The 140,290-nt window shown below is 42.1% G+C and overlaps 8 protein-coding genes and 1 pseudogene across 8 annotated transcripts; 6 read left to right on the plus strand and 3 right to left on the minus strand.

Moving 5' to 3' along the window:
• The first annotated feature begins 26,499 nt into the window (after positions 1–26,499).
• Positions 26,500–28,246, plus strand: LOC120978137 (interferon lambda-3-like). The gene is made up of 5 exons (XM_040406364.1): positions 26,500–26,559; positions 27,092–27,169; positions 27,271–27,405; positions 27,504–27,584; positions 28,160–28,246. The coding sequence occupies exons 1-5, from the start codon at positions 26,500–26,502 to the stop codon at positions 28,244–28,246; spliced, it is 441 nt and encodes a 146-aa protein (XP_040262298.1).
• A 4,715-nt stretch (positions 28,247–32,961) lies between these two features.
• IFNL3 (interferon lambda 3) lies at positions 32,962–35,010 on the plus strand. Its single transcript, XM_040406365.1, has 6 exons — positions 32,962–33,021; positions 33,161–33,313; positions 33,559–33,636; positions 33,738–33,872; positions 33,971–34,051; positions 34,924–35,010. The coding sequence occupies exons 1-6, from the start codon at positions 32,962–32,964 to the stop codon at positions 35,008–35,010; spliced, it is 594 nt and encodes a 197-aa protein (XP_040262299.1).
• A 5,871-nt stretch (positions 35,011–40,881) lies between these two features.
• Positions 40,882–42,609, plus strand: LOC120978139 (interferon lambda-3-like). Its single transcript, XM_040406367.1, has 5 exons — positions 40,882–40,941; positions 41,479–41,556; positions 41,658–41,792; positions 41,891–41,971; positions 42,435–42,609. The coding sequence occupies exons 1-5, from the start codon at positions 40,882–40,884 to the stop codon at positions 42,519–42,521; spliced, it is 441 nt and encodes a 146-aa protein (XP_040262301.1). The 3' UTR covers positions 42,522–42,609.
• Positions 42,610–48,719: 6,110 nt separating this feature from the next.
• On the plus strand, positions 48,720–50,446 carry LOC120978140 (interferon lambda-3-like). The gene is made up of 5 exons (XM_040406368.1): positions 48,720–48,779; positions 49,317–49,394; positions 49,496–49,630; positions 49,729–49,809; positions 50,272–50,446. Exons 1-5 carry the CDS (start codon positions 48,720–48,722, stop codon positions 50,356–50,358), a joined length of 441 nt encoding a protein of 146 aa, XP_040262302.1. The 3' UTR covers positions 50,359–50,446.
• Positions 50,447–61,069: 10,623 nt separating this feature from the next.
• Positions 61,070–62,708, plus strand: LOC120978141 (interferon lambda-3-like). Its single transcript, XM_040406369.1, has 5 exons — positions 61,070–61,129; positions 61,667–61,744; positions 61,846–61,980; positions 62,079–62,159; positions 62,622–62,708. The coding sequence occupies exons 1-5, from the start codon at positions 61,070–61,072 to the stop codon at positions 62,706–62,708; spliced, it is 441 nt and encodes a 146-aa protein (XP_040262303.1).
• Positions 62,709–70,585: 7,877 nt separating this feature from the next.
• On the plus strand, positions 70,586–75,814 carry LOC120978142 (interferon lambda-3-like). Its single transcript, XM_040406370.1, has 5 exons — positions 70,586–70,690; positions 71,228–71,305; positions 71,407–71,541; positions 71,640–71,720; positions 75,640–75,814. The coding sequence occupies exons 1-5, from the start codon at positions 70,586–70,588 to the stop codon at positions 75,724–75,726; spliced, it is 486 nt and encodes a 161-aa protein (XP_040262304.1). The 3' UTR covers positions 75,727–75,814.
• Positions 75,815–78,609: 2,795 nt separating this feature from the next.
• LOC120978143 lies at positions 78,610–80,319 on the minus strand (annotated as a pseudogene).
• A 40,118-nt stretch (positions 80,320–120,437) lies between these two features.
• Positions 120,438–123,115, minus strand: LOC120978144 (interferon lambda-3-like). Its single transcript, XM_040406371.1, has 6 exons — positions 123,024–123,115; positions 121,697–121,886; positions 121,291–121,368; positions 121,004–121,147; positions 120,806–120,886; positions 120,438–120,527 (listed from the first exon to the last, which is right to left on the minus strand). The coding sequence occupies exons 1-6, from the start codon at positions 123,113–123,115 to the stop codon at positions 120,438–120,440; spliced, it is 675 nt and encodes a 224-aa protein (XP_040262305.1).
• A 5,193-nt stretch (positions 123,116–128,308) lies between these two features.
• On the minus strand, positions 128,309–130,861 carry LOC120978145 (interferon lambda-3-like). Its single transcript, XM_040406372.1, has 7 exons — positions 130,843–130,861; positions 130,370–130,490; positions 129,539–129,728; positions 129,138–129,215; positions 128,860–129,003; positions 128,665–128,745; positions 128,309–128,398 (listed from the first exon to the last, which is right to left on the minus strand). The coding sequence occupies exons 1-7, from the start codon at positions 130,859–130,861 to the stop codon at positions 128,309–128,311; spliced, it is 723 nt and encodes a 240-aa protein (XP_040262306.1).
• Positions 130,862–140,290: the final 9,429 nt, after the last annotated feature.

The following is a 140,290-nucleotide window of genomic DNA, read 5'->3' on the forward strand; positions in this document are numbered from 1 at the left end:
GTACCGATTAAAAACATAATGGAGGGGGCCAAAAACTAACCAGCATAGATCCAATATAGCGCCCCGTTTCTTTAACAACGCATGTCGGCGCATTGCTTCCGCACTACATAAAGAAACATGTGATCGCATCGAAGGAGGAACACACACAGGCCGCGAGTGTCCATAGATAGTTCACATGATAACAGATCACATGTTCGCACCTGAAATTGAAGGCAAGCTGAGTCACAAATGCATCCTGTCTATGCGGTCACATGATAGCAACCATGGAAATGAGAAGAATAACTCCCAAAACGGTGACATGGCTTCAAGAATATTATATATACCACAGTTTATATAGCAAAGTAAAAAGCTGTGATTATTTAAAAATCGCATGTGCAAATTATCATTACATAGTTGTCGAGAAGTCATATAAAATATAAATGTGTATATATAGATTATATGTGGCAATAACGCTCCATTCCCAAAACCGGATTACCACACGGATGAGTATAACGCCAGTCACACCCAACCATGTGAAGAGGTCAACATGGTAGTCAGGCATCCTGTTCAGGACGACAGACAACACCATGTTCGAACCTAAATCTTGTTTAAAACAATGAAGAAAATTGAATTAGGTTCCTCAATCAGTCCTGTACAATGTTAATGACACAAGACCTTTTGAGAAGGGAAGCCCACATGCGGTCCCCACCTAGTTTTAGTAAGAACCACCCCAGGGCCGCCCAAAACCCAAGTAAAGCAAAATTATAACATATAAAATGAAATAAATAAAAAAATTACGTTTTTTTGGTGAATGAAGCGTAACACCGCATGATTGAATTTTATTCAAATGAATCTTTATATATATATATACACTAGCTGAAGGACCCGGCTTCGCTCGGGTATATTTAAAGGAACACTGACAGGCCAAATCAGCATATATAGTTATATATATGACATTACAGGTCTTATATAGTCTATTAAAAGCATCTAAGTATCCCCCCTGTCCACCTTATAAATACCGAAATATAAAGTTTTATAACCTGCTTGTCACGATCCTGCGCATGGGCAATTGAATCCTCCTGGCATCGTTCATGTCAAATCTGCCCATGCGCAGGATCGTGACTGGGGAGAGTTGTAGCTGCCGCCCAGCGAAGTGAATATTGATGAGCTGGGCGGGGCTTCAGAATGGCAGTTGGGAGCGGCTGGCTGGGCGGATTTTGAGATGAAACGCCGCCCCTTGGGCAGATTGGTGACGAGACAGGCAGGTTATAAAACTTTATATTTCGGTATTTAGAAGGTGGACAGGGGGGATACTTAGATGCTTTAAATAGACTGTATAAGACCTGTAATGTCATATACACTCACCTAAAGAATTATTAGGAACACCTGTTCTATTTCTCATTAATGCAATTATCTAGTCAACCAATCACATGGCAGTTGCTTCAATGCATTTAGGGGGGTGGTCCTGGTCAAGACAATCTCCTGAACTCCAAACTGAATGTCAGAATGGGAAAGAAAGGTGATTTAAGCAATTTTGAGCGTGGCATGGTTGTTGGTGCCAGACGGGCCGGTCTGAGTATTTCACAATCTGCTCAGTTACTGGGATTTTCACGCACAACCATTTCTAGGGTTTACAAAGAATGGTGTGAAAAGGGAAAAACATCCAGTATGCGGCAGTCCTGTGGGCAAAAATGCCTTGTGGATGCTAGAGGTCAGAGGAGAATGGGCCGACTGATTCAAGCTGATAGAAGAGCAACGTTGACTGAAATAACCACTCGTTACAACCGAGGTATGCAGCAAAGCATTTGTGAAGCCACAACACGCACAACCTTGAGGCGGATGGGCTACAACAGCAGAAGACCCCACCGGGTACCACTCATCTCCACTACAAATAGGAAAAAGAGGCTACAATTTGCACGAGCTCACCAAAATTGGACTGTTGAAGACTGGAAAAATGTTGCCTGGTCTGATGAGTCTCAATTTCTGTTGAGACATTCAAATGGTAGAGTCCGAATTTGGCGTAAACAGAATGAGAACATGTATCCATCATGCCTTGTTACCACTGTGCAGGCTGGTGGTGGTGGTGTAATGGTGTGGGGGATGTTTTCTGGGCACACTTTAGGCCCCTTAGTGCCAATTGGGCATCGTTTAAATGCCACCGGCTACCTGAGCATTGTTTCTGACCATGTCCATTCCTTCATGACCACCATGTACCCATCCTCTGATGTCTACTTCCAGCAGAATAATGCACCATGTCACAAAGCTCGAATAATTTCAAATTGGTTTGACAATGAGTTCACTGTACTAAAATGGCCCCCACAGTCACCAGATCTCAACCCAATAGAGCATCTTTGGGATGTGGGGGAACGGGAGCTTCGTGCCCTGGATGTGCATCCCTCAAATCTCCATCAACTGCAAGATGCTATCCTATCAATATGGGCCAACATTTCTCAAGAATGCTATCAGCACCTTGTTGAATCAATGCCATGTAGAATTAAGGCAGTTCTGAAGGCAAAAGGGGGTCCAACACCGTATTAGTATGGTGTTCATAATAATTCTTTAGGTGAGTGTATATAACTATATATGCTGATTTGGCCTGTCAGTGTCCCTTTAAAAGATATCAACACTATCCACTATAACAGTGACATCTACAGCACCCCGCCCCCAAAACAGTGACCTCCACAGCCCCCCACCCTTTAACACTGACCCCCCCACAGTGCCCCGTCCCTTAAAATTGGACATCCACAGCAGCCCACCCCCTTAACTTTGACCTTTACAGCAGCCTTCCCCTTTAACAGTGACTTTCACAGCATACCACCCCCTTGACAGTGACCTCCACAGGGGCCCGCCCACTTAACAGTGGCCTTTACTGGATTGGGGGCGTGTCCTTTTGAACAGCTCACTCTAAGACAGCAGCACTATACTGTCTGAGTGTGAGCTGCAGGGAGAAAGTCACCGTCCCTCCCACCTCTGCAGCTGACAGAAGTTGATTTTTACCTTCATTTTTTAAAGGGGCGTGGCTTAGCTGGACCTGGGGGCAGAGTTTTAAGTCTTTTGAGGGTGGACACATTGTGGCAGGGGGCGTGTCTGGGCTCCTTCCTTCAAGAGTGACGCCCCTCTGGGCACCTTATTGGCTCATTTGTATATCAAATAAACTGGATTTCAGAGGATAAAAACATCTATTGCTGGAACAAAGGCACATCTTGAAATAAGGTATTAAGTGCTATTAGGCCATGGCTTTACTTCAATAGCGATTATCCTGGTGATGGATTTCCTTTATAACTCATCTACAGCAGTGAAAATAAATGGCTGGGTTGTTATGGAAACCTGAAGTAAAACTGTATGTGGAGGCTGAAGGACCTGAGAGCTTCTATTGGCTGATAAGGGTCATGTGACCAAGCTTCTATTGGCTAATACATTTTTTGGGAATATCTCAGGAACGGTACGTCCTAGAGAGCTGTGACCTGGTCTAAAACCTTCCCGGACACCTGATGTACCTCTGTGCCAAATTTTGTGATTGTAAATGCGATGGTGCAGATTCCTTTAGCGGACACACACACACACACACACATACACTCAGCTTTATATATTAGATATATATATTTATAAATATTGACAATATATGATGAACAGAGCACATGCGCAACAATGAAGCATGCACACCAGTTTAAGAGAATTCTAATACTCGATAGTTGATAAAGTCCAAGGGCAAATAAGTGGTCCATGCTGGTTGTCGTCAGCAGGATCAGGACAGACAGCAGCAGCAGGTAATTGTTAAGGGTATAGTATAAGGCATACACATAGCTGGGCCTAACTCAGTAATATCAGGAGAGAAAGCAGCAGGTGGAAATTGGTAACGCTGTAGTGTAAGGCATACACATAGCTGGGCCTAACTCAGCAGGAACAGAACAGACAGCACCAGGGAAATGGTAACGCTGTAGTAAAAGGCAGACACATAACTCATCAAGATCAGGACAGACAGCAGCAACAGGTAAAGGTGGAGTGTAAGGCCTGCACATAACTCAGCATGATTAGTTCAGACAGCAGCAGCAGGTACATGGTAATGGTCGAGTCTAAGGCCTACACATTGTATTGCTACTTCTGGTGTCCTTGAGGACTGATTTTAACACCGCTATTTCCTACACCTTTATACATTAAAACTTAACTTTTATTTTTACTTATAGTAGTCAGTCACTTTTATTTAGCGATTTAAATTTTTTTGCTGGTCACTCAGTTTACACTATCCGAATTTGGATGTTACTATTATTCCCTCATACCTAGGATGGATACATGATTTCACTGCTGGCTGCGCGCTGCCAATGTATCAGTGAATGGTGTCTCAGTATCTCGGATCTGTCTCGTACCATCCATTCTAGTTATATATCACTGAACTAACGTATCTGTCACTGAGTGCTTGCTATATTAAAAATATTGAGCTTCGCTGCCCCCCGCATGTTTCGCCGTGTAACGGCGTCTTCAGGGGTTAGGGCAGTGTATGAGCTCGGCCTAACTCAGCAGGAACAGATGGCAGCAGGTTCTTTGTTGGAAGCAGGAATGTGTTCCCAGGAATAGTCCCCCACTAGACCGCGGCAACACCAAAAATAAACTTAGACACCTCTGACAGCAGCAGGTTCTTCGTCTAGAGCAGGAATGTGCTCCTATTCATACAAAATGAAATATTTTCCTTTGACAAAATTTTTTTTCGAATGTATTTTTGTACAGCCCACAATAAATTAGTACAACATTAGCTCCACACGCTGCCCGCATTGGTCTGCTCTCAGTTTCCATATTGGGCACATCGAGTCTGGAGAAGAACACTGCGGTAACGCAGCCTGCCGTGCCATGTGCTGATTCCGCTAAGCCAGAGGGCAGCAGTACTTTCAGGGCTTAGCAGCGGCTCTCTCATCCTCCTTTTGTCTGTGAAGAGGCATGGTTACTGGCCATCGCACGACCCATACATGATCAGCGCCGCACACATGCTGGGCTCCGGCCATCGGCAGCATCCAGCCGTCTTCTGCCCGTCTGAGCACAGAAGCCAGTGAGGAGTCAGCTTGCCTCGGCCCGGGTCTGGAAGTATCCCCGGCTCTGCCGCCGGGATCAGTTCCCCTCCCCTCGGTGATGACTCAGTCACGGCCCCCTGCTGCTGGTGGGGTCCTCGGCGGCTGTCTCCAGTGCGCAGCTTGGATCATCGATCGCAGGTCAGGCTGCTGAATAAGCCTTTAGCTGCGAGGCTTGATTACACATGGGGGGTAGTGTCACACAGCACGGGACAGACTTCTCCAGGAAGGGGCTGACAGGCACCGGGGAGCACCTACACTGTCATCCAGCATATCAGAGTTTATAGTCTGTTTTGAAGGCACCATGTGTTCTCGAGTTACATAGAACTGCCAGTAAACTTACCCCACAAAATGAATACAGCTGTCCTTCATCTTTGTTGACTTGACTTGACTAACGGTGCCCTCAGCACTGGCTCTCCCTCCTGACCAGGCCCAGACTCCTCGACGTCAGCAAACTTCTCAACAAACTCTTCCTTCTCCTCCTCATCCTCGTCCTGGTCTTGGTGGAGCAGTGATGCCTCTTCTTGCTCCACCAAGGCACTCTTACCAGCATCGAGCAGGCGTTCTAGTGTCCTAACCAGCAGGAAAACTCTGGGGAGCATGTCATTGAGGCCGACATGCTCTCCGCTGCCCATCTTTGTTGCCTGCTCAAATGGGGCCAACACGTGGCAGACCTGGTGTATCTGCCCCCACACCCACACCAGCATTGGTGATGGAGGGGTGTGGGTGTGATGGCCCGGAAGTGCCTTGGTCCAGCAGATACTCTTTCACCGCCCGTCGCTGCTCCCACAACCTCTCCAGCATATGGAGGGTGGAGTTCTACCGCGTCACACTATCCACATTCAGCCTGTGAGGTGGCAGGCTGTTGTCCTTCTGCAGTTTGGACAGGCGGTTGGGGAGCATCGGAAGTGGCTGGCAATAATCCGTACCCTTTGCACGATGTCGCTCAACCTTGTGTATGAGTGTAGGAACTTCTGTACCACAAGGTTGAGGACATGTGCCATGCAGGGCATGTGTGTTAGACTGCCAGCATGGAGGGCGTCAAGGAGGTTGCTGCCGTTGTCACAGACATCCATACCTGCCTGGAGCCTTCGGGGTGTCAGCCACTTGTGGACCAGAACATCAGGTCCAGTCTGTCACCGTTCCCCTAAGCTTACAAGCTGGAGCATGGCCTGGAAGCGGACGTGCCCCACACTTGTGTAGCTACGGGGACACTTGCTGGGGGGCTCAGCAGCGGGGGAGACATTGGCCTGAGGGAGAGCAGCAGTTCTCCCCTGGACACCCCGGGGCGGCACCACAAACTGAGATGCCGCTACATCTGATGATCCCTCCCCGGTGCCTCGGAGGGACACCCAATGGGCAGTAAAACTGATGTATCGTCCCTGCCCATGTCTGCTGGTCCAGGCATCCATTGTCAGATGCACCCTGTCGCTGACAGCGTGATCCAGCAACAGGGATAGATTCTGCACAATGTGCTGGTGTAGGGCAGGGACGCCGGTCCTGGCAAAAAAAATGGCGGCTGGGGACACGCCATCTGGGTTAGGCCTGCTTCAACATCTGCCGGTATGGATTGCAGTCCACAATATTGAAGGGCAGCAGATGTTGGGCGTAAACACTTGCCAGGAGCCCATTGAGTGAACGCACCCTTCGGTCCCCGGGGGCGTAGGCCGCGGTGCGGTCAAATGCATCGGCAACCAACGGCTAGCGCCGGATGGCAGTGAAGGCGATAGAGGAGGGTGCAGAGGAGGCAGAGGTCTGGCTGCCGGTACCAGTACCTCTAGGAGAGGGAGTGGGCGAGTGGGAATGCATTGTTGGAAGGGGGTGGGGTTGCTGAGGGACAGTGGCAGAAGCTGCTGTCCCCTGTGCATTGCTGCTGGCACTGCTGTGACCAACCTGCATCTGGTCCCACTCCCGCCAGTGGTTGACTCTCAGGTGCTGGGTAAGGGCAGTGGTACCCAGCCGAGCAACAGACCTCCCTCTCCTCACCCTGGCATGGCACAGCTGACAGATGGCAATTGTCTGATCGTCTGCTGCCAGGGTGAAGTAAGCCCAAACAGGCGACTTACACACCGACCTCCTGTCAGATGGGGTGGTGCTGGCTTGCGCCTGTTCAGGCTCGGTGCGCACAGATGGAGTCGGCACCTGCTGCTGCCATTACCAGTGGAGACCCTGCCACTGGGCTCCCTGGTGACCGTGTGCACCGTTTGCCATGGGTGCCTACCTTCCTCATCAGTGCTGGGAGGAAGTCACGCTCCTCTTCATCCCCTGTAATGTCAGACCCAAGGTTGACCAGTGGTTGACTGAGGGGAACAGCAGACGTAGAGCCCCTGACCTGGCTCCGCTGACGCCTGGGTCTGACTAGGTGCGGGGTTCTGTGGCTGAAACCACCCGCACCAGTTGGAAGGGATGTCACTGGGGTACTGACAGGCGGTGCCCCCTCCTCCATCCCTTCCAAAAGGTCCTGACCATCCAGACCAAGCCCTAGCTCACTCTCCTGCATTACCACCCCCAAGATGTCCCTCTCACTGTCGCTGTCAAACAGTATCAGGGACGTGTCTTGGGGGCTGGGGGCTGGTCCTGCAGGAGGTGGAGAGCTGCTACTGCTCATAGCAGGGGCAGAGGACTTTGTGCCACTGGCTTGTGTCACGAATGAGTCCTGAGATGAAATGGGGCGGCTGCCACGCCCAAAAACATCAAGGATGAGGCGGACGCCCCTGCCACCTGAGCCTGCCCCTCCGTAGGTAGAGGAGTCGCCCCGTGCTGACAGCGGTCCAGCACTGGACCCAACTCCCCTACAACAACCACGGCTGCCGGCACGACCACGTCAACTCATGATTTGACCAAATGACCACAATGTTTTTAAACAACAGAACAGAAACACTACACTAGCTACACTAACTAACCTACACTATCTACCACTATCTGGATTATATATATATATATATATATATATATATATATATGAGGTATTAGATGTAATATGACGCAGGAATTCAGCACAGTACAGAAATCACACTTCTCTCTCCCTCACAACTGCATGAAACTGCACAAAATGGCTGCTGGGGAGGTTCTTATATAGTAAGGGGTAGGCAACTTTCCTATTGGTTGCTAGGATGTTGCTAAGCTCTGACAAAGATATTGCAGCCTTCTCATTGGCCCAAAAATTAGAAGCAGGGGGGGATCATGTGGACTGTTTGAAAAAAAACACAAATATTTAAAATTACGAATATATAGCGCTATATTCTAAATATTCGCGAATTCTCTAAGTGCCGATATTCGCTATTAATATTTGCAGTACTAATATTCACGCTTAACACTAGTCTTCATAGGGGATCAGTTACGCCATTTTCAGTTCGGAGCCCTCCCATTCGGACTCTCCTCGGCTCCAGGAGTATTTTCAAAGATCATGGTCACAAAATACCTTCACCTAAAGGGGATTCTAATTGTGCCATATTTGGATGACTAATCCTGATTGCTTCACCCTCAGAGGAAGCTCTACGATCCCACCTTTCCCAAGTGCAAGAATGCTTTACCACCTTGGGGTGGATTATAAATAAATAAAAATCTGACTTGTCTCAAGATCAGAGGAAGCTCTTCCCGGGGGTACTCCTAGACTTTCACCTGCTAATGTCTTTTTTACCTCTAGAAAAACGGAAGTCTAGTTCGGAAAAACTCTCAGTACTGCAGCCAAAGGGCTTCCTCTATAAGGAATATCATGACCATCCTAGGTCTTCTGACGGCAACAATCCCGTCGGTCAGAAGGGCTCAGAGTCACACAGGGATCCTTCAAGTCTTCCTCCTGTCCTCCTGGGACGGAACCAATTCCACTCTAGAAAAATGTGTTCTCATTCCCAATTCCGTAAAATAAGCTTTGATCTGGTTGAGAAAAGAAAATAACTTGCAGACAGGGATCTGTTGGCACCAGGAAAAACAGATGATCGTGACCACAGATGCCAGAAGTTCAGGATGGGGCAGTCACACAGAAGAAAAAGTAGTTTAGGGCAGATGGGGCAAAGATATGTTAGATGCTTCCTCCAATCTGAGAGAACTCTCAGCCATCTACAAAGTCATTGTATCCCTTCACACACCCTCATATACAAAACATATAAAAGTGTTGTTGGACAATACCACGGCAGTAGCCTACCTGAACAGACAGGGAGGGACCAGAAGCCATTCCCTAGGGGCAGTGTCTCGAGACATTTTTCTTTGGGCGGAAAATAATCTTATATCCTTGACAGCAGTTAATGTGAAGGGAGTGAACAATGTAGTAGCCGACTTCCTCAGCCGCCAGACTTTGAAGGAAGGAGAATGGTCCCTGAATTATGAAATATTTCAGCAGCTCTGCGAAAAGTGGGGAGTTACAGATCTAGATCTATTTGCCACAAAGGACAACAGGCAGACCCAAAAATGTTGCTCCCTCTCCCGACGAGATCAGTCATTATTGATAGATGCACTATCCCAACCATGGCCGAAGACTCTTCTTTATGCTTTTCCTCCCTTCAGTTTGATTCCAAGAGCTCTAATAAAGGTGAAGGAAGAAGGGGCTCAGGTAATATTCATTGCTCCATTTTGGCCAAGAAGGTCTTGGTTCCCTCTTCTTCTCAGGCTGTCTACAGGGATATTCTGGAATTTTCCATCAACCCCAGACCTTCTCCACCAGGGTCCGGTATTTCATCCCCAAATAAACCAACTCAACCTGATGGCCTGGAGGCTAAACGCCTCGCCTTAAGACGAAAAGGTTTGTCTGATGCAGTAATTTCCACGATGATGTTGAGTTGAAAGCCTATAACATCTAGAATTTATTTAAGAATCTGGAACACTTTCCTGTCGTATTCAAATAATCACTTTTCTCCAGACATGCCCCAAATTTTACATCTTTTGCAGGCAGGGTTGGATAAAGGTCTCCGACCTGCAATACTCAAAGTGCAGGTTTCAGCTTTTCTGGATGTAAAACTGGTAGACTCCCCACTAATCAAGCGTTTTTTGAAGGGGGCTACGAGAAGTTTGCCCACCTTCCGTTCCATCATTCCACCCTGGGATTTAAACTTGGTCCTCTCAGTCCTGATGGAACCTCCATTTGAACCAGTTGAACAGATTTCTCTAAAACGTCTCACCTACAAATCGTCTTTTCTTGTAGCCATAACGACTGCTAGGAGGATTGGAGAAATCCATGCTTTCTCTTACAAACCCCCATATCTTACGATTCTGGACGACCGCATAATCCTCAGGCATTGTCCTTCCTTCCCAAGGTTGTTTCTAGGTTTCATTGTGAACCGGAAGTTTTGTTACCTTCCTTCTGCCCGTCTCCGACTATTGATAAAGATAAAAAAATTCCACAACCTGGATGTTAGGAGTGTGTTATCTTACCTGAACAGCACCGGTTACTTCAGACGGTCAGATCATCTCTTCTTTCAATATCATGGTCCTAACAAGGGACAGGCAGCCAGCAAATCATCTATAGCAAGATGGATCAGAGATATGATTGCCTTTGCCTATGTCCAGAAGAATCTTCATCCTCCTACCGGAATAAGAGCTCACTCTACTAGGGCTGTGTCATCCTCCTGGGCGGAGTCTACTTCGGTCTCATTAGACCAAATTTGCAGGGCAGCCACGTGGGCAAGCCCTATGACTTTTTTCAATCATTACAAATTGGATATTCTGAAGAACCAAAACTTGTCTTTTGGTCGCAAGGTTCTTTCTGCTGTGGTCCCTCCCTAGAGCTGATTACTCTGCTAATCCTCCTGTTATTGCCGATTACCCTTACCGGTAATTGGTTTTTCCAATAGCCTCCACAACGGCATTGGGATTTTCCCTCCCATTTATTTTCTTTTTTTAAATGATGTAATTTGTTTATGTTTAATACATATTTATTCTTGCATCACTTCTGTGTCCTCTCTTATTGACTGAATAGGTAAGGGGAGGAGGGCTTTTAAAATCATGTGCTTCTGCGTTGTTTCCTGTCCTGGGGGCGGGGACACCCCCCTGTGAGTGCCGTTGTGGAGGCTATTGGAAAAAACAATTACTGGTAAGAATAATTAACCCTTTTCTTCAACTCTACCCACAAGTATTTGATTGGGTTGAGGTGTGGGGGGTAATCCAGCACCTCTACTTCATTGTCATTGAACCATTTCTTTACCAATCTTGAAGTATGCTTCGGGTCATTGTCCTGTTGGAACACTATTTCCTCCTTTTCATACCCAGAGTACTCAAGTGTACGAAATAACTCGTCTTGTAGGATACTCACATATAGCTCAGCATTGAGACCACAATCGATCAGGCTTCCTCCACCGAACAGTTCCACCACCATAAAACCTGACAGTTCCTTCAATTTCTCCATCCGTTAGTCCCCTTTTCCCTTGTTTCTTCCAGACCCATTTGCACCCATCAGAGCCCACTCTATTAACTTTCATCTCATCGCTCCAAATCACCCGTTTCCAATCTTCTTCTGTCCACTGTTTGTACTTTTTTGAAAACTCGAGCCAGTGCTTCTTATGACAATACTGAAGTTGAGGCTTCGTCACCTTTTTTGGGGCCACCATTCCAGGCTTATGTAATGCATTTCGCACAGGGCTTGTATGGACATCTGTGATCTCACTATTACAAAGCATACGAGTCTGCTCCACCACCATGTTTGTCGCGCCAGAACTGATAGATCTTGTGATGAGATGACTTGTTGACTCTGATATTTTGCCTGGATGTTCACCTCTTGGCTTTGGAATGGATGGACGGACTTTATTTCGTATTCTTCCAACTGATATCGAAGACATGATGCAGTTTGTCAATTTTCAAAACATTGTTACCCTTTTGCTCGTCAGTGTATGCTCAGGGGTCTCTATTTAATTATTGATTAATTTGTTTAAATTAAATCTGTATTACTATTACAAAGGGACATAAATACCTACCCCCCCCTCCAAATATGTATGATTTTGTTAGCACTAAGGGAAAACAGATTATCATTAGAAATTAAGAATTTTCAAAGTGGTGAATATAACCGTAAGACTTTCCCTGTCAGAAAATGGGTGATAATAGGACAATAGATGTCATTCAACAGAGAAGCACATTTAGATAAGTTAGACTTTAGGTTTATTGCCATTTAAATAAAACCTTGTGTCGCAAAGCAGCAACCATAATAAAAAACATATGTACATTCAGGCCATTTTGGATAATGTTTTCAACATCTAACAGAAACTATACAATATGAAGTAAAGATTTCCAAGTATGAAGAGTCAAAAGGGTAAACTTCTTCATACAACACTGATGGAAGGATAGTCTTAGATCTGACATCCTGGTTATGTACAGATATGCTGTGCAGTAACAGGAGGATTACCGTAGAGATTTCTCACCTGCAGGAGTCTCCTCCCAGTTACCTGACGTCTCCGTCTCATCTGTATAGTAAGGAAACTGAAAGTTGCAAGGAGTTCCCACGGTTGCCTTGTCTCCCGTCACTTGAATTCTGAACGTTAGAGAGAAGATTTATCCACATCATGAAAATAAAGGAATTTTTCTCCTGTAGACTGGACTATAAAAGGATAAAGATGGAAGGGCTTGAGATAGAGCTGAGATCAACAGCAGAGAGACACAAGAGAACCAAGCAGGTGAGTGTCTTCTCCTGGGTGTATACAGATTAATGGGAGCCAGTACACAGTTTGTGATTTTGGACATCAGATATGGTTTAGTAACTCATCTCAAATTCACAGATTTCCAGAGAGAAGAAAAGGTTTAAGCATTCAGCAGTAAGCACTGACCATGGACATCAGATTGTTGGCTTTGCTGGTTTCTCTGGTTGCAGTGGGTGGACGTCCCCACAGGAGACTGTGCCCTTTGTTCCAGCACTCATCCATGTCTACCTCCGAAGTGAAGTCCCTCAGACATCTGCGAAATGATCAGGTAAGTGTGAAGCACAGTTTTTATTTCCATTATGGTCATTGAATCACATTTCTAGAGTGATATGAGGACATTGCTTTGAGGGTTCATCGCTCCATAGCATCCAGAGGAGCTTCATGAATGGGATGTATGAGCTCCAGATAAGGTTATAATACCTTAAAACCAACTGACCAAGCCCCTAGATGGAGGGGCAGGACCAGGGAGACAATTCTGGTTGTCCACATGTAAACTCATTTTTTTCTTCAACAGCAAAAGAAAATATCCGGTGATGGAGTGAAATGTTATACAACCATGACTGGACACAAGACGTCTATATGTGACCTCAAGGTATGGAAATAAGATTCCAACAAAGCCCCTGTCATATCACCTAACCCTATAGAGGAGAAATGGCATAACCCCTCATATCACATTTATATTCTCTTCTACAGCCAAGTGACCGCCTGATCCTGACCCTGGAACGAGTGTCACTGACGCTGGACGTCCTGACTAATATGTCTACCTCTGACACTGTAACAAATTCAATGAAGGCTTTCCTTAAATTGAGGGACCAGCTAATAATCTGTGTAAGTTCCTTCTTCCTATCCTGTATATCCATCACACTTTGGCCCGTGAAATGGACCAAACATGGTATATATATCCTGTTCTCCTTTACAGAGAGAGTTTCCAGAATACAGTGACCCTGCCTCTGAGCAGCTGGAGCCGTGGCTGAGTCATCTCCAAGATTTCAAAAACAAGGTACGTGTCTTACTGACGCTGCACACTGATAGTTTATGGGATATTGTCTGTGTAAGGAGTAAAATGATGTGGAATTTAATGGAAATATTAAAAGCAATAGGAATATTTTAGGTAGGAAGATAGAGATTAGACTGAAATAGTTAAACTGCTGGGAAGAGGGGGATGCAGCTGCAGGATGTTACTATCAGTGTCTGTCTGAGACTGCCTGCTGTGACAGGGGAGAGGAAGCATCTGGGGAGAGGACAGGTTTTGGAGTTTCCAATCCTATAGGCTGCTTTATTCTGCTGTTGGTTCTGCTGTGTGTTTCTCTTGTTGCTATGACCATCTGGCACAGGATGATGGCACAACTGGACCCTAGAGCTGAGCTGTTAATCACACTACAGTCCTACCCACATTCAGTTACTCAGCATCAGGGGTGGACTGGCCATAGACCCTACAGGGAAATTTCCCGGTGGGCCGATGCCCAGAGGGCCACCTAAACCATCCTCTTAGCCAAAAGCCAGGTACAAAAAGATCTGATGCTCTCAGCCATAAAAAAATAGGCAGTATTTTGTGCTGCACTGTAGTATCTGGGGCCACTTTTAGTTTGTTTTTTTCCAGGGCCACTTTAAGTTCCCAGTCTGCCCCTGCTCAGCATTGTCACCACTTGGTGAAAGACTGTTGTGATCAGTACATAATGAAATATCTCGCTGTCCTCCATTATAGGCCTCCCCTCAATGTGTCCAGGACGCTGTTGTGCTTAACCTTATCTCATTAAGGATACAAAATGTGATGTGTCCAAGTGATCCCTAGACTGTCTCCAAGACGGACTCTTTCTTAACCGTAACCACAAGAATCATCAAGACATCAGTTTCCAGAATTCTGTCACCAAATATTGTTTTGGAAATATGATAAGCTACCTGGAGGTTCACCTGTAACCGTCTACATGACCTTTCATCATTATTTTATTTATTATTGTATTTATAATTATTTTATACATTGTAATATTTCTCTATTTATTCTATATCTAATATATTGTTTTATACAGAGAGGTTTCATCCCTGGAGGATACATTGAGTTTGTTAAATTATATGCTGTTATTTACGAATGCTCCATTAAACAACATTTTAAAATATTCAGTTCTGTTGGGTTTTTTATTTACTTGTCTGATATTTTTTACATTTATCACCAGGAAATTCACTGGCAAACCAGGCCCAGATGTAGGGCTCGCTCAGCTGAATGTAATGATACCTTTCACTTAGCAATCCATTACTTCATTCTGGAGGGGGAAAAAAAGAATTTTCTTACTTTACCAAAATTTTCATGTCCTCTAGTCCATAGGTGGCACAGGTACTCTAGGTGCAACCAGACGGAGAAAGAGGTAAATACACAGTAATGATAAATCTCTTAATCCAGGACCATGGACCCAACAAGGGTACTTTCTCACTAGCGGCAGCCTTCTCCGGCAGGCTGTTCTGACGGGTGAACAGCCTGCTGGATCCGTGCTGCCGCTAGTGCACGCGTGCCGCCGGAGGTTTACTATATATTGACTATAATGGGGGTGGGCCGGAGTTCCGGAGTTCCGGTGGGAGCACGGCAAACATGCGGCCGAAATAAAACTACGACATGTTTTTCTTTTATTTCTTTACATTTTTTGCTTGTATTTTTTTTTACTCTTTTTTTTTTTTGAACAATAGTTTTTATTGAAAATCTAAAATAGTAGGCTACAGTACAAATGTATGTCATACACAATAGGCATAACTTAATCAAAGTTAAAGGAGACAAGCGTATAGATTCTATAGGTAATAGATATAAATACACAGTGTGTGAAAAGGTAGGGTATCAATATGAATGAACTGATCGGGTACATACATAGCGGGATAGAGTGTTATATGCACAAATACATAACTTTGTGGGATACACGTCTTTATAGTCGAATGAAAGCATTAGAAGGTAATTTACAATTGTTATGATTAAGCCACACTTCCCAATTTTTCAAAAACGAGGCTTTAGAGTTCCAAGAAGATGCCCATAAACCTTCATATAAACAGTTGTTGTCCAGTGTTCTAAAAATTCTGTTAATATTAGGGAGGTTACCAGATTTCCAGCAAGCAGCGATTTTTAGTCGAGTAGCGAATATTATGTGACTGGCTATCGACCGTATATGATAGGGGAGATCCATAAGCCCAATAGACAAGAGAGCCATCTTAGATGAAGGTTTAATAGGGCTACCGGCTATAGATGAAATGAACTTAAATACCGAGTTCCATAATTTTCTAACCGTGGGGCAATCCCACCACAAATGCATATATGAGCCTGGTGCGTTTCCGCATCTCCAACACTCTGGGGGTATATCTGGAAATATCCTGTTTAGATAGAGGAGGGGTTCTATACCATCTATAAAGGATTTTTCTTGCCCCTTCTAGATGGTCAGAGCATTTGGATAATTTGGAGACACAAGTAAACGCTTCGTTCCATTCTGAATCTAAGACAAAAGAGCCTAATTCAGAATTCCAAAGATCAAGGATATGTTGTAAGGGGTTCAGACGCGATTCTTTCAGAAGTTGGTAACCCTTTGTGATACCTTCTTCCGAAATCTTGTACATATGTATCCAATCTAGAAGGGAAGAGTTATGTGGGTCAAAGCTAAAAACTTTTGGAGATTACAGTAAGTGTCTTATCCTTAGGTACTTATAGAAATCCGAATTGGGAATGTCGAAGTCTCTGTGAATTTGAGCAAATTCAACAAAAATACCTTCCTTCCACAATTGCCTAATTTCAGAAATGCCCGAGGACACCCAGTTGTCCACACGCAAATCTGGGAGGGCTAATTCGCAAATTTTCAGAGGAGCTGAGGACAAAGAAGTGGGGACTAACTTTTCTATTCTAGCAAGAGAATACCAAGTCTTATAGATTGCTGTCAGGGTTGATAATGGAGAATTAATTTTTAATACCAAAGGCCGCTATGGCAGATAGGTGTATCAGTATATCGTGAGACCCCATTAAGTTTTTTTCCAACAGAACCCATTTTTTGGTGACGTCTTCTTTTATCAAATATCTCAATTGATCAAGTATAGAGGAGGTGTAGTAATGTTTGATGGAGGGGACATTTAGACCGCCTGATTTGAGCGGCTTAAAAAGAATAAGTGCTTTCACTCTAGATTTATATTTACCCTAAATGTGACGATTAACTAAGGATTGTAGTTTAGTTAGATAAAAATTGGGGATAGCAATTGGGATATTACAAAACATATAAAGAATGACCATTTTAAATGCAGCTATTCTCTCTAACCAAGAGAGAGAGTCCATCTTTAGGTTATTTAATGAATCACTAATTTTAATTTTATAGAGGCCAAAAGTTAACCTTAAATTGTTTATTGGTGGGATACGTTAATTGAATGCCCAGGTATGTCAAGGATTCATTAGCCCAAGGGAATTTATATAGATTGGAAATTAAACGTTTGTTAGCCGGAGATAGACCCAAATCAAGCATTTGGGACTTGTTAATATTTATTTGATAAAAGGAAGCTTTGCCGAATTTGGTAATAATGTCACTAGCAGCAGATAGTGCAGATGTTGGGTTTGATGTGATAATTAAAACATCATCCGCGAATAGGCCTATACGATGATCTGTGCTTCTTACCTTTATCCATTTAATGAGTGGGGAAGATCTAATATGGTCCGCAAAAGGTTCCATTGCGAGAGCAAATATCAAGGGATACATGGGGCATCCCTGTCTGGTCCCATTTTTGATGTTGAAAGGAGCTGACAAAAAACTAGACGAGTATATAGAGGCGCTGGGGTTAGAGTACAAAGACATAACTGCGGAGAGGTAGAAATTCCCAAATCCAATTTTTTTTTTATGTTGCATAAATGTAATCGCAATGTATTCTATCGAACGCCTTCTCCGCATCCAGGGAAAGAAGCAGAGAAGGTGTCTGAGTGGCATATGCCACATCCAACAAATCTATGAACCTTCTAGTTCCATCCGACGATTGTCTGTTGGGTACAAAACCAATCAGATCGTTTGAAATTAGAGAAGGTAGAATGCTAGATAATCTTTTTGCCAAGATTTTCGCAAAAATCTTTATATCCGAATTTAATAAAGATATGGGTCTAAAGTTAGCTGGTTTATCTGCAGGTTTGCCGGGTTTTGGAAGGGTTATAATTAATGCGTTTAACATATCTTTTGGAATTGAATTCTGCATTGCTATTAAATTAAAGGCTCTGTTCAGGAAGGGATTTATAATGTGCGAGAAGGTTTTGTAGTATTCATTTGTAAGCCCGTCTGGACCAGGGGATTTATTATTTTTGAGGGAGCGAATTGCCTCAGATATTTCCAATTGTGAGATCCTTGAATTGGGGAATTCACTTTGTGTTGGAGTTAAGGTCGGGAGGGAAATGCCATTAAGAAATTCGTTAATAGATTCAGGAGTAGGTTGAAAAGTTTCGGGGGACTTTTCCAAATTATATAGGTTTGCGTAATAATTGCCAAATTCCTCCGCTATGTGTTTGGGATTAAACAGTTTTTTGCCTTGCGTGTCAAATAAGAAGGGAATTTTTGTCTTGGCTTCTCTTTTTTTAACTCTATTTGCTAAAATCTTTGAGGCTTTATTACCTTGTGAGTAGAGATCTGATTTGATTTTACGTAAGTGAAACTCATGTTTTTCATGGAGGTAAAGATGATGCCTGGCTGTTTTCAATTTGCTGGAGACTTGGATCTAGGGATATTTTAGAAGCTTCTTCTAGGGTCTTAATATCAGATAGTAATGAATCCAGGGTTGTCGTTATGATTTTTTTCTGGAGGGTCGCATGTTTTAATAGTACACCTCTAATAAACGCTTTATGAGCGCTCCATAGTGTAGTGTCTAGTACCAAATTGTTATCATTAGTCTTAAAGTAATCCCTTAGGGAATTTTCTACATCCGTACGAATAGAGGAATTTTGGAGCAAGGAATTATTAAGTCTCCACGGGGAATATACTCTGTTATTGTACATATCATCCAGGGTGAGAATGGTGAACGCATGGTCAGACCAGGTGATATTGGAGATGGAAATCTCCAGCACTTTTTGAAGAAGCCATTTATCCATTACAAATAAATAAATTCTAGAATAGGTATTGTGTGGGTGTGAAAAAAAAGTAAAATCTTTTTCATTGGCATGAAAGACCCTCCAAGTATCATGAAGCCCTTCCTGAAATAAAAAATCCTGAAGGAGAGAATTTTTATGAGACGGAGGGGGTAGTCTATTAATTGAGGAATCGGGGCGCATATTAAAGTCGCCACAAATTAACAATGAACCCTGTTTAGAGTCTTGAGCCAATCTAATAGTACTAGTACGCTTGATAATTTTAATTTGATCAGAGTTAGGGGCATAAAGATTCACTATTGTATATCTAGCGTTATTTATGTCGCATACAATAATAATATATCTACCCTCTTTATCTGACAATACATTGTGACATTGAAAGGCAATGGTATTCTTAAAGCCTATGATAACACCTCTCCTTTTTTTAGTAGCCAGAGAGAAGAAAGTGTGCGGCAAAGAGGGGTGGCAAAATCTGCGGGAGTCCTCCTCGTTAAGGTGAGATTCTTGTATGCAAATAATGTCAGCTCACTGACTCCTCACCTCAGTCCAACATGCGGAGCGCTTAAAGGGGCTGTTGAGACCCTTAACATTTGCTAAAAAGATCTTTATTCCTTTGCTGGCCATTTTAAAGAATCAGAACAAAATGCTAACAGTTCTAACATATAAAGAATAGATATTAGTGCATATGGTAACGAATATAGTACCCAGATGTAATCTGTGTAGAAATGGTGGGGAACGTGGATTTGTTCCTTTGTTTTCAAGCATTTGGGGGTTTAGGAGTAGTCCCCTTGTGCGTAACCTGAAAAAACAATATAACCAAACACAAAAATAAAAAAAAGTAATAGATAACACTAACATAACAAGGGTTTGTCAAAGACCACTAAATTGTGATGTCTGTCACTTAGATTGGAAGGCGGAAAAGTAACAGTGGATTAGGGAATAAGGAACACTTAGGTGAAATATGTGTTCTGAGAGGTAGAGAGATAGGGTGTGGAACCCCGTAAAATTGTGTATAAAATAACACTAAACTTTATGAAGACATAGTTACTGTCCAGAATGAAGGTCACGGAGGTGTTCTTCCTACTTTGGTCCATTCCGGTGTTAGATTAAGTTGATTTCTTCCAGATGGAGATCTGTTGGAGGGAGAGTTCTTTGCTTTGTCTTTGGCGCCCTCTGGTGGTGCAAAGATGTTCCATTTTGTGAGAGTCTCTGCTGCTTCCTGAGGAGAAACTAGAACAAATTATGAGTTTTGGTGTCTCACAATCAGCTTAACAGGGTAACCCTACTTGTAGGGGATATTGTTATCCCGCAGCACTTTAGTATAGGTTTGGAATTCACGCCTCCTGCTTAATGTCGCCGGCGAGAGATCAGTAAATAGAAGGACATTACAAAATCTTTCAGGAATGTCTTTCCTCTTTTTTTGAGCTTCTCTCATCAGGGAATCTTTCAGATGATAGAAATGTATCCTGGCTAGGACGTCCCTGGGAATGGAGTCAGGTAGAGCTTTAGGCTTGGGAACCCGATGTACTCGGTCAATAATTAACTCTGTTCCAGGGGTATCTGGCAGGTATGACTCGATAAGGTCTGAGATATATTCTTGCAGCTGTGAGTCCAAAACGCTTTCAGGAATGTTTCTGAATCTGATATTATTTCTCCTGGAGCGATCTTCCAGATCTTCCAGCGATTTTAAGTTTAATGGCTGCTAGGTCATCTTCAACCAAGTTGTGATTATCTACCAGAGAGTTATGTGCTGTAACAAATCCCTCCATCTTTTCTTCTAGATGTGCAGTTCTTTCTCCTATGGCCACTATGTCTGCATGTATAGTAGTAATTGTCTCTTTAAAATCGCTATGTATGGATCTTTTCAGGTCTGAAAGCATGTCCTGCATTGTGGCCACTGCGATACAAGTGCCCTTGCATGGCGATTTATTAGAGGTATCAAGGGGAGGGTTGTAAGCTTGTTGGTCACTCACCCTTTTTTGTTTCTTAGGTTCTTGTGCTGAAGAAGGGCTGGAGCCTGCTGAGGAGGGAGACCGCTGGTCGCAGGTGTCTGCGGAGGATCGGAACTCTCCCTCCGTGTGGCGGGAATCGGCGCCATTTTGAGAGGTCCCGGTAGCTGGATAAAAGAAAGACGTCATTTTCTGAGGCTGTGCTCCCTTCTTTTTCCCCCTTGTCATCATCGTGCAGGGGCTGCAGGATCGTGCGCTGGCCTGGGGCAGGTGAGTGTGGAAAATAACGCTTGTATAGCGATCGCTATGTGCCGCAGGACGGGGCTCCACACACGGAGCTCAGGCACGATGCGTCCTCTCCTCCCGGCATCGTGGCTCTTGGACAACCCCGTTACATATATATTTGTATTTAATATGTCAAAAGTTTCATGTAATTGAGATAATGCCCCATGAAGTAAGGGACACGTAGGCCCCATTTACCTAACACCAATCTAGCCTTGTTGCCCATAGCAACCAATCACAGAGCAGGTTAAATTTCTTTAGAGCAGTTTAACGAATGAAAGCTGAGCTGTGATTGGTTTCTGTGGGTAACATAGCCAGTATTCCTGTTAGAGATTTTTTATTAATATCAGCAGCAGCTTATAAAGCCAGGAATGGACCCTAAACAGAGGAAACTCTTCCTTTAACAACCCAGTCCTGGCTTTGCAAAAAAAAAAAAAACATCCAATGGTAGGGTGCGCCTATGAAAGGATACTACTGTAAAGCTGGCCACACATTTTGCTGAAAACTAATCCTCTCGACACCTTTCACACACAGCCGAGTATGCATGTGTTCAGAGAGAGGAATAAGCTGACCCTAGACACATCTAGTGCAGAACAAAAGTGTCAGGCAGATTGAAAACCAACAGCCCAATCCTTTACCCCAACATCTGTAATGAGGAGAACGTCAGGACTCCCATACAAATTTGAGTATGTAAAGATAAAAACTGGATTCTGTAGTGGCGCCACCCCAAGGACCACTGCGATGTGGGATTTACCAATCGGACGTTGTTATTGTTACATAAACTAATCGTTTTGGGACTGAAACTGATCTTGTGAATTACTTTACCATAAAAAAAAACAACTGATGAATTTTGTTTCCCTTTAATTCTTCCCTAACGGCATAAAAAAACGACAGCAGGTTGGTCACATGATCACCCAGGCACCATTTTCTTTGGCTTATGCCTGTCCCAGGGGTTTTGATGGCCGTTCCCATTGATTTCTATGGGGTCCATCAGACCATCAAAATGGTCAAAAATAGAATGTGTTCTATTTGTTGACGGCCAGTATTCATAGTCCATTAAAACAACCCACGTGTAAATAAACCCACAGACTTCAATTGTTCTGAAAAAGGTGGTCTATTTTGAGTCCACCACATGAGAGGACCCTCCCTACTTTTTGCTTGCTAACTCCCCATTATTATACTACTGGTTAGGACATAAGAGAAGTGTTGATTTTTAACCTTAATCTGTTTTCCCTTAGTCTAGCACAATTTTACCGCTCAAAGTAGTTTACTTCTTTATAATAAACACAAGGTGGGAGTGTCTTTATATACACTGACGAGTAAAAGGATAACAATATTTTGAACTTTTGACTTTCAGGCTCCATATCTCACCATCCACTACAGCTTCGATCGTGAAACTACCATCAGTTTATAGACACTATCTCATACATAAATTGGACTTGCAACTATTGAGCACATGATCAGTTACACTGATTCTTGTCATGTAACTGCATTGTTACTGTTATGCCCCTTAAATTCTAAATTTTTATAATTTAGTAAATTCCCCTTTGACTTTCAACACTGCCTGAATCCTCCTGGGCATGCTCTCAATCAGATTCAAACTTGTCTCGACCAAAATCTGTTTCCAGATCTCTTCTACACGTTCCCAATGTTGGCACACACTGGTCGACTCACTTGGGTATGAATACAGGTTTTTCTTCAACTCTACCCACAAGTGTTCGATTGGGTTGTGGTCTGGAGACTGTGTGGGCCAATCCAGCACCTCTACTTCTACTTCATTGTCATTGAACCATTTGTTCGCCAATCTTGACGTTTGCTTCTGGTCATTGTCCTGCTGGAACATTATTTTGTCCTTTTCATACCCATAGAACTCGAGTGTACGAAGTAACTCGTCTTGTAGGACACTCACATATAGCTCAGCATTGACACAACCATTGATCCTGGTCAAATATCTAACACCTTTGGCTATAAAACAACCCCTTATGATCAGCCTTCCTCCACCGAACTTGATAGTTCCTTCAATTTCTCGATCCGTTAGCCCCCTCTTTTCCTTGTTTCTTCCAGGCCCATTTGCACCTATCAGAGCCCAGTCTATTGACTTTTCATCTCATTGCTTAAATCACCCATTTCCAATATTCTACTGTCCACTGTTTGTACTTTTTTGCAAACTCGAGCCCACGCTTCTTATGACGATATTGAAGTCAAGACTTTTTCATGTCACCATTCCAGACTTGTGTAATGCACCTTGTACAGTGCTTGCATGCAGGCTCGGACTGGCCCACAGGGGTACAGGTGATTAAGGTGGGCCCCTAGTCTCCAATTCATTGCACAAGTGACACATAACACAGTAGACTTACTGAACTACATATGTATATTCAATGTACAGCACCTCAACCAGCCTACTGTACATCATAGATTATTAAATAAACTCCCCAGTTTATTATTATAGACACGATCAGAGGTGAGATGACTTCTAGGTATAGAGGAAAGATACCAGTGTCCTCTTCTCCCCAGGACTTACCTTCTCAATGTTGCTGCAGGGACCCCCATATTCAATCATCTGCTAGCATCTTGCTACTGTGTGAGCAGGTAATATGTGAATGTATTCATATTCGAACAGTGGGCCCCCAAAATTAATTTTACTGGTGGACCCTAGGCACCCCAGTCTGACACTGCTTGCATGGACTTCTGTGATCTCACTAATACGAAGCATATGAGCCACCTCCACTGCCGTGTTTGTCCTGCCAGAACTGATAGACCTTGCAAAAGGCCGACTTGTTGAATCTGATATTTTGCCTGGATGTCCATCTCTTGGCTTTGAAATGGATGCATGGACTTCATTTTATATTGTTCCTATTGCCATGGTGCACACATGATGCAGTTTGGCAATTTTCTTGGCAGAGAATGTGCTGATGACACTGTTTCTCTTTTCTTGGGAAATCTTCTTCATGGCTGCTCCTGGATTTGAACCAATGACCTTTTGCTTTGGAATCAATCTAATAGCACACTGAGTTATTAGGGAATATGAGAACAGGTTGTGATTTGTAGTATATAAGAAGAAAAAGATTGTTCCACCACTAGGAGCAAAACAGACACAATGCAGTTACATGACAAGAATCTGCAGAACTCATCATATGCTAAATAGCTGCAAGTCCAATTTATGTATCAGATAGCCAAGATGTGTGTCTATCAAATGATGGGAGTCTCACGTTCAAAGCTGTAGTGGATGGTGAGATATGGAGCCTGAAAGTCAAAACGTCAAAACATTGTTACCCTTTTGCTCGTCAGTGTATGCTCAGGGGTCTCTATTTAATTAGTGATTAATTAGATTAATTAAGAAATTCCATCGGTACTACTATTACAAAGGGGCAGAAATACCTAACACCCCCCCCCCCCCCCCCGATTATGTGTGCTGCTGTTAGAACTAAAGGAAAACAGATTAACATTAGAAATCAATATTTTCAAAGTGGTGAATATAACCTTAAGACTTTCCCTGTCAGAAAATGGGTGATAATAGGACAATAGATGTCATTCAACTGAGAAGCAAATTTAGATAAGTTAGACTTTAGGTTTATTGCCATTTAAATAATACCATAATAAAAAAACATATGTACAGTCGTGGCCAAAAGTTTTGAGAATTACCTAAATATTGGAAATTGGAAAAGTTGCTGCTTAAGTTTTTATAATAGCAATTTGCATATACTCCAGAATGTTATGAAGAGTGATCAGATGAATTGCATAGTCCTTCTTTGCCATGAAAATTAACTTAATCCCAAAAAAACCTTTCCACTGCATTTCATTGCTGTCATTAAAGGACCTGCTGAGATCATTTCAGTAATCGTCTTGTTAACTCAGGTGAGAATGTTGACGAGCACAAGGCTGGAGAGAATTATGTCAGGCTGATTGGGTTAAAATGGCAGACTTGACATGTTAAAAGGAGGGTGATGCTTGAAATCATTGTTCTTCCATTGTTAACCATGGTGACCTGCAAAGAAACGCGTGCAGCCATCATTGCGTTGCATAAAAATGGCTTCACAGGCAAGGATATTGTGGCTACTAAGATTGCACCTCAATCAACAATTTATAGGATCAACAAAAACTTCAAGGAAAGAGGTTCAATTCTTGTTAAGAAGGCTTCAGGGCGTCCAGCAAGCGCTAGGATCGTCTCCTAAAGAGGATTCAGCTGCGGGATAGGAGTGCCACCAGTGCAGAGCTTGCTCAGGAATGGCAGCAGGCAGGTGTGAGCGCATCTGCACGCACAGTGAGGCGAAGACTTTTGGAAGATGGCCTGGGCAGCAAAAAAGCCACTTCTCTCCAAAAAAAACATCAGGGACAGATTGATCTTCTGCAGAAAGTATGGTGAATGGACTGCTGAGGACTGGGGCAAAGTCATATTCTCCGATGAAGCCTCTTTCCGATTGTTTGGGGCATCTGGAAAAACACTTGTCCGGAGAAGAAAAGGTGAGCGCTACCATCAGTCCTGTGTCATGCCAACAGTAAAGCATCCTGAGACCATTCATGTGTGGGGTTGCTTCTCATCCAAGGGAGTGGGCTCACTCACAATTTTGCCCAAAAACACAGCCATGAATAAAGAATGGTACCAAAACACCCTCCAACAGCAACTTCTTCCAACAATCCAACAACAGTTTGGTGAAGAACAATGCATTTTCCAGCAAGATGGAGCACCGTGCCATAAGGCAAAAGTGATAACTAAGTGGCTCGGGGACCAAAACGTTGACATTTTGGGTCCATGGCCTGGAAACTCCCCAGATCTTAATCCCATTGAGAACTTGTGGTCAATCCTCAAGAGGAGGGTGGACAAGCAAAAACCCACTAATTCTGACAAACTCCAAGAAGTGATTATGAAAGAATGGGTTACTATCAGTCAGGAATTGGCCCAGAAGTTGATTGAGAGCATGCCCAGTCGAATTGCAGAGGTCCTGAAAAAGAAGGGCCAACACTGCAAATACTGACTCTTTGCATAAATGTCATGTAATTGTCGATAAAAGCCTTTGAAACGTATGAAGTGCGTGTAATTATATTTCACTACATCGCAGAAACAACTGAAACAAAGATCTAAAAGCAGTTTAGCAGCAAACTTTGTGAAAACTAATATTTGTGTCATTCTCAAAACTTTTGGCCACGACTGTACATACAGGCCATTTTGGCTAATGTTTTGCCACCATCGACATCTAACAGAAACTATACAATATGAAGTAAAGATTTCCAAGTATGAAGAGTCAAAAGGGTAAACTTCTTCATACAATACTGATGGAAGGATAGTCTTAGATCTGACATCCTGGTTATGTACAGATATGCTGTGCAGTAACAGAAGGATTACCGTAGAGATTTCTCACCTGCAGGAGTCTCCTCCCAGTTACCTGACGTCTCCTTCTCACCTGTATAGTAAGGAAACTGAAAGTTGTAAGGGTTTCCCACGGCTGCCTTGTCTCCCGTCACTTGAATTCTGAACTTTAGAGAGATTTCTCCACATCATGAAAATAAAGGAATTTTTCTCCTGTAGACTGGACTATAAAAGGAGAAAGATGGAAGGGCTTGAGATAGAGCTGAGATCAACAGCAGAGAGACACAAGAGAGCAAAGCAGGTGAGTGTCTTCTGTATACAGATTAATGGGAACCAGTACACAGTTTGTGATTTTGGACATCAGATATGGTTTAGTAACTCATCTCATATTCACAGATTTCCAGAGAGAAGAAAAGGTTGAAGCATTCAGCAGTAAGCACTGACCATGGACATCAGATTGTTGGCTTTGCTGGTTTCTCTGGTTGTAGTGGGTGGACGTCCACACAGGAGACTTTGCCCTTTGTTCCAGCACTCATCCATGTCTACCTCCGAAGTGAAGTCCCTCAGACATCTGCGAAATGATCAGGTCAGTGTGAAGCACAGTTTTTATTTCCATTATGGTCATTAAATCCCATTTCTAGAGTGATATGAGGACATTGCTTTGAGGGTTCATCGCTCCATAGTATCCAGAGGAGCTTCGTGAATGGGATGCATTAGCTCCAGATAAGGTTATAATACCTGAAAACTAACTGACCAAGCCCCTAGATGGAGGGGCAGGACCAGGGAGACAATTCTGGTTGTCCACATGTAAACTCATTTTTTTTCTTCAACAGCAAAAGAACATATCCGGTGATGGAGTGAAATGTTACACCACCATGACTGGACACAAGACGTCTATATGTGACCTCAAGGTATGGAAATAAGATTCCAACAAAGCTCCTGTCATATCACCTAACTCTATAGAGGAGAAATGGCAGAACCCCTCATATCACATTTATATTCTCTTCTACAGCCAAGTGACCGCCTGATCCTGACCCTGGAACGAGTGTCACTGACGCTGGACGTCCTGACTAATATGTCTACCTCTGACACTGTAACAAATTCAATGAAGGCTTTCCTTAAATTGAGGGACCAACTAATAATCTGTGTAAGTTCCTTCTTCTTATCCTGTATATCCATCACACTTCGGCCTGTGAAATGGACCAAACATGGTGTAAATTCCATATATCCTGTTCTCCTTTACAGAGAGAGTTTCCTGAATACAGTGACCCTGCCTCTGAGCAGCTGGAGCCGTGGCTGAGTCATCTCCAAGATTTCAAAAACAAGGTACGTGTCTTACTGACGCTGCAAACAGACAGTTTATGGGATATTGTCTGTGTAAGGAGTAAAATGATGTGGAATTTAATGGAAATATTGAAAACAATAGGAATATTTTAGGTAGGAAGATAGAGATTAGACTGAAATAGTTAAACTGCTGGGAAGAGGGGGATGCAGCTGCAGGATGTTACTATCAGTGTCTGTCTGAGACTGCCTGCTGTGACAGGGGAGAGGGAGCATCTGGGGAGAGGACGGGTTTTGGAGTTTTTAATCCTATAGGCTGCTTTATTCTGCTGTTGGTTCTGCTGTGTGTTTCTCTTGTTGCTATGACCATCTGGCCGATGCCCAGAGGGCCACCTAAACCATCCTCTTAGCCTAAAGCCAGGTACAAAAAGATCTGATGCTCTCAGCCATAATAAATTAGGCAGTATTTTGTGCTGCACTTTAGTATCTGGGGCCACTTTTCGTTTTTTTTCCAGGGCCACTTAAAGTTCCCAGTCCGCCCCTGCTCAGCATTGTCACCACTTGGTGAAAGACGGTTGTGATCAGTACATAATGAGATATCTCTCTGTCCTCCATTATAGGCCTCCCCTCAATGTGTCCAGGACGCTGTTGTGCTTAACCTTATCTCATTAAGGATACAAAATGTGATGTGTCCAAGTGATCCCTAGACTGTCTCCAAGATGGACTCTTTCTTAACAGATGCACAAGTATCTTGAAGACATCAGTTTCCTGCCTTCTGTCACCAAATATTGTTCCAGAAATATAAGCTACCTGGAGGTTAACCTGTAACCGTCAACGTGACCTTTTATCATTATTATTTTATTTATTATTTTATCGATAATTATATTTTATACATTGTAATATTTGTCTATTTATTCTATATCTAATAATATATTGTTTTATACAGAGAGGTTTTATCCCTGGAGGATATATAATGTTATTTATGCATGCTCCATTAAACAACATTTTAAAATAATTCTGTCTCATATTTTTTTTTTGTCTTGACTTATTTTTCATTTTCAATATTTTAAACTTTTTAAAATATTTAGTTCTGTTTTTTTCTTTTACTTGTCTGGAAAATAAATTTTTTAAATCTATCACCAGGAAATTCACTGGTAAACCAGACCTAGTGCCATGTAAGGCTAGCTCAGCTGAATGTAATGATACCTTTCACTAATCGATCCATTGCTTCATTCTAGAGAAAAAAAAACGTATTTACTTACCAAAATTTTCATTTCCTCTAGTCCATAGGCGGCACAGGTACTCTAGGTACAACCAGACAGAGAAAGAGGTTAATACACAGTAATGATAAATCAATTAATCCAGGACCATGGACCCGATAAAGCTGGGCAGAAGGGTGGAGCCAGTGTATTTTTTGGCTAACCTACATCCTGCTAATTTTCGGCCCAGTACAAATTAAATTTGCAGGAACTGTCTCTGAAAATTAGGGACATTCCCTACAAATTCAGAACTGTTGGCAACTAAGCTGATTGTGGGGGAGCCGGGTGTTGGACGCCAACCGATCTGTGCTTGTAGCTATGGGTAAGCAGTAAATGGAGATACAGCAGCTTATAAAGCCAGGACTAGAGACAAAATAGAGGGAACTCTTCCTTTTAGGACCCACTCCTGGTTTTGCAAAAGAGAAAAACACCTACCGGTACTGTGCACCTGTCAAAGAAAGCTGGACACTCACTTTACCGACAACTATTCCTCTTGACTCCTTTCACACACACAGTCTAGTGTCTATGTGTTCAGAGAATAGAAAAAGCTGATGCTAGACACATCTAGTGCAGGACAAAAGTATCAGGCATGTTGAAATCTAACAGCCCAATCCTTCTTTCCCTCAGCATCTGTCAACCATGACCCCTATACACATTAGATAGTTATTTGGTCCCACTGAAATTAGCAGGTTTGGCCACCATACATCTACTGGGCATAGTCGGCTTAAAGACTATGTACCTTTGGGGCAATCTTTTTGTTATTATTGCATTGTGCTCATTTTAAGCTAAAAAATCATTTTTTCACTTGGTCTTTATTAAAAAATATAGAGCCCTTTTTTCTGTAAAGAGTTAAGATGCTCCACCATTATTGCCAATGTATGCCTAGTGCCAGTACATAGTGTTTCTGTTGCTCAGCCAGTGCCAGCTCCTCCATCAATGTGCCTCGTGCTTATATAGCTCCCTCACCAATGAGTCCAGTGCTCATCCAGCACCGGCCCACATGTCAAAATAAAGAAATTTTTGTAAAGTGCCATCTCGATAGGTCTATGCATGACCTGAGCTAGTTCACACACCAGAGCAAATGTCACCTATTATTGTGCCCAAAACTTGGCCAGTGCAAAGCTCACCCATGGATGAACCTGATGGTTGGAGGTGACTTATCAATGTGCCCAATGACTGCCCAGCCTAAAGTTCACCTGTCATTGTCCCTGATATTTGTTCTGGGCCAGCTCACCTACCAAGGTGCCCACAGCATGCCCCGAGTCAGTTCATTCTAAAGCTCCTGTTGTATGTCCAGCGCCAACTCACCTGCCAATCATGCACCCATCAATTCATCCATTGCATGCCCTTCACCAGCTCACCAGTCCTTGCATGCCCAGCTTCCCAAAATACCTCATGTATTTATGTTATAGTGATAAACATGGAGGATACATGTATACAGCAGCCTACAGTGACAGGGTCTCCAACATCCCACTTAAACTTCCTCTCCAGTGACTGGAAACTGCCAAATACAGGCTGCATCCTGGGGCTATGCCTATATGTGGCCTACACTCCCTCCACACTGAGTGCCACATACAGTTTCTAACGTCAAAGATTAACACGGCCAGTCCCTGTATGTCATCTCCTTTTAACATGGCTGGCATCTTTTCTAGTAGCTGAGATGACCACACCAGGGCGAGGTCTACTGCTATTACACTGTGGTGGAGGAAGGCAGGAGCTATGACACCGGCTTGTTCAGTCTGTGACACTGGTCGCTTCACTCCAGGACACAGAAGCCCTGCAGCTGGCACTGGTGCAAATGAACTCCATCATGTTTGGTGGAAGAAACATAAAGGTAGCTAGATCCAGTAACTTTAGTGCTCATACAGTGAGGAAAAAGCAAGGGAAGAGCAGGAAATCCGGCAATCAGGCAGGTCTAGCACTGCTGGACCACCCTGACTGGAATATAAGATGAAAGAGCTTTTTAGAAAAACATTTTCTTGCTAAAAATTGTGTGTTACAGTCCAAAAAATATATTAAATGGGGACCCTTGAGTCTACATAAGGATATCTAGCCCCTACAACCTTGTGCTTCTGGTTCTCAGAGGAGACGGCTCTTGCCAGTCAATTTTCAGTCCGCTACATGGGACGGCCTTCCTTTGGGTTTACTTTTTGCTAAATCCCTTTTATTGCTTTGCTGTTTAGGACATAACAAAAGCCTGATTTCTAATATTTATCTGTTTCCCCTTAGTCCTAACAGCAGCACAAGCCTCCCAACCTAAGTGTCACGATCCCTCCTGTGACAGAGGTTAGAATATCTGAGAGACTGGCTGCATGTTAGGTCATCTGACAGCCTATCTGTTTTCACTTGTTGCAGTGTTGTTGGTAATGACCACACCTCTTGTCTCAGGTGTAGCTTGTGGTTATTACTGCTCCTCTATTTAGTCTGGACTCACACTTCTTACCATGCGGTTTATATTATCTGCCTGGAGTTGGAAGAGGTGGTGTGTGGTCCTCATCTGAGTACCTGCTCATCCATTTTCTACTGAATATAAGTGTACTTCTTTTTGTATTTTGTTGTTCCCATTTGCTCGTTGTTAACTAGGCCTCGGGGAGACGCTGGTTCGTTCATCTGGGAAGGAACCAGTAGTTTCAGATCCTGTCACTACTCCTAGGGATATTCAGGGTTATAAGGGCCTGGTTTCCGGTGTATGAATGTTCCCACCTTCAGGGTCTATTCACACTGACAGGAGTCAGGGCTAGGTTTAGGGTTTCCTAGGTGGTTACCATTTCCCTTTCCCTAGCCTTGAGGCCTAGTTCCTGGTCATCTTCCTTCTGTTGCCTTTCTGGTGTTCCTCCCCTCCCCCGACATTGTGACACTAAGTAGGTCAATTCTTCAAAATAAACACGAGGTAGGGGATCAGTAGGGGTCCCAGCAGGCGGACCACCAGCTATCAGCTAGTTATCCCCTATCCTGTGGATAGCAGATGACTTATAAACCTGGCACAACCCCTTTAAGCCCTTCCCTTTCAGAAATTGGCTAATATTGGGAAGATTGATCTCATGTGCAGTAACAGGAGGATTCCTGTAGAGATTTCTCACCTGTAGGAGTCTCCTCCCAATTACCTGACGTCTACTTCTCACCTGTATAGTAGGTCACTTCTTCAAAATAAACACAAGGTAGGGGAGGATAGACATCTTTATAGAGGCTCAGGGTTCACTAATTAGTAATTAATTTGATTAATTAAAAAATTCCATGTCCTACTATTACACAAGGGCAGAAATACCCCCCATTTAGGAGGTGCTGTTAGGACTATGGGAGAAAAGATTAATGTTAGATATTAATGTTAGAAATCAATGCTTTTCGCTATTATGTGAATATAACCTTAAAAGCTGTTTTGCCAAGTTTATAAGTTACTGAATACAGTGCTCATCTATCTTCAGCGCTCCCATAGAGAGTAAATGGAGCGGCAGTGTGCATGCAAGACCTGCCCCTCCATCAGAACAAGGAAACGGGATCCCCATTATTGGGATCAGTAGGGGTCCCAGCAGGCGGACCACCAGCTATCAGCTAGTTATCCCCTATCCTGTGGATAGCAGATGACTTATAAACCTGGCACAACCCCTTTAAGCCCTTCCCTTTCAGAAATTGGCTGATATTGGGAAGATTGATCTCATTCAACTAATAAACAAATTTAGATGAGTTAGACGTTAGGTTTATTGCTATTTGAAGGAAACCTTGTGTTGCAAAGCAATAACCACTATAAAAACCACATGTACATACAGACCTTTTTGGCTAATATTTTGCCACCATCAAAATCTAACAGAAACAATACAATACTAAGTAAAGATTTCCAAACATGAAGAACCACAGCATGATTCTACACAGAGTAAAAAACTGATGGCAGGACAGAGTTACTGAGTGACGGGGGATACTGGTTATGTACAGATATGCTGTGCAGTAACAGGAGGATTCCTGTAGAGATTTCTCACCTGTAGGAGTCTCCTCCCAGTTACCTGACGTCTCCTTCTCACCTGTATAGTAAGGAAACTGAAAGTTATAAGGAGTTCCCACGGCTGCCCTGTTTCCCGTCACTTGAATTCTGAACGTTAGAGAGAAGATTTCTCCACATTGTGAAAATTAAGGAATTTCTGTACTGGAGACTAAACTATAAAATTAGAAAGATGGAAGGGCTTGAGATAGAGCTGAGATCAACAGCAGAGAGACTCAAGACAACCAAGCAGGTAAGTGTCTTCTCCTGGGTGTATACAGATTAATGGGAGCCTGTACACAGTCTGTGATTATGGACATCAGTTATGGTTTAGTAACTCATCTCATATTCACAGATTTCCAGAGAGAAAAAAAGGTTGAAGCATTCAGCAGGAAGCATTGACCATGGACATCAGATTGTTGGCTTTGCTGGTTTCTCTGGTTGTAGTGGGTGGACGTCCCCACAGGAGACTGTGCCCCTTGTTCCAGCACTCATCCATGTCTACCTCCGAAGTGAAGTCTCTCAGGCATCTGCGAAATGATCAGGTCAGTGTGAAGCAGAGCTTTTATTTCCATTATTGAATCCCATTTCTAGAGTGATATGAGGACATTGAGTTGAGGGTTCATCGCTCTATAGCATCCAGAGGAGCTTACTAAATGGGATGTATGAGCTTCAGATTAGGTTATAATACCTGAAAACTAACTGACCAAGCCCCTAGATGGAAGGGCAGAACCAGGGAGGTGATTCTGGTTGTCCACATTGTGTAAACCTTATTTTTGTTCTTCAACAGCAAAAGAAAATATCCGGTGATGGAGTGAAATGTTACACCACCATGACTAGACACAAGACGTCTATATGTGACCTCACGGTATGGAAATTAGATTCCAACAAAGCCTCTGTCATATCACCTAACTCTATCGAGGAGCAATGGCAGAACCCCCCATATCATATTTTTATTCTCTTCTACAGCCAAGTGACCGCCTGATCCTGACCCTGGAACGAGTGTCACTGACGCTGGACGTCCTGACTAATATGTCTACCTCTGACACTGTAACAAATTCCATGAAGGCTTTCCTTAAATTGAGGGACCAGCTGACAATCTGTGTAAGTTCCTCCTTCTTATCCTGTATATCCATCACACTTTGGCCTGTGAAATGGACCAAACATGGTGTAAATTCCTTATATCCTGTTCTCCTTTACAGAGAGAGTTGCCTAAATACAGTGACCCTGCCTCTGAGCAGCTGGAGCCGTGGCTGAGTCATCTCCAAGATTTTAAAGAAAAGGTACGTGTCTTACAGATGCTGCACACTGACAGTTTACAGGATATTGTCCGTGTTAGGAGTAAGATGATGAGGAATTTATTGAAGATATTGAAAGCATGAAGCTTTATGGGAATTATATGTTAAGGTTTGGAAGAACGAGAATGGACTGAAATAGTTAAGCCGCTGGCAAGAAAAGGAGGAGGGGGATGCAGCTGCAGGATGCTACTGTCAGTGTCTGTCTGAGACTGCCCTCTGTGAGAGGGAAGAGGGAGCATCGAGTGGAGAGGACAGGCTTTGGAGCTTTTAATCCTATAGGGCTTCTTTATTCTGCTGTTGGTCCTGCGGTGTGCATTTCTCTTTTGCTATGACCATCTAGCACAGGACGATGGCACAACAAGACTCTAGAACTGACAATCACACTACAGTCCTATCCACATTCAGTTACTCAGCATCGTCACCATTTGGGGAGAGACTGTTGTGATCAGTATAGAAACATAGAAACATAGAATGTGTCGGCAGATAAGAACCATTTGGCCCATCCAGTCTGCCCAATATACTAAATACTATGGATAGCCCCTGGCCCTATCTTATATGAAGGATGGCCTTATGCCTATCCCATGCATGCTTAAACTCCTCCACTGTATTTGCAGCTACCACTTCTGCAGGAAGGCTATTCCATGCATCCACTACTCTCTCAGTAAAGTAATACTTCCTGATATTACTTTTAAACCTTTGCCCCTCTAATTTAAAACTATGTCCTCTTGTAGCAGTTTTTCTTCTTTTAAATATTCTCTCCTCTTTTACATCCTTAATGAGATGAGGTTGAGCACAACAGCGTCCTGGACACATTGAGGGGAGTACATAATGAGATATCTCGCTGTCCTCCATTATAGGCCTCCCCTCAATGTGTCCAGGACGCTGTTGTGCTCAACCTCATCTCATTAAGGATGCAAAATGTGATGTGTCCAAGTAATCCCTAGACTGTCTCCAAGATGGACTCTTTCTTAATCGTATGCACAAGAATCATCAAGACATCAGTTTTATATCTTCTGTCATCAAATACTGTTCAGGAAATATGAGAAACTACCTGGAGGTTCACCTATAACCGTCCACATGACCATTTATTATTATTTAATTTATAATTGTATTTATAATTATATTTTATACATTGTAATATTTCTCTATTTATACTATATCTAATAATATATTGTTTTATACAGAGAAGTTTCATCCCTGGTGGATACATTGAATTTGTGAAATTATATTTATTTATTTATGCATTCTCCATTAAATTAACATTTTAAAATAATTCTGTCTCATAATATTTTTTTTATTTTTGTCTTGTCTGAAAAGCCCATTATTAAAATCTGTCACCGGAAATCTACAGATTAACCAGACACTGTGACTTGTAGGGCTAGCTCAGCTGAATGTAATGAATGATACCTTTTACTTAGCGATCCATTGCTTCATTCTGCAGAAAAGAAAACAAAAATGTACTTTCCCAAATTTTTATTTCCTTTAGTCTGTAGGCAGCACAGGCACAAATGGGTTAAAGCTCCCTAGATACAATTAGACAGCAACAGTATAATAAGCAGTAATATAACTTCAGTGACATAAAATGCGCTGCTCACCAGTGATAAAATACTTGCTTTATTTATTAATCGATTTTCCATAAAATGGCAGGAAAATGCGGAATGCAGAAAGGCAACGGCCGATTCGCAATAAATATGCTTCTACTGCTTTTATGTGTGGAGGTGCAGGCGTGTCAAGATATGCTAAGATATGCACGCACACTATTGACTTCACTCCACTACTTTTGATGAAATTCGCAGACCCATTAGGTCCTCTTGAGCCCTTGAACCTTTGTGTTCTCCTCTGTCACTGAGAGAATATGGTAGAGTTGAGTATTCACTACCCTTGCAGCCTGTTTTTTACCTCCTTACCTTTGGTAAGTTGTTTGACTGAACAAGCTTTTGCTGGTTTCGCAGGTAAGGTTGGAAATAAGCTAATGTCAGTCTGACAGCCCTGAGATCTTTCTGGCTGGATGACAACCCTTTTGTCGTGTTTTATTTTCTGGATCCACAATCTGTCTACATGCACACCCCAGGCAGAGGAATCTGTGGTGAGAACTTTACATTTTCAATGTAGAAGAAGCTTCAGCTCTTGGCGAGTGGATGCATACACTTAAAAAAACCTTTTCTAGGCTCTAGAGTAGGGTTTCTCAACTCCGGTCCTCGGGACCCACCTACCGGTCAGGATTTGAAAATATCCCACAGAATGAATACCTGTGGTAAGTCCTGATGCATGGACACTAATTATATCACATGCTCAATACTAAGGAAATCCTGACAACATGACTGGTTGGTGAATCCCAAGAACCAGAGTTGAGAAACCCTGATGAAGAGACATCAGTTGAAAGAAATGTGTATATTGTCTTGGAAGGAGCCGCATGAGCTATGGCCCATAGTATTACATCTCTTGATGAAGTTAGGAGATCCAACATTTTCATGACATAGCAAAAGGACTCTTTGGAGTGAGAAAAGAGGTGACTTGCCCCCTTCAGGATTGTGTCTCCTCTCTGACGACAATTTTACTCTTAGCTTATGAGTGTTTATGACAAAACCAGATATTTCAGCTCCTGAGTTGGGTCTAGCTTTGACCCCTTGTAAATGATCCAGAAGACATGATCTTGTAACAGCTGCATGGTTGCGAGCAGATCCATCAAAAGCTGTTGTCTGGAGGACGCCTTAACCCGGGCACACCTTTAATCTCTAGGGCTGCTGTCAGAACTAGTGTGGTCTTCATAAATATTCTGGGAGCAAATGACATGTTGAAGTGCAGACATACGATTTGGAGATAAAGAATGTGCAAGTTTGTGTATTCTGAGAAATTTCCTGTGGATGGATAATATGGAGATGTGCAGTACAGATACCTGTAAGACAAATTGTGGTTAGAAAATCCTCTTTCTCCAAAACACCAGGAGTGATCGGATAGACTTCATTTTGAATTTTGTCTTCACCAGAAACCTAGGAAGGTAAGTGAGAATTTCCCTGCCTCTCCTCGGTATCTCCTAGCAACTAACCAATTTTAACGGCCATCAGACAGATGCTATTCTGTAGAAAGGCTGTCAAGAAATGGGATCAATGACTTCTATGGGGTCCTTCGTCCATCGTAAAGGTGAAAAATAGGATGCGTCCTATTTTTTGATGGCCAGTATTCACAGTCTGGTAAAACATGATATGTGAATACACTCATAGAATTAAATTGTTCTGATAATAGCTGCTTCCCTTATGTCCTAAACAGAATGACAATGATGGGGGTATTTCTCCTTAATGTGTACCAGTAGGACAGATGGAATTTTTAATTTATCAATAATTACTATACTTTTTGGACTATAAGATACAACCTAAGTTTATAGAGCAAAAGTTAGAAAAAATATTTTCTACTTTCTTGGTAGTTTAATGAAGTGGAGGGGTGAAGGTGATTCAGCCCTTTGCAGACATTGCTCTGAACCATTCCCTTTGCACACCCAGCACCAGTTCCCTACCATTATAGCCAATGTATGCCCAGTGCCAGTACACAATGTTTCTGTTGCTCAGCCAGTGCCAGTTCATCCATCAATGTGCCCGATGCTTGTATAGCTAACTCACCAATGAGTCCAGTGCTTATCTAGCACCAGCCCACGTTTCAAAATGACAGATTCTGGTGAAGTGCCACCTTGATAGGTCTATGCATGACCAGAGCTAGTTCACATGCCAGACCACCCATTATTGTGCCCAAAACTTTCCCAGTGCAAAGCTCACCCATGGATGCACCTGATAATTACAGGTGACTTATCAATGTGCCTAATGACTGCCCAGCCTAAAGTTGTCCCTGATGCTTGCTCAGCGCCAGCTCATCTAACAAGGTGCCCACAGCATGCCCCAAGCCAGTTCATTCAAAAGCTCCTTTTGTAGGTCCAGTGCCAACTAACCTGCCAATCATTCACCCATCAATTCATCCACTTCAGGCTCTCCACCACCTTGTTCTATGCCAGGCTGATGTTCTCCTACTTTCCCAATATATCTTAAGTATTTCTTGTATAGTGACAGGCCTGGAGGAAACATGTATACAGCATCCTACAGGGACAGAATCTCCCATACCCCATTTAAACTTCTCTTCCAGTGACTGAAACCTGCCAAAATCAGGCCGCAGCCTGGGGCTATGCCCAATTGTGTCCCACATCCCCTCCACACCAAGTGCCACTTACAGTTCCAAAAGACCAAGATAAACATGGCCCCTGTGTGCCATCACTTTTTGACATGGCCAACATCTTTCCTAGTAGCTGAGCTGACCACACCTGGGCGACGTCTACTGCTATTACACTGTGGAGGAGGAAGGCAGGAGCTGTGACATCAGCTTGTTCAGTTTGTGAAACCGGGCACTTTACTTTGGGACAAAGAAGCTGCGCAGCTGGCACAAGTGCAGGTGAACTCCATCGTGTTAGGTGGAAGAAACATAAAGGTGGCTAGATCCAGAAACTTTGGTGCTCAAACAGCGAGCAAATATCTTTCCGGTTCTCAGGGAAGACCGCTCTTGGGTGTTAAATTTTGAGTCTGCAACATGAGAGGGCCCTCCCTATGAGGTTACTTCTTGTTAAATCCCGATTATTGTGCTGCTGGTTAGGACATAAGTGAAGCATTGATTTGTACTAATAATCTGTTTTCCCTTAGTCCTAACAGCAGCACAAGTTTCCTGCCCTAAATAAGTTACATCTTCATAATAATCACAAGGTGGGAGAGGATGGATGTCTTTATACAGTATAGGCTAAATGGTCTCTACTTAAGGGTACTTTCACACTTGCGGCAGAGGATTCCGGCAGGCAGTTCCGTTGCCGGAAATACCTACCGGCTGTCAAAATGCATGCAAACTGATGGCATTTGTCAGAAGGATTAGGATCTGGAAAAACAAATCCGCCATTTAAAAAAAAAAAAAATTTTGCAGTCTAAGCATGCGCAGACCACAATGCCGTATCCGATTTGCCGGAACACTCAGGGCCGGCATTAATGCATTTCAAGTGTTCCGGAATTTTGGACTAAGTTATAAGCGCAGCATGCTGCTGTATTATCTCCGCCCTGAAAGGCAAAAAGACTGAACTGAAGACATAGTAGTTATTAATTTCATGAATTAAAAAAATTCCATCTGCCTTAATAGTACACAGGGGCAGAAATGCCCCTATTATTCAGCTGCTGTTAGGACTATGGGAAAAAATATTTAATATTAGAAATCAAAGCTTGTCGCTATTGTGTGAACATAACATTAAAGGGGTTGCACCAAATGTATAAGTTACAGAACACAGTGCTCAGCTATCTCTGGCGCTCCGATATAGAATTAATGGAGCAGTAGTGTGCATGCAAGACCTGCCCCTCCATCAGAACGGGGAACCGGGACCCCTGTTCTCAGGATTGATGTGGGTCCCAGCAGTCAAATGCCTAGAACTAAGGGCTCTTTCACACTTGCGTTCTTTTCTTCCGGCATAGAGTTCCGTCGTCGGGGCTCTATGCCGGAAGAATCCTGATCAGGATTATCCTAATGCATTCTGAATGGAGAAAAATCCGTTCAGGATGCATCAGGATGTCTTCAGTTCCGGAACGGAACGTTTTTTGGCCGGAGAAAATACCGCAGCATGCTGCGCTTTTTGCTCCGGCCAAAAATCCGGAACACTTGCCGCAAGGCCGGATCCGGAATTAATGCCCATTGAAAGGCATGGATCCGGCCTTAAGCTAAACGTCATTTCGGCGCATTGCCGGAGCCGACATTTAGCTTTTTCAGAGTGGTTACCATGGCTGCCGGGACGCTAAAGTCCTGGCAGCCATGGTAAAGTGTAGCGGGGAGCGGGGGAGCAGCATACTTACCGTCCGTGCGGCTCCCCGGGCGCTCCAGAGTGACGTCAGGGCGCCCCAAGCGCATGGATCATGTGATCACATGGATCACGTCATCCATGCGCATGGGGCGCTCTGACGTCACTCTGGAGCGCCCCGGGAGCCGCACGGACTGTAAGTATACTACTCCCCCGCTCCCCGCTCCTACTATGGCAACCAGGACTTTAATAGCGTCCTGGCTGTCCTAGTAACACTGAACGCATTTGGAAGACGGTTCCGTCTTCAAATGCTTTCAGTACACTTGCGTTTTTCCGGATCCGGCGTGTAATTCCGGCAACTGGAGTACACGCCGGATCCGGACAACGCAAGTGTGAAAGAGGCCTAAGCTAGTTGTCCCATATCCTGTAGATAGGGGACGACTTATCAACCTGGTACAACCGTTTTAAGATCTTCACTGTCATACAATGGCTGATAATGACAATAGGTTTCATTCAATGAGAAGCAAAATTTTAGATAAGTTAGACTTTAGGTTTATTTCCATTTAAATGAAATCTTGTGTCACAAAGCAATAACTACAATACAAACCGTATGTACATACAGACCATTATGGCTAATGTTTTGTCACCATTAACATCTAAGTTAAACTGCTGTATATAATACCAAGTAAAGACTTCCAAGTATGAAGAATTACAGCATAATTCTACACAAAGTCAGAGGGAGTTACTGAGGGACGGGGGATCCTGGTTATGTACAGATATGCTGTGCAGTAACAGGAGGATTCCTGTAGAGATTTCTCACCTGTAGGAGTCTCCTCCCAGTTACCTGACGTCTCCTTCTCACCTGTATAGTAAGGAAACTGAAAGTGGTAAGGGTTTCCCAAGGCTGCCTTGTCTCCCGTCACTTGAATTCTGAACGTTAGATGAAAGATTTCTCCACATCATGAAAATAAAGGGATTTTTCTCCTGTAGACTGAACTATAAAAGGAGAAAGATGGAAGGGCTTGAGATAGAACTGAGATCAACAGCAGAGAGACACAAGACAACCAAGCAGGTAAGTGTCTTCTCCTGGGTGTATACAGATTAATGGGAGCCAGTACACAGTCTGTGATTATGGACATCAGACATGGTTTAGTAACTCATCTCATATTCACAGATTTCCAGAGAGAAGAAAAGTTTGAAGTATTCAGCAGAAAGGATTGACCATGGACATCAGATTGTTAGCTTTGCTGGTTTCTCTGGTTGTAGTGGGTGGACGTCCACACAGGAGACTGTGCCCTTTGTTCCAGCACTCATCCATGTCTACCTCCGAAGTGAAGTCCCTCAGACATCTGCGAAATGATCAGGTCAGTGTAAAGCGCAGCTTTTATTTCCATTATTGAATCCCATTTCTAGAGTAATATGAGGACATTGAGTTGAGGGTTTATCGCTCTATAGCATCCAGAGGAGCTTCCTGAATGGCATGTATGACCTCCAGATAAGGGCATAATAACTGAAAACTAACTGACCAAGCCCCTAGATGGAGGGGCAGGACCAGGGAAACAATTCTGTTTGTCCACATTGTAGAAACCTCATTTTTCTTCTTCAACAGCAAAAGAAAATATCCGTTGATGGGGTGAAATGTTACACCACCATGACTGGACACAAGATATCTATATGTGACCTCAAGGTATGGAAATAAGATTCCACCAAAGCCTTTGTCAAATCACCTAACTCTATAGATGAGCGATGGCAGAACCCCTCATATCACATTTGCATTTTATTCTACAGCCAAGTGACCGCCTGATCCTGACCCTGGAACGAGTGTCACTGACGCTGGACGTCCTGACTAATATGTCTACCTCTGACACTGTAACAAATTCCATGAAGGCTTTCCTTAAATTGAGAGACCAGCTGATAATCTGTGTAAGTTCCTCCTTCTTATCCTGTATATCCATCACACTTCGGCCTGTGAAATGGACCCAACATGGTGTAAATTCCTTATATCCTGTTCTCCTTTACAGAGATCGTTGCCTGAATACAGTGACCCTGCCTCTGAGCAGCTGGAGCCGTGGCTGAGTCATCTCCAAGATTTCAAAGACAAGGTACGTGTCTTACAGAAGCTGCACACTGACAGTTTACAGGATATTGTCTGTGTAAGGAGTAAAATGATGAGGAATTTAATAGAGATATTGAAAGCAGAAAGCTTTATGGGAATGGTATGTTTCAGTTAGGAAGAAAAGAAACGGAGGGGGGTGCAGCTGCAGGATAATACTGTCAGTGTCTGTCTGAGACTGCCTGCTGTGAGAGGGGAGAGGGAGCATCGAGGGGAGAGGACAGGCTTTGGAGCATTTAATCCAATAGGCTGCTTTATGCTGCTGTTGGTCTTGCGATGTGTATTTCTCTTGTTCTGTGATCATCTAGTACAGGACGATGGCACAACTAGACCTTAGAACTGAGAATCACACTATAGTGCTACCCATATTCAGTTACTCAGCATCGTCACCATTTGGGGAGAGACTGTTGTGATCAGTACATAATGAGATATCTCGCTGTCCTCCATTATAGGCCTCCCCTCAATGTGTCCAGGACGCTGTTGTGCTCAACCTCATCTCATTAAGGATGCAAAATGTGATGTGTCCAAGTGATCCCTAGACTGTCTCCAAGATGGACTCTTTCTTAATCGTATGCACAAGAATCATCAAGACATCAGTTTTCTATCTTCTGTCATCAAATACTGTTCAGGAAATATGAGAAACTACCTGGATGTTCACCTATAACCGTCCACATGACCTTTTATTATTATTTTATTTATAATTGTATTTATAATTATATTTTATACATTGTAATATTTCTCTATTTATGTTATATCTAATAATATATTGTTTTATACAGAGAGGTTTTATCCCTGGAGGATAAATTGAGTTTGTTAAATTATGTTTATTTATACATGCTCTATTAAATTAACATTTTAAAATAATTCTGTCTCATAATATTTTTTTTATTTTTGTCTTGACTGAAAAACTCATTTTTAAAATCTGTCACCAGAAATCTACTGATTACCCAGACACTGTGCCTTGTAGGGCTAGCTCAGGTTAATGTAATGATACCTTTTACTTAGCGATCCATTGCTTCATTCTGGATAAAAAAAAAAATAAAAAAAAATTTACTTTCCGAAATTTTTATTTCCTGTAGTCTGTCGGCAGCACAAGCACAAATGGGTTGAAGCCTGTAACCTCTAGACACAATTAGACAGCAACAGGTTAATAAGCAGTAATATAACTCCAGTGACCTGAAATGCGCCGTTCACCAGTGATAAAATACTTGCTTTATTTATTAATCGATTTTTCATAAAATGGCGCGAGAAGGTGGAAAGCAGAAAGGCGACAGCTGTTTCGCAAAAAAATGCGCTTCTATGGGCTTTTAGTTGTGGAGGCACAGGGGTGTGAAGATATGCACGCACACTATTGACTTCACTACACCACTTCTGATGAAATTTGCATCCCCATTAGGTCCTCCTGAGCCCTTCTAAAGTTGCCGCAGTGTTTAACATAAAGGTAGGGGTGATTTTTTTTTACTTTTGGTTGTTGACTTAATAAGCAGTAATGATTAATTAATCAATTACCATGGGCCTAAAGTTGGGCAGAAAGTAGCGACAACCAGGCTCTGCGAGGTCAGAGTGGGAGAACGGCTTCTACTTGTTCCTCCAAAATCTTCCGAAACACTCTGGGCACTAATGGCAGAGGTAGGAATATATACACCATTGCTGATTGAGAGACGGCCTGTTGCTAGAGCATAATGAGAGCAATATAGAGAGCAAAGTTGGAAACCTTAGTATTCTCCTCTGTCACCTTGGCATCTAGAGGTGGTTCTTCCACTCTTTTACTGAGAGAAGATTGTACAGTTGAGTTTTCACTACCCTGGATAAACCTCTTTGCAGCCTGTTTTTGACCTCCTTACCTTTGGTAAGTTGTTTGACTGAACAAGCTTTTGCTGGTTTCGCAGGTAAGGTTGGAAATAAGCTAAGGTCAGTCTGTGAGCCCTGAGATCTTTCTGGTTGGATGACAACCCTTTTGTCGTGTTTTATTTTCTGGATCCACAATCTGTCTACATGCACACCCCAGGCAGAAGTTCTCTGTGGTGAGAACTTCAGATTTTCAATGTAGAAGAAGCTTCAGCTCTTGGCGAGTGGATGGATACACTTAAAAACCCCTTTTCTAGGCTCTAGAGCAGGGTTTCTCAACTCCGGTCCTCGGGACCCACCTACCATTCAGGATTTGAAAATATCCCACAGAATGAATACCTGTGGTAAGTCCTGATGCATGGACACTAATTATATCACATGCGCAATACTAAGGAAATCCTGACAACATGACTGGTAGGTGGGTCCCAAGTCCCAGAGTTGAGAAACCCTGATCTAGAGACATCTGTGGAAAGAAATGTGTATATTGTCTTGGAAGGAGCCCGCATGAGCTATGGCCCATAGTATTACATCTCTTGATGAAGTTAGGAGATCCAACATTTTCATGACGTAACAAAACGATTCTTTGGAGTGATAAAAGAGAGGACTTGCCCCCTTCAGGATTGTGTCTCCTCTCTGACGACAATTTTACTCTTAGCTTATGAGTGTTTATGACAAAACCAGATGTTTTAGCTCCTGAGTTGGATCTATCTTTGATCCCTTGTAAATGATCCAGAAGACATGATTTTGTAACAGCTGCATGGTTGCAAGTAGATCCATCAGAAGCTGTTGTCTGGAGGACGCCTTAATCCGGGCACACCTTTAATTTCTAGCGCTGCTGTCAGAACTACTGTGGTCTTCATAAAAACTTTAGGAGAAAATGACATGTTGCAGTGCAGACAAGTGATTTGGACATAAAATTTTTTGCAAGTTTGTGTATTCTGAGAAATTTCCTGTGGATGGATAATATGGGGATGTGCAGTAGATACTTGTAAGAGGTATTGTGGTTAGAAAATCCTCTTTCTCCAAAACACCAGGAGTGATCGTATAGACTTCATTTTGAATTTCGTGTTCACCAGAAACCTAGGAAGGTAAGTGAGAATTTCCCTGCCTCTCCTCGGTATCTCCTAGCAACCAACCAATTTTAACAGCCATCAGACAGATGCTATTCTGTAGAAAGGCTGTCAAGAAATGGGATCAATGACTTCTATGGGGTCCTTCGGCTATCGCAAAAAGGTGAAAAATAGGATGTGTCCTATTTTTTGATGGCCAGTATTAACAGTCTGTTGAAACAATGGATGTGTGAATACACCCATAGAATTAAATTGTTCTGATAATGGCTGTTTCCCTTATGTCCTAAACAGAATGATAATGATGGGAGCATTTCTCCCTAATGTGTACTAGTAGGATAGATGGAATTTTTAATTTATCAATAATTACAATATTTTTGGGACTATAAGATACAACCTAAGTTTAGAGAACAAAAGTTGGAAAAAAATATTTTCTACTTCCTTGGTAGTTTAATGAAGTGAAGGCATTGCTCTGAACCATTCCCTTTGCACACCCAGCACCAGTTCCCTACCATTATAGCCAATGTATGCCCAGTGCCAGTACACAATGTTTCTGTTGCTCAGCCAGTGCCAGTTCATCCATCAATGTGCCCGATGCTTGTATAGCTAACTCACCAATGAGTCCAGTGCTTATCTAGCACCAGCCCACGTGTCAAAATGACAGATTCTGGTGAAGTGCCACCTTGATAGGTCTATGCATGACCAGAGCTAGTTCACATGCCAGACCACCCATCATTGTGCCCAAAACTTTCCCAGTGCAAAGCTCACCCATGGATGCACCTGATAATTACAGGTGACTTATCAATGTGCCTAATGACTGCCCAGCCTAAACTTGTCCCTGATGCTTGCTCAGCGCCAGCTCATCTAACAAGGTGCCCACAGCATGCCCCAAGCCAGTTCATTTTAAAAGCTCCTTTTGTATGTCCAGTGCCAACTAACCTGCCAATCATTCACTCATCAATTCATCCACTTCAGGCCCTCCACCACCTTGTTCTATGCCAGGCTGATGTTCTCCTACTTTCTCAATATATCTTAAGTATTTCTTGTATAGTGACAGGCCTGGAGGAAACATGTATACAGCATCCTACAGGGACAGAATCTTCCATACACCATTTAAACTTTTCCTCCAGTGACTGAAACCTGCCAAAATCAGGCCGCAGCCTGGGGCTATGCCCAATTGTGTCCCACATCCCCTCCACACCAAGTGCCACTTACAGTTCCAAAAGACCAAGATAAACATGGCCCCTGTGTGCCATCACTTTTTGACATGGCCAACATCTTCCTAAGTAGCTGAGCTGACCACACCTGGGCGACGTCTACTGCTATTACACTGTGGAGGAGGAAGGCAGGAGCTGTGACATCAGCTTGTTCAGTTTGTGAAACCGGGCACTTTACTTTGGGACAAAGAAGCTGCGCAGCTGGCACAAGTGCAGGTGAACTCCATCGTGTTAGGTGGAAGAAACATAAAGGTGGCTAGATCCAGAAACTTTGGTGCTCAAACAGCGAGCAAATATCTTTCCGGTTCTCAGGGAAGACCGCTCTTGGGTGTTAAATTTTGAGTCCGCAACATGAGAGGGCCCTCCCTATGAGGTTACTTCTTGTTAAATCCCGATTATTGTGCTGCTGGTTAGGACATAAGTGAAGCATTGATTTGTACTAATAATCTGTTTTCCCTTAGTCCTAACAGCAGCACAAGTTTCCTGCCCTAAATAAGTTACATCTTCATAATAATCACAAGGTGGGAGAGGATGGATGTCTTTATACAGTATAGGCTAAATGGTCTCTACTTAAGGGTACTTTCACACTTGCGGCAGAGGATTCCGGCAGGCAGTTCCGTTGCCGGAAATACCTACCGGCTGTCAAAATGCATGCAAACTGATGGCATTTGTCAGAAGGATTAGGATCTGGAAAAACAAATCCGCCATTTAAAAAAAAAAAAATTTTGCAGTCTAAGCATGCGCAGACCACAATGCCGTATCCGATTTGCCGGAACACTCAGGGCCGGCATTAATGCATTTCAAGTGTTCCGGAATTTTGGACTAAGTTATAAGCGCAGCATGCTGCTGTATTATCTCCGCCCTGAAAGGCAAAAAGACTGAACTGAAGACATAGTAGTTATTAATTTCATGAATTAAAAAAATTCCATCTGCCTTAATAGTACACAGGGGCAGAAATGCCCCTATTATTCAGCTGCTGTTAGGACTATGGGAAAAAATATTTAATATTAGAAATCAAAGCTTGTCGCTATTGTGTGAACATAACATTAAAGGGGTTGCACCAAATGTATAAGTTACAGAACACAGTGCTCAGCTATCTCTGGCGCTCCGATATAGAATTAATGGAGCAGTAGTGTGCATGCAAGACCTGCCCCTCCATCAGAACGGGGAACCGGGACCCCTGTTCTCAGGATTGATGTGGGTCCCAGTAGTCAAATGCCTAGAACTAAGGGCTCTTTCACACTTGCGTTCTTTTCTTCCGGCATAGAGTTCCGTCGTCGGGGCTCTATGCTGGAAGAATCCTGATCAGGATTATCCTAATGCATTCTGAATGGAGAGAAATCCGTTCAGGATGCATCAGGATGTCTTCAGTTCCGGAACGGAACGTTTTTTGGCCGGAGAAAATACCGCAGCATGCTGCGCTTTTTGCTCCGGCCAAAAATCCGGAACACTTGCCGCAAGGCCGGATCCGGAATTAATGCCCATTGAAAGGCATTGATCCGGATCCGGCCTTAAGCTAAACGTCATTTCGGCGCATTGCCGGAGCCGACATTTAGCTTTTTCAGAGTGGTTACCATGGCTGCCGGGACGCTAAAGTCCTGGCAGCCATGGTAAAGTGTAGCGGGGAGCGGGGGAGCAGCATACTTACCGTCCGTGCGGCTCCCCGGGCGCTCCAGAGTGACGTCAGGGCGCCCCAAGCGCATGGATCATGTGATCACATGGATCACGTCATCCATGCGCATGGGGCGCTCTGACGTCACTCTGGAGCGCCCCGGGAGCCGCACGGACTGTAAGTATACTGCTCCCCCGCTCCCCGCTCCTACTATGGCAACCAGGACTTTAATAGCGTCCTGGCTGTCCTAGTAACACTGAACGCATTTGGAAGACGGTTCCGTCTTCAAATGCTTTCAGTACACTTGCGTTTTTCCGGATCCGGCGTGTAATTCCGGCAAGTGGAGTACACGCCGGATCTGGACAACGCAAGTGTGAAAGAGGCCTAAGCTAGTTGTCCCATATCCTGTAGATAGGGGACGACTTATCAACCTGGTACAACCGTTTTAAGATCTTCACTGTCATACAATGGCTGATAATGACAATAGGTTTCATTCAATGAGAAGCAAAATTTTAGATAAGTTAGACTTTAGGTTTATTTCCATTTAAATGAAATCTTGTGTCACAAAGCAATAACTACAATACAAACCGTATGTACATACAGACCATTATGGCTAATGTTTTGTCACCATCAACATCTAAGTTAAACTGCTGTATATAATACCAAGTAAAGACTTCCAAGTATGAAGAATTACAGCATAATTCCACACAAAGTCAGAGGGAGTTACTGAGGGACGGGGGATCCTGGTTATGTACAGATATGCTGTGCAGTAACAGGAGGATTCCTGTAGAGATTTCTCACCTGCAGGAGTCTCCTCCCAGTTACCTGACGTCTCCTTCTCACCTGTATAGTAAGGAAACTGAAAGTGGTAAGGGTTTCCCAAGGCTGCCTTGTCTCCCGTCACTTGAATTCTGAACGTTAGATGAAAGATTTCTCCACATCATGAAAATAAAGGGATTTTTCTCCTGTAGACTGAACTATAAAAGGAGAAAGATGGAAGGGCTTGAGATAGAACTGAGATCAACAGCAGAGAGACACAAGACAACCAAGCAGGTAAGTGTCTTCTCCTGGGTGTATACAGATTAATGGGAGCCAGTACACAGTCTGTGATTATGGACATCAGACATGGTTTAGTAACTCATCTCATATTCACAGATTTCCAGAGAGAAGAAAAGTTTGAAGTATTCAGCAGAAAGGATTGACCATGGACATCAGATTGTTGGCTTTGCTGGTTTCTCTGGTTGTAGTGGGTGGACGTCCACACAGGAGACTCTGCCCTTTGTTCCAGCACTCATCCATGTCTACCTCCGAAGTGAAGTCTCTCAGACATCTGCGAAATGATCAGGTCAGTGTAAAGCGCAGCTTTTATTTCCATTATTGAATCCCATTTCTAGAGTAATATGAGGACATTGAGTTGAGGGTTTATCGCTCTATAGCATCCAGAGGAGCTTCCTGAATGGCATGTATGACCTCCAGATAAGGGCATAATAACTGAAAACTAACTGACCAAGCCCCTAGATGGAGGGGCAGGACCAGGGAAACAATTCTGTTTGTCCACATTGTAGAAACCTCATTTTTCTTCTTCAACAGCAAAAGAAAATATCCGGTGATGGAGTGAAATGTTACACCACCATGACTAGACACAAGACATCTATATGTGACCTCAAGGTATGGAAATAAGATTCCACCAAAGCCTTTGTCAAATCACCTAACTCTATAGATGAGCATTGGAAGAACCCCTCATATCACATTTGTATTTTGTTCTACAGCCAAGTGACCGCCTGATCCTGACCCTGGAACGAGTGTCGCTGACGCTGGACGTCCTGACTAATATGTCTACCTCTGACACTGTAACAAATTCCATGAAGGCTTTCCTTAAATTGAGAGACCAGCTAATAATCTGTGTAAGTTCCTCCTTCTTATCCTGTATATCCATCACACTTCGGCCTGTGAAATGGACCCAACATGGTGTAAATTCCTTATATCCTGTTCTCCTTTACAGAGATCGTTGCCTGAATACAGTGACCCTGCCTCTGAGCAGCTGGAGCCGTGGCTGAGTCATCTCCAAGATTTCAAAGACAAGGTACATGTCTTACTGACGCTGCACACTGACAGTTTACAGGATATTGTCTGTGTAAGGAGTAAAATGATGAGGAATTTAATAGAGATATTGAAAGCAGAAAGCTTTATTGGAATGGTATGTTTCAGTTAGGAAGAAAAGAAACGGAGGGGTGTGCAGCTGCAGGATGTTACTGTCAGTGTCTGTCTCAGACTGCCTGCTGGAGAGGGGAGAGGGAGCATCGAGCGGAGAGGACAGGCTTTGGAGCATTTAATCCAATAGGCTGCTTTATGCTGCTGTTGGTCTTGCGATGTGTATTTCTCTTGTTCTGTGATCATCTAGTACAGGACGATGGCACAACTGGACCTTAGAACTGACAATCACACTATAGTGCTACCCACATTCAGTTACTCAGCATTGTCACCATTTGGGGAGAGACTGTTGTGATCAGTACATAATGAGATATCTCACTGTCCTCCTTTATAGGCCTCCCCTCAATGTGTCCAGGACGCTGTTGTGCTCAACCTCATCTCATTAAGGATGCAAAATGTGATGTGTCCAAGTGATCCCTAGACTGTCTCCAAGATGGACTCTTTCTTAATCGTATGCACAAGAATCATCAAGACATCAGTTTTCTATCTTCTGTCATCAAATACTGTTCAGGAAATATGAGAAACTACCTGGAGGTTCACCTATAACCGTCCACGTGACCTTTTATTATTATTTTATTTATAATTGTATTTATAATTATATTTTATACATTGTAATATTTCTCTATTTATGTTATATCTAATAATATATTGTTTTATACAGAGAGGTTTTATCCCTGGAGGATAAATTGAGTTTGTTAAATTATGTTTATTTATACATGCTCTATTAAATTAACATTTTAAAATAATTCTGTCTCATAATATTTTTTTTATTTTTGTCTTGACTGAAAAACTCATTTTTAAAATCTGTCACCAGAAATCTACTGATTACCCAGACACTGTGGTTAATGTAATGATACCTTTTACTTAGCGATCCATTGCTTCATTCTGGATAAAAAAATAAAAAAATTTACTTTCCGAAATTTTTATTTCCTGTAGTCTGTCGGCAGCACAAGCACAAATGGGTTGAAGCCTGTAACCTCTAGACACAATTAGACAGCAACAGGTTAATAAGCAGTAATATAACTCCAGTGACCTGAAATGCGCCGTTCACCAGTGATAAAATACTTGCTTTATTTATTAATCGATTTTTCATAAAATGGCGCGAGAATGTGGAAAGCAGAAAGGCGACAGCTGTTTCGCAATAAATGCGCTTCTATGGGCTTTTAGTTGTGGAGGCACAGGGGTGTGAAGATATTCACGCACACTATTGACTTCACTACACCACTTCTGATGAAATTTGCATCCCTATTAGGTCCTCCTGAGCCCTTCTAAAGTTGCCGCAGTGTTTAACATAAAGGTAGGGGTGATTTTTTTTAACTTTTGGTTGTTGACTTAATAAGCAGTAATGATTAATTAATCAATTACCATGGGCCTAAAGTTGGGCAGAAAGTAGCGACAACCAGGCTCTGCGAGGTCAGAGTGGGAGAACGGCTTCTACTTGTTCCTCCAAAATCTTCCGAAACACTCTGGGCACTAATGGCAGAGGTAGGAATATATACACCATTGCTGATTGACAGACGGCCTGTTGCTAGAGCATAATGAGAGCAATATAGAGAGCAAAGTTGGAAACCTTAGTATTCTCCTCTGTCACCTTGGCATCTAGAGGTGGTCCTTCCACTCTTTTACTGAGAGAAGATTGTACAGTTGAGTTTTCACTACCCTGGATGAACCTCTTTGCAGCCTGTTTTTTACCTCCTTACCTTTGGTAAGTTGTTTGACTGAACAAGCTTTTGCTGGTTTCGCAGGTAAGGTTGGAAATAAGCTAAGGTCAGTCTGTGAGCCCTGAGATCTTTCTGGTTGGATGACAACCCTTTTGTCGTGTTTTATTTTCTGGATCCACAATCTGTCTACATGCACACCCCAGGCAGAGGAATCTGTGGTGAGAACTTCAGATTTTCAATGTAGAAGAAGCTTCAGCTCTTGGCGAGTGGATGGATACACTTAAAAACCCCTTTTCTAGGCTCTAGAGCAGGGTTTCCCAACTCTGGTCCTCGGGACCCACCTACCATTCAGGATTTGAAAATATCCCACAGAATGAATACCTGTGGTAAGTCCTGATGCATGGACACTAATTATATCACATGCGCAATACTAAGTAAATCCTGACAACATGACTGGTAGGTGGGTCCCAAGTCCCAGAGTTGAGAAACCCTGATCTAGAGACATCTGTGGAAAGAAATGTGTATATTGTCTTGGAAGGAGCCCGCATGAGCTATGGCCCATAGTATTACATCTCTTGATGAAGTTAGGAGATCCAACATTTTCATTACGTAACAAAACGATTCTTTGGAGTGATAAAAGAGATGACTTGCCCCCTTCAGGATTGTGTCTCCTCTCTGACGACAATTTTACTCTTAGCTTATGAGTGTTTATGACAAAACCAGATGTTTTAGCTCCTGAGTTGGATCTATCTTTGATCCCTTGTAAATGATCCAGAAGACATGATTTTGTAACAGCTGCATGGTTGCAAGTAGATCCATCAGAAGCTGTTGTCTGGAGGACGCCTTAATCCGGGCACACCTTTAATTTCTAGCGCTGCTGTCAGAACTACTGTGGTCTTCATAAAAACTTTAGGAGAAAATGACATGTTGCAGTGCAGACAAGTGATTTGGACATAAAAATTTTTGCAAGTTTGTGTATTCTGAGAAATTTCCTGTGGATGGATAATATGGGGATGTGCAGTAGATACCTGTAAGAGGTATTGTGGTTAGAAAATCCTTTTTCTCCAAAACACCAGGAGTGATCGGATAGACTTCATTTTGAATTTCGTGTTCAACAGAAACCTAGGAAGGTAAGTGAGAATTTCCCTGACTCTCCTCGGTATCTCCTAGCAACAAACCAATTTTAACGGCCATCAGACAGATGCTATTCTGTAGAAAGGCTGTCAAGAAATGGGATCAATGACTTCTATGGGGTCCTTCGGCCATCGTAAAGGTGAAAAATAGGATGTGTCCTATTTTTTGATGGCCAGTATTAACAGTCTGTTGAAACAATGGATGTGTGAATACACCCATAGAATTTAATTGTTCTGATAATGGCTGTTTCCCTTATGGTCTAAACAGAATGACAATGATGGGGGTATTTCTCCTTAATGTGTACCAGTAGGATAGATGGAATTTTAAATTTATCAATAATTACAATATTTTTGGGACTATAAGATACAACCTAAGTTTAGAGAACAAAAGTTGGAAAAAAATATTTTCTACTTCCTTGGTAGTTTAATGAAGTGAAGGCATTGCTCTGAATCATTCCCTTTGCACACCCAGCACCAGTTCCCTACCGTTATAGCCAATGTATGCCCAGTGCCAGTACACAATGTTTCTGTTGCTCAGCCAGTGTCAGTTCATCCATCAATGTGCCCGATGCTTGTATAGCTCACTCACCAATGAGTCCAGTGCTCATCTGGTACCAGCCCACGTGTCAAAATGACAGATTCTGGTGAAGTGCCACCTTGATAGGTCTATGCATGACCAGAGCTAGTTCACATGCCAGACCACCCATCATTGTGCCCAAAACTTTCCCAGTGCAAAGCTCACCCATGGATTCACCTGATAATTACAGGTGACTTATCAATGTGCCTAATGACTGCCCAGCCTAAAGTTGTCCCTGATGCTTGCTCAGCGCCAGCTCATCTAACAAGGTGCCCACAGCATGCCCCAAGCCAGTTCATTCAAAAGCTCCTTTTGTAGGTCCAGTGCCAACTAACCTGCCAATCATTCACCCATCAATTCATCCACTTCAGGTCCTCCACCACCTTGTTCTATTCCAGGCTGATGTTCTCCTACTTTCCCAATATATCTTAAGTATTTCTTGTATAGTGACAGGCCTGGAGGAAACATGTATACAGCATCCTACAGGGACAGAATCTCCCATACCCCATTTAAACTTCTCCTCCAGTGACTGAAACCTGCCAAAATCAGGACGCAGCCTGGGGCTATACCCAATTGTGTCCCGCATCCCCTCCACACCAAGTGCCACTTACAGTTCCAAAAGACCAAGATAAACATGGCCCCTGTGTGCCATCACTTTTTGACAAGGCCAACATCTTTCCTAGTAGCTGAGCTGACCACACCTGGGCGATGTCTACTGCTATTACACTCTGGAGGAGGAAGGCAGGAGCTGTGACATCGGCTTGTTCAGTTTGTGAAACCGGGCACTTTACTTTGGGACAAGGAAGCTGCGCAGCTGGCACAAGTGCAGATGAACTCCATCGTGTTAGGTGCAAGAAACATAAAGGTGGCTAGATCCAGTAACTTTGGTGCTCAAACAGCGAGGGAATATCTTTACCGTTCTCATGGGAGACAGCTCTTCGGTGTTCAATTTTGAGTCCGCAACATGAGAGGGCCCTCCCTATGAGGTTACTTCTTGTTAAATCCCCATTATTGTGTTGCTGGTTAGGACATAAGTGAAGTATTGATTTGTACTAATAATCTGTTTTCCCTTAGTCCTAACAGCAGCAAAGTTTCCTGCCCTAAATAAGTTACTTCTTTATAATAAACACAAGGTGGGAGAGGATGGATGTCTTTATACAGTATAGGCTAAATAGTCTCTAATTAAGTAGTGATTAATTTGATTAATTAAAAAAATTCCATCTGTCTTACTAGTACACAGGGGTAGAAATACCTCTATTATTCTTGTCACAAAATTGTTATTAGATTCAATAAAGTGATTACAATTTCTTAACATTGTGTGTAGTAATACATCAGTGAAGTTACCATTCACCAACATTACAGAGTCAAGTGATGATGCATACATCTAATTGAAAATATGAATGAACTATATCCATAGTATGGGTACTTTTAAGTTCGTATATGAAACAAAACAAAGGTACAACTAAACATAAACACAGAATGAACGGGTGTCCAATTGGGTGACATATATCCTGTAGAGCTAGACATATGTGAGCACTGGCATGCAAGCTGTCGGCATGGGGGCCATTAGGTTAGAGACTTAGCTACGGGTGAGTTATATCTTATACCATCTACTAGAGGTTCACACTGACCATAATGTATGGAATTTTGTCATGGAAGGATTTTTTTTATGGAACATCTTTTTGTGTATGCAAGTAGAGTTAACCAGGGCAATCGCTTCTTGTATAGTGGGGATGCAGGGGCTTTTCCAATGTCTAGTAATAACCAGTTTGGTTGCCATTGGTATATGAGTGACTATCGTTCTATATTGGTGCCCTAAAGTGCCCAGTCCTTTAAATAGAAGTGCTAACTCCGGCGTTCATGCAAGGCTGAAGGGGATAAGATCCGCTATGAGATTCTGAGCGATCCATAACTGGTAGATCTTAGGGCATGACCAAAGTGTGTGAAGAAGAGATCCTCTTTCCACACACCTTCTCCAGCATTCAGGATGTGAGAAAGGGAACATTCTATGTAATCTTGTAGCGGTATAATACCATCTGAGGCAAGTTTTGAAGATGGTCTCCTGGTGCGCCACACATCGGAAAGCAGTGTTTGCGATACGGAAGGCCGTCTGCCACTGTTCCTCTGTGAAGGATTGGTGGAGATCCATTTCCCATCTTATCAAGGGGGGCGGTTTAGTCCATTCCTTTCCTTGAGTTAGGATATTATAGAAGAGGGAGATATCTCCGCTTTTGGAGAACCTGTCATGTAGATATCTTTTAGCTATCTTAGGAATTTGTAGTGAGGTTTTCTCTCTGCTCCCCAAGAAGGATCTGATCTGCAGGAATTTTTAAAAGTCTTTGTGGGGGATTTGATACGTGTCATGGATGTGGGAGAAGGATAATATATTCCCCAGGCCTATCATATCCTGTACTGACTTTATGCCCCGGATGGTCCACATCCGGAGGTCCAGTCCTGGGATGTTGTCCATAAGGCAGGTTGTGGATATTGTGGGGGAGGGAATGTCTCCCCCTTCGCTTAGTCTCTCTAAGTAGACTCACAAGCCTTAATGGATGATTTTACTGTGAGTAGTGTGGATGTGTATGGCCCAAGTTTCCAGGCTGTACCTATCAACGGGGAGCAAAGAGTGGTTAGCTTAAGCGAGGACCTCTCCCATTGTTTGTCTGCTGAGTCGTTCCACCAGTGGACTAATTTGTCCAACAGGCATGCTGTGTGATAGTTTTTCAGGTTGGGTACTCCCAGTCCTCCTTCGTTTTTATGTCTGGTTATGGTCGAGTACGCTACTCTGGGGTGTTTATAGTTCCAGATGAAGTCCATCATCTGTTTCCGGGCTTTTTTAAAGATTGGGATAGGGAGGGTTCTGAAAAGGTAAAGAAGCTTGGGCAAGAGTAGCATCTTGTAAGCTGCCACCCATGCTATCATGGGGGGAAAGTTGGTATGGAAAGTCTTAGACACTGGGTAGGTTAAAAATAAGTTTTTAAGTTGTAGCAGTTGGTCAGTTGGAATATTTATTGGGAGGCTCTGAGATTTATCTATATTCAGTTTGTAGTACGAGGCCAAAGGCCTTTAGTAAAGTCAAAAACTCTGAGGAGGGAGCGTGTAGAGTCAGTACAGACCACAATAATATCATCAGCGAATAACGCCAATTTGTGTTCCGTGGATCCCTTCTCTAGACTTGGGTCTTGACGAATTTGCTCTGCTAACGGTTCCATAGACAGAATGAGGAACAGGGGGGATAGTGGGAAACCTTGTCTAGTGCTATTGGCCAGGTTGAATGCGGAGGATAGGGCTCTGTTGGCGAATACTTTAGCACAGGGGTTGGAGTACAGTGCGTAGATGGCTGTGTTAATTGGGCCCATAAATCCAAACTTCCGAAGCACCGAGAAGGCATAAGGCAAGTTAATTTGGTCAAAAGCCTTCTCGGCGTCAGCGTCAGTAATGTGGTCGGAAGATTCTGCTGTCTGCAGAAGTGTCAGGATTCTTCTGGTGTTGTCCGGAGCTTGTCTCCCTGGCACAAACCAAGTTTGATCTTTGAAAATTAAGGAGGGGATAATCGACAAGAGTCTATTTGCTAATATCTTAGGATAGATCTTTACATCACAATTTAGCAATTAAATTAGTCGGTAACTGGTGGTTTGCAGGGGTGATTACCAGGTTTTGGGATAGTCACTATGAGTGCCTTTAGCATCTCTGACTGGAGGGAGCCAGTTTCCATTGCCGTGGAATATACTGATAGGACGTATTTGTTTAATTGAGGGCCATATTTCTTGTAGTATAATGCAGAGAAACCATCAGGCCCCGGGGCTTTGTTTAGAGGGAGGGAGTGAATTACTGCCTGTATCTCTGCAGAGGAAATTGGTCTATTTAGGGCTTCTAGGTCTTCTGGGCGTACTTTTGGAAGGTTGACCTGATCTAAAAAGGAGTTAATATTCTCCTGGGTAGGTTGGGCAGTATTGGCATCTTTACTTAGGTTATATAGGCGAGAGTAGGCGTTGGCTATGTCTCTAGGGGCGTAGGTTGGGTTCCCTGTGTTGGGGTGGTGAATACGCTGTATTTTTTATTTTAGCGTTTGAGATTTAAGTATTTTCGCCAGGAGCGCCCTGGCTTTGTTGTCTTGGGCATAATATTGGAACTTAAGGCGGCTTAGAAATTTCTCATGGGCATACATGAGGCGACTTCTCAGACGCAGCCTGGCTTTGGAGAGCTCAGTTAAATGAGAATCCGAAGGAGATTGTTTATTCATTGTCTCAAGCTTTTGAATAGTTTGCATCGTGTTCTGGATGTCTTTATCTCTTTGTTTGCGCCATATTCTGCTCTGTTTGATGAGCACCCCTCTCATGTATGCCTTGCGGCAGATCCACAGGGTATAGGGTTGGATCTCTGAGGTACAGTTTATAGCAAAGAACTCTCTAAGGGAGGACTCCACTTCTCTATCCACTGCTGGCACCGACAGAAGGTATGTATTTAACCTCCAGACATAATCTTAGATTCTAGAGGGGGATTCTGATAGTGACAGCGTTACAGGGGCATGATCCGACCACTGAATAGAACCTATTTCCACCTTGGTAGTTTTATCTAAGAGGGACTTACCCACCCAGAACATGTCTATACGGGAGTAAGTCCTATGGACTCCAGAGTAATACGTGTAATCTTTTTCATTAACATGCAGGAGACGCCATATATCATACAGATCATGCGCCCATGTCATTTTTGCCATTGAAATTCTGCGGGTCAAGGGGTTTGCGGTAGAGTCCAGAGAGGGGTTGCAAATAAAATTGAAATCTCCTCAAACCACAACGTTACCCTTCTGTACTTTTTGCAGTTTACTCAGTGTGCGTCTAAGGAAGCGTTCTGTTCATTATAGTGTATGCTACATTATTGACCAAGCAATGCACAATTATATAACGGCTGTGTGGGTCAATCCAGGTTTGGTGAATTTGGACTGCTACTGATGCTTTGAAAGCTATAAGTACTCCTCTTTTTTGGGGGGGGAAGAATGAGGATTTAATGATGATGGGGTAGTTTTTGTGTTGTAATTTAGGCGGATTAGTAGATGAGATATGCATCTACGGCAAACATACAATATCACATTTCTGGGAGACTAATTCCCTCCACATCACTGACCTCTTGAAGGGGCTGTTCAACCCCCTCACATTGAAAGAAAGAAGCTTAAGTACCATTTTGAGTTACCCACAAATGATAGGTGTGTTTGGTGACACTAGTTCTCGGGCAACTAGGGGGTTGCCCAGCACCCCCAATCGGTCTATCACAAAGAAAGCCTTCACCCGGACAACCGACATATGAAATTACTACAAAAGTAAAAAGATAAAAGTGGTACCATGGTATAACATTAACAGTTCCCAGTTCCTGAGTTTACACCCGGTCCTGGAGGTACTGTGTGAACGGGGGGTGAAAACAGTTGACATCTTAGTTTAGTTCAAAAGGGATCCCACCTTCTCCCTCGCCCTAGTTAGGGGGCTCTTGGAAGGAAAAGGATGATAGAATAGAAGGCCTGGTATAGGGCGAAGGTTCAGGATGTAGGGATTGCATGCCACTCCTTGGCTAACTTTGCAGGGGGAATGTTTTTGGTCTGCAGGGGTTCTTCTTCCATAGGAATGTGCCATTTGGAAAGGAGAGCTTTCCCTTCTTCTATCGATGCAGCTGCATGGAACATCCCTTTCCTGTTAATGAGGACTTTATTGGGAAAACCCCACCGATTCGGGATAGCTTGCTGTCTCAGGATGGAGGTAAGTGGTGCGAGACGTCTGCGGGCTTGCAGGGTGGCAGCCAATAAGTCAGTGAATAATTTCAGGGACGAGTATGGGTCAGGTAGTGGCTGTTGTTTTTGCGTTATTTCCATGAGCATCTCCTTTATATGGTAGAAGGTGTATCGGGCCAGTACGTCCCTGGGCACTGAGTCTGGTAGGTTAGGTGGCTTGGGAACTCTATGCGCTCTGTCTATGCTGAGCTCGTAGTCCGCATAGTCGGGGAGTAGAAGTTTGGTCAACTGTTGTAAGAACTTTATGTTGTTCCTGTGGCTGCGATCTTCATATTCCACCAGCTTCGCTTGTAGAGAGGCCACTTTATCATCTAGGTTATTGTAGGAGGCTACCAGCTCATTGTGAGCTTCAGCGAAGGAAGCCATTTTAGATTCCACATGGGATACTCTATCTCCAATGTCATGGATCACCGTGTGGAGCGGAGACAGGAAGCGAAGACAGGAGCTTAGTAAAGTCCTTGTGCAAGCAGGATCGCAGGGCTAATAGAACCCCTTTTAGTGTATGTTCAGATGCAGCTTTGTCTGACGTTTGGAATTGTGAGAAAATGTCAGGTTTCTCTGTTGAAGCAGTGGATGGGGGTAAGGCAGCACTTTGTTCTCCATTCTGTCTGCCCTGCCTCTGCTGTTGCGGGCTTACCAGCGCTGCGTCTCGGCCATCTCTGGGGGTGGAGGAATGGCTTCCCTCCTCTCCAGGCGCCGGGGCCTGCCGTGGCTCCTGCAGGGCTTGTGCCGTAGTTTTATCCTCCTTCCCTGCAAAGGGGACAGGCGAGTCCCAGTCGCCATCTAGGCGGAACTGCCGAGCGGCTGAGGGAGTCGGGGTTGAGGCGGCGGTGGGGAGCTCTACAAGGGCCATAGTGCTGCGTGCACGCGCTCCCTCACACACGCTATCTTTGCCTACTGTCCCGTTGTAGAAGAAGTGATCCAGAGGCGTCGAGCTTTTAGTTTTGGCCCCTTTCTTTTCCCCAGCTGTTTCGCAGCCTTTCTTGGGCTTCAGGAAAAGCATTAGGTCGCTATGGCAGTCGCTAGAAGAGGGAGATGGACGGCGGGATCCGGAGCTTTCTTACCAGATGGCCATCTCAGTTGCCGGCCAGGCAACGCCCCCCATTACCCCTATTATTCAACTGCTGTTAGGACTATGGGAAAAACTATTTAATATTAGAAATCAAAGCTTGTCGCTATTGTGTGAGCATAACGTTCAAGGGGTTGCACCAAATGTATAAGTTACAGAACACAGTGCTCAGCTATCTCTGGCGCTCCGAAAGAGAATTAATGGAGCAGTAGTGTGCATGCAAGACCTGCCCCTCCATCAGAACGGGGAAACGGGACCCCTGTTCTCAGGATCGATGTGGGTCTCAGCAGTCAGATGCCCAGAAATAAGCTAGTTGTCCCATATCCTGTAGATAGGGGATGACTTATCAACCTGGTACAACAACTTTAAGATCTTCAGTGTCATAAAATGGCTGAAAATGACAATAGGTTTCATTCAATGAGAAGCAAAATTTTAGATAAGTTAGGCTTTAGGTTTATTGCCATTTAAATGAAATCTTGTGTCACAAAGCAATAACTACAATACAAACCGTATGTACATACAGACCATTATGGCTAATGTTTTGTCACCATCAACATCTAAGTTAAACTGCTGTATATAATACCAAGTAAATACTTCCAAGTATGAAGAATCACAGCATGATTCTACACAAAGTCAGAGGGAGTTACTGAGGGACGGGGGATCCTGGTTATGTAATGATATGCTGTGCAGTAACAGGAGGATTCCTGTAGAGATTTCTCACCTGCAGGAGTCTCCTCCCAGTTACCTGACGTCTCCTTCTCACCTGTATAGTAAGGAAACTGAAAGTGGTAAGGGTTTCCCAAGGCTGCCTTGTCTCCCGTCACTTGAATTCTGAACGTTAGATGAAAGATTTCTCCACATCATGAAAATAAAGGGATTTTTCTCCTGTAGACTGAACTATAAAAGGAGAAAGATGGAAGGGCTTGAGATAGAACTCAGATCAACAGCAGAGAGACACAAGAGAACCAAGCAGGTAAGTGTCTTCTCCTGGGTGTATACAGATTAATGGGAGCCAGTACACAGTCTGTGATTATGGACATCAGTTATGGTTTAGTAACTCATCTCATATTCACAGATTTCCAGAGAGAAGAAAAGTTTGAAGTATTCAGCAGAAAGGATTGACCATGGACATCAGATTGTTGGCTTTGCTGGTTTCTCTGGTTGTAGTGGGTGGACGTCCACACAGGAGACTCTGTCCTTTGTTCCAGCACTCATCCATGTCTACCTCCGAAGTGAAGTCTCTCAGACATCTGCGAAATGATCAGGTCAGTGTAAAGCGCAGCTTTTATTTCCATTATTGAATCCCATTTCTAGAGTGATATGAGGACATTGAGTTGAGGGTTCATCGCTCTATAGCATCCAGAGGAGCTTCCTGAATGGCATGTATGACCTCCAGCTAAGGTTACAATACCTGAAAACTAACTGACCAAGCCCCTAGATGGAGGGGCAGGACCAGGGAAACAATTCTGTTTGTCCACATTGTAGAAAACGCATTTTTATTCTTCAACAGCAAAAGAAAATATCCGGTGATGGAGTGAAATGTTACACCACCATGACTAGACACAAGACATCTATATGTGACCTCAAGGTATGGAAATAAGATTCCACCAAAGCCTTTGTCAAATCACCTAACTCTATAGATGAGCATTGGCAGAACCCCTCATATCACATTTGTATTTTGTTCTACAGCCAAGTGACCGCCTGATCCTGACCCTGGAACGAGTTTCGCTGACGCTGGACGTCCTGACTAATATGTCTACCTCTGACACAGTAACAAATTCAATGAAGGCTTTCCTTAAATTGAGGGACCAGCTGATAATCTGTGTAAGTTCCTTCTTCTTATTCTGTATGTTCATCACACTTTGGCCCATGAAATGGACCCAACATGGTGTAAATTCCTTATATCCTGTTCTCCTTTACAGAGATCTTTGCCTGAATACAGTGACCCTGCCTCTGAGCAGCTGGAGCCGTGGCTGAGTCATCTCCAAGATTTCAAAGACAAGGTACGTGTCTTACTGACGCTGCACACTGACAGTTTACAGGATATTGTCTGTGTAAGGAGTAAAATGATGAGGAATTTAATAGAGATATTGAAAGCAGAAAGCTTTATGGGAATGGTATGTTTCAGTTAGGAAGAAAAGAAACGGAGGGGGATGCAGCTGCAGGATGTTACTGTCAGTGTCTGTCTGAGACTGCCTGCTGTGAGAGGGGAGAGGGAGCATCTGGGGAGAGGACAGGCTTTGGAGCATTTAATCCAATAGGCTGCTTTATGCTGCTGTTGGTCTTGCGATGTGTATTTCTCTTGTTCTGTGATCATCTAGTACAGGACGATGGCACAACTAGACCTTAGAACTGACAATCACACTATAGTGCTACCCACATTCAGTTACTCAGCATTGTTACCATTTGGGGAGAGACTGTTGTGATCAGTACATAATGAGATATCTCACTGTCCTCCTTTATAGGCCTCCCCTCAATGTGTCCAGGACGCTGTTGTGCTCAACCTCATCTCATTAAGGATGCAAAATGTGATGTGTCCAAGTGATCCCTAGACTGTCTCCAAGACGGACTCTTTCTTAATCGTATGCATAAGAATCATCAAGACATCAGTTTTCTATCTTTTGTCATCAAATACTGTTCAGGAAATATGAGAAACTACCTGGAGGTTCACCTATAACCGTCCACATGAACTTTTATTATTATTTTATTTATAATTGTATTTATAATTATATTTTATACATTGTAATATTTCTCTATTTATGTTATATCTAATAATATATTGTTTTATACACAGAAGTTTCATCCCTGGAGGATACATTGAGTTTGTTAAATCATATTTTTTTATACATGCTCTATTAAATTAAGATTTTAAAATAATTCTGTCTCATAATATTTTAAATTTTTTTGTCTTGTCTGAAAAAAACATTTTTAAAATCTGTCACCGGAAACCTACTGATTACCCAGACACTGTGCATTGTAGGGCTAGCTCAGGTTAATGTAATGATGCCTTTTACTGGAGAAAAAAACCCAGCAAAAATGGACTTTCTGAAATTTTTATTCCCGGTAGTCCGTAGACAGCACAGGCACAAATAGGTTAAAGCCTGTAACCTGTAGACACAATTAGACAGCAACAGGTTAATAAGCAGTAATATAACTCCAGTGACCTGAAATGCGCCGCTCACCAGTGATAAAATACTTGCTTTATTTATTAATTAATTTTCCGTAAAATGGCGCGAGAATGCGGAAAGCAGAAAGGCGACAGCTGTTTCGCAATAAATGCGCTTCTATGGGCTTTTAGTTGTGGAGGCACAGGGGTGTAAAGATATGCACGCACACTATTGACTTCACTACACCACTTCTGATGAAATTTGCATCCCCATTAGGTCCTCCTGAGCCCTTCTAAAGTTGCCGCAGTGTTTAACATAAAGGTAGGGGTGATTTTTTTTACTTTTGGTTGTTGACTTAATAAGCAGTAATGATTAATTAATCAATTACCATGTGCCTAAAGTTGGGCAGAAAGGAGCGAGAACCAGGCTCTGCGAGGTCAGAGTGGGAGAGCGGCTTCTACTTGTTCCTCCAAAATCTTCCGAAACACTCTGGGCACTAATGGCAGAGGTAGGAATGCAACGAGCAGGACACTGGGTCAGTGGGAATGCTATGCAGTGGGTCAGTTGTATCTGTATATGAGTTTGTGACGCCAGTTGCAGCTTGCGCAGGTACTGTAGCAGGGCCCTTTAAGGTGTTATAGCTCACGTACCAGGTGAGGAATGCCAGAGGGGGATAATGTCTCTGTATAGCAGAGTTGGTAGTGTCAACGGTGTCTCCTACCTTGGTACGGCTGGACTCCTGTATCCTGGCTCGCATGCAACAAAATGAGTGCTGTTAATAGGAGTAATGGAGGAATGATGGAAATCCACACAGATAATAGGGTCCAACTTGTCTTTACTTGGTGTTATTATATGCAGCTTTTGATCCATACAAGTTACAGCTTTAGTCTAGAGTCCCAGCAGGTATTGGCAATATGTGGCAGGAATTTATAAGTATTCTGCATCTGATCATACGCCTATTAGAATCTGGCAGGTATCTATCTTCTGCTCTGTCTGTGGTCTGCTTGATATGGGTCTGACTAGCTGTTGAGGTACTTATCTTCTCTTTATCTTGGGATCTTTTTCTTACAGGACTGCTCGCAGGGTATGGTGGTGGCTTCCTGGAGATCTGCTAGTTCTGTAGATGGCTGCTTCCTTGTCCACCAGCTGAGGTAAGGGACTCAGGCTGGGAAGTTTGATCTGGGGCCTCAGTTGAGGCTTGGATACTTGGTTGGGGTCCCTGTTTCTGGGAGCTCCTGTTAACACAGCCTACCCCAGCAGGGGGGCTGGTTACACTGCCTAGAACTTTCCTTCCTCCCCCTGAAGTAGGATGTGGGAACATTCCACTCCTCCTCAGAAAGGGGGGAGCTAGCCTGGAATGGACTATTCCAGCCTAGGTCTATTAACTAGCTATGGTCTGCTTACATATTGCTGCCACCTGCTGGTGTACATTGAGAATTACAGCAAATATATAAAATACAGGCATAGAAATACATACATTGGTAATGCACGGTTATATTACATCAGATGGAAATACACATGTACACCTAACATCATGAAGCAGGGTGAAAGAGTTTTAGTGACATACTCTGGGATGTTACAGGAATATATACATCATTGCTGATTGAAAGACGGCCTGTTGCTAGAGCATAATGTGGGCAATATAGAGAGCAAAGTTGGAAACATTACACTGCGTGCAGAATTATTAGGCAAATGAGTATTTTGACCACATCATCCTCTTTATGCATGTTGTCTTACTCCAAGCTGTATAGGCTCGAAAGCCTACTACCAATTAAGCATATTAGGTGATGTGCATCTCTGTAATGAGAAGGGGTGTGGTCTAATGACATCAACACCCTATATTAGGTGTGCATAATTATTAGGCAACTTCCTTTCCTTTGGCAAAATGGGTCAAAAGAAGGACTTGACAGGCTCAGAAAAGTCAAAAATAGTGAGATATCTTGCAGAGGGATGCAGCACTCTTGAAATTGCAAAGCTTCTGAAGCGTGATCATCGAACAATCAAGCGTTTCATTCAAAATAGTCAACAGGGTCGCAAGAAGCGTGTGGAAAAACCAGGGCGCAAAATAACTGCCCATGAACTGAGAAAAGTCAAGCGTGCAGCTGCCAAGATGCCACTTGCCACCAGTTTGGCCATATTTCAGAGCTGCAACATCACTGGAGTGCCCAAAAGCACAAGGTGTGCAATACTCATAGACATGGCCAAGGTAAGAAAGGCTGAAAGACGACCACCACTGAACAAGACACACAAGCTGAAACGTCAAGACTGGGCCAAGAAATATCTCAAGACTGATTTTTCTAAGGTTTTATGGACTGATGAAATGAGAGTGAGTCTTGATGGGCCAGATGGATGGGCCCGTGGCTGGATTGGTAAAGGGCAGAGAGCTCCAGTCCGACTCAGACGCCAGCAAGGTGGAGGTGGAGTACTGGTTTGGGCTGGTATCATCAAAGATGAGCTTGTGGGGCCTTTTCGGGTTGAGGATGGAGTCAAGCTCAACTCCCAGTCCTACTGCCAGTTTCTGGAAGACACCTTCTTCAAGCACTGGTACAGGAAGAAGTCTGCATCCTTCAAGAAAAACATGATTTTCATGCAGGACAATGCTCCATCACACGCGTCCAAGTACTCCACAGCGTGGCTGGCAAGAAAGGGTATAAAAGAAGAAAATCTAATGACATGGCCTCCTTGTTCACCTGATCTGAACCCCATTGAGAACCTGTGGTCCATCATCAAATGTGAGATTTCCAAGGAGGGAAAACAGTACACCTCTCTGAACAGTGTCTGGGAGGCTGTGGTTGCTGCTGCACGCAATGTTGATGGTGAACAGATCAAAACACTGACAGAATCCATGGATGGCAGGCTTTTGAGTGTCCTTGCAAAGAAAGGTGGCTATATTGGTCACTGATTTGTTTTTGTTTTGTTTTTGAATGTCAGAAATGTATATTTGTGAATGTTGAGATGTTATATTGGTTTCACTGGTAAAAATAAATAATTGAAATGGGTATATATTTGTTTTTTGTTAAGTTGCCTAATAATTATGCACAGTAATAGTCACCTGCACACACAGATATCCCCCTAAAATAGCTAAAACTAAAAACAAACTAAAAACTACTTCCAAAAATATTCAGCTTTGATATTAATGAGTTTTTTGGGTTCATTGAGAACATGGTTGTTGTTCAATAATAAAATTAATCCTCAAAAATACAACTTGCCTAATAATTCTGCACTCCCTGTAGTATTCTCCTCTGTAACCCTGGCATCTAGAGGTGGTCCTTCCACTTTTTTACTGAAAGAAGATTGTACAGTTGAGTTTTCACTACCCTGGATGAACCTCTTTGCAGCCTGTTTTTTACCTCCTTACCTTTGGTAAGTTGTTTGACTGAACAAGCTTTTGCTGGTTTTGCAGGTAAGGTTGGAAATAAGCTAATGTCAGTCTGACAGCCCTGAGATCTTTTTGGTTGGGTGACAACCCTTTTGTTGTGTTTTATTTTCTGGATCCACAATCTGTCTACATGCACACCCCAGGCAGAGGAATCTGTGGTGAGAACTTCAGATTTTCAATGTAGAAGACGCTTCAGCTCTTGGCTAGTGGATGGATACACTTAAAAACCCCTTTTCTAGTCTTTAGAGCAGGGTTTCCCAACTCTGGTCCTCGGGACCCACCTACCGGTCAGGATTTGAAAATATCCCACAGAATGAATACCTGTGGTAAGTCCTGATGCATGGACACTAATTATATCACATGCTCAATACTAAGGAAATCCTGACAACATGACTGGTAGGTGAGTCCCGAGGACCAGAGTTGAGAAACCCTGATCTAGAGACATCTGTGGAAAGAAATTTGTATATTGTCTTGGAAGGAGCCCGCATGAGCTATGGCCCATAGTATTACATCTCTTGATGAAGTTTTTGAGATCCAACATTTTCATGACGTAACAAAAGGACTCTTTGGAGTGAGAAAAGAGGTGACTTGCCCCCTTCAGGATTGTGACTCCTCTCTGACGACAATTTTACTTTTAGCTTATGAGTGTTTATGACAAAACCAGATGTTTTAGCTCCTGAGTTTGATCTATCTTTGACCCTTTGTAAATGATCCAGAAGACATGATCTTGTAATAGCTGCATGGTTGCGAGCAGATCCATCAGAAGCTGTTGTCTGGAGGACGCCTTAACCCGGGCGCACCTTGAATCTCTAGGGCTGCTGTCAGAACTAGTGTGGTCTTCATAAATTTTCTGGGGACAAATGACATGTTGAATTGCAGACAAGTGATTTGGAGATAAAGAATGTGCAAGTTTGTGTATTCTGAGAAATTTCCTGTGGATGGATAATATAGGGATGTGCAGTAGATACCTGTAAGCGGTATTGTGGTTAGAAAATCCTCTTTCTCCAAAACACCAGGAGTGATCGGATAGACTTTTAGAATTTCGTCTTCGCCAGAAACCTAGGAAGGCAGGTGAGAATTTCCCTGACTCTCCTCGGTATCTCCTCGAAACCAACCAATTTTAAAGAAATGGGATCAATAACTTCTATGGGGTCCTAGGGCCATTATAAAAGTCAAAAATAGGACATGTCCTATTTATTTTATGACCAGTATTCATAGTCCATTGAAACAATGAATATGCGAATACACCCATAGAGTCAATTGTTCTAAATATGATTGTTTCCCTTATGTCCTAACAGTACAATAAAGGGGGGTATTTCTCCCTAATGTATAGGACAGATGGACTAAATTTACCACAAATTACTATATTTTTAAGACTATGAGAAATAACTTAGGTTTAAACAACAAATTATTTTTTTTTAAAAGTCTACTTCCTTGGTAGTTTAATGAAATGGAGGGGTCAAGGTCATTCAGCCCTTTGCAGACATTGCTCTGAACCATTCACTTCGCGCACCCAGCACCTGCTCCCTACCATTATTTTCAATGTATGCCCAATGCCAGTAGACAATGTTTCCGTTGCTCAGCCAGTGCCAGTTCATCCATCAATGTGCCCGATGCTTTTATAGCTCACTCACCAATAAGTCCAGTGCTCATCTAGTTCCAGCCCTAGTATCAAAATGACAGATTCTGGTGAAGTGCCAGCTTGATAGATCTATGCATGACTAGAGCTAGTTCACATGCCAGAGCAAAGACCACCCATCATTGTGCCCAAAACTTGCCCAGTGCAAATCTTATCCATGGTGCACCTGATGGTTGCAGGTGACTGCCCAGCCAAAAGTTTACCTGTCATTGTCCCTGATGATTGCTCAGTTCCAGCTCACCTCTCAAGGTGCCCACAGCATGCCCAGAGTCAATTCATTTAAACGCTCCTGTTGCATGTCCAGTGCCAACTAACCTGTAATTTATTTACCTATCAATTCATCCACTTCATGTCCTCCACCACTTCACCAGTCGTTCTATGCCAGGCTGATGTTCTCCTACAGCATCCTACAGTGACAGGAATGGCCAGTGACAGGATCTCCCACACCCCATTCCAACTTCGCCTCCAGTGACTGCAACCTGCCAAATACAGGCTGCAGCCTGGGGCTATGCCGATTTGTGTCCCACATCCCTTTCACACCAAGTGCCACTTACAATTCCTAAAGTCCAAGATAAACATGGCCCCTGTGTGCCATCAGTTTTTGACATGGCCAACATCTTCCCAAGTAGCTGAGCTGACCACATCTGGACGATGTCTACTGCTATTACACTGTGGAGGAGAAAGGCAGGAGCTGTGACATCGGCTTGTTCTGTCTGTGAAACCGGGCACTTTACTTTGGGACAAGGAAGCTGCGCAGCTGGCACAAGGGCAGGTGAACTCTCTCGTGTTAGGCGCAAGAAACATAAAGGTGGCTAGATCCAGAAACTTTGGTGCTCAAACAGTGAGGGAATATCTTTCCGGTTCTCAGGGGAGACAGCGCTTGGGTGTTCTATTTTGAGTCCGCCACATGAGAGGGCCCTCCCTATGAGGTTACTTCTTGTTAAATCCCCATTATTGTGCTGCTGGTTAGGACATAAGTGAAGCATTGATTTCTACTATTAATCTGTTTTCCCTTAGTCCTAACAGCAGCACAAGTTTCCTGCCCTAAGTAAGTTACTTCTTTATAATAAACACAAGGTGGGAGAGGATGGATGTCTTTATACAGTATAGGCTAAGTGGTCTCTACTTAAGTAGTGATTAATTTGATTAATTAAAAAATTCCATCTGCCTTAATAGTACACAGGGGCAGAAATGCCCCTATTATTCAGCTGCTGTTAGGACTATGGGAAAAAATATTTAATATTAGAATTCAAAGCTTGTTGCTATTGTGTGAACATAACATTAAAGGGGTTGCACCAAATGTATAAGTTACAGAACACAGTGCTCAGCCATCTCTGGCGCTCCGATATAGAATTAATGGAGCAGTAGTGTGCATGCAAGACCTGCCCCTCCATCAGAACGGGGAAACGGGACCCCTGTTCTCAGGATTGGTGAGGGTCCTAGCAGTCAGATCCCCAGAAATAAGCTAGTTGTCCCCTATCCTGTAGATAGGGGATGACCTATCAACCTGGTACAACCACTTTAAGAGCTTCACTGTCATAAAATGGCCGATAATGACAGTAGGTTTTATTCAATGAGAAGCAAAATTTTAGATAAGTTAGACTTTAGGTTTATTGCCATTTTTGTGTCACAAAGCAATACCTACAATAAAAGCCGTACGTACATACAGACCATTATGGCTAATGTTTTTCCACCATCAACATCTAAGTTATACTGCTGTATATAATACCAAGTAAAGACTTCCAAGTATGAAGAATCACAGCATGATTCTACAAAAAGTCAGAGGGTAAGATTCTTCATAAAACACTGATAGCAGAATAGAATCTTATATCTGACAATATGGATCGAGTTACTGAGGGACTTTGGATCCTGGTTATTTATTTATTTATTTTATGCACTTATATAGCGCTACTATATTCCACAGCACTTTACAGACATTAGCATCCAACTGTCCCCAATGGGGCTCACAATCTAAGGTCCCTATCACTGTGTCTTTGGAGTGTGGGAGGAAACCGGAGAACCCGGAGGAAACCCAAGCAAACACGGGGAGAACATACAAACTCCATGCAGATGTCGACCTTGGTGCTGCCCATATGTACTGATATGTACTGATATGCTATGCAGTAACAGGAGGATTCCTGTAGAGATTTCTCACCTGCAAAAGAGTCTCCTCCCAGTTACCTGATGTCTCCTTCTTACCTGTATAGTAAGGAAACTGAAAGATGCAAGAAGTTTCCACGGCTGACCTGTCTCCCGTCACTTGAATTCTGAACGTTAGAGAGAAGATTTCTCCACATTGTGAAAATGAAGGAATATCTCTCCTGGAGACTGAACTATAAAAGTAGAAAGATGGAAGGGCTTGAGATAGAGCTGAGATTAACAGCAGAGAGACACAAGACAACCAAGCAGGTGAGTGTCTTCTCCTGGGTGTATACAGATTAATGGGAACCAGTACACAGTCTGTGATTTTGGACATCAGACATGGTTTAGTAACTCATCTCATATTCACAGATTTCCAGAGAAAAGAAAAGGTTGAAGCATTCAGCAGGAAGCATTGACCATGGACATCAGATTGTTGGCTTTGCTGGTTTCTCTGGTTGTAGTGGGTGGACGTCCACACAGGAGACTCTGCCCTTTGTTCCAGCACTCATCCATGTCTACCTCCGAAGTGAAGTCCCTCAGACATCTGCGAAATGATCAGGTCCGTGTAAAGCGCAGCTTTTATTTCCATTATTGAATCCCATTTCTAGAGTGATATGAGGACATTGTGTTGAGGGTTATTCGCTCTATAGCATCCAGAGGAGCTTCCTGAATGGCATGTATGAGCTCCAGATAAGGTTATAATACCTGAAAACTAACTGACCAAGCCCGTAGATGGAGGGACAGAACCAGGGAAACAATTCTGGTTGTCCACATTGTAGTAACCTAATTTTTCTTCTTCAACAGCAAAAGAAAATATCCGTTGATGGAGTGAAATGTTACACCACCATGACTGGACACAAGACATCTATATGTAACCTAAAGGTATGGAAATAAGATTCCACCAAAGCCTTTGTCATATCACCTAACTCTATAGATGAGCAATGGCAGAACCCCTCATATCACATTTGTATTTTGTTCTACAGCCAAGTGACCGGCTGATCCTGACCCTGGAACGAGTGTCGCTGACGCTGGACGTCCTGACTAATATGTCTACCTCTGACGCTGTAACAAATTCTATAAAGGCTTTCCTTAAATTGAGAGACCAGCTGATAATCTGTGTAAGTTCCTCCTTCTTATCCTGTATATCCATCACACTTTGGCCTGTGAAATGGACCAAACATGGTGTAAATTCCTTATATCCTGTTCTCCTTTACAGAGATCGTTGCCTGAATACAGTGACCCTGCCTCTGAGCAGCTGGAGCCGTGGCTGAGTCATCTCCAAGATTTCAAAGACAAGGTACGTGTCTTACTGACGCTGCACACTGATAGTTTACAGAATATTGTCTGTGTAACATAGTAACATAGTAACATAGTACATAAGGCCGAAAAAAGACATTTGTCCATCCAGTTCGGCCTGTTATCCTGCAAGTTGATCCAGAGGAAGGCAAAAAAAAACTGTGAGGTAGAAGCCAATTTTCCTCACTTTAGGGGAATAAAAATTCCTTCCCGACTCCAATCAGGCAATCAGAATATCTCCCTGGATCAACGACCCCTCTCTAGTAGCTATAGCCTGTAATATTATTACGCTCCAGAAACACATCTAGGCGCCTCTTGAATTCCTTTATTGTACTCACCATCACCACCTCCTCAGGCAGAGAGCTCCATAGTCTCACTGCTCTTACCGTAAAGAATCCTCTTCTATGTTTGTGTACAAACCTTCTTTCCTCCAGACGCAGAGGATGTCCCCTCGTCACAGTCACAGTCCTGGGGATAAATAGATGATGGGATAGATCTCTGTACTGACCCCTGATATATTTATACATAGTAATTAGATCTCCCCTCAGTCGTCTTTTTTCTAACGTGAATAACCCTAATTTTGATAATCTTTCAGGGTACTGTAGTTGCCCCATTCCAGTTATTACTTTAGTTGCCCTCCTCTGGACCCTCTCCAGCTCTGCTATGTCTGCCTTGTTCACAGGAGCCCAGAACTGTACACAGTACTCCATGTGTGGTCTGACTAATGATTTGTAAAGTGGTAGGACTATGTTCTCATCACGGGCATCTATGCCCCTTCTGATGCAACCCATTATCTTATTGGCCTTGGCAGCAGCTGCCTGACACTGTTTTTTGCAGCTTAGTTTGCTGTTTATTAAAATTCCTAGATCCTTTTCCATGTCAGTGTTACCGAGTGTTTTACCATTTAGTATGTACGGGTGACTTGCATTATTCCTTCCCATGTGCATAACCTTACATTTGTCAGTGTTAAACCTCATCTGCCACTTATCTGCCCAAGCCTCCAATCTATCCAGATCCCTCTGTAGCAGTATACTGTCCTCTTCAGTGTTAATTACTTTACACAGTTTAGTGTCATCTGCAAAAATTGATTACTTACCCACTTACAGTTACTTACCCACATACAGACGTTTTCTCCCAGTCCGAGCATTCTCATTTTATATACTAACCTTTTATGTGGTACAATGTCAGATGCTTTGGAGAAGTCCAGATACACGACATCCATTGATTCGCCGCTGTCAAGTCTAGAACTTACCTCCTCATAGAAACTGATTAAATTAGTTTGACATGACCGATCCCTCACGAAGCCATGCTGATATGGCGTTATTTGCTTATTTCCGTTAAGATGCTCTAACATAGCATCTCTCAGAAAACCTTCAAACAGTTTACCCACAACAGATGTTAAACTTACCGGCCTATAGTTTCCAGGCTCTGTTTTTGGACCCTTTTTGAATATTGACACCACATTTGCCATGCGCCAATCCTGTGGGACCTTCCCTGTCAGTATAGAGTCTGCAAATATCAGAAATAAGGGTCTGGCTATGACATTACTTAATTCCCTTAGGATACGGGGGTGTATGCCATCCGGTCCTGGCGATTTGTCTATTTTGATCTTTTTAAGTCGCTGTTGTACTTCTTCCTGGGTCAGACAGGACACTTTTAATGGGGAATTTATTTCAACATTCAGCATTTCATCTGACAGTTTATTTTCCTCAGTGAATACATTGGAGAAAAAAATATTTAACAGCTTTGCTTTCTCCTCGTCGCTCTCTGCGACTCCCCCCTCATTACTCTTTAAAGGGCCGACACCTTCAGATTTATTCTTTTTAACATTTATATAATTGAAGAACATTTTAGGGTTAGTTTTACTCTCTTTGGCAATTAATCTCTCGGTCTCTAGTTTGGCCGCTTTTATTAGTTTTTTATATGTTCTATTTTTTTCCTTATAGTTTTTGAGTGCTTCCGTGCCACCCTCCTGTTTTAGTGTTTTATATGCTTTCTTTTTGTCATTTATTGCTTTCTTTACAGTTCTATTTATCCACATTGGTTTCTTTTTGTTCCTTAACCTTTTATTCCCATACGGTATGTACCTCTCACAATGAGCTTTTAGGATGCTTTTAAAGATATCCCATTTTGTGGCTGTATTTTTATTTGTGAGGACTTTATCCCATTTAGTTAGGCCTATGGCCTCTCTTAGTTGGCTAAATTTAGCTTTTTTGAAGTTTGGTATTTTTGTTCCTCCCTGTAGAAATGCTCTTTTGAATGATAATTGGAAGGTTATTACTTTATGGTCACTATTTCCCAGGTGTCCCCCAACCTGCACGTCTGTTGTTCTGTCAGGTCTATTGGTTAATACTAAGTCCAGTATGGCCGTCCCTCTAGTCGGGTCCTGAACCAGTTGGGAGAGATAATTGTCTTTGGTTATTGCCAAGAACCTGTTTCCTTTATGAGATATACAAGTTTCAGTTTCCCAGTCTAAATCGGGGTAGTTGAAGTCCCCCATAATAACCACCTCATTATGATTTGCCGCCTTGTCTATCTCGTTTAGTAGTAGATTTTCTGTGGACTCTGGTATATTAGGTGGTTTATAGTAAACTCTTATTAGTAATTTATTGTTGTTTTTAGCTCCATGTATCTCTACCCACAGTGACTCCACATGTTCATGTCCCTCACTTTTATCTTCACGGAATGTGGGCTTTAGACAGGACTTTACATAAAGACAAACCCCTCCCCCTCTCCGGTTTTGACGATCCTTTCTAAACAGACTGTAACCTTGTACATTAACCGCCCAGTCATAGCTATCATCCAGCCATGTCTCAGTTATTCCCACTATGTCATAGTCCTCCTCACACATCACTAATTCCAGTTCACCAGTTTTATTAGTCAGGCTTCTGGCATTAGTATACATACATTTGAGAGGTTTATGTATATTTTTTACCCTACACCTTTCCTTCTGAACTGTTCTAGTCCCTCTTTCCATTCCTCCCCCAGTCCCACTACCTCGCCCCCGGTCTCTATTTGCACTATCTTCCCATCCTGTAACGTAATTACCCTCCCCCCCAGTCCCTAGTTTAAACACTCCTCCAACCTTCTAGCCATCTTCTTCCCCAACACAGCTGCCCCTGTGTAAGGAGTAAAATGATGAGGAATTTATTACAGATATTGAAAGCAGAAAAAGTTATGGGAATTGTATGTTTTAGTTAGGAAGAAAAGGAGGGTGATGTAGCTGTCAGTGTCTGTCTGAGACTGCCTGCTGTGAGAGGGGAGAGGGAGCATCCAGGGAGAGGACAGGCTTTGGAGCTTTTAATCTTATAGGCTGCTTTATTCTGCTGTGTATTTCTCTTGCTCTGTGATCATCTAGTACAGGACGATGGCACAACTGGACCTTAGAACTGACAATCACACTATAGTGCTACCCACATTCAGTTACTCAGCATTGTCACCATTTAGGGAGAGACTATTGTGATCAAAACATAATGAGATATCTTGCTGTCCTCCATTATAGGCCTCCCATGTGTCCAGGACGCTGTTGTGCTCAACCTTATCTCATTAAGGATGCAAAACGGGATGTGTCCAAGTGATCGCTAGTCTTGAGCTGTTAATCCCACTGCAGTCCTACCCACATTCAGTTACTAAGCATCAGGGGTGGACTGGCCATAGACCCTACAGGGAAATTTCCCGGTGGGCCGATGCCCAGAAACCACCCTCTTAGCCAAAAGCCAGGTACAAAAAGACCTGATGCTCCCAGCCATAATTAAATTAGGCAGTATTTTGTGCTGCACTGTAGTATCTGGGGCCACCTTTAGGTTTTTTTCCAGGGCCACTTTAAGTTCCCAGTCCGCCCCTGCTCAGCATTGTCACCACTTAGTGAAAGACTTTTGTGATCAGTACATAATGAAATATCTCTCTGTCCTCCATTATAGGCCTCCCCTCAATGTGTCCAGGACGCTGTTGTGCTCAACCTCATCTCATTAAGGATACAAAATGTGATGTGTCCAAGTGATCCCTAGACTGTCTCCAAGATGGACTCTTTTCTAACCATATGCACAAGGATCATCAAGACATCAGTTTTCTATCTTCTGTCATCAAATATTGTTCAGGAAATATGAGAAACTACCTGGAGGTTCACCTATAACCGTCCACATGACCTTTTATTATTATTTTATTTATTATTGTATTTATAATTATATTTTATACATTGTAATATTTCTCTAATTTTTCTATATCTAATAATATATTGTTTTATACAGAGAATTTTCATCCCTGGAGGATACATTGAATTTGTGAAATTATATGCTGTTATATATGCTCAATTAAACTAACATTTTCAAATATCTATTTCTGTTTAATATTTTTATTTTTTTATCTTCTCTGGAAAAGCAAACTTTTTAAAAATATTTTACATGAAATTTACTGACAAACCAGCCACAATGCCTTGTAGGGCTAGCTCAGATGAATGTAATGATACCTTTCATTGATCCATTGCTTTATTCAAGAAAAAAAATATTTGTAATTCATATGCAAATTACCAGTTAAATGCACTGAGGGCGGGCCTAAGTTACTCTGTGCACTTTTGTTCCCCATTTCCTCTGTCAGCCCCTCCCTTTCCTTAATTGACAGGGCCTGCACAGTCATCTCACCTGACCCTGACATGTTCTATAATTTGCAGCATGAGCACACAGATGTGGACGGCAAACAGATTACGTCCGTGTGCTGTCCACTTTTTTGTGGCCCTACAGAAATGAAAGGGTCCGTGGACCGAAAATATGGTCGTGTGAATGAGGCCTTATACTTTCACACATTAAAAGGTTTCACTCATTCCGAACCCTTGTTCACAAGATATCCCCCACTAATTATGAAAACGTGGGCCCCGCGTTCGCCCATTGGAATGGAGCAGTGGTCACACATGAAATTGCCAGAGATAGCTGAGGGGATAAGTGTATGTAATAGGCCAACCCTCTTTTTGGATGTTATAATGCGTGTTAAATCCCCAAATGAGACCCCCAAATAAATACAGAAACCAAACTTAGACCCCTGGATTCTTTTCAGACCTTCAAAATGAATCCAGACCACGGGCTCATACTCCAAAAAGTGGGCTCTTAAAGTGCATCTGTCACAACACACCACTAGGTGAAATGGTTGGCAGCTCTTCATCTGCAATTGTAAGCAGAGTCCTATGTCCTCACTGGCATCTTTGTGGGTTCAATCAATCCTAAGAAATTTTTTTTTTTATAATATGTAAATTACCCTCTAGGTGCAACAGGAGCAGTGCCATTGCACCTCATTCTATCCAGAGGCATTCCCCCATCTTCTATGTTGCTCCCCCACCTCTGTGATGTACTGGCCAGGCAGTCCGCTGGGCTTATAATAAGTCATGGGTCTAATATGTCCAGTCTAGGAACCAATTCCTCAAAGCATGAACCATGTAAGCAATGGACATGAGGACCAATGGACTTACACAGATCAGAAGATCATCTCTAGTTTTGAGGAGCATCATGAGTGACTGTGATACAGGGTCAGGTACGGAAAAGTGGACAGATTTGGCAGAACCTCTGTGGTTATTATAACTTGCTCCAATATCAGATTTAGATGGTTGCTCGGTTGTAGAAGAGAAGATGTTGAAAACTTTATAGGTTCCTGAAGATGTATATACGGAGAAGAAAGTGGACAGCAAGAGAAGAGAGAGCTAGATACGTATGTATTTACATCAGATGTTCACTGGGCTGCAAAAGAAATAATGGTAAAATCACTATAATTTCCTAAAACTAGTTTCTTGAGTATATCTGGAGGGAAAATGGGCTTTTTTAGAGATAAATATTATACAAGAAAGTGGTGAGCAACAGAAGAGACATCTAGATGTGTACTTACCTTTGGGTCACATACAGATCATGATATCATCCGAAACAAAACCTGGGACAGACAAGTCTGCATCTACAAAATATCGTCCCAGTCATCCTGTTCATAAGAGAATTTTTGGGGCAGGGAATGAGAGTAATGGTGATCAGGGTTTTGGAAAAGCCATCAGTAGTGTCTGTGGTAGATTATTCAGAGGGAGACTCTAGAAATAGCGGAACAGATCACTGGTTTGAGGCTCTCCAAAGGAGAAAAATGAGGAGGTGATACTGTGCTCAACAGGTGAAAACAAGGATAGGGAAGGTTGGATGGGGAAATGAGGGTGGAAGTGCAAGCAGATCAGAGGATCCCCTGGGGGTCCCATGGTCTCACACAATAATGGCCCAAAAGACCTAACAGAAGACAACCCCACTTGGAGCAGACTTTGTAGCCAGTCACCAAGGTCTATTAGACTTTACTGATGATATGGTACTGTCTGGGTTCCACATGTAAAAGGGTGATGCCTGGAAGAAAGATCTCCCTTCAAGAAACCTTGGCACCAATGATAATCATTAGAAGATCAGTATTAATGTTAAACAATTTTTATTTTACAATTTCTTTGAAATTCATATACAAAACCAATGAAAAAATCCAATAAATAACATAAAATAATAAATACATGAATTATAGATATGAATATATTCAAATAAATTATAGAAATATTGTATACAAAATATAAATTAATCTTTTTGAAAATAACAAAGAATATTCATCTTTCTTTAGGGAAATTCATCAAAAGTACAAAAATGTTTACAAAAATATAAAACGAAAAATAGCCTAGAAAACATTGATGATAATGAAATACCAGCAAAGATTCTTCTTCTGTGTTGTCTGAGGTTTACAATCCGTGGACAGTGATTTTCTTCGTTTTCTTTCAAATATTTCATAGTCACCATTAGTCATAGGATGAAGAAGATTGACTTCATGGGGGATGCTACCCAATTTAAACTTGGAGATTAAATCCTCTAGACTTGTGGATCATCTTTAAAGCTTCTTTGTAGTTATTTTCCATGAGCCCAACACCCAACATCTTCCACCATTAGTGAGATGAGGCTGAGTAACACGGCGTCCTGGAGACATTGTGGAGATGCCTAGAATAAAATAGGCAAAGGGTTATTAGGCACGTTGTGGATTCACCATTAACTATAAATTCCTCATCTTCATGTCATCTTCTCTATCTTCTATCTATGTTCTTTCTTCCTTATATCTTTTCAATGAAATTAGATCATTGTATAATGTAAAGCTCTCTGATCATCAGTAAAACCTCATCTACTCTACATGTCCAGATTTCTCTGCTCCACAATGAAGGACAGGATAACATTGGGGCATGTCAAATCTGTTGGCCAGTATCGGATTTATTACCTCATCCACAAAGTGCTAGAGATGGTGCAGCCATGGCTTCAGCTCCTCAGAAGGTGTTTTACTGTGTCCTGGTGATTCCCTCTGAATGTGAGAAATATGATAAGTTATGGGTCAATATGTCCCATACCAGAATAAAAACATCAAATTATGAACCAGGCAAACAATGAACATGAGGACCATATGGACTTACACAGATCAGAAGATCATCCCTGATTTTGAGGAACACCATGAGTGACTGTGATACAGGGTTGGGCACAGCAGACGTGGACAGATTTACCAGAACCTCTGTGGTTATTGTAACTCGCTCCAATGTCAGAATCAGACGATCACTGGACTGCAGAAGAGAAGAAGTTGAAACAGTTATAGGTTCCTAAACTGGTTCCTTGTGTATCTTCACAGTTAAAGTGGATTTCATGTAGTGGAGTATTATGTAAGAAATTGGCGAGCAAGAGAAGAGACAGACAGATGTGTACTTACCTTTAGGTTACATAGAGACGGATTGTGTCTCATCATTCTTTTGTAGCATTTCATTGCACTGGTGGACATGTTCTTCTCCTGTGGAGGGTTAAAGCAGGATTTGTTGGAGCATCATGTAATGTGTATTAAATATATATATCTTACATCATGTAATAAGTATTATATATATTATATTATATAATGTAATAACTTTATGGAAAATATGTTCTAGTGGAGTGTGACTACTGATGTCTAATATAGAGGATCAAGAGTCAAAAAGTCAGGAACCACACAAAGATGCATTAATGCATTAGATAAATATGTGCAGCTATGAAGTTGGTTACTCTACCATTCTGTTAGAATATAATATATAATGGAAAAGATTGGATCAATTATCTTGCAGATTTGGTTTCGGTCCGGACTTTTGACACAACCTCCATTATTGAGAATCAGACTCCTTTCAGTAGAAGACAATCTTCCTCCTTACATGTTCATTCTGCAGTTGTCTGATAATCTTGATGTCAGTGGAAGATACTGATTTATATCTGGACTGCGATCAGCATCTCTTGTGTGGATGACCAGTCACGGCCACAAGTAGAATACAGAAGACCACCAGTCTGACGTACATGGCCTGCAGTATTGGTGCTGATCTGAAGACTTTTCTTCTCTTCCTATGAACCTGTGTATAAGATATTAATACATATGATTATTGTACATAAACCCATCATGTAAATGTCCACAGCTCTGATCTTCTGTATATACATCCAGGAGAATACACTCACCTGCCCGGTTGTCTTGTGTCTCTCTGCTCCTGATCTCAGCTCTGGCTCAGGTCTTCTCATCTTGCTCCTTTTATACTTAAATCTCAAAAAGACAAATTTCTTCATTTTCATGATGTAGAGAAATCTTCTTTCTAACGTTCAGAATTCAAGGGAAATCCTTAGAGCTTTCAGTTTCCTTACTATACAGGTGAGAAGGAGACGTCAGGTAACTGGGAGGAGACTCCTAACAATCAGAAAACTCCTACGGGAGATGCTATGTACATAATGAGGATCCTCCCATCAGTCAGTAACTACCTCTGTATTATTACATGTAACATCTGTAGATAGCAGGGATTCCTGTATTACTGGAGGATCATTAGTGAAGAATCTGCATTCACACTCTATTTGGGCATATACTAAATTAAGTAATTTATACTGAATGTGTAACGTACATGAAGGAGTGTAAAGCTGCATAACTTCTGCCCTGTCCCTCCACAGGAGAAGAACATTTCCAGCAGTGCAATAAAATAATAAAGAAGAATGAGACATAGCCGTTTGTATGTGACCTAATGGTAAGTTCATATCTAGCAATCTCTTTTTTTGCTCATCACTTACTTAAATAATAAAGTCTTCTAAAGTCTTCCCTACACCTTCAAAATACATCTTTAGAAATTTCATCATCTTTTCAACATCTTCCCACTTAAAGCCCAGTGACCGTCTGGTTCTGACTTTGGATGCTCTGGCAAATGTGTCCACATCTACTGTGCCTGACCCTGTATCAGTCACTATCATGTCCATTGCTTGCATGATTTGATGTTTGGTTCTGTAACTGGACATACTGACCAGTAACTTATCATTATCTTGTATTTCGCGCATGTAATGGTAATCACCAGGACACAGGGAAAGACCTTCTAAAGAGCTGAAGCCATGGCTGCACCATCTCCAGCACTTTTTGGAAGAGGCAAGAGTCAGACAATGATCTGCACAGTTAACATGCGCTAATATCACCCTGTCTTTAATGGTGGAACAGATACATTACCCAGGACATATACAGTAGATGAAGTTTCTCCACAGCATCTCCAGGATGCCATTGGACACTAAGAATTTACTATTTCTTAAGATGTTTGGTTACTGAATGACCAAACACCAAAACCATCCACACGTGACACTAAGTATAATCTCAATGCTCTGTACACGGACAAATCCAAATTTTGGGATCGTGTGCACTGAAAATTAATAATAAAACATGTGATGTTGCAATGAGCCGGGGTGTGGTACGGTTACACGGACGCCAAAATATACAATAGGTCCGAATATGGGTATAATAGTATGTTTTTTGTTCGTGACGCCAATTGCAGCATGTGCAGGGTACAGTCTCAGGGCCCTTTAAGGTGTTGCAACTCACGTACCAGGTGAGGAATGCCAGAGTGATGTAATGTCTCTGTGTAGTAGTAGGTATAGTGTCAACGGTGTCTCCTACCTTGGTACGGCTGGACTCCTGGATCCTGGCTCACTTGCAATAAATGAGTGTTGCTAGTAGGAGTAATGGCGGATTTTAGTAGTAGTAAATGAGATCCAGACTTGTAATATAATCCAACTTGTCTTTACTGATTGCAGCTTGAATCCATATGAGATACAGCATTAGTCTTTTGGGTCCCAGCAGGTTTTTGGCAATGTATGGCAGGGATCAATATCTCTTCTGCTCCTATACTATGTGCCTGGAGAATATGGCAGGAATCTGTCTTCTGCTCTGTCTATCTTCTGCTAGGTATGGGACTGACTAGCTGAGGAGGAATTTGGCTTCTCCTGGTCTCTGGATAGTTACTCACAGTTCTGCTCACAGGGAATGGCTCGTTCTGGAGATCTGGAGGTGCTGCTTGCTTTTCACCAGTTGAGGCTGAAGGGCTCAGACTGGGGATGAAGATCTTTGGTCTCAGCCGAGACTCGATCCTGGGTTGGGATCCCTAGAACTGGGAGCTCCTACCAGCACAGCCTTCCCCTAGCAGGGGTAGCTGGCACACTAACTAAACTTCCTTCCCTCCCCATGAGGTAGGATGTGGGCCAGCCCACTTCTGCTCATAGAAGGGGGTAGCTAAACTGGAATATACTATTCCAGTCTAGATATACTAAACTGTTGCTAAGGTCCTGCTAAACATTGCTGCCACATGCTGGTGTACATGGAAATTACAGCAAATACATGTAACAGGCTTAAAAAAGGGGCATTATTAAGGATGTGATATTGACTTACACAAGATGACAGTACAGATACACCTAACAGGTTGTAGCGAGGAGAAAGAGTTTAGTAACATAACTCTGGGATGTTACAATGTCACCACTCTATACATGCAGGATTCCAGTTTTCCATCTATGAAATGTGTTATTTTAATGTCCTGTACAAATGGAATTCCACAATTTTTCCCATGGGTGGAATGAATAGAATGAAAGCATGATAGCATCTGAAAACGACACCTCTGCATCTACAACATCTCAGTGCAGTCCACCTGCTGATGGGAGAATTGCTGGGGAAGGGAATGAGAGCAGTGGAGATCACGGTTGTGAAAGAGACAGCTGTAGTGTCTGTGGGTGTATTATTTAGAGGGAGACCCCTATAAAATTGGAAAAGATGATGAGTTTGAGGACACAAAAATGGCCCCAAAGATCAAGCAGAAGACGACCCCACTTGGTATTGATTTTTCCTGTGTGTACAAAGACTCTGTCTGAGTTCCACATGTTTAAGATCCAGGGGTAAAAAAAAGGATGATGCCTGGAAGAAACAACTCAAGAAACCATGAAGACTTCAAGCTTCATGGCACCAGTAATAATCATCAGATCATTATTACTGTTGCACAATTTTTATTTCAACATTCCTTTGAAATTTATATACAAAATCCATAAGAAAACCAGAAAAAAAATGCAATACTATAATATAAATTAATTAGCAAATAAATAATAAAAGAAATACATCAATATTAAATAAAATAAATACATTAATTATAGATAAACATGTTCAAAGGCATTATATAAATAGGTACATAAAATATGAAGTTATCTTCTTGAAAATATAAAAGAATATTCATCTTTCTTTAGGGAAATTCAACAAGAGAGAAATATTTTCTTAGAAGGTTGGGAAAACATTAATGAGGTGAATGAAATTCCAGAAGAATGTCTTCTTCTGTGGCATCTGAGGTTTACAATCTGTGGACAGTGATTTTCCTCTTTCTTGTTCCAACACTTCATAGTCACCATTAGTTACAAGATAAGAAAGATTGACTTCATGGGGGATGCTACCCAATTTAAACTTGGAAATTAAATCCTCTAGACTCGTAGATCATCTTTAAAGATTCTTTGTAGTTATTTTCCATGAGCCCAACACCCAACATCTTCCACCATTAGTGAGATGAGGCTGAATAACACGGCGTCCTGGAGACATTGTGGAGATGCCTAGAAAACATAGGCAAAGGCTTATTAGGCACATTGTGGATTCACTATTTTTTTTATAATTGTCTTTTTATCAAAGCAATAGTTTCAAAAAATAAGCATACAAGAGTATTGTCATTTTTGTATGAGAACAAGAATATTGAACAAATACATTCAAGGGAAGAACATTGGGCCACTTAGACAATAGTGGTCCGCATATTAACAAACATATGGAATCACAATAGTGTTAAAAGAAACCTATATAACTGTAAGATAAGATATCCATTTTGATAACCAGTATATTACCAATATCGTTCTAATAGGCATGTTATTCTAGGAGAATTTATTGCATAGACCAGAAATGAAAACAAGTAGCTAACAAGTGTATACAAAAAGCACTAAGAAAAATAAGAAAGACTAAGACAGGACAAGACACAAGAGGGAAGGGCATATTAGAAAAGGAAAGAAAAGAAAAATGTATAGTATCATGTGAGTGAGTCAATGTACTCATCCCATATCTGCCAGATTCTATCGAACCTTGCAACCTGAATGGTCGTAAGAACAACAAAATACTAAATTTTTCTAGTGTCCATTATATTGGTTATAAGGTCAAGGCGAGTAGGTTGATCTTTCTTTTTCCAGAAACTGGCAATAAGACGCCTAGTCGCTGTCAGTATATTAAGCGTCAGTAGGAGGGTGTGCTTTTTTAAGGAAACAGGAGGCATATTTAACAGATATAAGTAAGAATCTAGAGGGAACTTAATATCTACTAGTTGTAGAAGGATATCAAAGGACATTCCCAAAAAATATGTAGGTGTGACCCCATCCCCGTTCCACATCTCCAACACCTGTTTGAAATTCTAGGGTCAAGATGTCTTAGTAATTGCGGGGTGTGGTACCAAAACATCAAAATTTTGTAGGAGTTTTCCTTATGGGTGATGCAGTTAGAAGTTAGTGCTGCTCTTCTCCATATTAGTTTCCACTCGTCTGGGGTATTATTTATTTTCAGTAATGTCTCCCACTTGGACATATATGGGTATCTGGAGGGTGCACAAGGGGGCGGAGAAGAAAGGATGTTATAGATCTCGGAGATAAGTCCCTTAGTTGAATCCGAGAGTTTGCATATTTTTTCAAATGTTGTTGGTAAGGATACTCAAGTATTACCAAATAGACTAGTAAGTAAGGGCTGTATTTGTAGGTGTTGGTATCTAGAGGATTCTGGTAGTTGATGTGTAGATTTAAGGATATCAAATGGTATAATCTTCAATGTTCTGTAAGACACCATATCCACAAAGTGAAATATCTTACTAGAAAACCAAGGCCGGAAAAAAGAAGCATGCATACCTGTTGGAAATATTGGATTAAATAGGAATGAAATCATGAAAGATTTATCAGATGCTAAGGAGAACCTCTGTCTGCAGAGCTTCCATATGTTGTGTGTAAGGGTCATTGGCCCTAGCAGTTTCGGCATCAATGTAGTTGGCAGCCGAAACCATATTAGAGAGTTGGGTTGTACCGGTGCCATCCATAGTTTTTCTATTTCCATCTATCTGGAGTATGCAAAGAGGTTTGACCAAGCTGGGATACGCCGTAAATGTGTTACCCAGTAGTATTTGGTGACATCGCTACATGATATCCTATGTCTCTTTCCATTCCATATGAATCTTAGAATGGAGGATTGTAGAGCTTTTAATTCTTTTCCCAGTATGGGACCGGAAGGGTTTCCAATAAATATAGTAGTTTAGGTAGAATAAACATCTTTACCGCTGCTATACGACCAAAAAGGGAAATAGGCAAGGGCATCCATTTATTCATACGGGTTTTAAGCTCTTGAAAGAGGGGAGGAAAGTTATGGGCATATATCGAGGCATATGTTTGAGTCAGTCGCACTTCTAAGTATCGTAAAGTCATATCATTCCATCGAAAGTGCAAATTGTCCCGCAGATTATCTAATCTATTTTGTGGAAGATTTAATGGTAAAGCTTCTGTTTTTGTGGTATTGACTTTATACCCTGATAGGCTACTATATTATTCTAGCAATTTAAATAGGTTTGGGAGGGTGACAAGTCTGTCAGGGTAAGCAGGTAAATAAAGGAAGTTTAAAATCTACTTGGTTGACTTTTACCCCATGGATATCAGGATGGGATCTAATAGTGGCCGCAAGGGGTTCAATACATAATACAAAGAGGAGAGGAGAAAGTGGGCACATGTCAGATTGTGCATGTGTCATTTTGATGGTAGCTGTGGGTTGAGTGTAGAGTGTACGGAGTGCGGCAAGAAAAGGACACATAATGCCATAATCTTGCAAGGTGGAGAACATAAAAGGCCAATTCAGGCGATCAAATGCCTTTTCCGCATCAAGGCTCAACAATAAAGCCTGATGTCCAGTTTTGTTAATAATGTCGATCAAATCTATAGTTCTCCTTGTATAGCCTCCACCCTGTCGGTTCATCACAAAGCCTACTTGTTCTTTATGTATTATTTGAGGGAGCCAATATGAAAGCCGGTTTGCAAGTATTTTAGTGATGATATTCAAATCAGAGTTAAGGAGAGCTATGGGATTGGTAGTTTGAACATTCCAACTGATCTTTACCAGGCTTTGGAATGAGGGTTATGTAGGAATGTAACATCGAGGCAGGTATTGGTGAGCCTTGCAAGAAGGAGTTAAATAACATTACCAAATGTGGTAGAAGAATAGAAGGAAATGTTTTATAATAGAGATAAGGTAAGCCATCTGGTCCCGGGGATTTGTTATTGGGAAGCTGTTTTATCACCTCCTGTATCTCCTCCATAGTAATCTGAGCATTTAGTGAAATTAGGGCGTCTTTTCAAACCTTGGGTAGGTTGCACTGATTTAAAAAGGAGGAGAACAACTTCTGGTTAGAGGGCAGTTTTTGTGGAAGAGAGTAGAGAGAAGCATAATATTTTTGAAAAATGTTGAGATAGCTTTAGGGTCATATGTTACATTACCATCTGGCTGCCTTAGAGCTGTTGGTGTTCCTGTGAAATTGGAGTCGCGTAGCTCACGCGCTAAAAGTGTATTCGGTTTATTGCCCCATGCGTAAAAGCGTTGACGGGAGTATAAGAGTAGCTTTTCTGTTTTTGCAAATGCCAACTCTCGTAATCTAGCACGTAAAATGACTATACGTCGTAACAGATGCCGTAAGCGACATGTCTCGAATTGAAGCTCCAATCTTTTTAACTGGTCACTGACAGTGGCATACTGTAGGTTGCGGTCTTTTTTCATTTTAGAGCCTTTTACTATACAATTTCCTCTAAAGACAGCCTTATATGCCTCCCATAATGTTGCCACAGAAGAGACAGAAGACTGATTGATATAGAAATATTCGGATAAGGTGTCTTGGAGCTCTTGCCTGGGTATGGGTCTAGTAAGGAGGGTGTCGTTCATACGCCAATTACAGGTCTTAGTGTAATTTCTAGTTGTTTGGAGATCGGAGAGTGATCTGACCATGTGATGCTTCCCACTTCCGCATCATCTAGCATTCTGAGGGTGGGTATATTTCCAAAAAAATAATCAATGCGGGTGTGTGTGTGTTATGAGAATAGAAGGTGAAAGATTTGGTTGTAGGTTAATTTATCCGCCACAGGTCATAGAGTGCGAACTTCCGGATCAGTCTTCTAAAAAGGCATGAAAGTCGACGCTGAGAATGTGGGATGTAGTTCCAGCCAGGGACATTCTATCCAAATTTTCAGAAAAAGAAACATTAAAGTCTCCCCCTACAATCACCGCTGCTGGAAGGTAGCAAGAAAGTTTCAAAAACACCTTGTTTAAAAAAGGAATTTGTGCAGAGTTCAGAGCATAAAGATTACACAATATAAGTGGGTTGCCCTGAAAGGTAGCTTTAAGCATAACATATCTACCCTTTGGATCAGAAAGACAGGATTCGATCTGTAAGGGGCAGCTAGCAGATTACAGAATAGCCACTCCCGCAACCTTTCTGCCCAGTATGATGTTGAATAGGTCACCCAGTACTTCATGTAGGTTCTCCTCTGTGTTGGACTCAGGAATTCCTCTAATGCGTATATTGTTTCTGTGCCCTCTATTATCTAAGTCTTCCAGGTGCCGGGTGTTGTCTTTGATATTCCTGGAGTAATGGGTTATAACAGATTGTAGAGGAGCGATATATCTGCTGGTATCATCATGTTAATTTTTAATAGAATCGATGCGGATCTGTTTGAAATCTTGGCGTAAGGAGGATATTTCTGATTTACAAGTGTTTCTCACTTCTGTAATTAAGGCCTTAAAATCCTCTTTAGTGGGGATGTGTTGTAGAGTTTGATGAAGCATAATGGAGGCTTGTGAGGATTGCGGCATCCCTTCCTCCCCATCTTCCACTTGATCTGATAATTGCTCCTAATTTTTGGTTTCCCCATCATTTCTTTCTGAGGACTGTGACAGCTTTGTGGGGTCTCCAGGGGGATCATTTCAGTCACGCCGACACTGTGATGGCATGTTTGCTTGCCCCATGCGTTTGGCCGCTGGTTTAGGCGGCATGACGCCTCTAATATATGTTGGAGGATGTGGCTTTAATGTCCCCTTTATAGTGTCCCCTATGTGATGGGTGAGGGCTCTGGGGACAAACTCCTCTGCGATAGGGAAAAGGAGCAGTGAGGCCGCTTGGCAGGGAGCGCTCTGCAGAGAGTCTCTCTGCAGAGGCTGCACACGTGGCTCTGCACTGGTAATGGCCGGCGTCAGTGAGTGGCCGCATTTACGAGACGGAGCGGTGGTCCCTTGTTGTAGGTAAGTGTCGATCGTCCCGCTCCTCAGTCCGGTTCCTGGCATGTTCTTTAGCATTGTGGGAGGTAGTTTCTTCCCCATGAGATGCAATCCCTGGGCTTGTGTATCTCCTGATTATAGCGAGGCGGCAGACCTCATCTATCACACCACCATCTTCCTAGACATCCAGGCCACGCCCCCGTGGATTCACTATTAACTACAAATTCCTTGTCTTCATTAGTGATGAGTGGCAGGGGTCATATTCAAATTCGCGATATTTTGTAGAATATTCGTCGAAAATTCGAAAAAATTCACGATTTTTATTTTTTTTTTAATCGGAAAGGTAATGATTGTGTAATATGCGAATTTTCGGAATTCAAATTTTCGGATTCAAATTTTTTATTGAGAATTTTTCAACTTACAACTATTAGACAAAGAAGATTATAGCACTATATTAGCTAAATTGCTCTATATTCGATTTTTTCGAATATTCTCTATATTGCTATAACTTATTCGTAATATTCTAAAACAAGAATATATAGCAATATAGCGAATATTTTAAAAAAACGAATATAGAGCAAAATTCGCAAACACGCAAAAAGTCAAGTATATTGCAGCCTTCTTATTGGCCCACAAGCTAGAAGCAGTGAGGGATCATGTGTACTGATAAAATTATAAATAAAATAAAAAAATCGAAAAAAAAAATCGGAAAATAAATTCGAATATTCGAAATTACGAATATATATAACTATATTCGAAATATTCGCGAATTTTCGAAGTGCCTATATTCGCGATAAAAATTAGAAATTCGAATATTCGTGATCAACACTAGTCTTCATGTCATCTCCTCTGTCTTTTCAAATTAAATTAGATTATTGTACAATGTGAAGCCCTCTGGTCATCAGAAGGACCTCTTCTACTCTAAATGTCGAGACTAATTTCTCTGCTTCACCATGGGGGACAGGATGATATTGTGCATGTTACATCTGTTGGCCAGTGTTAGACTCTTACCTCTTCCACAAAGTGCTGGAGATGGTGTAGCCATGGTTTCAGCTCCTCAGAAGGTGTTTTACTGTGTCCTGGTGATTCCCTCTGAATATTAGAAAAATTATGATAATTTACGAGTCAATATGTCCCATACCGGAACCAAAACATCAAATCATGAACCATGCAAACAATGAACATGAGGACCATATAAACTTACACAGATCAGAAGATCATCCTTGATTTGGAGGAACATCATGAGTAACTGTGATACAGGGTCAGGTACAGCAGATGTGGACAGATTTGCCAGAACCTCTGTGGTTATTGTAACTCGCTCCAAGGTCAGAATTAGTCGGTCACTGGACTGCAGAAGAGAAGAAGTTGAAACAGTTATAGGTTCCTAAACTGGTTCCTTGTGTATCTTCACAGTTAAAGTGGATTTCATGTATTGGAGTATTATGTACAAAATTGGTGAGCAAGAGAAGAGACAGCCAGATGTGTACTTACCTTTAGGTTACATACAGAAGGCTTGTGTCTCATCATTCTTTTGTAGCATTTCATTGCACTGGTGGACATGTTCTTCTCCTGTGGAGGGTCAGAACAAGATTTGAAGCATTTCATCATGTAATGTGTATTATACATAATATACAGTCAGGTCCATAAATATTGGGACATTGACACAATTCTAACATTTTTGGCTCTATACACCACCACAATGGATTTGAAATGAAACAAACAAGATGTGCTTTAACTGCAGACTGTCAGCTTTAATTTGAGGGTATTTACATCCAAATCAGGTGAATGGTGTAGGAATTACAACAGTTTGCATATGTGCCTCCCACTTGTTAAGGGACCAAAAGTAATGGGACAATTGGCTTCTCAGCTGTTCCATGGCCAGGTGTGTGTTATTCCCTCATTATCCCAATTTCAATGAGCAGATAAAAGTTCCAAAGTTCATTTCAAGTGTGCTATTTGCATTTGGAATCTGTTGCTGTCAACTCTCAAGATGAGATCCAAAGAGCTGTCACTATCAGTGAAGCAAGCCATCATTAGGCTGAAAAACCCAAACAAACCCATCAGAGAGATAGCAAAAACATTAGGCGTGGCCAAAACAACTGTTTGGAACATTCTTAAAAAGAAGGAACGCACCGGTGAGCAACACCAAAAGACCCGGAAGACCACGGAAAACAACTGTGGTGGATGACCGAAGAATTATTTTCCTGGTGAAGAAAACACCCTTCACAACAGTTGGCCAGATCAAGAACACTCTCCAGGAGGTAGGTGTATGTGTGTCAAAGTCAAAAATCAAGAGAAGACTTCCCTAAAGTGAATACAGAGGGTTCACCACAAGATGTAAACCATTGGTGAGCCTCAAAAACAGGAAGGCCAGATTAGAGTTTGCCAAACAACATCTAAAAAAAACCTTCACAGTTCTGGAACAACATCCTATGGACAGATGAGACCAAAATCAACTTGTACCAGAGTGATGGGAAGAGAAGGAAAGTAACTGCTCATGATCCTAAGCATACCACCTGATCAGTGAAGCATGGTGGTGGTAGTGTCATGGCGTGGGCATGTATGGCTGCCAATGGAACTGGTTCTCTTGTATTTATTGATGATGTGACTGCTGATAAAAACAGCAGGATAAATTCTGAAGTGTTTCGGGCAATATTATCTGCTCATATTCAGCCAAATGCTTCAGAACTCATTGGACAGCGCTTCACAGTGCAGATGGACAATGACCCAAAGCATACTGCAAAAGCAACCAAAGAGTTTTTTAAGGGAAAGAAGTGGAATGTTATGTAATGGCCAAGTCAATCACCTGACCTGAATCCGATTGAGCATGCATTTCACTTGCTGAAGACAAAACTGAAGGGAAAATGCCCCAAGAACAAGCAGGAACTAAAGACAGTTGCAGTAGAGGCCGGGCAGAGCATCACCAGGGATGAAACCCAGCGTCTGGTGATGTCTATGCGTTCCAGACTTCAGGCTGTAATTGACTGCAAAGTATTTGCACCAAGTATTAAAAAGTGAAAGGTTGATTTATGATTATTATTATTATTATGTCCCATTACTTTTGGTCCCTTAACATGTGGGAGGCACATATGCAAACTGTTGTAATTCCTACACCGTTCACCTGATTTGGATGTAAATACCCTCACATTAAAGCTGACAGTCTGCAGGTAAAGCACATCTTGTTTGTTTCATTTCAAATCCATTGTGGTGGTGTATGGAGCCAAAAATGTTAGAATTGTTTCGATGGCCCAATATTTATGGACCTGACTGTATATTGTGAAGACTTCGTTCAGAATATGTTCTAGTGGATTGTAACTGCTGATGTCTAACATAGAGGGTCAAGAGTCAAAAAGTCAGGAACCGCAAGTAGATGGTATATATAATATATAGTGGAAAAGAATGGATGAATTATCTTGCAGTTTTGGTTTGCTTCCTAACTTTTGACTCAACCTCCATAGCCATGAATCAAAATCCTGTCAGCAGAAGACAAACTTTCTCCTTACATGTTCATTCTGCAGTTCTCTGATCATCTTGATGTCTGCGGAAGATGCTGATTTATATCTGGACATCGAGCAGCGTCTCTTGTGTGGATGCCCAGTCACGGCCACAAGTAAAATACAGAAGATTACCAGTCTGACGTCCATGGCTGAAGTATTGGTGTCGATCTGAAGACTTTCTTCTCTTCCTATGAACCTGTGTATAAGATTTTAATATATATGATTATTGTACAAAAATCCTTCAGGTAAATGTCCACAGCTCTGATCTTCTGTATATACATCCAGAAGAATATACTCACCTGCCCGGTTATCTTGTGTCTCTCTGCTCGTGATCTCAGCTCTGGCTCAAGTCTTCTCATCTTGCTCCTTTTATATTTCAATCTCAAGGAAAGAAATTCCTTTATTTTTATGATGTAGAGAAATCTTCAGAATTCAAAGGACAGCAGCCGAGGGAACTCCTTACAGATTCAGTTTCCTTACTATACAGGTGAGAAGGAGACGTCAGGTAACTGGGAGGAAACTCCTAACACTCAGAAAACTCCTACGGGAGGAGCTATGTACATAATGAGGATCCTCCTGTTACTCAGTAACTACCCCGTATTATTACATCTGATATCTGTAGATAGCAGGGATTCCTGTATTACTGGAGGATCATTAGTGAAGAATCTGCATTCAGTCCCTGACTTTTCTTCACTCTCTATATTAGAAATCAGCAGTCACACTCTACTGGAGCATATATTATAGGAAGTCATTTACACAGAATATGTAACGTATATAAAGTAAGGTTAAGCTAAAAAAACTCCTGCTCTGTCCCTTCACAGGAGAAGACCATGTCCAGCAGTGCAATGAAATACTACAGAAGAATGATGAGACACAAATCGTCTGTATGTGACCTAATGGTAAGTTCATATCTGGCATTCTCTTCTTTTGCTCATCACTTTCTTAAATAATAGTCATTTTAAATCTCCCCTAAAACTTCTAAGATACATCTTTAGGAACTATCATCTTTTCAACATCTTCCCGTTTACAGACCGATGATCTGATTCTAACATTGGACGTTCTGGCAAATTTTTCCCACGTCTGCTGTGCCTGACCCTGGATCACAGTCACTCATGATGTTTCTCAAAATCAAGTCTGATCTTCTGATCTGTGTTCATATGGTCCTCATATTCATTGTTTGCATGATACGTCATTTGATGTTTTGGTTCTATTACGGGACATATTGACTCATAACTTATCATCATTTTGTATTTCTTGCATACATAGGGAATCACCAGGACACAGGGAAATAACCTTCTGAAAAGCTGAAGCCATGGCTGCAACATGACCATGACTTTGTGGAAGATGGAAGGGTCTGGCGCTGATCTACAGAGGTACCGTGCACCAATATTATCCAGGAGCAGATAAATTATTCTGGACAAATATAGATGACGAGGCTTCTCTCCAGCTTCTCCAGGATACTAATGGACACTAAGGATTTACTATTCCTTTAACGACCCAACACAAAAACCATCCACAGGTGACACTAAGTATAATCTCATTGCTCTGTAATAATAAAACACAATGGAACATGTTAAAGCAATAATAAAGCATGTAATGACACCACTCTGTACATGCATCACTCCAGTTTTCCATCTGTGACATTTGTTATTTTACTGTCCTACACAAACAGCATTCCAGTATATTTCCCATGGATAGATGATACAAATAATAGAATGAAATTATGATAGTGTCCGAAACAAAACCTCTGCATCTACAACACATCAGCCCAGTCCACCTGTTGATGAGAGAACTGTTGGGTTGGGGAAGAGTTTCGGCTTTAGTGCCTGTGGGTGTATTATTCAGAGGGGGACTCTAGAAATAGTTAAAAAGATCACTGGTTTGAGGCAGTCCAAAGGGAAAAAATAAGAGGAGGAAATACTGTGCTCAACAGGTGAAAAAAAATGATGAGGTAGCTTGTATGGGGAAATGTGGGTGGAAGTGCGAGCAGATCGTAGGATCCCTGTTGGTCCAGGGCTGACACAATAATGGCGCCAAAGATCCAGCAGAAGACAACCCCTCTTGAAGGTGACTTTGGGGCCAATCACACGACACTAGGGTTTTTTTCTTATGCGATGATTCACAAATGACTAGTTAGACTTTACTGATGTTATGTCCTGTGTGTACAATGACACGGTCTGGCTTCCACATGTTTTAGGCTACTTTCACACTCCGTCATGGATCTGCACAAACGCATCCATTCAGATAATACAACCGCATGCATCCGTTTAGAATGGATCAGTTTGTATTATCTTTAACATAGCCAAAACGGATCCGTCTTGAATACCATTAAAAGTCAATGGAGGACGGATCGGTTTTCTATTGTGCCATATTGTGTCAGTCAAAACTGATCCGTCCCCATTGACTTACATTGTGTGTCAGGACGGATCTGTTTGGCTTAGTTTCGCCTCAAAAGCGGAATGGAGACGGAACGGAGGCAAACTGAGGCAAACTGATGCATCCTGAGCGGATCCTTTTCCATTCAGAATGCATTAGGGCAAAACTGATCCGTTTTGGACCGCTTGTGAGAGCCCTGAACGGATCTCACAGACGGAAACCAAAACGCCAGTGTGAAAGTAGCCTTAGATCCAGGTGTGAACAAAGCGTGATGCCTGGAAGAAGACCTTCTTGGGCTCTCACTCCTTCTCCACACTTGAATACCACTATCAAAAGAAGACTATCATTTGCAAAGTTTTCCATTATCACCAAAGACGTAGGGATGTAAATAGATTTTGCCTTATTGGATCCTTCCTAAAAATGGTCCTAAACCCCCTTCAGCTGCACGGCCATGGCAAAGAAGGGTAAAATAGAGCAGCAGTCAGTCAAGCAGTCACTCGGCTGCTCCATCCTAACACCATGGGAGTCTAGACATAAATCTAGAAAGTTTCATTGTCTTATCCGTTCAGACTTTTCTTACCTCTTGAGTGAGCTCCATCTTTAAAGACCTGACATTCTCTGTACATGTACATACCATATTATGACGTATCACCATCATAAAGGAGGTCCCTGTTATATTCGCTAGCCAGTGCATGCTGTCTAACACAGCAGACACCCACTATCCGTTTCCGTGATCAGTGACAACTCTGATTATGGACATTTAACTCTTCAGATAACATAGTCAATTGTGAATACTGCATCTCAGCAATCATTGGGAGCAGGCTGCTTCTCGTAGTTCAATGCACCACCCCCCCAACCCCACCCGCAACAAGACTGTGAGACATGTTTGGTTACTTTGGCAGTTAGGATCCCTGGGAAGGCTCCTAGGCATGCCATACTAAAGTTCCTATTATGCCCTGCTTGAGGCAGGGCTTAATAGGAACACAGTGCTTTTCCCATAGGCTGCAATGGCAAGCCTTAGGTCCACTAGAGTAGTTAAAAATAAAGGTAAAATAAGGTTAAAATAAAATTGTATAATAATACGAAAGAAAGAAAGAAAGAAAAATAATTTCAAAATCATATTAGGCAATTTCCTTATTTTATACAGATATATAATCAAGGGCCAGCTTCTTATAAAATCTAAAACAATGCTTTATTAAAAACAAAAAACAGACAATATGCAGATCTGGCTAATATTTCATATAAAACAGTATTACCTCACTTCTAATAACTGTTAACAATTAGCATATAGTCACAGTCCCTCAACTCATTATAGTGCGGAGCTCTCGCACTGTTATAAGAGTGATAACAAAGTTCCGCAGCGTTCTTATATATGCTGAGTATAGGTTGAACAAGCGTGTTTAGATCAAGCTGAAGCAAGCTTTTGATGATTGATTGTATCGGACTGCTGTCCTGTAATCATACAGTCCCGTTCAGATATATCTCAAGTTCGTATCAGACACAAGCGCAACCGATCATATAGTATGTATAGCTACTGCTTACCAGAGTCTTAGTTGAGTCCGGATTGTTGGTTGTGTAAGGGGTTACACTCTCAGGTAGGGCGGCGATGACAGATTCTCTTGCAGACCACAGGGTTAAAGTCCAAACGTTGCTTTATTTATCACACTCCGGCAATACAGGAACCCCAGTTATAATTCACTCGGTAAGGTGAAGGTCCAGCAGCACAAAACATAAACCAAACCAAAATAATCACCTGCCCGTCTGGGCTCTGGCTAATATAGTGAAGTTCCTAACTCACCTATTGAACACAGTTTACACAGATAATTTGGCTTCTCTAGCCAGCAGGGCAGCCAGCTTCCCAGACTTTCTCCAGGCATTACTCTCCCCAGACTGACAGCCTGGACTGTGCTTTATTTCCCCTTGACGATCCCAGCTGGCTTCAGCTGGGGATCCCTCAGGCTAGGGGAAAACCTGTCCCGGAATGGGGTGGACTGGGGAGGTCCCTCTACCAATCCTACCTTCTCCGTCCAATAAAATCCAGCCCATAAACTTAACAAAACTGTCTTAGCAACCTACACATTGCTGAGACCATTTTAACCTTCTGGATTTTATTTACCTCACCCAGTTGAGGAAGCTGGGTGGGATATACACCCCTTCCAGGACTTTACCATACACTTTTCTGTTCACCTTACCACAGTTGATAACAAGGCAGTTTATACATACGTGTGTTACTCCATAGACCTTTTACGGCTGCTGGCATCTGTATTCAATCCCTGTGATAGAGACGGCACTTTGATTTTCTGGGCATGTGGGCTGGGAATCCAGGGATGCCAAGTGGGTATCGTGGCTGTGTGCGATAATCTCCAGTGCAGATGGTAAGCGCTTCAAACAACTTTATGTTCAGCTGTATATATAACTCTATGGCAGCATATTCTTCAATTCAACAGACGCGTTTCAAAACCAACACGGTTTCTTCCTCAGTGGATTATTGTCACCGCCAGCTCTCTGAGAAGCTCTGGCAGACGTTCTTCTGTACCTCTTGCATGATGTTCTTTGTTTTGGTTTCACTTTGTCATCTCTTTTTCTTCTCCCAGCTGTCATCTATTTACACTGATTGCCTCCCTTTATATTCCCTCCCATACTGCCTCACTTTGCGGTTTATACTACTTCCTGGATTGTGTTCACTGCTAGAGGCTGCAACTGCTGGTTCCTCAGATAAATCTTTTCCTTTATTTGTGTTTCCATGCTGGCTTGATTCTAGGTGACCCTGACTCCCTCCGTATTAAGTGCAGGGAGCTGGTGGTCGTGTCCCCTTACTATTATAGGGTTTTCAGGTGTCACACAGTCTAGGTACGAGGGCATGCAATTATCTATCATAAAGATCTTTGCATGGGCATAGCAGTCAGGGCGAGCTCTAGGGGTTTTATAGGGCTCACCCATATGTTCCTTAGTTTGGGATCAAGTCAGTCGGATGTTTATTTATAACTTCCAGTTTTCTGCAACACCATCCGTGACAATTATATACCACTGAGGAAGAAACCGTGTTAGTTTCTAAATGCGTTTTTTTCCAATTCCACAACATTAATACATATTTTTTTCAGCTGTCCAATGTATAAAATGAAATATTAAATGGTGCTATTGGGAAATACAACCTGTCCAACAAGAAACAAGCCCTCATATGGCCATGTAAACAGACAAATAAAAAGTTATGGCAGGGAGGAAAAAAACTAAAATGGCAGTGGCAGAAAGGAGTTGAAAATAGATAACATTAGAATTTTCAGCAAGGCACTAAATTAAATGGAAAAGAAATGGGCTGATACCTTTGAAAGTTGTGAAAATTAATTCTACTTTGACCATCGTATACAAAACCTATAGAAGAAACGAAGCTGACTACGTACTGTTATCAAATATCATAAATACTTTATTAGTTACAAAACATGATATATATCAGGGACATAATCATTAAAAGCCAAGTGGGCAGAGAAAAACACCATCCTGAAGGGACACAGGCTACAGGCAATGTTATCATGAATTAATATATGAATAAATAATAAATGAGTTGATGTGTAAATAATAAATAATAAACATCACAGAGGTAGGTCATATGTAATACCACAATGTATATATGGGGAGCCGCAGGTGAAGAGAATAATAACTGCCGGTCCAGAAAAAGGATCCCGAAGTAATCACCCACATCTGCCCATACAGCCTAACAGCATATAAGGACTATAAGAGAGAACCTACCAGAACAAGTGCCGTGTGTCAACTAGCAAGGATGGCGTTACCCCAACGCGCGTTTCGGCGTGCCTTCGTCAGGACCTTGATTAAGGTGGTACATATAGTTGTGTGTGCTCCTCCTCCCACTGGTTGCTGTTGCACATGGAGGTAACTAGGAGCAACACACTATATGTGCGGGGTCTGCGCTCCTGAACATAAATGCATAACAGCATAGGCAGGTTTAGCGTAGGACCTGCCGGAACTGAGACCAGCTTGTCGCTTGGTAGGTGGGCTTAGATGAGTTTTGATCAAAATGTATTGACCAAGTGTCTCAGATTTTATCAATAGAGTGAGGGCTTAGTCCATATGTTATGCTTGCATCTATTATAATAGTGCATTATTTTCTGTGACTGCACCGATAATAATCATCTTTATAAGATCAGTATTAATGTTGAACAATTTAAATTTTACCATTTCCTTGAAATTCATTAAAAATAAATACATAAGAAATCCAATAAAAAAATTCAATAATATATCTATAAACATAATTAGCAAACATATAATAAAATAAATATATTCATTATACAGGGTGGGCCATTTATATGGATACACCTTAATAAAATTGGAATGGTTGGTGATATTAACTTCCTGTTTGTGGCACATTAGTATATGTGAGGGGGGAAACTTTTCAAGATGGGTGGTGACCATGGCGGCCATTTTGAAGTCGGCCATTTTGAATCCAACTTTTGTTTTTTCAATAGGAAGAGGGTCATGTGACACATCAAACTTATTGTGAATTTCACAAGAAAAACAATGGTGTGCTTGGTTTTAACGTAACTTTATTCTTTCATGAGTTATTTACAAGTTTCTGACCACTTATAAAATGTGTTCAATGTGCTGCCGATTGTGTTGGATTGTCAATGCAACCCTCTTCTCCCACTCTTCACACACTGATAGCAATACCACAGGAGAAATGCTAGCACAGGCTTCCAGTATCCGTAGTTTCAGGTGCTGCACATCTCATATCTTCACAACATAGACAATTGCCTTGAGATGACCCCAAAGATAAAAGTCTAAGGGGGTCAGATCGGGAGACCTTGGGGGACATTCAACTGGCCCACGACGACCAATCCACTTTCCAGGAAACTGTTCATCTAGGAATGCTCGGACATGACACCCATAATGTGGTGGTGCACCATCTTGCTGGAAAAACTCAGGGAACGTGCCAGCTAGATGAACAGTTTCCTGGAAAGTGGATTGGTCGTCGTGGGCCAGTTTAATGGCCCCCAAGGTCTCCCGATCTGACCCCCTTAGACTTTTATCTTTGGGGTCATCTGAAGGCAATTGTCTATGCTGTGAACATACGAGATGTGCAGCACCTGAAACTACGGATACTGGAAGCCTGTGCTAGCATTTCTCCTCCGGTGTTGCTATCAGTGTGTGAAGAGTGGGAGAAGAGGGTTGCATTGACAATCCAACACAATGGGCAGCACATTGAACACATTTTATAAGTGGTCAGAAACTTGTAAATAACTCATGAAAGAATAAAGTTACGTTAAAACCAAGCACACCACTGTTTTTCTTGTGAAATTCCCAATAAGTTTGATGTGTCAAATGACCCTCTTCCTATTGAAAAAACAAAAGTTGGATTCAAAATGGCCGACTTCAAAATGGCCGCCATGGTCACCACCCATCTTGAAAAGTTTCCCCCCTCACATATACTAATGTGCCACAAACAGGAAGTTAATATCACCAACCATTCCCATTTTATTAAGGTGTATCCATATAAATGGCCCACCCTGTAGATATAAATATATTAAAATAAATTAAATACATAAAATATAATTTAATCTTCTTGAAAACATCAACGAATATTTATCTTTTTTTAGGGAAATTTGACAAGAGAAAAATATTTTCTTAAATCCCCATAAAACATTGATGAAGAGAATGAAGTTCCTGAAGAGTTTCTCTTTCCAATATTTCATAGTCACCATTTCTCATAGGATGACAAATACTGACTTCATGGGGGATGCTTGAAAATTTAATCCTCTAGACTTCTGGATCTTCTTTCAAGCTTTTTTTAGTTATTTTCCATGAGCCCAACACCCAACATCTTCAACCATTAGTGAGATGAGGCTGAGTAACAATGTCCTGGAGACATTGTGGAGATGCCTACAATAAAATAAAGAAAGGGGTTATGAGGCACGTTATGGATTCACCATTAACTATAAATTCCTTGTCATCATGTCATCTTCTCTATCTATGTTCTTTCTTCCTTTTGTCTCTTTAATTAAATCAGTTCATTGTAGACTGTGAAGCCTTCTGATCATCAGTAAAACCTCATCTACTTGTCTAGACTAATTTCTTTTCTCCACAATGGAGGACAAGATGATTTTGGTGCATGTCCTAATGGTAGTCCATTGCCAGTCTCTTACCTCTTCCACAAAGTGCTGGAGATGGTGCAGCCATGGCTTCAGCTCCTCAGAAGGAGTTTTATTGTGTCCTGGGGATTCTCTCTAAACGTGAGCCAATCAACAAGCGTCATACTACTTGCCCCAAGAGGCCATCACAGCCATGCCTACTATTGGCATGGCTGTGATTGGCCAGTGCAGCATGTGACCCAGCCTCTATATAAGCTTGGGTCATGTAGCGCTGCACGTCACTCTGCTGTTACAAGTGTAGGGAGAGGTTGCAGCTGCGACGTTAGGGCGAGATTAGGCAGTGATTAACTCCTCCAAAACACTTAAGACAGTGATCGATCTACAGCTGTGGATCATTGAACTGCTGCTATTCAATTGCTCACTGTTTTTAGGCTGCCCAGAGCGTTATTCAGTCACTTTTTTCTGGGGTGATCGGCGGCCATTTTGTGCCTTGTGGTGCGCCAGCACAAGCTGCCACCAAGTCCATTTAACCATCAATAGTGTGGTTATTTTTTGGCTATATCCTACATCAGGGGCAAGCTGCCACCAAGTCCATTTAACCATCAATAGTGTGGTTATTTTTTGGCTATATCCTACATCAGGGGCAAGCTGCTACCAAGTCCATTTAACCATCAATAGTGTGGTTATTTAAATCTATCCCTAAAAGGGTATATTAGATTCAAGGTGCTGATAGGGTCATTCTCAATAACTTCACACACACGCTACTGTGCAATTCCAAGTCTAATTCTGTGTGTAAACGTATACCTGTCACCCAGCGCCTAAATAATAGGCCTCAAATTTATATTCATCCAAATCTGTCATTACTGTTTTAGCTGGTCAAGTTATTTAGTGTCCGTCAAAGCACAGTTTTTATTCTGGGTTGAAATACAATTCCCAATTTTGCAATTCTCTAAATTAGTGGTTTCTGCTGTATCAGGCCTACTTTAAATCTATCCCTAAAAGGGTATATAAGATTCAAGGTGCAGATAGGGTTATTCTCAATAACTTCACACACACGCTACTGTGCAATTCCAAGTCTAATTCTGTCCGTAAACGTATACCTGTCACCCAGCGCCTAAAAAATAGGCCTCAAATTTATATTCATCCAAATCTGTAATTATTGCTTTAGCTGGTCAAGTTATTTAGTGTCCGTCAAAACACAGTTTTTATTCTGGGTTGAAATACAATTCCCAATTTTGCAATTCTCTAAATTAGTGGTTTCTGCTGTATCAGGCCTACTTTAAATCTATCCCTAAAAGGGTATATAAGATTCAAGGTGCAGATAGGGTCATTCTCAATAACTTCACACACACGCTACTGTGCAATTCCAAGTCAAATTCTGTGTGTAAACGTATACCTGTCACCCAGCGCCTAAAAAATAGGCCTCAAATTTATATTCATCCAAATCTGTCATTATTGCTGTAGCTGGTCAAGTTATTTAGTGTCCGTCAAAGCACAGTTTTTGTTCTGGGTTGAAATACAATTCCCAATTTTGCAATTCTCTGTGTGCCCTGTTGCGCTGACATGAAGCCAGATTCTATGTTATGGGACCTCTCTCCTCTGTCTGGGTGCCGGGGCCTAAATTATATGACAATGGACTGTTCCAATGTTGGGTGACGTAAAGCATGATTCTCTGCTATGACATGAAGACTGATTCTCTGCTGACATGAAGCCAGATTCTCTGCTATGGGACCTCTCTCCTCTGCCTGGGCCTAAATATCTGACAATGGAATGTTCCAGTGGTGGGTGACGTTAAGCATGATTCTCTGCTATGACATGAAGACTGATTCTCTGCTGACATGAAGCCAGATTCTATATTATGGGACCTCTCTCCTCTGCCTGGGTGCCGGGGCCTAAATATCTGACAATGGACTGTTCCAGTGGTGGGTGACGTGAAGCCTGATTCTCTGCTATGACATGAAGACTGATTCTCTGCTGACATAAAGCCAGGTTCTCTGCTATGGGACCTCTCTCCTCTGCCTGGGTGCCTGGGCCTAAATATTTGACAATGGACTGTTCCAGTGGTGGGTGATGTGAAGCATGATTCTCTGCTATGACATGAAGACTGATTCTCTGCTGACATGAAGCCAGATTCTATGTTATGGGACCTCTCTCCTCTGCCTGGGTGCCGGGGCCTAAATATCTGACAATGGACTGTTCCAGTGGTGGGTGACGTGAAGCCTGATTCTCTGCTATGGCATGAAGACTGATTCTCTGCTGACATGAAGCCAGATTCTTTGCTATGGGACCTCTCTCCTCTGCCTGGGTGCCTGGGCCTAGATATCTGACAATGGACTGTTCCAGTGGTGGGTGACGTGAAGCATGATTCTCTGCTATGACATGAAGACTGATTCTCTGCTGACATGAAGCCAGATTCTCTGCTATGGGACCTCTCTCCTCTGCCTGGGCCTAAATATCTGACAATGGAATGTTCCAGTGGTGGGTGACGTTAAGCATGATTCTCTGCTATGACATGAAGACTGATTCTCTGCTGACATGAAGCCAGATTCTATATTATGGGACCTCTCTCCTCTGCCTGGGTGCCGGGGCCTAAATATCTGACAATGGACTGTTCCAGTGGTGGGTGACGTGAAGCCTGATTCTCTGCTATGACATGAAGACTGATTCTCTGCTGACATAAAGCCAGGTTCTCTGCTATGGGACCTCTCTCCTCTGCCTGGGTGCCTGGGCCTAAATATTTGACAATGGACTGTTCCAGTGGTGGGTGATGTGAAGCATGATTCTCTGCTATGACATGAAGACTGATTCTCTGCTGACATGAAGCCAGATTCTATGTTATGGGACCTCTCTCCTCTGCCTGGGTGCCGGGGCCTAAATATCTGACAATGGACTGTTCCAGTGGTGGGTGACGTGAAGCCTGATTCTCTGCTATGGCATGAAGACTGATTCTCTGCTGACATGAAGCCAGATTCTCTGCTATGGGACCTCTCTCCTCTGCCTGGGTGCCTGGGCCTAGATATCTGACAATGGACTGTTCCAGTGGTGGGTGACGTGAAGCATGATTCTCTGCTATGACATGAAGACTGATTCTCTGCTGACATGAAGCCAGATTCTCTGCTATGGGACCTCTCTCCAATTGATATTGGTTAATTTTTATTTATTTTATTTTTATTCATTTCCCTATCCACATTTGTTTGCAGGGGATTTAACTACATTTTGCTGCCTTTTGCAGTCCTCTAGCCCTTTCCTGGGCTGTTTTACAGCCTTTTTAGTGCTGAAAAGTTCGGGTCCCCATTGACTTCAATGGGGTTCGGGTTCGGGACGAAGTTCGGGTCGGGTTCGGATCCCGAACCCGAACATTTCCGGGAAGTTCGGCCGAACTTCTCGAACCCGAACATCCAGGTGTTCGCTCAACTCTAGTCAATATGTCTAGTACCAGAACTGAAACACTAAAGCAGGAACCAATCAAACAATTGACATGTGGACCATATAAACTTACACAGATGAGAAGATCATCCCTGATTTTGAGGAACATCATGAGTGACTATGATACAGGGTCAGGCACATCAGACGTGGACAGATTTACCAGAACTTCTGTGGTTACTGTTACTTTCTCCAAGGTCAGAATCAGTCGGTGACTGGGCTGTAGAAGGGAAGATGTTCAAAGATTTATAGGTTCCTTAAAGTGGTTCCTTGTGTATCTTCAGAGTTTAAGTACATTTCATTTAGAGGAGTATTATGTAAGAAATTGGTGAGCAAAAGAAGAGACAGCCAGATGTGTACTTACCTTTAGGTCACAAACAGAAGGCTTGTGTCTCATCATTCTTATGTAGCATCTTATTGCACTGGTGGACATGTTCTTCTCCTGTGGAAGGTTAGAGCAGGATTTATTGGAGCTTTACATGATGTAATGAGTATTGTACATATTATATGTTGTAATGACTTTTGGTATTTGAGAATATGTTCTAGTAAAGTGTGACTGCTGATGTCTTCTATAGAGGTTGAGTCAAACGTCAGGAACCACATGTAGATGGATGAATGTAGTAGATCAATGAGTTGGTTACTCTACCATTCCGCCAGCATACAATATAAAATGGAAAAGATTGGATCAATTATCTTGCACATTTCGTTTCTTTCCTGACTTTTGGCTCAGCCTCTATAGTGATGAATCAGACTCCTGTCAGTATATGTTCATTCTGCAGTTCTCTGATAATCTCGATGTCAGTGGTAGATACTGATTTATATCTGGACATTGGGCAGAATTTCTTGTGTGGATGTCCGGTCACGGTTACAAGTAGAATACAGAAGACCACCAGTCTGATGTCCATGTCAATAGGTTTTGGAACCGCGCTGCAGGAAAATATGTATTCCGGTCCCAGGTGGATGATACAAGGGTGTCAGCCCCTCTCCTCGACAGCCGGAGGGTACGGTCCTCCTAGACCCCCTCCTCTACAAAATTTAAGAAGATAGGCAAGATAGTGAAGCACCCTTGAGAATGTTATATTAAAAAGGTTTTATTCTACTTACAACAGGTCAGTAGACAAAAGGCATAAAATTACAAAATGATCGTCACGTTCCTGCCCGACCCGGGTTTCGCTACCTCGCTTCTTCAAGGGCGATGACTGAGCATGCTCACACACGAGCCCTTTAAGTAGCCCAGCTGTCTCATTATTCAAGCGGGTGTGGTTCCGATCCATATAAAGTGTTTTCAATATAACAGTTTTACAACATATAACACAGAGTTCCATTCATTAGTTCATTAATACAATCACTTTTAAAATATAAAAATACACATAAAAATACATACTGGTGTAATTGTTATTGCCAATTCATAAATAAGCCCTTTCGGGTTACCGCTCATAGCCAAACTCAATATATAATTTAATTAATAAATAAATACAGCCCCTTTATATGCATATATCCCCCACAAGATCTTCTATTGTCCTAAACCTATTCCAACTCATTCTGTTATAGTAGTCCTATCATCCTATGTATGTCATCCACTCTTACAATATTGTACAGGTATTCTCCCCCTACTCCCGGAGCGTCATTCATCTGGTCTCCGCCCCCTCCTAGAGCGTCACTCCACAAGACGCCATCCGATCCTGGGGCGTCACTCAGGTAGTCTCCACCCACTTTTGGAGCGTCACTCAGAAGGACGCCACCCACTCCGGTAGCGTCATTCAGGTGTTCTCGACCCCGCCTCCACCTCTGACGTTCCTATCACAAGACGTCATGGTCCAATGGAGCAGCCAGAATAACTGACGTCACCCAAAGGTCCTTAGGAGGCCGGGTAGAGAACAGCAAAAAAACGCCACCGGTAAGATCGTTTTACAGTAAGCATGGTTTAAGGTCAAATTCAATGTTAAGCCCTCTGGGTTGTAGGGTTCCTAGCTGGTAAATCCACTCCACCTCTTTTCTATTGATTTGTGCCAGCGAGTCCCCTCCGCGCCAGTGGGGCTTAACAGTTTCAACTCCGGCAAATTTTAACCCTTGCGGATTCTTTCCATGTAATAATTTGAAGTGTGCTGATACACTGTGGGTCATTAGGCCTTTTTTGATGTTCCGTAGGTGTTCTTGTATTCTGACCTTCAACTTCTTAATTGTCCGTCCCACGTACTGGAGCTGCTCCATTGGACCATGACGTCTTGTGATAGGAACGTCAGAGGTGGAGGCGGGGTCGAGAACACCTGAATGACGCTACCGGAGTGGGTGGCGTCCTTCTGAGTGACGCTCCAAAAGTGGGTGGAGACTACCTGAGTGACGCCCCAGGATCGGATGGCGTCTTGTGGAGTGACGCTCTAGGAGGGGGCGGAGACCAGATGAATGACGCTCCGGGAGTAGGGGGAGAATACCTGTACAATATTGTAAGAGAGGATGACATACATAGGATGATAGGACTACTATAACAGAATGAGTTGGAATAGGTTTAGGACAATAGAAGATCTTGTGGGGGATATATGCATATAAAGGGGCTGTATTTATTTATTAATTAAATTATATATTGAGTTTGGCTATGAGCGGTAACCCGAAAGGGCTTATTTATGAATTGGCAATAACAATTACACCAGTATGTATTTTTATGTGTATTTTTATATTTTAAAAGTGATTGTATTAATGAACTAATGAATGGAACTCTGTGTTATATGTTGTAAAACTGTTATATTGAAAACACTTTATATGGATCGGAACCACACCCGCTTGAATAATGAGACAGCTGGGCTACTTAAAGGGCTCGTGTGTGAGCATGCTCAGTCATCGCCCTTGAAGAAGCGAGGTAGCGAAACCCGGGTCGGGCAGGAACGTGACGATCATTTTGTAATTTTATGCCTTTTGTCTACTGACCTGTTGTAAGTAGAATAAAACCTTTTTACTATAACATTCTCAAGGGTGCTTCACTATCTTGCCTATCTCCTTAAATTTTGTAGAGGAGGGGGTCTAGGAGGACCGTACCCTCCGGCTGTCGAGGAGAGGGGCTGACACCCTTGTATCATCCACCTGGGACCGGAATACATATTTTCCTGCAGCGCGGTTCCAAAACCTATTGACTTTGATTTTGCCTGTGTGAAACCTACCACACTATCTCGGGACCAGCAGCAGCGCAAGTAATTGTCCGTGTTGGGACACAGGACTGACTTTCTGTTTTATCTGTATTTTAGTCTGATGTCCATGTCTGGAGTATTGGTGCCGATCTGAAGACTTTTTTCTCTTCCAATGAACATGTGTATAAGATATGAATACATATGATTATTGAACATAAACCCATCATGTAAAGGTCCACAGCTCTGATGTTCTGTATATACACCCAGGAGAAGACACTCACCTGCCCGGTTGTCCTGTGTCTCTTTGCTGTTGATCTCAGCTCTGGCTCAAGTCTTCTCATCTTTCTCCTTTTATAATTCAGTCTCAAGGAGAGAAATTCCTTCATTCCATCACGATGTGGAGAGGTTTTCTCTTTAACGTTCAGAATTAAAATCACAGGAGACAAGTGACAGCAGCTGTGGGAACTCCTTACAGATTCAGTTTCCTTACTATACAGGTGAAAAGAAGACGTCAGGTAACTGGGAGGAGACTCCTAACATTCAGGAAACTCCTACGGGAGATGCTATGTACATAATGAGGATCCTCCTGTCAGTCAGTAAATACCTCCGTATTATTACATGTAATATCTGTAGATAGCAGGGATTCCTGTATTACTGGAGGATCATTAGTGAAGAATCTACATGCAGTTCCTGACTTTTCTTCACTCTCTATATTAGACAGTCACGCTCTACTTGAGCATATACAAAATTAAGTAATTTATCCTTAATTTGCAATGTGCAGGAGAAGAACACTTCCAGAAGGGCAATGAAAAAATACAGAAAAATGAGACACAACGTCTATATGTGTCCTAATGCAAGTTTCTATCTGGCAGTCTCTTTTCTTATTCACCACTTGCTTAAATAATAGTCTTCTAAAATCTTCCCTAGACCTTCTAAGATGCATCTTTAGGAAAGTATTATCTTTTCAGCATCTTCCCGTTTACAGCCCAGTGACAAGCTGATTTAGAACTGTTGGGTGAGGGAATAAGATTGGCAGTGATCAGGGTTATGGGGGAGCTGGCTGTAGTGTCTGTGGGTCTATTACCCAGAGGGACATCTGCAGTATCCCAGGGGGTCAGTAGCCGCTTTGGGTATGCGGGGAGTCGTAGTGCAGGGCAACCCACTAACCTGGGATTCACTGTCGTCTTCAATCTGGGTAAATACTGGAACAGGCAGTTCATAAATGTCGTGACGCCAGTGCCAATTGAACGGTGACACACCGTGTAGTGATAGGTGGAATAATGGAGGAGTCCAGGTATTCATACAACAGGTCAACTTTACTGCATGGATTTGTAGTAGGCTGAACAGCCAGAGAATACAGTTCCAAAGTTATTCCACACTTTACCATACAGTTAACAGTAGTGGTTCAGGCTTTTACTTACAACAAGGTTAACTTCGAGACAGGCCTCCTAGGTTCAGGGATTCCCTCTTATGCTACTTGCAGCAATATCCTCAAGGTCCGGACACCTAATTCCTGGTGATAACCCTTGAGCAAATAATTGGTAGAGGTCTTCTTCCCTCCTGATGGCAGGCTCTATCTCTTGAGTTCTTCAGGTATAACTAACCTGGGAAGCTGGGTGGGTATGACCCTCCACACCAGTAGTGCAATCTCTGCACTCTTGACTGAGCCCTGAATCTCTCAGTACTCTCTCCTGAAACTTCTAACTACTCCTAGGCTAGGCCCTAGCCTATTTATACTGAACTGGGGGCTCCCTCTGCTGGCTGTAATAATGATTGCCTGCAACAGGCCTAACTGGCTTAAAGGGAAATACACCTCACAATCTGGCAGTGTCGGGTAACCTACCCGTATGCTGCACACCCCCAGACTTTAACGTGAGTAAGGCCTCGTACTCACACACACCTTCCTGAACCGGCATAACATGGTACATAACATAAGCATTCTATTATAAATACAATAAATAATTATTTCACACAGAAAACATAACATTGGTAACTTCATGAACAAATGACGTAAGGAAAAGGGGCGTCTTCTTGCTTCTTAGGCACGGCCGCTGACCTGGCACAGCGGACTTAAGGTGAACCAGGTAAGTCCATTTTCTTTGGTGGCAGTATAATAACGGAACTACCCAGGATTCAGGCGGCTGGATCAATTGGTCGGTGTCCCAGAACTTTTCAAATGCAGGCAGCTGAATAGTAGTGACCTGGGACCCAGTATCTAATAGGGCTTCAAAGGGGACCCCATTGATCTCTATATTGATTTTAGGATGGGATCCTACATACCGTGGCATCCAATTTGGATCTTTTGGACCTATTGTTCTACCTCCCGAGGGGTGGTCCTCAGCCTCAGGGGTTTCCCCGCACAGGTTCGAATCCTGTTCGTGACGCCAAAAAGAGCGATGCAGTATCCCAGGGGGTCAGTAGCCGCTTTGGGTATGCGGGGAGTCGTAGTGCAGGGCAACCCACTAACCTGGGATTCACTGTCGTCTTCAATCTGGGTAAATACTGGAACAGGCAGTTCATAAATGTCGTGACGCCAGTGCCAATTGAACGGTGACACACCGTGTAGTGATAGGTGAAATAATGGAGGAGTCCAGGTATTCATACAACAGGTCAACTTTACTGCATGGATTTGTAGTAGGCTGAACAGCCAGAGAATACAGTTCCAAAGTTATTCCACACTTTACCATACAGTTAACAGTAGTGGTTCAGGCTTTTACTTACAACAAGGTTAACTTCGAGACAGGCCTCCTAGGTTCAGGGATTCCCTCTTATGCTACTTGCAGCAATATCCTCAAGGTCCGGACACCTAATTCCTGGTGATAACCCTTGAGCAAATAATTGGTAGAGGCCTTCTTCCCTCCTGATGGCAGGCTCTATCTCTTGAGTTCTTCAGGTATAACTAACCTGGGAAGCTGGGTGGGTATGACCCTCCACACCAGTAGTGCAATCTCTGCACTCTTGACTGAGCCCTGAATCTCTCAGTACTCTCTCCTGAAACTTCTAACTACTCCTAGGTTAGGCCCTAGCCTATTTATACTGAACTGGGGGCTCCCTCTGCTGGCTGTAATAATGATTGCCTGCAACAGGCCTAACTGGCTTAAAGGGAAATACACCTCACAATCTAGCAGTGTCGGGTAACCTACCCGTATGCTGCACATCCTACAAATGATGTGAAAGATCACTGGTTTGAGGCACTCCAAAGAATAAAAAAAGAAGATTAGGAGGTCATTCTGTGTGCAACGGGTGACAACAAATGATGAGGAAGGTTAATGGGGAAATGTGGGTATAAAAAGGGCATGTAATAGTGAAAGTGGATCCAGCACCATAAATACTTGAGTGAAGGTTTCTCTATTTCCAGCAGTGAATATTACAGCGATAATAAAGCACGTCCTTGTCACTTCCCGCTTTAGTCTACGCGTTTCGAACAAGCAATGTTCTTACTCATGACTATCAACTCACCCAAATAACCAACATATATTAAAGGTCCGTTCCTTCCTCCCACACATACAAGAAATTCAGATGTGCATACTAATTTAATTAGTTGGGGGTGGGTCACTTAGCTAACTTTGTTTTCAGTGAGCAAATACATCAAACTTTATAACATATAACCTGAACATGTATGGGGGATAAAAGACACTGGATAACATAATAGATGCAACGTGGCTGGGCTCACAAAAAATCTTCCAAATTAAGAAACAAAATATTAAGAAAAAACACCCAGCAACTGTTGTATACAAAAACCGCAGTGTCTGAACATCCAGCAGTACTACCAGGTTATTTTGTGTATGACATATAAATAGTAGATTAAAAACAAAAGTAGAATACATACATAAGGCGAATACAGCTATAAAACAACACCTGGAATTGCGGACTACTATGATGATCAATAAATATGCATCAACTCTTTTTTCAAATTCAGGCCCGCAGGATATCTGGTGTTTAAAGAGGACCTTTCACTGATTCTTACCCTATGAACTAAGTATACAGACATGTAGAGCGGCGCCCGGGGATCTCACTGCACTTACTATTATCCCCGGGCGCCGCGCCGTTCTCCTGCTATGCCCTCCGGTATCTCCGTTCCCTAAGTTATAGTAGGCGGAGTCTGCTCTAGCGCTGGCCAATCGCATTGCAGAGCTCACAGCCTGGGAGAAAATAACCTCCCAGGCTGTGAGCTCTGCGCTGCGATTGGCCAGCGCTAGGGCAGACTCCGCCTACCATAACTTAGGGACTGGTATCTCCGCCTACTATAACTTAGTGAGCGGAGATACCGGAGGGCATAGCGGGAGAACGGAGCGGCGCCCGGGGATAATAGTAAGTGCAGTGAGATCCCCGGGCGCCGCTCTACATATCTGTATAGTTAGTTCATAGGGTAAGAATCGGTGAAAGGTCCTCTTTAACCTGAAAATCCAGAACGCTTCTTCTCTCTGGGCAATTAACCTCTTCAGGTCTCCTCCTCTCTTTGGAGTGAAAACACGTTCAATGGCATACGCTGAAAACATATTCAAGCTTCTCTCATGTGCTGTAATAAAATGTCTCTCTGCATTGGAGATGTTTGTGTACGCAGGGTTTGTAATATAGTTTAAGTGTTCCAGGAGTCTGGATTTAAATTTCCTCGTTGTACATCCTACATATAATACCTTGCATTCCCTGCATTCTATCACATATACCACCCCCGTAGATTTACAATTAATATAAGACTTGATGGGAAGTGGTTAACGCTGGCAGAATCATGAAATTAATTTTTAGGGACTACAAAGCTGCAGGCTCTGCTCGGATTACTACCGCATCGTGTGAATCCAACATATTTCAGCCACGTTTGAGTAGTATTGCCTTTGGAATTGCAAGTGAAAAGAGAGGGAGACAGAGAGGTCGCAAGACAAGGGGGACGTCTTGAGACCACTCTATGTCCGGCTCTCAGCAATCCATATAATGTCTCCTCCTCATAAAGCAGTGACATGCGTTTAGAAACTGCTTGTTGTATTAGAGAGAATTGGTTGCTGTAAGTGAGGACTAGCGGGGGCAATTGTTTATTTTTATCTTTATTCATAGTGTTTTTAAATAGCAAATCCCTGAGATTTTTTCTCTGTGCTATTGCTTGTGCTCTAATGACCATCCAGTGTGGACAGCCTCTGGCTTTGAGCCGCATGTTAATAGTCTCACTCTCATTTTGAAAACAAATAATCCTCACTACAATTCCTTCTCGCACTAATAAATTCTCCAACGGGTATGGATTTAATCGCGTGAGGCGGATGGTGACTGTTTGCTCTGAGTATCGTATTGCCTGCTATTGATAGTTTTAGTTTGTATATTCTGGTTTGACACACCTGTTAAGGTCAAGTCCAGGTAATCAATTGTAACCGCATTGTGTGAACACACAAAACACAGGCCATAGGGATTGTCATTCAAGTATTTTAGAAATGAGGGTATGGCAGATACATCGGCGGCCCAAATAATGAGCAGATCGTCGATGTACCTGCCATACCACTCAATCTCTCCCAAAAAAGGATTGTCATTGCTATAGATGTAGTGCTCCTCCCAATATGACATGGTAATATTAGCTAGGTAACACCGGAACACTTAAACTATATTACAAACCCTGCGTACACAAACATCTCCAATGCAGAGAGACATTTTATTACAGCACATGAGAGAAGCTTGAATATGTTTTCAGCGTATGCCATTGAACGTGTTTTCACTCCAAAGAGAGGAGGAGACCTGAAAAGGTTAATTGCCCAGGGAGAAGCGTTCTGGATTTTCAGGTTAAACACCAGACATCCTGCGGGCCTGAATTTTAAAAAAAGAGTTGATGCATATTTATTGATCATCATAGTAGTCCGCAATTCCTGGTGTTGTTTTATAGCTGCATTCGCCTTATGTATGTATTCTACTTTTGCTTTTAATCTATTATTTATGTCATATCCAAAATAACCTGGTAGTAATGGTGGATGTCCAGACACTGCGGTTTTTGTATACAACAGTTTCTGGATGTTTTTTCTTAATATTTTTTTCTTAATTTGGAAGATTTTTTGGTGAGTTCAGCCATGTTGCATCTATTATGTTATCCAGTGTCTTTTATCCCCCACACATGTTCAGGTTATATGTTATGTACATATAATTTTATAAAGTTTGATGTATTTGCTCACTGAAAACAAAGTTAGCTAAGTGACCCACCCCCAACTAATTAAATTAGTATGCAGACATTAATTTTTTTCCCTTATCCTTGTATGTGTGGGAGGAAGGAACTGACCTTTTATATACAGTTGCAAGAAAAAGTATGTGAACCCTTTGGAATGATATGGATTTCTGCACAAATTGGTCATAAAATGTGATCTGATCTTCATCTAAATCACAACAATAGACAATCACAGTCTGCTTAAACTAATAACACACAAAGAATTAAATGTTACCATGTTTTTATTGAACACCCCATGTAAACATCCACAGTGCAGGTGGAAAAAGTATGTGAACCCTTGGATTTAATAACTGGTTGAACCTCCTTCGGCAGCAATAACTTCAACCAAACATTTCCTGTAGTTGCAGATCAGATGTGCACAACGGTCATGAGTAATTATTGACCATTCCTCTTTACAGAACTGTTTCAGTTCAGCAATATTCTTGGGATGTCTGGTGTGAATCGCTTTCTTGAGGTCATGCCACAGCATCTCAATCGGGTTGAGGTCAGGACTCTGACTGGGCCACTCCAGAAGGCGTATTTATTTCTGTTTAAGCCATTTTGTTGTTGATTTACTTCTATGCTTTGGGTCGTTGTCCTGTTGCAACACCCATCTTTTATTGAGCTTCAGCTGGTGGAAAGATGGCCTTAAGATCTCCTGCAAAATGTCTTGATAAACTTGGGAATTCATTTTTCCTTTGATGATAGCAATCCGTCCAAGCCCTGACGCAGCAAAGCAGCCCCAAACCATGATGCCCCCACCACCATACTTCACAGTTGGGATGAGGTTTTGATGTTGGTGTGCTGTGCCTCTTTTTCTCCACACATAGTGTTGTGTGTTTCTTCCAAACAACTCAACTTTGGTTTCATCTGTCCACAGAATATTTTGCCAGTACTGCTGTGGAACATCCAGGTGCTCTTGTGCAAACTGTAAACGTGCAGCAATGTTTTTTTTGTACAGCAGTGCCTTCCTCTGTGGTATCCTCCCATGAAATCCATTCTTGTTTAGTGTTTTACGTATCGTAGATTCGCTAACAGGGATGTTAGCATATGCCAGAGACTTTTTTAAGTCTTTAGCTGACACTCTAGGATTCTGCTTCATCTCATTGAGCAGTCTGCGCTGTGCTCTGGCAGTCATTTTTACAGGACGGCCACTGCTAGGGAGAGTAGCAGCAGTGCTGAACTTTCTCCATTTATAGACAATTTGTCTTACTGTGGACTGATGAAAAGCAAGGCTTTTGGAGATACTTTTATAACCATTTCCAACTTTATACAAGTCAACAATTCTTAATCGTAGGTCTTCTGAGAGCTCTTTTGTGCGAGGTCTCAATCACATCAGGCAATGCTTCTTGTGAAAAGCAAACCCAGAACAGGTGCGTGTTTTTATAGGGCAGGGCAGCTGTAACCAACACCTCCAATCTCATCTTATTGATTGGACTGACACCTCACTCCAATTAGCTTTTGGAGATGTCATTAGTCTAGGGGTTCACATACTTTTTCCACCTGCTCTGTGAATGTTTACATGGTGTGTTCAATAAAAACATGGTAACATTTAATTATTTGTGTGTTATTAGTTCAAGCAGACTGTGATTGTCTATTGTTGTGACTTAGATGAAGATCAGATCACATTTTATGACCAATTTGTGCAGAAATCCATATCATTCCAAAGGGTTCACATTCTTTTTCTTGCAACTGTATGTTGGTTATATGGGTGAGTTGATAGTCATGAGTAAGAACATTGCTTGTTCGAAACGCGTAGACTAAAGAGGGAAGTGACAAGGACGTGCTTTATTATCACTGTAATATTCACTGCTGGAAATAGAGAAACCTTCACTCAAGTATTTATGGTGCTGGATCCACTTTCTCTATTACAAGCTTTGATGTCTGACCAACATTTTCCACGCACCAAGGGTTTAACATTAGGATAACAACTACAAGTGAGCTGGATTCCTTTGTTATATAAAAAAAAGGGCAACCTGATCATAGGATGCCCCAGTGTTCCCATGCTCTGACACAATAATGGCCCTATAGATCCAGCAGAAGACAATGCTACCTGGAGGTGACTTTGGGGCCAGTCACTTAACATCAAAGCCTATATCTTATGCGATGATTCACAGATAACCTAGAAACATAGAAACATAGAAACATAGAATGTGTCGGCAGATAAGAACCATTTGGCCCATCTAGTCTGCCCAATATATCTGAATCCTATTAATAGTCCCTGGCCCTATCTTATATGAAGGATAGCCTTATGCCTATCCCATGCATGCTTAAACCCCTTCACTGTATTTGCAGCTACCACTTCTGCAGGAAGGCTATTCCATGCATCCACTACTCTCTCAGTAAAGTAATACTTCCTTATATTACTTTTAAACCTTTGCCCCTCTAATTTAAAACGGTGTCCTCTTGTGGTAGTTTTTCTTCTTTTAAATATGATCTCCTCCTTTACCGAGTTGATTCCCTTTATGTATTTAAAAGTTTCTATCATATCCCCTCTGTCTCTTCTTTCTTCCAAGCTATACATGTTAAGGTCCTTTAACCTTTCCTGGTAAGTTTTATCCTGCAATCCATGTACTAGTTTAGTAGCTCTTCTCTGAACTCTCTCTAGAGTATCTATATCCTTCTGGAGATATGGCCTCCAGTACTGCGCACAATACTCCAAGTGAGGTCTCACCAGTGTTCTGTACAGCGGCATAAGCACTTCACTCTTTCTACTGCTTATACCTCTCCCTATACATCCAAGCATTCTGCTGGCATTTCGTGCTGCTCTATTACATTGTCTTCCCACCTTTAAGTCTTCTGAAATAATTACTCCTAAATCCCTTTCCTCAGATACTGAGATCAGGACTGTGTCAAATATTCTATATTCTGCCCTTGGGTTTTTACGCCCCAGGTGCATTATCTTGCACTTATCCACATTAAATTTCAGTTGCCAGAGTTCTGACCATTCTTCTAGTTTTCCTAAATCCTTTTCCATTTGGCGTTTTCCTCCAGGAACATCAACCCTGTTACATATCTTTGTGTCATCAGCAAAAAGACAAACCTTACCATCGAGGCCTTTTGCAATATCACTTATGAAGATATTAAACAAAATTGGTCCCAGTACAGATCCCTGTGGAACCCCACTGGTAACATTACCTTGTTTTGAATGTTCTCCATTGACTACATTTTACTGATGTTTAAGATTGAGGGGTGAACCAAGGTTGATGTCTGGAAGAAGACCTTCTAGGGCGTTCAGCCCTTTTCCACACATTTTCATTGTTTTTCATTATCACTAAAGACATAGGGATGTAAACAGCTTTCACCCTATTGGATCATTCCTAAAAATTGTATTTTAGCTGTTACAGATCAATGGTTTGGGCTAAGCGTAAGGACATTATTCGGGGGGTCCCCTGGTATTCAGCCTTTAAGCCCTGTATAGGGATTTGGACTTTACTACAGGAGAGTTACCAGACTGCTACTTTCTTTGATAGTAACACGGTGTCCTGGAGACATTGGAAATGCCTACAATAAAATAAGTAAAGGGTTGTTAGGCATGTTGAGGATTCACCATTAACTATAAATTCCTCATCTTCATGTCATCTCCTCTATCTGCCATCTATGTTCTTTCTTCCTTCTGTCTTTTCAATGAAATTAGTTCATTGCATAATGTGAAGACTTAATCAGTAGAACCTCATCTACTCTATGTGTCCAGGCTCATTTTTCTGCTCCACCATGAAGGACAGGATGATATTAGTGCACGTCACACCTGTAGTCCAGTGTAGGACTCTTACCTCTTCCACAAAGTGCTGGAGATGGTGCAGCCATGGCTTCAGCTCCTCAGAATGTGTTTTACTGTGTCCTGGTGATTCCCTCTGAACATGAGAAATACAAGATGATGATATTATGGGTCAATATGTCCCGTACCAGAACCAAAACATCAAAACGTGAACCATTCAAACAATGAACATGAGGACCATATGGACGTACACAGTTCAGAAGATCATCCATGATTTTGAGGAATATCATGAGTGTCACACTCTACTTCAGCATATACTAAATTAAATCATTTATACTGAATGTGTAATGTATATGGGGTAATGTAAAGCTTAAAAACTTCTGCTCTCTCCCCCTACAGGAGAAGAACATGTCCACCAGTGCAAAGATATACTACTGAAGAATGATGAGACAAGCCGTCTGCATGTGACCTAATGGCTATTATGTCCTGTAACGGCATACAGGGGAATGCTCCAAACTCCCGAACGGAACCTCACGAATAGCTGCTAGCAGACGAATAGGAAACGCACCCAAGCGGCTTACACTCCTAGCAATCAGTCTCTAACAGCACACAGTGAATCCCCCCAAGAACGAGACCAAGCTCCGTGTTGAGGGGAAAGCAGTGGACAGCCAGAGCTGTGTGTTTATTGTTCTTATATAACATTGTTACAAATTAGTACCACCCACAGGGTTTTGTAAGACAACCAGTAAACACGTACAATACACTCAGACACTCCCACACAAAATCCTCCCCTCTGCCTGTGATACAATTACCTTACACAATAGGTTAATGTAATTATCACAGGCAGGATAATACACAGTTTTATACAATGTCTTCTGTCCTGGAGACAATTGGGGAGTAATTCAATTATCTCTCAGGACAAAGGGAAATCGCCAATACACACGTGGGAACAATAGGACAGAAATCACTATTCAAATATACAATGTCATAACCATTACAGTAAACACAGACATTTAACATATCCAAAAATGGCACGAATTAGACCAGGGGTTAAAAAGTTAGTAAAAGTCCTTTGTGAACAAAGGAAGAATGGCTTTTCTGCCCAAAACCAGTTTTTACAGAGTTAGGCTGTTTGAGATAAATGGCTTAACTGGGTGTGGTAAGCCAACTAGGTACAGAAAATACCTATATTCACAACAGCAAAACTACACAAAATACATAACTCCTATCAAACTGAACAGAACCCGCACATTCAACTTATCCCCAGATGGCTTGGATCTGAGCGCTCAATATATCCGAACAGCGCTCAGATGCCACAAATACAGTCAAATCGCCATGGGGTTTAAGTTTAGCATGGGCTGATGAGAGGGCCTATAATCCTGGGGCAAGAGACTGGCAACCAGGCTTCTCCAGCACCCAGTGGTGAGGTTGGTTTCGCCACATGTCCATTGCTTCCATGGTCTATGATTTCAAGTTTTGGTTCTAGTAAATATTATCTTGCATTTCTAGCGTTCATTGGAAAACACTAGGACACAGGGAAACACATTCTGAAGATCTGAAGCCATGGATGCCCCATCTCCAGCACTTAGAAGTGGTATGGGTCCGACACGGATCTACAGAAGTAACCAGTACTAATATCATCCCGTCCTCCATGATGGAGCAGAGAAATTACTGTGGACATATACAGTAGATGGGGTTTCTCCACAGCATCTCCAGGATGCCAGTGGATGCATCACTAAGGATTTACTATGTCCAAACACTAAAACCATTTACACAGGACACTAAATATAATCTCATTGCTCTGTTCAAAGAATACTCCAAGTTGTTTTATCTGTGATATGGATCGTGTGCACTGAAAATTTATAATAAAACATGTAAATGTCAACACTCTGTACATGCAGTACTCCAGTTTTCCATCTGTGGTGTGTTATTTAACTATCCTGAATAAGAGTATTCCAGTATATTTCCCATGGATAGATGATACAAATAATAGAATAAAATCATGATAGCGTCCGAAACAAAACCTGGGACAGATACCTCTGAATCTACAACCCATCAGCCTAGTCCACCTGTTGACAACAGAATTTCTGGGCTAGGGAATGAGAGGGGTGGTGATCAGGGTTGTGGAAGAGCCGGCTGTAGGGCCATAGACCTTACAGGGAAATTTCCGGTGGACCAATGCCCAGGGGGCCACCCAAGCCCCCATCTCTGCCACTGACCGGGTATACAATGAGCTTTCAGCAGTAAATAACTCTGCGAAAATCAGGTACAGAAACAAAACCTAAGTCAGACACCTCTGCATCTACAACCTAACAGCCTAGTCCACCTGTTGAAAATTGCTGGGCTAGGGAATGAGAGCGTTGGTGATCTGGGTTGTGGAAGAGCCGACTGTAGTTTTCGGCACCAATTAACTCTGCAAGAATCAGGTTCTCATGTACCCGGCCAGCGACCACACATGCCCCCCTGAATTCAACTGCTCTGGCCATCTTACCTCTTAAGCCCCCCTGCTCCATATGGACAAAGGACAAAAAATAGCATCTACTGTATTGATGGCCATCACAGAGGGACAGCTTTTGGGGCAATATATTATGCTGTTCTGTGCTATATGGTTCTGATGGTATGGTATTTTGCACTATGGTATTGCTGAAGAAGCTTATTTGTGTTTCTCTGCCTTCTGTCAATTTGGACCCCCTACAACATGGGGCCCTTTTTAGGATTTTTTCCAGGGCCACTTTCAGTTCCTAGTCCACCAAAGGAAATGTCTGTGGGTGTATGATTTAGAGGGAGACCCCAGAAATAGTGAATATAGAGGATCCCCTGATGGTCCCACGCTCTCACAAAACAATGGCCTCAAAGATCTAACAAAAGACAACCCCACTTGGAGGTGACTTTGCAGTCATTCACTTTGTCACCATGGTCTATTAGGTTTTACTGATGTTATGTCCTACATGTACAAAGACACTATCTGGGATCCACATGTTTAAGATCCAGGGATGAAAAAAGGTGATGCCTGGAAGAAAGACCTCATTTCAAGAAACCATGGTACCTTCAAGCTTCATGGCACCAGTAATGATCATCAGAAGATCAGTATTAATGTTGGGCAATTTTTATTTTACCATTTCTTTGAAATTCACATAAAGAATACATAAGAAATCCAATAAATAAAATGCAATGATAAATTAATACACATTTATTAGCAAGTTTGTAATAAAATAAAGATATTGATTATTGATATAAAAAAATATTCTAATAAATTATATAAATATATGAAACAAATTAATATTCTTGAAAATATCAAAGAATATTAATAAATAAATAAATTAAATATATTAATTATAGACATATAAAAATATATTCTAGTACATTTTATAAATGCATAAAATATAAATTGATCTTCTTAAAAACATAAAAGAATATCATCTTTCTTTAGGGAAATTCAACATGAGAAAAATACTTTCTTAAGAGGCCCAGAAAACATTAATGAGGAGAATGAAGTTCCAGAAGAGTTTATTTTTACGTGGCGGCTGAGGTTTAAAATCCATGGAAAGTGATTTTCTTCTTTCTATTTCCAATATTTCCTAGTCCCCATTAGTCACAGAATGAAGAATATTGACTTGACATGAGGATGCTACAAAATTCAAGCTAGGAAATTAAATCCTCTAGATGTTTGGATCTTTAAAGCTTCTTTATAGTTATTTACCATGAGCCCAACACCCAACATCTTCCACCATTAGTGAGATGAGGCTGAGTAACACGGCGTCCTGGAGACATTGTGGAGAAGCCTACAATACAATAAGTAAAGAATTTATAAGGCATGTTGTAGATTCACCTTTAACTATAAATTCCTCAGCTTCATGTCATCTCTTATGTCTGCCATCAACAGTATGTTCCTTCTTTATTCTGTCTTTTTAATTAAATTAGATCACTGTATAATGTGAAGCCCTCTGGTCATCAGTAGAACCTCATCTACTCTATATGTCCAGGCTCATTGTTCTGCTTCACCATGGAGGACAGGATGATATTGGTGCATGTCACAACTGTTGGCCAGTGTCAGACTTACCTCTTCTACAAAGTGCTGAAAATGGTGCAGCCATGGCGTCAGCTCCTCAGAAGGTGTTTTACTGTGTCCTGGTGACTCCCTCTGAACAAGAGAAACACAAGATAATGAAAAGATATGGGTCAAAATGTCCAGAAACAGAACCGTAATGTCAAATCGTGAACCAAGCAAAGAGTGACCATCAAAACCATATGGACTTACACAGATCAGAAGATCATCCCTGATCTTGAGGAACATCATGAGTGACTGGGATACAGGGTCAGACAATTCAGACGTGGACAGATTTACCAGAACCTCTGTGGTTATTGTAAATCGCTCCAAGGTCAGAATTAGACGATCACTGGGCTGTAGAAGGGATGATGTTGAAAGAGTTTTAGGTTCCTAAAAGTACTTGCTTGTGTATCTTTTGCGTTAAAGTGGATAACATTTAGAGAATATAACATAAGAAATTGGTGAGCAAGAGAAGAGACAGCCAGATGTGTACTTACCTTTAAGTCACATACAGACGGCTTGTGTCTAATCATTCTTCTGTAGCATTTAATTGCACTGGTGGACATGTTTTTTTCCTGTGAATGGTCAGAACATGATTTATTGGAACATCATGTAATGTGTATTACACATATCATATATTGTAATTACTTAATTGAAAATATGCTCTAGTAGAGTGCGACTTCTGATATAGAGGGTAAATCAAAAGTAAGGAACTGCATGGAGATGGATGAATGTACTAGATCAATGGGTGCAGCTATGAAGTTAATAACTCTACCATTCTGTCAATATAATGGAAAAACTGGATCAATTATCTTGTAGATTTGGTTTCCTTCCTGACTATTGACTCAACTTCCATAATCATGAATCAGACTCCTCTCAGTAGAAGACAATAGTCCTCCTTACATGTTCATTCTGCAGTTGTCTGATTATCTTGATGTCAGCAGAAGATGCTGACTTATATCTGGACATCGAGCAGCGTCTCTTGTGTGGATGAGCGGTCACTGCCACAAGTAGAATACAGAAGACCACCAGTCTAATGTCCATGCCTGGAGTATTGGTGCTGATATTGAGACTTTCTTCTCTTCCTATTAACCTGTGTAGAAGATATTATCACATACAACATGATTATTGTACATAAATCCATCATGTAAATGTTCACAGCTCTGATGCTCAGGAAGACACTCACCTGCACAGTTGTCTTGTGTCTCTCTGCTCCTGTTCTCAGCAATGGCTCAAGTCCTCCCATCTTTCTCCTTTTATATTTCACTCTCCAAGAGAGAAATTCCTTAATTTTCATGTTGTGGAGAAATCTCTCCAACGTTCAGAATTCAAGTGACAGAAGCCATGGAAACTCCTTAGAGCTTTCAGTTTCCTTAGTATACAGGTGAGAAGGAGATGTCAGGTAACTGGGAGGAGACTTCTAACACTCAGAAAAATCTTTCCCCTAATACAGGAGGAGCTATGTACATAATAACGATACTCCTGTCACTCAGTAACTAGCTCTCTACCACTACATGCGATATCTGTAGATAGCAGTGATTCCTGTATTACTGGAGGATCATTAGTGAATAATCTGCATGCAGTTCCTGACTTTTCTTCACTCTCTATATTAGACATCAGCAGTCACACTCTTCTTGATCATATACTAAATTAAGTCATTTATACTGAATGTGTAATGTATATTAAGTAATGTAAAGCTGCAAAACTCTTGCACCGTCCCTCCACAGAAGAAGACCATGTCCAGCAGTGCAATGAAATACTACAGAAGAATGATGAGACACAAGCCGTCTGTATATGACCTAAAGGTAAGTTCATATCTGGCAGTCTCTTCACTTGGTCATCACTTTCTTAAATAATAGACTTCTAAAATCTTCCCTACACCTTTTAAGATGCATCTTCAGGAACATATCTTTTCAACATCTTACAATTTACAGCCCAGTGACCTTCTGGTTCTGACTTAGGACATTCTGGCAAATCTGTCCACATCTATTGTACCTGACCCTCACAGTCACTCATGATGTTCCTCAAGATCAGAGATGATCTTCTGATCTGTGTAAGTCTATCATGTCATTGCTTGCATGGTTCATGATTTAATGTTTTGGTTGTGGTACGCGACATATTGACTCTTAATTTATCATCATCTTATATTTCTAGTTTTTACTGAAAATCACAAAGACACAGGAAAACACCTTCTGAGTAGATGAAGCCATGGCTGCATCATCTCTAGCACTTTATGGAAGAGTCCGACTCTGATCTACAGCGGTAACATGAACCAATATCATTCTGTCCTCCATGATGGAGCTGAGAAATTACTCTCGACATATACAATAGATGAGGTTTCTCCAGAGCATCTCCAGGATGCCAATGAACTCGTCGCTAAGGATTTACTATGACCAATGACCAAACACCAAAACCATCCACACATAAAATTAAATATCTCACTGCTCTGTACATGGAGTAATCAAAGTTTTTTTTTATCTGTGATATGGATCGTGTGCACCGAAAATAATAAAACATGTAATGTCACCACTCTATACCAGCAGGATTCCAGTTTTCCATCTGTGGCATCTGTTATTTTACTGTCCTGCCCAAACAGTATTCTATTATGTTTCCCATGGATAGATGATACAAAAAATAGAATAAAATCATGATAGCGTCCGAAACAAAACCTAAGACAGACACCTCTGCATCTACAACAGCCTAGTCCACCTGTTGAGAATTGCTGGGCTAGGGAATGAGAGCTGTGGTGATCTGGGTTGTGGAAAAGCCGGCTGTAGTGTCCAGAAGGGATTGGCCATAGACCTTACAGGGAATTTTCCCAATACGACATCCGCCCGCCCCCTTTCTCAGGATGGCCGAGCGGTTTTAGCAAACTGTCAGCACATTGCTGACACTCTGCTTGACATCTGTGTTGGCACAGATGTCAGCCATTTAACCCCTTCCATGCCGCGGTCCGTAGGGACCTCTGTATGGAAGAAGTTAACAGTGAGGTAGCTCCCTTCCTCTGCCATCAGGGTCTGCTGTGCCTTTTCAGCCCCCGATGGGAGAGGGAGGGGGCCCCACTCCCTCCCTATCACCCACTGCTCTGTTGTGGCAGCGAGTGATGGTTACCATGGCAACTGAGTGCCTTCACAGGCTTCCTGCTGTCCATGGTGCTGATTAGACTTCTGCTAAAAGCAGAAGTCTGATCAGACTTTGTAAAGTGAAAATACAGTACAGTACACTATATAGTGTACTCTACTGTACTATTCAGACATCAGACCCACTGGATCTTCAAGAACCAAGTGAGTCTGGGTAAACAAAAAGTAAAAATAAGTGAAAAAATAAAAAAAACACATTTATCACTGATCAAAAATTAAAAAAATTAAATTCCCTACACATGTTTGATATCACCGCGTCCGTAATGTCATGATCTATAAAAAATGTTATGTTACTTTCCCCGCACGGTGAATGCCATAAAAAAATAAAATAAAAACTATGATGAAATAGAAATTTTGCCCACCTAACTTCCCAAAAAATGTAATAAAAGTGATCAAAAAAGCCATATGCACGCCAAAATAGTACCAATCAAACCGGCACCTCATCCCACAAAAAATGAGCCCTTACATGAGACAATGGCCCAAAAATAAAAAAAACTATGTCTCTCAGACTAAAACATGATTTTTTTGTTTCAAAAAAGCTTTTTTATGTTAAACGTAAAAAAAAAAAGTTGACATATTAGGTATCGCCGTGTCCGTAAGAACCTGCTCTATAAAAATACCACATGACCTAAACCCTGAGGTGAACACCATAAAAAAAAATTAATAAAAACGGTGTCAAAAAAGCCATTTTTTGTCACCTTACATCACAAAAAGTGTAATAGCAAGCGATCAAAAAGTCGTATGCCCCCCAAAATAGTGCCAATCTAACCATCATCTCATCCCACAAAAATTATACCCTACCTAAGACAATCGCCCAAAAACTGAAAAAACTATGACTCTCAGAGTATGGAGACACTAAAACATGATTTTTTTTTGTTTCAAAAATGATATTATTGTGTAAAACTTAAAAAATTCAAGAAAGTATACATATTAGGTATTGCCACATCCGTAACGACCTGCTCTATAAAAATATCATATGACATAACCCCTCAGGTGAACACTGTCAAAAAAATTTAATAAAAACTGTGCTAAAAAAACATTTGTTTTGTCAACTTACGTCACTAAAAGTGCAAAACCAAGCGATCAAAAAGGCGTATGCCCCCCACAATGGTGCCAATCTAACCGTCATCTCATCCCGCAAAAAATGATACCCTACATAAGACAATCGCCCAAAAAAATGTAAATAACTATGGAGACACTAAAACATGTATTTTTTTTTAGTTTCAAAAATGATATTATTGTGTAAAACCTAAATAATAAAAAAAGGTATACATATTAGGTATCGCCACGTCTGTAAGAACCTGCTCTATAAAAATAGGACATAATATAACCTGTCAGATGAACGTTGTAAATAATAAAAAATAAAAACGGTTTCAATCCTTTTTTTCCCGTAACAAAGCAAGGGTTAACAGCCAAACAAAACTCAATATTTATTGCCCTGCTTCTGTAGTTTACAGAAATGCCCCATATGTGTTCGTAAACTGCTGTATGGCCACACGGCAGGGCATAGAAGGGAAGGAGCGCCATATGGTTTTTGGAAGGCAGTTTTTGCTAGACTGGTTTTTTGACACCATGTCCCATTTGAAGACCCCCTGATGCACCCTAGAGTAGAAACTTCAAAAAGTGACCCCATTTAAGAAACTACCCCTCAAGGTATTCAAATCTGATTTTACAAACTTTGTTAACTCTTTAAGTGTTCCACAAGAGTTAATGGCAAATGGAGATGAAATTTCTGAATTTCTATTTTTTGTTACATTGCCTCACAAAAAGTGTAACATAGAGCAACCAAAATCATATGTACCCTAAACTAGTACCAACAAAACTGCCACCTTATCCCGTAGTTTCCAAAATGGGGTAACTTTTTGGGAGTTTCTACTCTAGGGGTGCATCAGGGGGCTTCAAATGGGACATGGTGTCTAAAAACCAATCCAGCAAAATCTGCCTTCCAAAAACCAAATGGCATTCCTTTCCTTCTGAGCCCTGCTGTGTACCCGTACAGCAGTTTACGACCACATATGGGGTGTTTCTGTAAACTGCTGAATCAGAGTAATAAATGTTGAGTTTTGTTTGGCTGTTAACCCTTGCTTTGTTACTGGAAAAAAATTATTACAATGTAAAATCTTCCAAAAAAGTGATATTCTGAAATTTTATCTCCATTTTCCATTAAATCTTATGGAATGCCTAAAGGGTTAATAAAGCTTGTAAAATCAGTTTTGAATACCTTGAGGGGTGTAGTTTCTAGAATGGGGTCATTTTTGGGTGGTTTCTATTATGTAAGCCTCACAAAGTGACTTCAGATCTGAACTGGTCCTTAAAAAGTGGGTTTATGAAAATTTCTGAAAATTTCTAAGCCTTGTAACGCCCCCAAAAAATAAAATGTCATTCCCAAAATGATCCTAACATGAAGTAGACATATGGGGAATGTAAAGTAATAACTATTTTTGTAGGTATTACTATGTATTATAGAAGTAGAGAAATTGAAACTTGGAAATTTGCTAATTTTTCAAAAATTTTTGTAAATTTGGTATTTTTTTTATAAATAAAAATGATTTTTTTTTACTCCATTTTACCAGTGTCATGAAGTACAATATGTGACGAAAAAACAATCTAAGAATGGCTTGGATAAGTCAAAGCGTTTTAAAGTTATCACCACATAAAGTGACAATGGTCAGATTTGCAAAAAATGGCCTGGTCCCTAAGGTGAAAATGAGCCCGGTCCCTAAGGGGTTAAAGGGGTTGGCTCGCTTTAGCAAATTGCATTTATCATGTAGAGAAAGGTAATACAAGCTACTTACTAATGTATTGTGATTGTCTATATTGCTTTCTTTGCTGGCTGGATTGATTTTTCCATCACATTATGCATTGCTTGTTTCCGTGGTTGCGACCACCCTGCAATCCATCAGTGGTGGTCGTGCTGGTAAACTATAGGAATAAGTGACAGCTTCTCTGGTGGCCGGGACCGTGGGAGCGCACATAGGCTGGTGCATTTTTCTATAGTGTGCAAGCACGACCACCACTGATGGATTGCAGGGTGGTCATAACCATGGAAACGAGCAGTGTATAATGTCATGGAAAAATGAATCCAGCCAGCAAAGAAAGCAATATGGATAACAACAATACATTAGTAAGTGCCTTGTATTAAGTTTTTCTACATAATAAATGCTATTTGCTGAAGTGAGAGAGCCCCTTTAAGCTTCCTGCTCCATAGGGGGAGTAGGACAAAAAATATCATCTACTGTACTGATGGCCATCACGGAGGAACAGCTTTTGGGGCAATATATTGTGCTGTTCTGTGCTATATGGTTCTGATGGTATGGGATTTTGCACTATGGTATTGCTGAAAAAGCTTATTTGTGCAACTTTGTCTTTTGTCAATTTGGACCCCCCTACAAGATGGGGCCACTTTTAAGATTTTTTTCCAGGGTGACTTTTAGTTCCCAGTCACAACCAGGAAGTGTCTGTGGGTGTATTATTCAGAGGGAGACCCCAGAAATAGCGGAAAAGATAACTGGTTTGAGGCACTCCAAAGGAGGTAAAAGAGGAGGTGATATGTAGTTAACAGGTGAAAACAAATGATGAGGAAGATTGGATGGGGAAATGTGAAAGTGTGAGTAGATACCCTGGTGGTCCCATGCTCTGACACAATAATGGCTACAAAGACCTAATAAAAGGCAACCCCACTTGTAGGTGACTTTGAAATCATTCTCTTCGTCACCAGGGTCTATAAACTTTACCTATGATATGTCCTGCTTGTAGAATGACACTGTCTGGGTTCCATATATTTAAGATCCAGGGGTGAAAAAAAGATGATGCCTGGATGAAAGAACTCACTTCAAAAAAACATGGAGACTTCAAGCTTCATGGCATAAATAATAATCATCAGATCAATATGAATGTTGGACAATTTATATTTAATTTTTCTTAAAAATTTATATAAATAATCTATAAGAAATCCAATAAACAAAATGCAATAATATGATAATTTTAATTAATTAGCAAATATATAATAAAATAAATAAATTAATTATAGATATAAATATATTCAAATAAATTATATAAATACATAAAATATAAATTAATCTTCTTTAAAACATCAAAGAATATTCATCTTTTTTTAGGGATATTCGACAAAAGAAACATATTTTCTTAGAAAGCCCAGAAAACATTGATGAGGAGAATGAAGTTCCAGAAGAGTTTCTTCTTCTGTGGCGACTGAAGTTTATAATCTGTGGACAGTGATTTTCTTATTTCTCTTTCCAATATTTCATAGTCACCATTAGTCATAGGATGAAGAAGATTGACTTCATGGGAGATGCTACACAATTAAAGCTTGAATCTTCCAGACTTGTGGATCTTCTTTAAAACTTCTTTGTAGTTATTTTACATGAGCCCAACACCCAACATCTTCCACCATTAGTGAGATGAGGCTGAGTAACACGGCATCCTGGAGACATTGTGGAGATGCCTACAATAAAAAAAGTCATGGGTTTATTAGGCACCTTGTGGATTCACCATTCACTATAAATTCCTTCATGTCATCTCTATCTGAAATCTATGCTCTTTCTTCCTTCTGTCTTTTTAATGAAATTAGATCATTGTATAATGTGAAACCCTCTAGTCATCAGTAGAACCTCATCTAATCTAAATGTCCAGGCTCATTTCTCTGCTCCACCATGGAGGGCAGAGTGATCTGGTGCATGTTAGATCTGTTGGCCAGTGTCAAACTCTTACCTCTTCCAAAAAGTACTGTAGATGGTGAAGCCATTGCATCAGCTCCTCTGAAGGTGTGCTACTGTATTCTGATGACTCCCTCTGACCAAAAGAAACACAAAATGATAAGTTATGGGTCAATATGTCGAGAACCAAAAACACTACATCAAATAATGAACCAAACAAAGAGTGACAATGAAAACCATACGAACTTACACATATCAGAAGATCATCCCTGATCTTGAGGAACATCATGAGTGACTGTGATACAGGGTCGGGCACATCAGATGTGGCCAGATTTGCCAAAACCTCTGTGGTTATTGTAACTCGCTCCAAAGTCAGAATTAGACGGTCACTAGGCTGTATAAGAGAAGATGTTTAAAAGTTTATAGGTTTATAAAAGTGGTTCCTTGTGTATATTTGGAGGTAAAGTTTTATTTTAGAGAATTATTGTGCAAGAAAGTGATGAGCAAGTAAAGAGACAGCCTACTTACATTTAGGTCACATACAGATGGCTTGTGTCTCATCATTCTTCTGTAGCATTTCATTGCACTGGTGGAAATGTCCTTCTCCTGTGGAGGGTCAGAATAGGATTTGTTGGAGTTTTATATCAAGTGTGGTACATATTATACACAATAAATATTGTGATGACTTAATTAAGAATATGTTCTAATAGAGTGTGACTGCTGATGTCTAATAGAGGGTCAAGAGTCAAAAGCCAGGAACCGATGGTAGATGGATGAATGTAATAGATCAATGGGTGCATCTATGAAGTTGGTAACTCTACCATTCTATCAACATATAATATAGGATCAAGTTTCCTTCCTGACTATTGACTCAACCTCCAAAGCCATAAGTCAGACTCCTCTCAGTAGAAGACAATCTTCCCCCTTACATGTTCATTCTGCAGTTCTTTGATCATCTTGATGTCAGTGGAAGATACTGATTTATATCTGGACATTAAGCAGCGTCTCTTATGTGGATGTCCGGTCACGGCAACAAATAGAATACAGAAGACCACCAGTCTGACGTCCATGCCTGGAGTATTGATGTCGATCTGAAGACTTTCTTCTCTTCCTATGAACCTGTGTATAAGATTATACATATGATTATTGTACATAAACCCATCATGTAAATGTCCACAGCTCTGATGTTCTGTATATATACCCATGAGAAGACACTCACCTGCCCGCTTGTCTTGTGTCTCTCTGCTGCTGATCTCAACTGTGGCTCAAGTCTTCCCATCTTTCTCCTTTTATATTTCAATCTCAAGGAGAGAAATTCCTTCATTTTCAGAATGTGGAGAAATCTTCTCTCTAACGTTCAGGATTCAAGTGACAGGAGACAGGGCAGCCGTGGGAACTCTTTACAACTTTCAGTTTCCTTACTATACAGGTGAGAAGGAGACGTCAGGTAACTGGGAGAAGATTCTTAAGACCAACTCCTTCCCCTAATACAGGAGGAGCTTTGAACATAATGAGGATCATCCCGTCACTCAGTAACTACCTCCATATCTGTATATCACAAGGTTTTCTCCTGTCATATGTAGTAATGGAGCAATCTCCTATTAAGCATTTAAATGTGGCTCCGGACTTTTGATTTACCCTCTATATTAGACCTCAGCAGTCACACTCTACTAGAACATATTCTCAGTGGAGTCATTACAATATATCATATGTTTAATACACATTAAATGATGTAAAGCTCCAAGAAATCCTGCTCTAACCCTTCACAGGAGACCATGTACACCATGAATGGCGAGACACAAGCCATTCTTGTATAATAGTTCTCGAAAATCAATACATCTAGTGAAAGATCTTTAATCATCATGGCTTCCGAAGCAAAGCCTGTAACAGGAAACTTCAGCTACAAAATTTCAGCCAGGTCAACCTAAGAAAATTTTTGGAGTAGGGAATGACAGTGGCAATGGTTTAGGTTTGAGGAAGATCCAGCTGTAGTGTCTGTTATTACTCAGAGGAAGAAACTACAAAAAAATTTGAAAAGATCATCGGTTTGAGTCCCATGAATGGACAGACAAGAGGAGGTGATACTGTGGTCAACAGCTGAAGACAACTGAAGACTGGACACAGAGGAGATGAAAGTGGATGTCTTGAATCATTCCTTTAAAGTAGTTGTCCAGTTTTAGGAAGAAACTGGACAAAACAGAGAATCTGCCTGCGAAAACTAAGTGATCTTTACCTGCCGCTACTCCGGTCATGATATCTTTACACAACTGCATGTCATGTCAACAACACATGGCGACTGCAGTCAATCACTTGCCTCAGCAATGCACCAAAGAGACCAGTGATTGGATACAGCCTTCAGGTGTGATTGATGCAACCGGGTAAACAGCTCTCGGAGAACTGATGTAGAAGCGAGGGGATCTGTCAAGTAAGCAAGGATCATTTCTTTATTACAGGTGGATCCACTTACACCTCCTAAGCTGCATGGTAAGAGCAAGAAGAGGTTAAATAGAGCAACAGGAAGCACTTTCTTTTATTGCTCCATCTATCGGTCCACAGAAAACGTGGAAAGCGGTTACCTTCCACGTTCGTTCAATTTTTTTTTCTCACTTGCATCAATGGAAAGGGCTATTCTCATGTGCAAACATGGACAGACATAGCCTTAAAACTATGGGAGTCTAAAAATATATCAAGAAAGATTTAAAGCAGTTGTCTCATCGGTTTAGGCTCCTCTAACCTCCAGCTATCAGCTGAGGGAAGTTACATCTGGCCAGACATTTCTCCAGCAGCGGACGCTGGACCAAAAGCTGTAGCAGGAGACCCCCTCTATGATGCCCCTACGACTCTGATAAGACTTAACAGAAAAAAAGATGAGCATTTTCTACAAGGCACTGAAGAAAATGGAAATGAAACGGTTTGGTATAACTGAACATTGTGTTAGTGAATGCTTTTTAGATTTTTGTAGACAGCAAGAGGAATGCAAGTACTACTGACAAATTAAAAACCTTCTGTAAAGAAAGAGAGGTTTAGGAAGAGTACATGGTCATCATCCAGGACCACCGCCAGCAAACCGGTAATCTGCAACCTGTCTTCCTTCACCACTCCGAGTAGTAGATCTATGGCTACCCCTAGTTGTTCACCAGAGCCTGCCACTGGCTGGTTGGACTTGGCTTCCAGGGACCCATCTGAAGATTAAGGCAGCAGAAAACAGGCACAAGCTCACAGGGCGTAGACCCATCAGATGCCAAGGAGTAGCAGGTCTTAGTCAGGAGAGTCAATAGCAGCCAAAATAGCAGACAGGGGGTTAAACCAGAAAGAAAGGAGAAACATGTAAGGTATTAATCCAGAATCTAACCAAGGTCCAGCACTATTCTGAGCACACAGAACAAAAAGGAGCCAGGACAAAATCAAAGGCAAAGACAAATAGCAATACTCGACTTAACCTCCCCTACCTAGCAAAACTTGTAAAACCGCCATGTACTGAATCATGGCTAAATAATTTCCTGATACCTTGACAGGACAAGAGAAATGGAAACAAGTTTCATTGTGTAACCTACAGATGAATTGTTGATTTTTATTTTTTCAAAAAAGAGTTAAAGAGGTTGTCTCATCTCACCGTTACTAAGTAGTTAGTAATGGCAAGATGAGACAACCCCTTTAACTGGGCAGCAGAGAGGCTCAGTGGTTAGCACTGGTGCCTTGCAGGGGTCCTAGGTTTGAAGCCGACCATGGAAAACATCTGCATGGAGTTTGTAAGTTCTCCCTGTGTTTGCGTGGGTTTCACCCGGGTGCTTCGGCTTCCTCCCACACTCCAAAGACATTCTGATAGGGAGTGATACTTGTGAGCTCAAATGGGGACAGTGTGATGCTAATGTCTGTAAAGCGCTGCAAAATACGTCAGCGCTATATAAGTGTGTAAAATAAATGAAAATAACTGCAAGTATTATCTAAACCAGTTTGTCACCCATCTATCTGCACCGAACGATGGTAGCGATATTCATCATCCTCAGGTCAAAATTAATGTTAACAATTTTAATTTACCATTTCTTTGAAATTCTTATAAAAATCCACAAGAAATCAAAAATAACACTAGGAATTAATTTGCAAATATATTTAAAAGAATAAATACAATATATAGATACATGAAATAAATATAAATCTGAAAATATGAAGAAAAAAAAATATTCCTTTACGGAAACGACACTGGAAAAAAATTATATATATATATATATATGTATATATACATATACACTCACCTAAAGAATTATTAGGAACACCTGTTCTATTTCTCATTAATGCAATTATCTAGTCAACCAATCACATGGCAGTTGCTTCAATGCATTTAGGGGTGTGGTCCTGGTCAAGACAATCTCCTGAACTCCAAACTGAATGTCAGAATGGGAAAGAAAGGTGATTTAAGCAATTTTGAGCGTGGCATGGTTGTTGGTGCCAGACGGGCCGGTCTGAGTATTTCACAATCTGCTCAGTTACTGGGATTTTCACGCACAACCATTTCTAGGGTTTACAAAGAATGGTGTGAAAAGGGAAAAACATCCAGTATGCGGCAGTCCTGTGGGCAAAAATGCCTTGTGGATGCTAGAGGTCAGAGGAGAATGGGCCGACTGATTCAAGCTGATAGAAGAGCAACATTGACTGAAATAACCACTCGTTACAACCGAGGTATGCAGCAAAGCATTTGTGAAGCCACAACACGCACAACCTTGAGGCGGATGGGCTACAACAGCAGAAGACCCCACCGGGTACCACTCATCTCCACTACAAATAGGAAAAAGAGGCTACAATTTGGACGAGCTCACCAAAATTGGACTGTTGAAGACTGGAAAAATGTTGCCTGGTCTGATGAGTCTCGATTTCTGTTGAGACATTCAAATGGTAGAGTCCGAATTTGGCGTAAACAGAATGAGAACATGTATCCATCCTCTGATGGCTACTTTCAGCAGGATAATGCACCATGTCACAAAGCTTGAATCATTTCAAATTGGTTTCTTGAACATGATAATGAGTTCACTGTACTACAAACCGGATTCCAAAAAAGTTGGGACACTATACAAATCGTGAATAAAAACTGAATGCAATGATGTGGAGGTGCCAACTTCTAATATTTTATTCAGAATAGAACATAAATCACGGAACAAAAGTTTAAACTGAGAAAATGTACCATTTTAAGGGAAAAATATGTTGAATCAGAATTTCATGGTGTCAACAAATCCCCAAAAAGTTGGGACAAGGCCATTTTCACCACTGTGTGGCATCTCCCCTTCTTCTTACAACACTCAACAGACGTCTGGGGACCGAGGAGACCAGTTTCTCAAGTTTAGAAATAGGAATGCTCTCCCATTCTTGTCTAATACAGGCCTCTAACTGTTCAATCGTCTTGGGCCTTCTTTGTTGCACCTTCCTCTTTATGATGCGCCAAATGTTCTCTATAGGTGAAAGATCTGGACTGCAGACTGGCCATTTCAGTACCCGGATCCTTCTCCTACGCAGCCATGATGTTGTGATTGATGCAGAATGTGGTCTGGCATTATCTTGTTGAAAAATGCAGGGTCTTTCCTGAAAGAGATGACGTCTGGATGGGAGCATATGTTGTTCTAGAACCTGAATATATTTTTCTGCATTGATGGTGCCTTTCCAGACATGCAAGCTGCCCATGCCACACACACTCATGCAACCCCATACCATCAGAGATGCAGGCTTCTGAACTGAGCGTTGATAACAACTTGGGTTGTCCTTGTCCTCTTTGGTCCGGATGACATGGCGTCCCAGATTTCCAAAAAGAACTTCGAATCGTGACTCGTCTGACCGCAGAACAATCTTCCATTTTGCCACACTCCATTTTAAATGATCCCTGGCCCAGTGAAAACGCCTGAGCTTGTGGATCTTGCTTAGAAATGGCTTCTTCTTTGCACTGTAGAGTTTAATCTGGCAACGGCGGATGGCACAGTGGATTGTGTTCACTGACAATGGTTTCTGGAAGTATTCCTGAGCCCATTCTGTGATTTATTTTACAGTAGCATTCCTGTTTGTGGTGCAGTGTCGTTTAAGGGCCCGGAGATCACAGGCATCCAGTATGGTTTTACGGCCTTGACCCTTACGCACAGAGATTGTTCCAGATTCTCTGAATCTTCGGATGATGTTATGCACAGTTGATGATGATAGATGCAAAGTCTTTGCAATTTTTCGCTGGGTAACACCTTTCTGATATTGCTCCACTATCTTTCTGCGCAACATTGTGGGAATTGGTGATCCTCTACCCATCTTGGCTTCTGAGAGACACTGCCACTCTGAGAAGCTCTTTTTATACCCAATCATGTTGCCAATTGACCTAATTAGTGTTAATTGGTCTTCCAGCTCTTCGTTATGCTCAAATTTACTTTTTTCAGACTCTTATTGCTACTTGTCCCAACTTTTTGGGGATTTGTTAACACCGTGAAATTTTGAATCAACGTATTTTTACTTTAAAATCATACATTTACTCAGATTAAACGTTTGATCTGTCATCTACATTCTATTACAAATAAAATATTGACATTTGCCATCTCCACATCATTGCATTCAGTTTTTATTCACAATTTGTTTAGTGTCCCAACTTTTTGGGAATCCGGTTTGTAAAATGGCCCCCACAGTCACCAGATCTCAACCTAATAGAGCATCTTTGGGATGTGGTGGAATGGGAGCTTCGTGCCCTGGATGTGCATCCCTCAAATCTCCATCAACTGCAAGATGCTATCCTATCAATATGGGCCAACATTTCTAAAGAATGCTATCAGCACCTTATTGAATCAATGCCATGTAGAATTAAGGCAGTTCTGAAGGCAAAAGGGATCCAACACCGTATTAATATGGTGTTCCTAATAATTCTTTAGGTGAGTATATATATATATATATATATATATACACTGCTCAAAAAAATAAAGGGAACACTTAAACAACACAATGTAACTCCAAGTCAATCACACTTCTGTGAAATCAAACTGTCCACTTAGGAAGCAACACTGAGTGACAATCAATTTCACATGCTGTTGTGCAAATGGGATAGACAACAGGTGGAAATTATAGGCAATTAGCAAGACACCCCCAATAAAGGAGTGGTTCTGCAGGTGGTGACCACAGACCACTTCTGAGTTCCTATGCTTCCTGGCTGATGTTTTGGTCACTTTTGAATGCTGCCGATGCTTTCACTCTAGTGGTAGCATGAGACCGAGTCTACAACCCACACAAGTGGCTCAGGTAGTGCAGCTTATCCAGGATGGCACATCAATGCGAGCTGTGGCAAGAAGGTTTGCTGTGTCTGTCGGCGTAGTGTTCAGAGCATGGAGGCGCTACCAGGAGACAGGCCAGTACATCAGGAGACGTGGAGGAGGCCGTAGGAGGGCAACAACCCAGCAGCAGGACCGCTACCTCCGCCTTTGTGCAAGGAGGAACAGGAGGAGCACTGCCAGAGCCCTGCAAAATGACCTCCAGCAGGCCACAAATGTGCATGTGTCTGCTCAAACGGTCAGAAACAGACTCCATGAGGGTGATATGAGGGCCCGACGTCCACAGGTGGGGGTTGTGCTTACAGCCCAACACCGTGCAGGACGTTTGGCATTTGCCAGAGAACACCAAGATTGGCAAATTCGCCACTGGCACCCTGTGCTCTTCACAGATGAAAGCAGGTTCACACTGAGGACATGTGACAGACGTGACAGAGTCTGGAGACGCCGTGGAGAACGTTCTGCTGCCTGCAACATCCTCCAGCATGACCGATTTGGCATTGGGTCAGTAATGGTGTGGGGTGGCATTTCTTTGGAGGGCCGCACAGCCCTCCATGTGCTCGCCAGAGGTAGCCTGACTGCCATTAGGTACCGAGATGAGATCCTCAGACCCCTTGTGAGACCATATGCTGGTGCGGTTGGCCCTGGGTTCCTCCTAATGCAAGACAATGCTAGACCTCATGTGGCTGGAGTGTGTCAGCAGTTCCTGCAAGACGAAGGCATTGATGCTATGGACTGGCCCGCCCGTTCCCCAGACCTGAATCCAATTGAGCACATCTGGGAAGTCATGTCTCGCTCTATCCACCAACGTCACGTTGCACCACAGACTGTCCAGGAGTTGGCAGATGCTTTAGTCCAGGTCTGGGAGGAGATCCCTCAGGAGACCGTCCGCCACCTCATCAGGAGCATGCACAGGCGTTGTAGGGAGGTCATACAGGCACGTGGAGGCCACACACACTACTGAGCCTCATTTTGACTTGTTTTAAGGACATCACATCAAAGTTGGATCAGCCTGTAGTGTGTTTTTCCACTTTAATTTTGAGTGTGACTCCAAATCCAGACCTCCATGGGTTGAAAAATTTGATTTCCATTTTTTAATTTTTGTGTGATTTTGTTGTCAGCACATTCAACTATGTAAAGAACAAAGTATTTCAGAAGAATATTTAATTAACTCAGATCTAGGATGTGTTATTTTTGTGTTCCCTTTATTTTTTTGAGCAGTGTATATATATATATATATTCTTTTTTTATTTTATTTTTTTCCCAAAAAAGTTCCATAAACTATTGAAGAAGATAATCAAGATCTTGAAGAGCTTCTTCCTCTGTATTGGCTGAGGTTTATAATCCATGGAAAGTGTTTTTCTTTTCCAGTGTTTCATAGTCACCGGATGAAGAATCTTGACTTCATGGGGGATGCGTCCAGGCGCGGACTGGCCTACCGGGGAGGTGGGGAATTCCTCGGTGGGCCCCCAGTCTCCTGCGCCCGAGATAAGATGGAGGAGTAATTATTTCTCCTTTCTTAGGAGAGATAATTATTGTAACCACTAGTTGGCAGTATCGCACAGTGATGCAGCCTTCTACTGGTTTACATTGTACAGGAGGCCCAGCAGTATCTTCTAAACTTCCCGACTGTTTGCAGTGAGGGAGGAGAGAACATGTCTGGCCATCCTCCTGCCCTTCCTGCTGTCAGGAAACTGTGGCTGCTGGAGAAAAGGGCTCCACTGTGGTGCTGGGCTGATTTCTCAGGTGTGTGACAGTAGTGAGCTGTAGGAGACTGTAAGGGGGAAATAGGGGATTTGTTTATAGCAGACACAGATCTATGAATGTGTGCTGCTCTCTGCAGAGTTCAGAGTGGCACTGGGGGGACTCTGCCCTAGGTCCCCCCCAATGCCTCTGTTTTAGGTGCACCCCCATAATAGATTGTGTCGGCAGATAAGAACCATTTGGCCCATCTAGTCTGCCCAATATACTGAATACTATGAATAGCCCCTGGCCCTATCTTATATGAAGGATGGCCTTATGCCTATCTCATGCATGCTTAAACTCCTTCACTGTATTTGCAGCTACTACTTCTGCAGGAAGGCTATTCCATGCATCCACTACTCTCTCAATAAAGTAATACTTCCTGATATTACTTTTAAACCTTTGCCCCTCTAATTTAAAACTATGTCCTCTTGTAGCAGTTTTTCTTCTTTTAAATATTCTCTCCTCTTTTACATTGTTGATTCCCTTTATGTATTTAAAAGTTTCTATCATATCCCCTCTGTCTCGTTTTTCTTCCAAGCTATACATGTTAAGGTCCTTTAATCTTTCCTGGTAAGTTTTATCCTGCAATCCAAGTGCCCCAGCTCCAGATGCCCCCCCAATGCCCCCACTATAAAAGCACCCCTAATATTAAATCTTTTTCTAGTTGCCCCTCTAATACCCTTGCAGCTGCTCCAGGATCCCCACTATTACCATGCCTCAGTTGACCCTAATGCCTCTGCTTTAGGTGAACCCCCATTAGTGCTCCAGTTCTAGATGCCCCCACTCTAAATGCACCACTGATATTGCCTCTTCTCCAGTTACCCCTGCTCCAGGATCCCTACTATCACCCTGCCTCAGGGGACCCTAATGCCTCTGCTTCAGTTATGACCCTCCGTTTGTGCTCCTTGCTCACGTTGCTCCTCTAGCACCTTTGCTTGGGCTTTGTTAAAGGTTGCGACCTGCAAAGAGGGTTGGACTTATGCCCAAAAAATTCTGCACAGTGCGTCACATTCTCCAGTATTGACACGTATGGTTTACATGGCGGCAGTGATGATATTCCGTGTTTACAGGCATCACTGCTGCCATGTAAAGAGATACTGGTGGAGTGGTGGAGGATTTAAAGGGGTTGTGCAGCTTTTCAAGTTATCCTCTCCACACCATGGGGCATAACTATATGATTAGTGGGGTCCGATTCTACGACCACCACTGATTCCAGGAACGGGTCCTGTTCCCCCTTGTTGATGGTGTGACAGGCCACACATACTCCCTGCTGCTCCATTCATTCTCTTTGGGACCACTGGAATTAGCCAGCGCTGTACTCTGCCATCTCCGGCGACCCCTTAGAGAATGGATGGAGAGGCAGGGCATATGCTCGACCTGCCACTCAATCAAGAGCGGGGATCAGTGGTGGCTCCAGCGTTCAGACCCCCATGGATCACTTGAATAGAGAATAACTAGAAAAGTGGACACAGGCCCTTTAACAGGCGAGTATTTTTATTTCAGTTTGACACATATTTTGGGCAAGATTTTAAATTTTCATTTAATTTTTTTTTTTACACCCAAAGAAAACCTTTAAGGATAGGGAATGTGAAAATGTCCAACAGCTATGACACGAAAGGTTATAAGTGTCTGATTGGTGGGGGTCTGAAGCTTTTACTTATCCAGGCCATTCTGAGATTGTTTTTTCGTCAGATATTGTACTTCATGACACTGGTAAAATGGAGTAAAAAAATAATAATTTTTATTTATAAAACAAATACCAAATTTACCAAAAAAGTTTTAATTTCTCTACTACTATAATTCATAGTAATACCTACAAAAATTGTTATTACTTTACATTCCCCATATGTCTACTTTCATGTTAGGATCATTTTGGGAATGACATTTTATTTTTTGGGGATGTTACAAGGCTTAGAAGTTTAGAAGCAAATCTTGAAATTTTTCAGAAATTTTCAAAAACCTACTTTTTAAGTACCAGTTCAGGTCTGAAGTCACTTTGTGAGGCTTACATAATAGAAACCACACAGAAATTACCCCATTATAGAAACTACACCCCTAAAGGTATTCAAAACAGATTTTTACAAATTTTCTTAACCCTTTAGGTGTTCCACAAGAATTAATAGAAAATAGAGATACAATTTCAAAATGTCACTTTTTTGGCAGATTTTCGATTTTAATAATATTTTTCCAGTTACAAAGCAAGGGTTAACAGCCAAACAAAACTCAAAATTTATAGCTCTGATTCTGTAGTTTACAGAAACACCCCATATGTGGTCGTAAACTGCTGTACGGGCACACGGCAGGGCGCAGAAGGAAAGGAATGCCATACGGTTTTTAGAAGGCAGATTTTGCTGGACTGTTTTTTTTACACCATGTTCACACCATGTTCCATTTGAAGCCCCCCTGATGCACCCCTAGAGTAGAAACTCCAAAAAAGTTACCTTATTTTAGAAACTACGGGATAGGGTGGCAGTTTTGTTGGTACTATTTTAGGGTACTATGATTTTTGGTTACTCTATATTACACTTTTTGTGAGGCAAGGTAACAAGAAATAGCTCTTTAGTTTTTTCAGTTTTTGGGAGATTATCTTAGGTAGGGTCTAATTTTTTGCGGGATGAGATGACGGTTTTATTGGCACTATTTTGGGGTGCATGTGACTTT

This window comes from Bufo bufo, chromosome 8, assembly GCF_905171765.1.
Source record: "Bufo bufo chromosome 8, aBufBuf1.1, whole genome shotgun sequence".
Taxonomy (NCBI): domain Eukaryota; kingdom Metazoa; phylum Chordata; class Amphibia; order Anura; family Bufonidae; genus Bufo; species Bufo bufo.

What these genes read in the sequence shown, in the direction of transcription:
- LOC120978137 (XM_040406364.1), top strand. Translation starts at nt 26,500, where the DNA reads ATGGAAGGGCTTGAGATAGAGCTGAGATCAACAGCAGAGAGACACAAG. An exon ending in GACACAAGAGAGCAAAGCAG is followed by an intron (nt 26,560 to 27,091) that starts GTGAGTGTCTTC and finishes TTTCTTCAACAG; the next exon opens with CAAAAGAACATATCCGGTGA. An exon ending in TCCAAGATTTCAAAAACAAG is followed by an intron (nt 27,585 to 28,159) that starts GTACGTGTCTTA and finishes CCTCCATTATAG; the next exon opens with GCCTCCCCTCAATGTGTCCA.
- IFNL3 (XM_040406365.1), top strand. Translation starts at nt 32,962, where the DNA reads ATGGAAGGGCTTGAGATAGAGCTGAGATCAACAGCAGAGAGACTCAAG. An exon ending in GACTCAAGACAACCAAGCAG is followed by an intron (nt 33,022 to 33,160) that starts GTAAGTGTCTTC and finishes AGCATTCAGCAG; the next exon opens with GAAGCATTGACCATGGACAT. An exon ending in GGGACCAGCTGACAATCTGT is followed by an intron (nt 33,873 to 33,970) that starts GTAAGTTCCTCC and finishes TCTCCTTTACAG; the next exon opens with AGAGAGTTGCCTAAATACAG.
- LOC120978139 (XM_040406367.1), top strand. Translation starts at nt 40,882, where the DNA reads ATGGAAGGGCTTGAGATAGAACTGAGATCAACAGCAGAGAGACACAAG. An exon ending in TATCTATATGTGACCTCAAG is followed by an intron (nt 41,557 to 41,657) that starts GTATGGAAATAA and finishes TTTATTCTACAG; the next exon opens with CCAAGTGACCGCCTGATCCT. An exon ending in GAGACCAGCTGATAATCTGT is followed by an intron (nt 41,793 to 41,890) that starts GTAAGTTCCTCC and finishes TCTCCTTTACAG; the next exon opens with AGATCGTTGCCTGAATACAG.
- LOC120978140 (XM_040406368.1), top strand. Translation starts at nt 48,720, where the DNA reads ATGGAAGGGCTTGAGATAGAACTGAGATCAACAGCAGAGAGACACAAG. An exon ending in GACACAAGACAACCAAGCAG is followed by an intron (nt 48,780 to 49,316) that starts GTAAGTGTCTTC and finishes CTTCTTCAACAG; the next exon opens with CAAAAGAAAATATCCGGTGA. An exon ending in TCCAAGATTTCAAAGACAAG is followed by an intron (nt 49,810 to 50,271) that starts GTACATGTCTTA and finishes CCTCCTTTATAG; the next exon opens with GCCTCCCCTCAATGTGTCCA.
- LOC120978141 (XM_040406369.1), top strand. Translation starts at nt 61,070, where the DNA reads ATGGAAGGGCTTGAGATAGAACTCAGATCAACAGCAGAGAGACACAAG. An exon ending in CATCTATATGTGACCTCAAG is followed by an intron (nt 61,745 to 61,845) that starts GTATGGAAATAA and finishes TTTGTTCTACAG; the next exon opens with CCAAGTGACCGCCTGATCCT. An exon ending in GGGACCAGCTGATAATCTGT is followed by an intron (nt 61,981 to 62,078) that starts GTAAGTTCCTTC and finishes TCTCCTTTACAG; the next exon opens with AGATCTTTGCCTGAATACAG.
- LOC120978142 (XM_040406370.1), top strand. Translation starts at nt 70,586, where the DNA reads ATGAAGGAATATCTCTCCTGGAGACTGAACTATAAAAGTAGAAAGATG. An exon ending in GACACAAGACAACCAAGCAG is followed by an intron (nt 70,691 to 71,227) that starts GTGAGTGTCTTC and finishes CTTCTTCAACAG; the next exon opens with CAAAAGAAAATATCCGTTGA. An exon ending in GAGACCAGCTGATAATCTGT is followed by an intron (nt 71,542 to 71,639) that starts GTAAGTTCCTCC and finishes TCTCCTTTACAG; the next exon opens with AGATCGTTGCCTGAATACAG.
- LOC120978144 (XM_040406371.1), bottom strand. Translation starts at nt 123,115, where the DNA reads ATGTCGAGAGTAATTTCTCAGCTCCATCATGGAGGACAGAATGATATT. An exon ending in GAGTCGGACTCTTCCATAAA is followed by an intron (nt 121,887 to 123,023) that starts GTGCTAGAGATG and finishes TCTTCTACACAG; the next exon opens with GTTAATAGGAAGAGAAGAAA. An exon ending in TTCAGCACTTTGTAGAAGAG is followed by an intron (nt 120,528 to 120,805) that starts GTAAGTCTGACA and finishes ATTGTATTGTAG; the next exon opens with GCTTCTCCACAATGTCTCCA.
- LOC120978145 (XM_040406372.1), bottom strand. An exon ending in AAGAACTGCAGAATGAACAT is followed by an intron (nt 129,216 to 129,538) that starts GTAAGGGGGAAG and finishes GACCCTCCACAG; the next exon opens with GAGAAGGACATTTCCACCAG. An exon ending in GGGATGATCTTCTGATATGT is followed by an intron (nt 128,746 to 128,859) that starts GTAAGTTCGTAT and finishes TCTTTTGGTCAG; the next exon opens with AGGGAGTCATCAGAATACAG.